General features: G+C 37.9%; 2 protein-coding genes across 2 annotated transcripts; both read right to left on the bottom strand.

Annotated features, from left to right (window-relative positions):
• Nucleotides 1-1983: 1983 nt before the first annotated feature.
• LOC309978592 (toll-like receptor 13) lies at nt 1984-3924 on the bottom strand (the record flags this gene model as incomplete). The annotated part of the gene is given in 3 exon segments (XM_082865118.1): nt 1984-2505; nt 2509-2985; nt 2989-3924. Coding segments are annotated over 3 exon segments (1935 nt in total), but the record flags the coding sequence as incomplete, so codon positions are not given.
• A 31695-nt stretch (nt 3925-35619) lies between these two features.
• ATP7A (ATPase copper transporting alpha) lies at nt 35620-112730 on the bottom strand. Its single transcript, XM_082865340.1, has 22 exons — nt 112594-112730; nt 91422-91911; nt 90167-90892; nt 84715-84921; nt 75630-75793; nt 70652-70813; nt 68552-68628; nt 68131-68356; nt 65510-65743; nt 64275-64366; nt 62394-62521; nt 53758-53912; nt 53411-53545; nt 51191-51385; nt 49438-49620; nt 47516-47732; nt 41952-42098; nt 40589-40731; nt 39148-39351; nt 38510-38627; nt 36992-37094; nt 35620-36649 (listed from the first exon to the last, which is right to left on the bottom strand). Exons 1-22 carry the CDS (start codon nt 112711-112713, stop codon nt 36373-36375), a joined length of 4503 nt encoding a protein of 1500 aa, XP_082721466.1. The 5' UTR covers nt 112714-112730; the 3' UTR covers nt 35620-36372.
• Between the last annotated feature and the right edge of the window lie 302 nt (nt 112731-113032).

Below are 113032 nucleotides of genomic sequence, written 5' to 3'. Positions count from 1 at the left end.
AATCCTATACAGCCATTGATTGGCATGCTGCCCAATGATCTTAGTCTGCTAGTCATTTTCACTTATTAAATTCATGGCAGAACAATGTATAGAGATGTTTTTGTTTTATTTTTCCTGCTGTGGAAGAATCAGGAAGAATAAGAGAAATATAGCTCCCTCCATCCAAAGGGAATATACTCCTATGCCTGTTGAAGTTGTCTGAAGACAGGAAGTTGTCTTCCTGTCTTAGTTTATTTAATCATGCCAGGGTGTGTGTGTGTGTGTGTGTGTGTGTGTGTGTGTGTGTGTGAGATAGGAGGAGGACAGGGCACAGAATGGTGACTGAAGCACCCAGAGAGGTGAAGTTTACGTAAGACCAGGAAAAGAACAGAGGTCTACTTGCTGTTTCCTTGAGTGGTGGGATCCAAGACCCTTTTCATCTCCAGGGAGGTGAATGGCTATCTCCAATTTCAGCAAAAACTGCAGTGCCAAGCATAGCCCAGAGGCAGCAGGGTCCTCAGACTCCAGGGATCCAGCTTGGATGATGGGCATACAATACAAGTGGTAATGTGGACCAAAGACTGGAGAAATTGCCCCCCATTTTTTTCAGGATGCAAAAAAAAAAGAGCTGTTTTTCACTCCTGAGCACTTCCTTTCTACAAAAGTCCTCCACCAACTTTTTCTTTTTTTGCTTTATGCAAGAACATGAGGGGTTAGTGGGTGAGGGTGAGGAGCCCATAATGACTAAGATAGAATTTTTAACAATCTAGCAGAACAGGGCCTCAAAATCAGATATCATTTGATTTAAAGAAAATTAAGTAATGTCATATTTCTTTCATCTCCCATGAGGCAGTTGTAAACCTTTCCTGCAACAATGTAATATTTAACCCACAAACATCCAGCTGATGACTCACAATTTCCCACACAAATGCCCTTGGATTTTTCCCTAACAATTTAACAAAAGTCCTGTCCCAAACATGCCGACCTCTCTTCACACAGGGGAGTCATGTGTAGTACAGAGAGACCTGGCAAGGGCCCACTGAGGTAGACATTTGACTACCTCAGCTGCTAAAGATTCTGCCCATCAGGGTCTTTCTTCCTCAACAAACTCCTCTCAGAGTCTTAGGAATAAAGGGCAAAGACCAAGTCCTCATGGAGAGACAATCAGAAAAGGACAGTGTTGGTACCTTACTAATCCCACTATAGGCTGATCTCCTCTAGATCCCTATGGCCCCTCTTGCTCCAGGAATTTATAGCACTTTTCCTGTAAGAAATTCCTTCCTACAGGAATCTGTAGCGCTTTTGCCTACTACCAGAGCCATGGCCCCTATGCTGGGTGTTGCTCCCTACAGATATTGCCTGCTACAGGACACTGGTCTGTATCTGGTGCTTGAAGCATGAAGCCATTGGGGCTACAACCCTATGAATAGCTGCCAGAAACTGCTCTATGAAGTCTTTTATCACAGCTAGGTGATAGTTCCTGCAGTCATCATTGCACTGCTAGATCATCAAGGCTGCTTCCCATTGAGTAAATCAATGGATCCAGACTAGGACTCTCCTAACACTTGGGCTCTGACTTAAACAGAAGCTGGCCTTTGGAATTTCATGCCCTAAAGGAGAATACACCAGAATCCTAACTTTTGTTTTTTTGCTTTTATTAAACCCTGTGTGTGGTGTATATGTTGTTATAGGTTCTTAGAAGGAGTATAGTTCAATCTATCTTGACAGGAACTGATTTGGATAAACTAGCTGAGCAATGTTCTCAAGCACATATGAGGGCCCTACTTTCCGAATATCTAATCCCCTAATAGTGGGATTACATCCCCTAACACTGTTCCTGAAGCTTCCTCAGGCAGCTCCCTTCACTCTTCCAGTTGCCTGATGGACATTAACCAAATAATGGTCATGAGAAACCTTCTCCCTGCAGAGCAGGTACATTCAGTCACACTCTTAGTCGATACACACCTTGGGCAACATTGGATTTGAGGTCACAAAGACTTCTAGTCACTGGGCCACAATCAGCTGTGTGTTGTCTTTCTCCACAGATTTGTTGCCCAATGCATTTCTAATACAAGCCCAGAAGAGTGGCCTCTCTTGGGCACTGTCTGGCCAGGTGATAAATGTCTGCCTATTCACAAGTTTCCTGAGTCGGTGGTAGCTGGATAACTTATAGTTTGGGATCTCTTCCAGGAAGATCAAGATGATGACATCCTCGTGCTCATAGAACATCTTGATGCTGGCCAGCTGTACTTCAAGCTGGCACCATTCACTGTGCAGGTAGTGGTTACTGACCACACACAAAGTTTTCCGGCTGGTGTTGATGTCATTCTGGATGTTCTCAAAGATGCCTATGCCTGGATCAAAGTCCCAGTGGTGAAGACAGAGCTTAAAAGTGGGCTGGCCACCTTCTTCTAGGGCTGGAACAAGCTCTTCATATACCCACTGCTCATCAGTGGCAGTGAAAGAGACAAAGGCATCATAGATGATCTCCTTCTCTGTCCTTTGCCACTTGGCCAGGTACCAGGCTTAAAATATGTAGAGCCCATACCATAGAGATGGAGTCATCTTGGCAATGAACCAAGAGGAGACCATGGTTGTGAGGACCAGACTGAAGGAGCAGAAGAAGCAAACATTTCCTAGGTCAAAATTACACATAGAATCATCAAAATCTATCAACAAACTCTGGATATTTGGCTGCTGACAAGTATAGCTCCAGAGGTAGGGGATATGGACATTTGCTGTGTTTATTGACCAATTCTTGAACCATGCATTGTCACAGCTGCACTGAAGTTTGTTCCCATAGAGATCAAAGTACTTCAGAGACTTCAGATTCTCCAGATGACTTTGATTAGTGACTCTTACGTTGTTGAATCTTAAAGAGAAGTCCTGAAGGCTTTCTAATCCAGAGAACATGCCAGGAGTCAATGACTCTAAGTTGTTGTTTTCCAGGTGCAGCATTTTTAGTCTTTTGAGTTTTTGGAATAAGGAAATATTTAAACTGAGACTTCAGTCTCCAGATTTAGTTCCTGAGATATCCAACTTTGTGAGATTAAGCAGGGAGTCAAACTGAAGGTGGTTTAGGAATACCATGGGATTTTTCCCTAGGAGTAGCTCCTGCAGGCCATTCAGCCCTTGGAAGAAGTTGGTTGGAACAACCTGAATTCCATGTATTTGTCCTTCTAGGTTGAGTTGTTTCAAAGACTTGAGGTTCATAAATGGAGGAAATGGCAAGGTCCTACTGGTTTCATAACTAATTTTATTAAAACTGAGATTCAAAACTTCTAGATTTTCCAGGCCCAAGAAAAGGCCTGCTTGAAAACTTGACAAGATATTGTATGCCAAGTCAAGTTTATAGAAGTAATTGAGGTCAGAAAATGCATTCTCCTCTATGTCTTTCAGGCGGTTCTGGGAGAGAATGAGAACTTGGAGCTTCTTCAGAAACTGAAATGTTCTGCGTTTCAGTGTCCGAATATTGTTGTATCCAAGGTCTAAACTCTCTAAATTTGGAAATTGAGGAAAGGAGTATTTGTCAATTTTTACTATCCAGCACCCAGCCAAGTTGAGCTCCTTCAATAAATACAGCCCATAGAAGGCCATATTATTGAGTACTGTGATGGGATTTCTAGAGAGAAAGAGAGATTGTAGGTACCTCAAGGGTGAAAATGCAAATTCTGGAAATCTTTTAAACTTATTGTGGCTCAGGTCTAGGGCTCTCAAGTTCTGGAGGGCATTCCAGGTCCTGTTGCTGACAAAGGAAAGTTGACACGTGTTTAGATTCAGCCTTTGGAGGCTGGGCATAGCATCAAACTCACTGTCATTGAGGTGAACGAGATCACTGCTTTGGCTCAGGTCAAGGGAAAAAAGCCTGGTACAGTTGACAAGGCGCTTTACGCCCCCTGCATTAATGGCATTTTCCCAAAAAACCAAAGCCTCTAATACAGGTAAATTTCAGAGGAGGCGACACCAAATATAGACTTGGTATATCTTCATTTAGTCAAAATCTCCTTTATATTTTTTAAAAGTTTTAAAATATTCTCTGTAAATTTTTGTGTTTCTGTGTTAGGGTATGTCCTAGAAACTTTTAGATTTTATTATTGAGATATTGAGAAATATCTTATTTTTTCCTATTTAATTTTCTAGTTAAGTATAGCAAGGGTGCCATAACTTTTTAATTTTTTGTGTTCTTGTTGATCATAAGCATAGAAAGCTTTGTGAACTCCTAATAGTTTTTAAAATATGACTGTTTATTCTATTAGGTTTATCTGTTAATGATTATGTTCTCTGTAGGTAATGGAAGTTATATATCTCTTTTTCAAATTCATACATTTCCTATGCATTTTTTATGTTGGTCTCATAATATTGGTCACAACCTCCCTATATTAAATCATAGTGATGATAGATTTTTTTTTGTTAATGGGATGACATCTATAGATTTTCAATTAATTATTTTATTTGCTGTAAGTTTCAATATATATCAAGTCAGAAAATTTCCCTCATACTCCTAATTTTTTAAGGAAGAATATAGTTGAGTTTGACCAGAACACAAAGAGAGAGGGGGAAATAGAGCCATCAACTAAGGGAGAGTGTACAGGGGCAACAAATTTCTTGCACAGATGATAAATTGGCAGTAAGTACAGAAGTGTGAAAATATCAAGCACTTACTATGTGTCCAGCATTTTCATAGGCATGAATGACTCACTACAAAACTCAGCAAGATAAACAGTCTTAACCCCACTGTATACATGGGGAACTGGAAGCTCAGAGACACAAATATTGTACAGCTAATGTGAGGCAGATTAGCAATTCAAAGAAAAGGCTATATCTTATTTATGTGGAAATCAGATGTAAGTTTACATACATTTTTAATAGCAGTTTAAAGTATATTTTATATACCATAAACTTTATTCTTTTAAAGTGTATATAATGAAGTGGTTTTTAATATAGTTGCAAGTTTTTGCAATTATCACTATCTAATTCCAGAAAATTGTCTTCACCGCCCCCCCCAAAAAAAAGCCCTGCACACATTAGCAATCACTCTCCATTCTTGCTTTTATGTAGGCCCTGACAACCACTAACCTATTTTCTCTCTCTATGGGTATGCTTATTCTGGACATTTCATATAAATAGAAACACAGAATATGTGGCAAAAAAAAAAAAAGCAAAGGCTATATCATCTCAGAACCTCATGTTCTTTCCACTACCTTCTGTCGCCCCTTAATTCCAAAAGAGCAGCCCCCAACCATTTGTAACAATGATTACATCACAGGGATACTTGTAACAACTCTATCTCAGTGGTCACTTTGAAGAATGCTAATTTGGTGTATAAATTCTAGAATATTCCACAAAAGATGGTGTCCTAAGTTTATACTTACACTTTATATCCATGTCAATGACAGAGAAAATGAAAAAAACAATGATCTAATGATAGTTTCAATTTTAAGTCAGCCCACTGGTATTAGGACTGAGATGAGTAGATTTATTCAGTGCTAGGAGGCTAATGCTTTAAGGCATTTTAAGTTTGTTAGGCAACAGGAAGGAAATGGATCAAAGGATGAGAGATTTCATTGCAAAAGTAAATATAAGAAGAAGGAGAAGGGCAAAGAGGAGAAGGAGCAGAAGAGGAAGAAAAAGTAGTAGTATAAGTAAATATGTCTTGCATAAGTGTGAGGTGACTCAAGGAAACTGGGTTGAACAAGATGGCATTGCCAGATGAATGTGTTCTCTGCTCTCACAGATGACAAGGGTTACCAATATGACCCCTAAAATCTATCCCTGTTTGTCACAGGAAATTTTAAATGAAGGAAAACTGTAAAGCTCCAAACATCCAAATTGCCCACCCTGACAAGGTACAGAAAGGGACAAGCTTTGTTGATAAAGTTTCCATGGGGACAGGGCTAGTGGAGGAGGTTTCTTTTACCTGGAACTGCTGGTGTTACTGCAATCAAAGGAGCATTCAGAGCCAATACCAGAGCAGGGAGCTGGGGCCTATAAACCATAGAAGAAAAGTACTTAAAGGTAACCAAAATGAACGACTTCTAGAAGCAGTTGTGGAACTAGGTTCAGCATGCCAGGGAGATGAGAGCAGAGAGTAGGCAGTCAAGAAAGTGAATAGGAAAGAATCTGTGCAAAGACCCAAACAGCACTGGTTTTTGCAGCTTGAGTTTAGGCCTGTCACACTGAACTTTTCAAAGTACTGGAACAGGGCAGAGAGCCAAACTCGTCTGGTTGTGGTATTCAAAATGAGGCAAGGATAGTGAAGAAATAAGAACTTTCTATAGTAGACTAAAGATACATGCTCCCCAATGTTCATAGCAGCACTATGTACAATAGCCAGGACATGGAAGCAACCTAAGTGTCCATAAAGAAATCAATGGGTAAAGAAGTTGTGATAATTACTCAGCCATAAAAAAGAACAAAACAGTGCCATTTGCAGCAACATGGATAGACCTACAGATTGTCATACTAAGTGAAGTAAGTCAGATACAGAAAGAAAGACAAATATCATATGATATCACTCATATGTGGAATCTAAGAAAAAGGTACAAATGAACTTATTTACAGAAACAGAGCCTAGACATAGAAAACAGACATACGGTTACCAAAGGGGAAGGAGGGAGAGACATAAATTAGGAGCTTGGGATTAACAAATACACACTACTTTATATAAAATAGATAAACATCAAAGGTCCTACTGTGTAGCACAGGGAACTATATTCAACATCTCATAATATCTTATAATGGAAAGGAATCTGAAAAAAATATATATATAAACAATCACTTTGCTGTATACCTGAAACTAAGACAACATTGTAATTCAACTATACTTCAATTAAAAAAGAAATTTCTACAGTAAACTAGATGTCTGTATACTATGTAATACAATTTTATGATATTGTCACTGTGCTGCCCTACTTAATTTCTATATTAGAAAAATATATCTATGCTGACCATATTTTATGAACCAAAAGTCAAGACATGCTAGTCTTACATTGGGTTAGAATATTTTTCATTGGAACTAGATTTAAAATTTCAAGATGTATTTTTACCATATTTGTAAAGGTTAGTCTAAAGCATAGCATTTAGCATTTGATTAAAAATGATATTTGTAATCATTTTAATTTTTTAAAAAATTGGCATCAGGCTTTCAGTTTAGAACACAAACACTTATTTCGAAAACTTTTATAAGCAAATAAGGTTTGATCTACATCACTTCAACCTAGACCATCTTTTCCCAAAATATTATATGCCATGGACTGCCTAGATAGCAAATTCTTTACTGAAAAAAGTTAAAAAAATTTTTCCAATAGGTGGTACATGCAGATATTTAAAATTCAAACAGCACAAAATGATGCACAGTAAAAATGTAAGTCTCCTCACCCCAGTTCCTCAGCCCTCCTCCTTTGTTATCAGCTTCTCCTGTGTCCTTCCAGACAGAAAATCTCTAAAATGTCTGTAAGGAGAGGCTATGAGGATACTGGACAGTTGGGTGTGGGGCAAGGAGGGAAGGAGTCCCAACGAGGGGAAAAAAGAGTACACAAAGGGTGAAGGCAGGAGTCGTGAAAGACAACTTTGACTAGTTTATAACTTTGTCATTAGTTCACCCTTGTTTAGAGAGCCCCTAGCCTAAAGTTTTACTTTCTTGTAGCAAACTTGCTATACCAAAAGCATCTAAAAGCTGAGCATCTGATTCCAGGTTCCTTAATATGTTTTCCTCCAAAATAATGATTAAAAAAACTAGCACAAAATTAAATGTATGGATGCAATCTAGCACGAAGCTGCTATAGAAATTCTAAAGCTCCACTTCTCAAAACACCTGGAACCTGGCTTCCCCCTAGTTAAGGAGCAAACTATGTGAGAAGAAAAGGGAAAAATTATTGACAAATACAGAACATATAAGCTAGTTCATTTTTAGGGAAAAACAAAAAGTTGAGTGTTTTCTACCTTAGCTGCCAGATTCCATTCCTGATCCTCCTCTGTCCACTATATACTCGTTTTTATCTTTTTTGGCTGTGTTGGGTCATCATTGCTGCACACAGGCTTTCTCTAGTTGCAGTGAGCAGGAGCTACTCTTTGTTGCGGTGCACGGGCTTCTGCAGGGGACACGGGTTCGAGCACTATATACTCTTAAGTCAACATTTCTGTGTCCTTTGCTATGCATTGGTGCTTGACAGCCAGATTTACCCCTTCCCCCTTCCCACAAGGATGCAGCTGATTTTTTGGACTGGACCCTGTCAAGCCAGCCCATAGAATTCGAAGTGGGGTACCCACAGAGTAAAGGAGGAGCTGTGGTTCTCTCCACCCTGGAGCCAAGTTAACCAACTTGCAAGTCTACCCATGATATACCCACTGCAGAAACTGACAGGATCAAAGGAGCCATTCAGAAAACTGCTCAACAAAGACTTTTCAAGGCAGCTGCTGCTGTATTTGCACAGACAAGACTGTGCCTAAAATTAGCACCCAGGAGATTCTAAACCCTTTGGAATTTCTTTCTCTTTAGCCTCAACACTTCATTTCAGGTTAGGGCATTTTAATGGACAAAAGGAAACCTTATTTACTTACTTTGTTTTTAAAGTAAACTTTCTATTTTGAGATAAATGTAGATTCACGTGCAGTTGTAGGAAATATACAGAGAGATGTCTTATACATTTTGCCCAGTTTCCCCCAGTGGTAACCTCTTGCAAAACTATGGTGCAGCATTACAACCAGGACATTGACATTGATACAATCCACCAATCTTGTTCAGATTTCCCCAGTTTTACTTGTACTTATGTGTGGTATATTTAGCTCTATAAAATTTTATCACCTATGTATGTTTGTATATCCACTACTGCAGTCAAGATACAGAACAATTCTATCACAACAAATAACTGCTAATCTGTTCTCTGCCTCTTTAACTTTGTCACTTCAAGAACCTTATATAGTTGGAAACATATAGTATATGACCTTTTAAGTTGGTTTTTTTCACTCCGCATAATTCCCTAAAGATTCATCCAGATCGTTGTGTATATTATTAGTTTGTTCCTTTTTATTTTAGTAGTATTCCATGGTATGTATTCCATAGTATTCCAGAGTTGGTTCATCCATTCATCAGTTGATGGACACCTGGATTGTTTCCAATTTTTGACTATTATGAATAAAGTTGCTATGAATATTCATGTACAAGTTTTTGTGTGGGCATATGTTTTCATTTCTCAGAGATAAATGTTAATTCACTTTTCAACTCAGCCTTTTTGACTAAGAAAGACAAGCAATATGAAAGAATTTCACATACACTGAATTAACGTGCCAAACCATTTGTGCGAAAGACCAGCCCATCTCTCTCATGACTCAGTATAAATCCTTAAAAAATAATATGTTTAGAGAGGTGAAGTGACTTGTCAAAAGAAAAGCCATGAGAAGAACCCAAGTTTCCTGATTTCAAGTTGCTTTTATCTTCCACCAGTTTGTCCATGTAGGTTCTAGTCCCATAGCTGGCAGAAAGGACAATGAAAATCCCACTAGAAAGGATGTTATTTTGCTAGTTGGATGGCTATCCCACAAACAGTTATACAGGGATTTCTTTAGGATAAGAACAGTAAAAGGAGGACTTCCCTGGTGGCGTAGTTGTTAAGAATCCACCTGCCAATGCAGGGGACATGGGTTCGATCCCTGGTCTGGGAAGATCCCACATGCTACAGAGCAACTGACCCTGTGAACCACAACTACTGAGCCCACATGCCACAACTACTGAAGCCCATGTGCCTAGAGCCTGTGCTCCAACAAGAGAAGCCACCACAGTGAGAAGCCCACGCACTGCAACAAAGAGTGCCCCCCCAGCCGCAACTAGAGAAAGCCCGCACACAGCAACGAAGACCCCACACAGCCAAAAATTAATTAATTAATTAATTTAAAAAAAACAGTAAAAGGAAACAAAGGGATAATCCTGTCTTAAAAATATCATTGCCACATGACTCATATATTTAATGTTGATCCAATCATATTCTCAGCGAAATCTCCATTGACCAAAAGGTTTAGCAAACATTTTCCAAAAGGGAAGGCTTAAGGATTTTTGGGGGGGGTGTTAAAAAGACAGTATATCTGTAGATTAGTCAAACATTTATAATAAAAATTGTACTAGCTTTTTACTTTATAGTTTATGGTGTAGAGAACACCAGATTTGGTTATCATTAAATTGTTTTTAATTCAATGGCAAAATTATGTTTAATAATTACAGAGTAGTATTAAGAAGTGGCCTCAAATATTTTTAGGCATAAAGTAACTGTTATTATTGTTTATATCTCACTTCAGCTATAAGGGGTAATTTGATACAGTGGAAAGGATATGGGTTTCAGAATCAGATTTCAACCCTCGCTCTGTGTAACATTGGACTTAACCCCTGAGAACCTTAGTTTTGGAAAATTTATAAAGTGAGAGTTAAAAATCCACACCACACCTGGCTAAGTTTACATACGATAACATGGATGAAATTGCCTAGCACAGGGACTGGCATGTCACAGGTGCTCAATAAATGTCAATTCTTGATAAGCAGGAATTTAGGCTTTTTTGATATCTCAGATACAAGAAGACCATAAAAGACAAGCCTAAGTGTTTTAAATTTGTTCTGAAATATTAAGAACATCATGTTCATTGATAATATCATCAGTTTTTCAGGATTTGCATAATCTAATGATCATTTCTGCATCACACAGCTTTAACAAGAAGGAGACCAGAATTCAGAATTCACTAGCGTTAAGGGTGGGGATTCTCCCTGCGGGTGAAAAACATCCAGAGCAAGAGACAGATTAGACGTCCCAGGGCATTACACGTCCCAGAAGCCTGAAGGCAAAGAGAACAAGTTTTTTTGTTTGTTTGTTTTTGTTTTTGCAGTACGCGGGCCTCTCACTGTTGCGGCCTCTCCCACAACGGAGCACAGGCTCCCGACGCGCAGGCTCAGCGGCCATGGCTCACGGGCCCTAGCCGCTCTGCGCATGTGGGATCTTCGCGGACCGAGGCACGAACCCGTGTCCCCTGCATCGGCAGGCGGACTCTCAACCACTGCGCCACCAGGGAAGCCAGAGAACAAGTTTTTATGTGTGTTGAAAAGGAAGAAGTGGAGAGAGCAACACAGAGTGAGAAAGAAAGAGTGTGAAGGGGGAGGCAGAAAGAGAGAGAGATTTGAACTGTGGCTGTGGAGATGGACAAGAGAAGAGGGATTTTATCAAGCCTCACTGTTTGCCGTGCTGTGTAAACCCATGTGCTGCCCCTTTAAGAAAATCTGCAGAAAAGATTCTCTTTAAGAAAAAGCTATTGAAGTTGGATTTGTGTTTTGACTCATGCCAAGACTGTACCACAAGAAGACCTAATTTTAACAGTTTACACAGGCCTAATGCAAGTTCATTTCCATTGCGTCTCTCAGCAGGAGGGATTGCTAATTGATTGCATATTGCCTGGACCCTAAGAAGCCTGAAGCCTTTGCATGCTCTAAAACCATTAAAAAGTCTTACAGGGAGCACCTGATCTCCTCAACCCATCCCATTCCTGGGAAGTAAGGAAAAGAGGTGGGAAGCTCTTAGGCTGACCTGACCAGAAGTAGGCTCAGCTTTGAAATCTGCAAAACCTGGCTTCAAGTCCCAGCTCTGTCACTTACCAGCTATGCTCAAGTTATACACTTGTTTCAGTCTCAGTTTCCTCATCTGTAAGCTAGAGTTCAATCAATGGCCTCATATCCACTGTAACTCAAGCCAAAAGCTTGTTGCTGAGCACTGAGCCACCAGGCTCCTGGTCAGCCCACAGCCTCTTGATATGTTACCCACCGTCTGGAGTTCCTCCTCAGGGGAAGCAGAATTGAAATGAGGGGCCATGGAACCCAATGGAGAGGGGCAGAGGAAGAAAGTTTCTGTGTTGCTGAGGGGGCTGCAGAGATCATCTTGACCCTGCAGGGGGGCAAGAACCATTTCTGAATTCCTGGGCCATTTCAGCAAAACCCAAGAGGGGACTGAAAGCTACTCTGTAGTTCACCGAGGCATTATTTTACTTGGGCAACAGGAACCAGCGCTGGGTGGAGCTGGAAGTGAAAGTGGGGTAGCATGGGGGTTGGAGAGGAGAACTGTAACTCACTAATACTGGAAAAGTTTGACCTTAAATGACAAAGTTATGCAAGAGGCTGATTCAGAAAACTGCTGTTTACTTAGTTCCCAGTCATTAGGGAGCTTTCAGAGCAGATGGGGCTTTGGTCACCCTGCCCTCTCCCATCCCAGAAGCTAAGCCAGCTGCTCCTAAGTGGGAAAGTGAGGAGTAGAAACATGACTCAGGCAGCATAGGGCACAGGCTACTACTGCCCTTGACTTCTGTGGATGAGGCTGGGAACCCAGCTTGAGAAAGATGGACCCAGAAATTCCACTAAGAGATGTCTAGACTGCCACCCATCTGCTCCTTTCCTAACAGAGATTTTCTTGCCCTGTGCCTTAATCCATCCAGGGATCATATGCTGATTTTAGCCCCAGATATAGGTCACTGACCTTTACTGCTAATCTAGCTTTAAAAAGTATTTAGAGAATCTCAGAGCTGAGAGGGACTTCCAAAGGCCATCAAGCAGGCCTCTGCATGCATAATACACAACAGACGAATGCTGAGCTGATCTGTCAAGGTCCAGGGAAAGAGAGTCCACAACCCTCTCAGTAGTTTATACAAGTATTTGTTTAGTGGTTCCTTGTAGTCCTGATCTTCCAGCCTTATTCTCTGCAATTTAAACTTCTTCCTTTTGGCTTTTCTAGAAGTGAAGAGAAGCTGTAGCAGACAGTACCTAGCTAGGATAAATGTAAAAATGACACATGCCTATAAGATAAGACATACTGGGGACAACAGGACAACCTGAGGGAATCTTAGGTTATGTTCTGAACAGAAAGAAGACGGAAAATGACATAAGAAAGATGACTACACATAATTTATCAAGCAAATCAGGACACTTTTGAGAGTGAAAGTGGCATTAAACATAACAGGCATTAATTGAGCTATACAGGCTGCAACATCTGGTCATCCTGAATATAACATACATAATATAACAAAGAGAAACCCAGACTACTGAATTATATTTTATTTATAGCTTCCAAGTCAAAACAACAGCAATCGATATTTTCAAGTTGGAGAGGATAGAATAAATATGACTAAGAGGGAGCTGAATGCCAAAATAGTTGAGGTATTGGTAAAAGAATGTATAGCTGTTTTAAATTCATGCATTCATGTGTTAATGCATTTCCTACACATTTGTTGAGTACCTACTTTGTTTCAGCTACTATGCAAGGTGATGCTCAAGACAAGATGTACAGGTCATGGTCCCTGCCCTTGAGCAATAATTTACAGAGAGGTGGATTCACATACACAAGTAAGTTATACTACACAGAAGTAAACACTCAATATAGGAATAAATAAAATGTTATAGGAGTTGGAAGTTTCCAAGCCCAGATCAGTAACATTCTAAGATATTTAAAGACTTTATAGACATAATTTTGAAAAAAATTGATACTGGTAATCTTTAAGAAATTATAACAAGCTAAAGATTTTGTTCAACAGACCAACCATGTTACAGAGCTGCTCAAGTAGTTAACACAATCTTGGATTAAATGAATGAAATATTGTTCCCCTGGTCAAATCATACTTAGCAATTTCCTGTTCACCATATATTTTTTAATTAATTAATTTTCTTTTTGGCTGCGTTGGGTCTTGCTGCGCGCGGGCTTTCTCTAGTTGCAGCGAGCGGGGGCTACTCTTGGTTGAGGTGTGCGGGCTTCTCATTGCGGTGGCTTCTCGTATTGCGGAGCACAGGCTCTAGGTGCATGGGCTTCAGTAGTTGTGGCACACAGACTCAGTAGTTGTGGCTCGCAGGCTGTAGAGTGCAGTCTCAGTAGTTGTGGTGCACGGGCTTAGCTGCTCTGCGGCATGTGGGATCTTCCCGGACCAGGGATCGAACCCGTGTCCCCTGCATTGGCAGGCAGACTCTTAACTACTGCGCCACCAGGGAAGTCCCTGTTCACCATATTTTAAATGAGCCATTGACAAAATGCGATGGGTATCTACAAGAGGGTGACTATCATGGTGAAGGATCAGAAAAGCAGGTCATTCATATATATATATATATATATATATATATATATATATATATATATATATATATATATATAGTGACCATTATGTCTCAGTTTATGCCTATTGTCATCCCATCCAATTATTACCCCCTTCCACTCTCAAAAGTATTCTGGGGGGAAGATGGCGGAAGAGTAAGACGTGGAGATCACCTTCCTCCCCACAGATACATCAGAAATACATCTACACGTGGAGAAACTCCTACAGAACACCTACTGAATGCTGGCAGAAGACCTCAGACCTCCCAAAAGGCAAGAAACCCCCCACGTAACTGGGTAGGGCAAAAGAAAAAAGAATAAACAGAGACAAAAAGATAGGGATGGGACTTGCACCAGTGGGAGGGAGCTGTGAAGGAGGAAATGTTTCTGTCGCAGGCGGAGACTGCGGGTGGCGGAGGGGGAAAGCTTCGGAGCTGCGCAGGAGACAGTAACAAGGGCGCGGGGAGCAAAGCGGAGAGATTTCCGCACAGAGGATCGGTGCCGACCGGCACTCACCCGCCCGAGAGGCTTGTCTGCTCCACTGCCGGGGCGGGCGGGGCTGGGAGCTGAGGCTCGGGCTTTGGTTGGAGCACGGGGAGAGGACTGGGGTTGGCGGCGTGAACACAGCCTGCTGGGGGTTAGTGTGCCACGGCTGGCAGAGACTTTTTCTTCCCTCTTTGTTTCCTGGTGCGCGAGGAGAGGGGATTAAGAACGCTGCTTAAAGGAGCTCCAGAGACGGGCGTGAGCCACGGCTAAAAGTGCGGACCCCAGAGACGGGCATGAGACGCTAAGGCTGTTGCTGCCGCCACCAAGAAGCCTATGTGCGAGCACAGGTCACTATCTACAGCCCCCTGCCGGAGAGCCTGTGCGGCACGCCACTGCCAAATTCAAAGCTGAGCCCCGGGAGCTGTGAGAACAAAGAAGAGAAAGGGAAATCTCTCCCAGCAGCCTCAGAAGCAGCGGATTAAAGCTCCACAATCAACTTGATGTACCCTGCATCTGTGGAATACATGAATAGACAACGAATCATCCCGAATTAAGGAGGTGGACTTTGAGAGCAAGATTTATGATTTTTTCCCCTTTTCCTTTTTTGTGAGTGTGTATGTGTATGCTTCTGTGTGAGATTTTGTCTGTATAGCTTTGCTTCCACCATTTGTCCTAGGGCTCTATCCATCCGTTTTTTTTTTTTTTTTCTCTTAATAATTATATTTTTATTTTAGGAACTTTATTATATTTTATCTTACTGTATTTTTACTTTATCGTCTTTCTTTCTTTTTTTCCTTCCGTCCCTCCTTCCTTCCTTCCTTCCTCCCTCCCTCCTTCCCTCCCTCCTTTCTTTCTTTCTTTCTTTCTTTCTACTTCTACTAATTCTTTCATTCTACTTTTTCTCCCTTTTATTCTGAGCCGTGTGGATGAAAGGCTCTTGGTGCTGCAACCAGGAGTCAGTACTGTGCCTCTGAGGTGCGAGAGCCAACTTCAGGACACTGGTCCACAAGAGACCTCCCAGCTCCACATAATATCAAAGGGCAAAAATCTCCCAGAGATCTCCATCTCGACACTATCACCCAGCTTCACTCAACGACCAGCAAGCTACAGTGCTGAACATTCTATGGCAAACAACTAGCCAGACAGGAACACAACCCCACCTATTAGCAGAGAGGCTGCCTAAAATCATAATAAGTCCACAGACACCCCAAAACACACCACCAGACGTGGACCTGCCCACCAGAAAGACAAGATCCAGCCTCATCAATGAGAACACATGCACTAGTCCCCTCCACCAGGAAGCCTACACAACCCACTGAACCAACCTTAGCCACTGGAGACAGACACCAAAAACAACAGGAACTACGAACGTTCAGCCTGCAAAAAGGAGACACCAAACACAGTAAGATAAGCAAAATGAGGAGACAGAAAAACACACAGCAGATGAAGGAGCAAGATAAAAACCCACCAGACCTAAAAAATGAAGAGGAAATAGGCAGACTACCTGAAAAAGAATTCAGAATAATGATAGTAAAGATGATCCAAAATCTTGGAAATAGAATAGACAAAATGCAAGAAACATTTAACAAGGACCTAGAAGAACTAAAGATGAAACAAACAATGATGAGCAACACAATAAATGAAGTGAAAAATACTCTAGATGGGATCAATAGCAGAATAACTGAGGCAGAAGAATGGATAAGTGACCTGAAAGATAAAACAGTGGAAATAACTACTGCAGAGCAGAATAAAGAAAAAAGAATGAAAAGAACTGAGGACAGTCTCAGACACCTCTGGGACAACATTAAATGCACCAACATTCGAATTATAGGGGTTCCAGAAGAAGAGAAAAAGAAAGGGACTGAGAAAATATTTGAAGAGAGTATAGTTGAAAACTTCCCTAATATGGGAAAGGAAATAGTTAATCAAGTCCAGGAAGCACAGAGAGTCCCATACAGGGTAAATCCAAGGAAAATACGCCAAGACACACCTTAGTCATACTGTTAAAAATTAAATACAAAGAAAACATATTAAAAGCAGCAAGGGCAAAACAACAAATAACACACAAGGGAATGCCCATAAGGTTAACCGCTGATGTTTCAGCAGAAACACTGCAAGCCAGAAGGGACTGGCAGGACATATTTAAAGTGATGAAGGAGAAAAACCTACAACCAAGGTTACTCTAACCAGCAAGGATCTCATTCAGATTTGATGGAGAAATTAAAACCTTTACAGACAAGCAAAAGCTGAGAGAGTTCAGCACCACCAAACCAGCTCTACAACAACTGCTAAAGGAACTTCTCTAGGCAAGAAACACAAGAGAAGGAAAAGACCTACAATAACGAACCCAAAACAATTAAGAAAATGGGAATATGAACATACATATCAATAATTACCTTAAATGTAAATGGACTAAATGCTCCCACCAAAAGACACAGATTGGCTGAATGGATACAAAAACAAGACCCATATATTTGCTGTCTACAGGAGACCCACTTCAGACCTAGAGACACATACAGACTGAAAGTAAGGGGATGGAAATAGATACTCCATGCAAATGGAAACCAAAAGAAAGCTGGAGTAGCAATTCTCATATCAGACAAAATAGACTTTAAAATAGAGACTATTAGAAGAGACAAAGAAGGACACTACATAATGATCAAGGGATTGATCCAAGAAGAAGATATAACAATTGTAAACATTTATGCAGCCAACATAGGAGCACCTCAATACATAAGGCAAATACTAACGGCCATAAAAGGGGAAATCGACAGTAACACATTCATAGTAGGGGACTTTAACTCCCCACTTTCACCAATGGACAGATCATCCAAAATGAAAATAAATAAGGAAACACAAGCTTTAAATGATACATTAAACAAGATGGACTTAATTGATATTTATAGGACATTCCATCCAAAAACAACAGAATACACATTTTTCTCTAGTGCTCATGGAACGTTGTCCAGGATAGATGATATCTTGGGGCACAAATCAATCCTTGGTAAACTTAAGAAATTCAAAGTTGTATCAAGTATCTTTTCTGACCACAACGCCATGAGACTAGATATCAATTACAGGAAAAGATCTGTAAAAAATACAAACACAAGGAGGCTAAACAATACACTACTTAATAACGAAGTGATCACTGAAGAAATCAAATAGGAAATTAAAAAATACCTAGAAACAAATGACAATGGAAACACGATGACCCAAATCCTATGGGATGCAGCAAAAGCAGTTCTAAGAGGGAAGTTTATAGCAATACAAGCCTACCTTAAGAAACAGGAAACATCTCGAATAAACAACCTAACCTTGCACCTAAAGCAATTAGAGGAAGAAGAACAAAAAAAACCCCAAAGTTAGCAGAAGGAAAGAAATCATAAAAATCAGATCAGAAATAAATGAAAAAGAAATGAAGGAAACGATAGCAAAGATCAATAAAACTAAAAGCTGGTTCTCTGAGAAGATAAACAAAATTGATTAGGCAGACTCATCAAGAAAAAAAGGGAGAAGACTCAAATCAATAAAATTAGAAATGAAAAAGGAGAAGTAACAATTGACACTGTAGAAATACAGAAGATCATGAGACAGTACTACAAGCAACTTTATGCCAATAGAATGGACAACCTGGAAGAAATGGACAAATTCTTAGAAATGCACAACCTGCCAAGACTGAATCAGGAAGAAATAGAAAATATGAACAGACCAATCACAAGCACTGAAATTGAAACTGTAATTAAAAATCTTCCAACAAACAAAAGCCCAGGACCAGATGGCTTCACAGGCGAATTCTATCAAACATTTAGAGAAGAGCTAACACCTATCCTTCTCAAACTCTTCCAAAATATAGCAGAGGGAGGAACACTCCCAAACTCATTCTACGAGGCCACCATCACCCTTATACCAAAACCAGGCAAGGATATCACAAAGAAAGAAAACTACAGGCCAATATCACTGATGAACATAGATGCAAAAATCCTCAACAAAATACTAGCAAACAGAATCCAAAGGCACATTAAACAGATCATACACCATGATCAAGTGGGGTTTATTCCAGGAATGCAAGGATTCTTCAATATACGCAAATCAATCAACATGATACACCATATTAACAAACTGAAGGAGAAAAACCATATGATCATCTCAATAGATGCAGAGAAAGCTTTTGACAAAATTCAACACCCATTTATGATAAAAAAAAACCCTGCAGAAAGTAGGCATAGAGGGAAATTTCCTCAACATAATAAAGGCCATATATGACAAACCCACAGCCAACATCGTCCTCAATGGTGAAAAGCTGAAAGCATTTCCACTAAGATCAGGAAAAAGACAAGGTTGCCCACTCTCACCACTCTTATTCAACATAGTTTTGGAAATTTTAACTACAGCAATCAGAGAAGAAAAGGAAATAAAAGGAATCCAAATTGGAAAAGAAGAAGTAAAGCTATCACTGTTTGCAGATGACATGATACTATACATAGAGAATCCTAAAGATGGTACCAGAAAACTACTAGAGCTAATCAATGAATTTGGTAAAGTAGCAGGATACAAAATTAATGCACAGAAATCTCTGGCATTCCTATACACTAATGATGAAAAATCTGAAAGTGAAATCAAGAAAACACTCCCATTTACCATTGCAACAAAAAGAATAAAATATCTAGGAATAAACCTACCTAAGGAGTCAAAAGACATGTATGCAGAAAATTATAAGACACTGATGAAAGAAATTAAAGATGATACAAATAGATGGAGAGATATACCATGTTCTTGGATTAGAAGAATCAACATTGGGAAAATGACTCTACTACCCAAAGCAATCTACAGATTCAATGCAATCCCTATCAAACTACCACTGGCATTTTTCACAGAAGTAGAACAAAAAATTTCACAATTTGTATGGAAACACAAAAGACCCCGAATAGCCAAAGCAATCTTGAGAACGAAAAACGGAGCTCGAGGAATCAGGCTTCCTGACTTCAGACTATACTACAAAGCTACAGTAATCAGGACAGTATGGTACTGGCACAAAAACAGAAAGATGGATCAATGGAACAGGATAGAAAGCCCAGAGATAACCCCACGCACATATGGTCACCTTATCTTTGATAAAGGAGGCAGGAATGTTCAGTGGAGAATGGACAGCCTCTTATATAAGTGGTGCTGGGAAAACTGGACAGGTACATGTAAAAGTATGAGATTAGATCACTCCCTAACACCATACACAAAAATAAGCTCAAAATGGGTTAAAGACCTAAATGTAAGGCCAGAAACTATCAAACTCTTAGAGGAAAACATAGGCAGGACACTCTATGACATAAATCACAGCAAGATCCTTTTTGACCCACCTCCTAGAGAAATGGAAATAAAAACAAAAATAAACAAATGGGATCTAATGAATCTTCAAAGCTTTTGCACAGCAAAGGAAACCATAAATAAGACCAAAAGACAACCCTCAGAATGGGAGGAAATATTTGCAAATGAAGCAACTGACAAAGGCTTAATCTCCAAAATTTATAAGCAGCTCATGCAGCTTAATAACAAAAAACAAACAACCCAGTCCAAAAATAGGCAGAAGACCTAAATAGACATTTCTTCAAAGAAGATACACGGACTGCCAACAAACACATGAAAGAATGCTCAACATCATTAATCATTAGAGAAATGCAAATCAAAACTACAATGAGATATCATCTCACACCAGTCAGAATGGCCATCATCAAAAATTCTAGAAACAATAAATGCTGGAGAGGGTGTGGAGAAAAGGGAACCCTCTTGCACTGTTGGTGGGAATGTAAATTGATACAGCCACTGTGGAGAACAGTATGGACCTTCCTTAAAAAACTACAAATAGAACTACCATATGACCCAGCAATCCCACTACTGGGCATATACCCTGAGAAAACCATAATTCAGAAAGAGTCATGTACCAAAATGTTCATTGCAGCTCTATTTACAATAGCCCGGAGATGGAAACAACCTTAGTGTCCATCATCGGATGAATGGATAAAGAAGATGTGGCACATATATACAATGGAATATTACTCAGCCAATAAAAGAAATGAAATTGAGTTATTTGTAATGAGGTGGATAGACCTAGAGTCTGTCATACAGAGTGAAGTAAGTCAGAAAGAGAGAGACAAATACCGTATGCTAACACATATATATGGAATTTAAGAAAAAACAATGTCATGAAGAGCCTAGGGGTAAGACAGGAATAAATACACAGACCTACTAGAGAATGGACTTGAGGATATGAGGAGGGGGAAGGGTAAGCTGTGACAAAGCAAGAGAGAGGCATGGACATATATACACTACCAAACTTAAGGTAGATAGTGGGAAGCAGCCGCATAGCACAGGGAGATCAGTTCGGTGCTTTGTGACTGCCTGGAGGGGTGGGATAGGGAGGGTGGGAGTGGGGGTGACGCAAGAGGGAAGAGATATGGGAACATATGTATATATATAAGTGATTCACTTTGTTGTAAAGCAGAAAGTAACACACCATTGTAAAGGAATTATACTCCAATAAAGATGTAAAAAAAAAAGTATTCTGGGGGACTTCCCTGGTGGCGCAGTGGTTAAGAATCTGCCTGCCAATGCAGGGGACACAGCTTCAATCCCTGGTCCGGGAAGATCCCACATGCTGTGGAGCAACTAAGCCCGTGCGCCACAATTACTGAGCCTGCGCGCCCTAGAGCCCGTGCTACACGACAAGAGAAGCCACCGCAATGAGAAACCCGGGCACTGCAACGAAGAGTAGCCCCCGCTCGCCGCAACTAGAGAAAGCCCGCAGGCAGCAATGACGACCTAGCGCAGCCAAAAAAAAAAGTACTCCGGTTTGAATGATAAATTACATGGTCACCCTACATATGTATAGCTAATAGTTATTAGTGCCATTTATTGTGTGCTAATTTTTGTCATGCAAGATGTCACTTAATCCTTATCACAAACCTGTGATATAGGTGTTATATCATTATTCCCATCTTGTGGATGAGGAATCTGAGTCTCTGAGAATTTAAGTATATATCCCAAGATTACAATGAACAAGGCTGACATCAATTAGGCCCAGTAGATATAGTGTCTAGGGCCCAAAATGCATTCAGGGGTCCACACAAGTGTTTTATTGTCTTTTTAAAATCAGATGAAAAGGGCTGCCCTGGTGGCGCAGTGGTTGAGAGTCCGCCTGCCGATGCAGGGGACACGGGTTCGTGCCCCGGTCAGGGAAGATCCCACATGTCGCGGAGCGGCTGGGTCCGGGAGCCATGGCCGCTGAGCCTGCGCGCCTGGAGCCTGTGCTCCACAACGGGAGAGGCCACAGCAGTGAGAGGCTCGCGTACCACAAAAAAAAGATCAGGTTAAAAAAATGAACTTTCAGGTTGAAGGAAATGTTTTCATATATATTATTTGTCTTTATACCAAGAGTGGGAAAGTCTAATTTTCTGTAGGTTTTTTCTTTAATGGAAGGGGCCCACAAGGTAAAGGCACCTAGGGCCCATGAAAGTCATAATGTGGCCCTGGTAATGAGTGACAGAACAAGGATCCAAACCCAGCGCCCAAGCTCTTAAACACTAAATGAGAAGCTAAACAGCTGAGGGAACAGGAAGTAGGCAGACTCAGAGCATCACATGACTGTCGTCAGCTATCTGAACAGCAGCCATAAGAAAGTACTTCTGTGCTTATTTGATGTTTCTCTCCTGCCCTTCTGCCTCAGCTGGGCTTGTTGAAATCTTACCCAAGACTCAAGACAGAGCTTAGTTCTTACCAACTCTATGATGCCTTCCCTAACTCCCATCCTTGGAATTGGTTTCACCTTCTTCTGTACTCCTGCAGCTCATCTTTATTTTATTTGTATTCTATTATATATATATATACACACACAATAGCATGTGGTATAACATGTTGCTCCTTTCTCCCCCTGGACTTGGGTAAATATTTAATTTCTCAGTCTCAATTTCTTCACCTGTAAAATTAGGATAATAATTGTACCTTCAGCATAAAGTTGTTAAAGATTAAATGAGTTAATATATGGCAATTACCAGCACCTGGCACAGAGTAGAGCCATACAAATGTTTTTTCAATAAATAAAATAATTATATTTATGATTGCTCCTTTCTCCCCCCTTCGCTTTGTGTGTGTGTGTATATATATATATATATATATATATATATATATATATAATATTTTGAAATCCAGAGCTGAAGCTTTAAAAAGTTTGGACCAAAGTATAGCCCAAAGGAAGGCTGACCTCCCAACTCTGGTTATATGTGATATATATCTGATAATGTGACCCCCATATCATGCTTGCCTTTTGGGCGAATCTCCAAGGGCCTTCTTTTGTCAATGTGAAATGTCAAGACCCTATTTCAGAACCCAGAGAGTAATAGGGACATCCTAGGTCCTTTCTTGATTTCTTGGTCAGTGTTGGCATTGCGGTAGCAAGAAGGGACTGCTTATCTTTCGGACATAAGATGCACTTTCCAGTTTGGCAGACAGTCAGAAAACTTAGATTTTAGTCTTAGCTCAGTGAATCATCTGGAACAAATCGTATACCTCCCCTGCATCTAAACCTATCAGAAAGAGGTCACTGCAGCCTGGCTGGCTTCTTAAACAACAGCATTACTGTGAAGCCTACGTAAATGACAGGAAGTCTGGTGATTGTAAAAGAACAAAAGCTCCCTCAAATCAGACATACCTGAGTTCAAATCCTGCCTGACATTGTGTCTCCTTTGGGAAGTCAGATCACATAAGCTCAGTCTTTTCTGTAAAAGGCAGTAAGAATCTCACAAGATTATTGAAAGGATTAAATACGGTGATATAAGTAAAATGTTTAGCACATAGACCCTCAATTAATGTAACCATATTTGCCCGTGTCCAACATACTTTTGCCCACATGTATGTAAACATTACCCTGTTTCTATATACCCCTATTATGACAGGAAGCCAAGAGAAGATGTAAAATAATGGACTGACTTAACTGCAAACAGAAGTTCATATTACCTCACTGCTGCTCCAGGATTCAATATTTACATGAATGAAATAATTTTTGCCTCTGAAAACTTTCAAACTACTTTTAAACCAGTTTTAAAATAAGTATGATGAGTACAGACTTTTCCCCACAAAAATTTCACTGTGTAATGGAGGTGGTATCATTGTCTTGTGCATTTAACACATTGTCAAATGTGGGTAGTTTAGCTCATTGGTCCTTCTCTCAGCCCTGCCTGCCCCCTTCACACTTTTGGATGATGACAGGTATTAGTCCCACTTTCTAAAATGGAGAAATAAAAGCAAAAGAAGTGCCTGATCTGAGGTCATAAGAGTATGTGACTAGGGGAGCTGGGAGTAATGGGGAGATGATGAAAGAATTGAAGGGACTAGAGATGTCTAGTTTGAAATGCAGAATATTCATGGACTACAGTAGCTGTATTTTGGCAACCACTGTCCCGGGTCACTATTTTCTGCAGAGCCTCTTCTTCTAGGCCTCTATACAGGAACTCTATAGGGCAAACTGCTTCTTCTAGACCTTTAAGGGAGGAGAGAGGGGACCAATAGGCAGAGGCGCTCTAGCTTCCCTACCAAGAAACACAGGCATCACTCTCTGCCTAGGCCTTGATTCCATCACAGAGACGGGCCCTAAGCCAGAAAATACCATCTAATCCTAAAACTACAACCTATAGTCCAGACGATGGACTGGAAAGCCCGTGACAAAAACTCAGCACAGTCTGAGAAACTTGTTCCTATGGATAGAATGCACTTGTGGTTCTCAATCCTGCCTGAGCAACAGTATCACATAGGGATTAAAAACAGGGATTTCCTGGGCCCCACTCCAGAATCTGTATTTTAAACAAATGCCTCAGGTGTGCAGCCAGAGATGAGAAGCCCTTAATCCAGTAGTTCTCAAGTTTGAACATGAGTCTGAATCACCTGAAAGGCATTTCAAAATATAGATTGCTGGGCCCCACCGCCAGAGTTTTAGATTCATTTGGTCTGGAGAGGGGCCCAAGAATTTGAATTTTTCCCAAGTTCCTAGGTAGTGTTTATGTTACTGGTCCAGGGACCACAGTCTGTGAACAACTGTCATTGCCTGCTTATCTGAGTTTGGCCTCTATGTCAAAAAATTCCCATGGCCTCTTCCTCAGTTTACCCCTGCACCAAATAATTGCTGAGGAAAATGGAACCAGCCCCAACCTGCAGTTATCAAGTCAATCTCTACTTACCCTGTGTATCACTGCAGAAACAATCAGCTCACAACCCTGCCAAGGTCTCCTAGGCTAAGAAGAGAGTGACACACATGCACGCACCTCAAGCCACCTGCTTCATAATGTAAAATTTCCCCCCAACGACGCCTGGACCCTGAAAGGCAGGACTGGCCCAGCAGGGAACAGCAGTCTCGGACGTCGCTGTCTTGTGGGGGTCCACCTAATACAGAGTGCAACTTGGGGACCTGAGACTCAGTGCAAATATGTCAGCGCCCAAATCAAGACATTTCCCAGCAGGAGATATGTGTAACTCCGAGAACAGAAGACAAATCTTGTCACATTTACAAGGGTTATCATACCTCAGGAGGACCCTTGAGGTTCTTTTCCAAGGCTGATGACCACATTGTGTTTCACCACCGTGTCCTTCAGAGACATTCCTAAGCTTGTATAAGGGGGTAGGGACTAAAGGACATTTCCCTGTAACATGTGGAGAAAGTCCTGGTGAGGGTTTTTAGAAAACACGGTTTCATGACTCACACAGAACCTGAGAATATGACACTCCTTCAAATAACACTCCACATCATCTGCAAAAAGGCACTTTAACAGTCTTGGTTGAAAGTTTGCCACAAATTAAAGTGTTCATAGCTTGTTATTACTATTATTTTGTTAATATTCTATGCTTTCTCTGTGAAATTGGGAAGAGTGGATGTTTTTATTTCTACTCTTGGAAGTTTCTTGACAGTGCCATTATTTGAAAATTCAGCTGAGGATAGGGGAGATGAGAGAGGAGGTGATCCACAGTGCATGCTCTAGTCTGAGGGGTCTTTGGGCTTGATGCCCAGAAAAGACACCTTGGAATTACTTAGCACTTTCCAATTTACTATCCTGTCACATAATTCTCTGTGAAGTTTTACAGAAGAGGAAGGAGGCCCAGACAAGTAGCATGACTTTGCACTCAGCTAGTAAATGGTTATGTATGATTGAGATTCAAATCCAGGCCTCTTGGTGTGGAGAAAAGAGAACCCTCCTTCCTACACTGTTGGGAATGTAAATTGGTGCAGCCACTATGGAGAACAGTATGGAGGTTCCTTTAAAAAGCTGAACTAGAATTACCATATGATCCTGCAATCCCACTCCTGGGCATATATCTGGAGAAAACTCTAATTCAAAAATATACATGCACCCCAATGTTCATAGCAGCACTATTCACAATAGCCAAGACATGGAAACAACCTAAATGTCCATCAACAGATGAATGGATGAAGAAGATGTGATATATATATATATAATATATATATATATATATAAAATATATATATATACATATACAATGAAATACTAGTCAGCCATAAAAAAGAATGAAATAATGTCATTTGCAGCAACATGGATGGACCTAGAGATTATCATACTAAGTGAAGTAAGTCAGACAGAGAAAGACAAATATCATATGATATCACTTATATGTGGAATCTAAAAAAATGATACAAATGAACTTATTTACGAAACAGAAAGAAACTCACAGACATAGAAAGCAACCTTAGGGTGATCAAAGGGGAAGGGGGGAGGGATAAATTAGGAGTTTGGGATTAGCAGATACAAACTACTATATATAAAATAGATAAACAACAAGGTTCTACTGTATAGCACAGGGAACTATATTCAATATCTTGTAATAACCTGTAATGGAAGAGAATATTAAAAAGAATATATATATATATATATATATATATATATATATATATACATGTATAACTGACTCCCTTTGCTGTACTCCAGAAACTAACACAATGATATAAATCAACTATACTTCAATAAATAAATAAATAAAACAAATCCAGGTCTCTTCACCTCCAATCCAGTGCTGTTACCACCTCAGCACAGGTGATGCAAACAGAGATCTTGACGTCTTCTCCCCAAGTGCTACTGCAGGGACTGTGGGTAATGTGGGCTCAGAGTGCTAACTAGGATTCTCCTCCGTCCTTCTAACTGCTTACTCTTGGTACTTCTGAGGTGTGGTGAAACCCAATCAAGAATCACTGCGGGATGTACAGAATGGACCTGAGGACACAGTGGGGCAAGGGGAAGTGGGACAGAGTGAGAGAGTAGCATTGACATATATACACTACCAAATGTAAAATGGATGGCTAGTGGGAAGCTGATGCATAGCACAGGGAGATCAGCTCGGTGCTTTGTGACCACCTAGAGGGGTGGGATAAGGAGGGTGGGAGGGAGGCTCAAGAGGGAGGGGATATGGGGATATATGTATACATAGAGCTGATTCACTTTGTTGTACAGCAGAAACTAACACAATGTTATAAAGCAATTAGGTGCCAATAAAGATACTAAAAGAAAAAAAAAAGAATCACTGCGGGGCTTCCCTGGTGGCACAGTGGTTAAGAATCCACCTGCCAATGTAGGGGACACGGGTTCGAGCCCTGGTCTGGGAAGATCCCACATGCCGCGGAGCAGCTAAGCTCGTGCACCACAACTACTGAGCCCGCGTGTCACAATTACTGAAGCCCGTGCACCCAGAACCCGTGCTCCGCAATGAAGAGTAACCCCCGCTCACCACAACTAGAGAAAGCCTGCACGCAGCAACAAAGATCCAATGCAGCAAAAAAAAATTTTTTTTAATTAAAAAAAATATCCAACTTGCTATAAAGAAATGGAAACAAACATACAATAAATGCTTTAAAAAAAAAAAAGAATCACTGCGGTGGTCAAAATGAAAATTAGCTCTAAACTTAAATATGTTATCTTAGAGAGTTTATTAGACTGAGAGCAGAAGTGCATTTTTAAAGCACTATGATACTTTGCACAGCATATTCTGCCCAGCAGTCATAGCAGCACCTAATTTAGGATGTACTTGGGGATCCCAAATTCTTTTCTTTTTCCAGTTTTATTGTGATATAATTGACATATAACATTGTATAAGATTAAGGTGTACAACACAATGATGTGATATTTGTCTATGCTGCAAAATGATTACCACAATAAATTTAGCTAACATCCATCACCTCACATAGTTACAAATTTTTTTTCCTTGTGATGAGAACTGTTCAGACCTCTCTCTTAGCAACTTTCAAATATACAAAACAGTACTTTTAGCTATAGTCACCATGCTGTACATTAGATCCCCAAAACTTATAACTGGAAGTTTGTACCTTTTGACCACCTTCGCCCAATTCCTCTCCCCCACCCCCTGCTCCTGGCAACCACAAATCTGATCTCTGTTTCTATTAGTTTGTTTTTGTTAGATTCCACATATAAGCGAGCTCATACAGTACTTGTCTGTCTCTGTCTGACTTATTCTACTTAGCATAAAGCCCTCAATGTCTATCCATGTTGTTGCAAGTGGCAAGATCTCCCTATTATTTATGGCTGAGTTTTATTCCATGCGTATACATACCGCATTTTCTTTAACCATTCATCTGCTGTTGGACACTTAGGTTATTTCTAGATCTTGGCTATTGTGAATAGTGCTGCAATGAACATGGGGGTGCAGATATTTCTTCAGATCCCAAATTCTTAGAGGCTCTTAGGTCATTGGGTACAGGTAGAAAGGTGTAAGCAGTAGGGAATAAGGCTTGTTGGGTGATATGAAAAGAAATGCTATGCCACCTCCTCGTAATAATACCACTGTCTATGGTGGAATTTGTGAATGAATTACTTTAAGAAAACATTATTTTCTTGAGCCCTCAGTCTCTAATAATGCCGTCTATCTCTTGCTACCATTCTGGGAAAGGATTTCTTCCCATAATTCCTTGTATATTGCTGGGATGCAAAAAAAAAAAAAAAAAAAAAAAAAAAGAGAGAGATGAGATCCGAAGAGGAAGAAAATGTTTTCTGCTTTTGGTCACATGTCCTAAGATCTCAGTAATCATCTTGAGGTTTTTATTTATTTATTTATATTTTTGTGGTTTGCGGGCCTCTCACTGTTGTGGCCTCTCCCTTTACGGAGCACAGGCTCCGGACGTGCAGGCTCAAAGGCCACGGCTCATGGGCCTAGCCGCTCCGCGGCATGTGGGATCTTCCCGGACCGGGGCACGAACCCGTGTCCCCTGCATCGGCAGGGGGACTCTCAACCACTGCACCACCAGGGAAGCCCCATCTTGAGGTTTTTAAGATTCACAAGAGAGCAGTTTTTTTTATTTTAGAGAAATCGACTACAGAAAGATGAGCAGCAGGAACATGTACCAAGAGCTTCTCACAGGTATGTTGTTTCCTTTGACCCTTGACTGCATCCCAGCAATATACAAGGAATTATGGGAAGAAATATATGCAGCCCCACGTTCATTGCAGCACTATTCACAATAGCCAAGATCTAGAAATAACTGAGGGAGTTTCAAATCCTGCTTGGCATGTGTTGTGAAACAAACAGGTTTTCAGTGAGAAGATTTCACCTTTTTCCCATCACAAGCTCCTCCAGATTTCTTTGCTCCCTGGGAGCTCTTGGGGCTGCTCAGCTGGTTCCAGCCCTTTGTTGGCAGCAACTCCAGCCAATGCCTGGAATTGCATGTGTGGATTGGTAGGGAGCCCTCTCTTCCCCGTTTTCCTCACTGGAACTGGTGCGCTTCCTCTTCATCTAGATCCTAGCTGTGTCTGAGCACTGTGGTCAGATGTAGAGAACAAACGTTTGGACACCAAGGGGGGAAAGTGGTGGCGGGGTGGTGGTGGTGGTGGTGTGATGAAGTGGGAGATTGGGATTGACATATATACACTAATGTGTATAAAATGGATAACTAAAAAGAACCTGCTGTATAAAAAAATAAATTAAATAACATTCAAAAATTTAAAAAATAATAAATAAACCTTGACCTTTGGGGAAAAAAAATGAAAAATAAGATCTAGCTGAAAATAAGTATGCATTTAGTTACATATTCCATATTTCTTCTCTCAACATTGGTATGATACTTTGATGTGTAATCACCACGCTAAACTCAATGCTATGATCATTTATGCTGCCGCATCCATGATTGCTGGACACTAAGCCAATCAGTCTGCTGTTGCTTCCTTGATATCTACAAATAGCCCTAATAGTTCGAAATTATAGTCAAGAAGTTTGGGGGTACTCTTGTTGCAATTGCCCTACTTAAACCCATAGTACCAAAGCTGCTTTGGGATCTTTTCCTGCGATATATTTTGCCTAATGGAACTGTGTCATGATAAACAAATGATGCTATTTTTACTTTGTAGATTGTAGACATACCTCTATTGTTATATGAGGCTGGAAGAATGACCTTCCACCTCTTCCTATCAATGGTTAATAGGCACTGTAAGATTCTATAGGAAAAATTAGTGCAACTCTTTCCATAGCAATTGAAACACACGTCTCAAGAAGGGATCACCCATCTAGAGACTGTCATACAGAGTGAAGTAAGTCAGAAAGAGAAAAACAAATATCGTATATTAACGCATATATGTGGAACCTAGAAAAATGGTACAGATGAACCGGTTTGCAGGGCAGAAATTGAGACACACGTGTAGAGAACAAACATATGGACACCAAGGGGGGAAAGCAGCGGGTGGTGGTGGTGGTGGTGGTGTGATGAATTGGGAGATTGGGATTGACATATATACACTAATATGTATAAAATGGATAACTAATAAGAACCTGCTGTATAAAAAATAAATAAAATTCAAAAATAAAAAAGAATTAGTTAGCATAGCTGGAAGGAGTTTATATTAACTGGAGTTTAAACCAATATATAACATATAATGTATGTGTGTGTGTATATAATATGCAAACATCTATGTGTATATGTACATATGCAAACAACTGAAAAATTCTTTAAAATCTTAAGTTGTTTTTATCAGCCCGATACTTACATACTGATAAAAAAAAAAGAATGAAATAATGCCATTTGCAGCAACATCGATGGGCCTAGAGATTATCATACTGAGTGGAGTAAACCAGACAGAGAAGGATAAGTATCATATGATATCACTTATATGTGGAATCTTAAAAAAATGATACAAATGAACTTATTTACAAAACAGAAACAGACCCACCGACATAGAAAACCAATTTTTGGTTACCAAAGAGGAAAGGGCAGGGGAGACATAGAAAACAAATTTATGGTTACCAAAGAGGAAAGGGCAGGGGAGGGATAAATCAGGAATATGAGATTAACATATACACATTACTACATATAAAACAGATAACCAACAAGGCCCTACTGTATACCACAGAAAAATATACTTAATACTCTGTAATAACTTACAATGGAAAAGAATCTTAAAAGGAATGGATACATGTATATGTGTAACTGAATCACTTTACTGTACACCTGAAACTAATACAACACTGTAAACCAACTATACTCCAATATAAAATAAAAATTAAATTTAAGAAAAGGATATGAAGTTTGTTGTAATCTGTTACAGCAGCAATAGGAAACTAATATAGTCACCAGCTGGTATGTGGCAGAACTGGAATTTTGCAGATAGGTCTGGTGGGCTCCAAAATCATTGCTCTTTCCATCACTATGGAGATGCGGTGCTTTTAAAGAAATGGTGGATGCGACAGTGGAAGGTAAAAAGCTGCAAGGAAGAGCTTAGGAGGGCTGATCCTGGGCTCTACCAAATAACCTCTTCCACATGGCCTGTTGTTTTTCATTTCAATAGTTATAAAGTTATTTGGATTTAAAAAATAATCTTTTCAAGTAATTGCTAGTACTTCTGGCTAGATCTAAAGGTCACTGGTACTTTAGGATGGATTAATCTCAGTTTTTTATTATGTGGTGATAATAACTGCAATGAAGAAATTGAAGTTTTGATTGGGTGAGGGTGAAGCAAGTAATGTTGAAGTAATGGCAGCACTTCAGTTTACAGACAGGCCTGGGGGCTGGGGGAAGGGCGCTGACAATGAAAAGCTGGGGGCCATTCGAGGACAACAGGTACAATATGCCAAAGACGACTCAGCCTATTTCAAACTTCTCCACAGAGAGAACTGCCTGCATGGAAGTTTTCAGATTTCTTAAATTGCATGAGATCCTATTTATACTAGCAATTTCACTTAAACCTTGTCCTCAAGAGCCTTGCCTTTCATACCTTACTCATAACTCATTTCCACAACTAGTGGTCACATCTATGAAAATGAAGCGGTTAAGCAAGTAGGGCTGGCTGGCCTGAGGTGAAATTTGTGAAAGAGGCAGCCTCACCTCTCTCATCTCTATTTGAATCTTAGCAAGGCCTTTAAAGCCTTCCCCAACTGGAAGCTTTCTGGCTTTTTGTTTAGTTTTTGTCTGGAAGGTTTTGAAACCTCACCTGGGATGTCACCATCACTGTACGTCCTTCTCAGAGGTTAGTCAAGGCGCCAATAGGAAAGGGAGGCTGGCCAGCTAAGTGGATACCTCAGTGATTTTACTATTATATTTCCATTTCTAATCCTATTTCAATACCCTGAATAATCCCAAAGTTTGGGAGGGAAGTAAAACTTCGTTTTTCCTTACAAATAGGTTTAAAACCCTTTCCTTAACTTGAAGCAGTGTTTGGGTACGGGGATGCATTTTGGGTGGGATCCTCATACACACTGTATATGGCTCTCCAAAGGCAAGAAAAGCTCTTGCCTCCATTTAGCTCATTTGGGGTAGACAATCTATAAAGAACGTATTATAGACTATAAAGGAAAGGAGGACAATTATATTCCTTTGTTTCTCATCCGCACTAAAAGATCCAGCAGGTGAAGTCTGAAGGAAAATAGATTTCTTCCCTCCCACTCTTAGTGAATGTGTGGTGCTGCCTCCAATCCTGCCCCACCCTTGATTTAAAAAAAAAAACAAAATAAAACAGAACACAACACCTAAAAACACAGGGTAGTTTGGAACTGCTGGTAGAGGAGTTGGATGATTTAACAAAAGAGACACTGACAAAAAAAATCATTTTTTTTACAATACTATAATTATAAAGTTGAAGGCACATCCTTGGCAGATATATGTTCAATTACATGCTTATGGAAAAACAAACTACTGAATATCTTGACTATAGTAGATGATTATTGCACAACATCGTCCACTGCTGTTTTGGGTATCAAACAATCAATGTTCAACAATAGTTAGTTAAACACTTCTTTAACTAAAAGCATAAGTTTGAGACGCCTGGTTTTGGCTACAAAAGGCATTTACTATCAGTGCCATTAGAGAAGTTCTTTTAATTGAAGAACAAGAATTCATGCTTTTGTGCTTTATCTGGTTACTCATACCAGATAAACTTTCAGAAGGACTACAGAAAGTTAGCGTAAAAATAGCTAATAATTTGGCACGAATCTGCATTTTTTTATATTTGGTAAAATAATATTTTTAAAATAGAGAAAAGAAACAAAAATATCCAAAAGGAGTGATTCCAGGAATGTTTTTACCTTATTAAAACAACCAGTAACCAGATGCCTCAGCCAAAGAAAATAATAAAATAGAGTAAAATAAATACTAAGAAAAATAATTTTAAAGCAAGATCCATAAGTAGTGGAAAAAATTCTCAATGAACATACATTCTTGATTTTCAGCTGTGTACATAAAAGATACGCACACTTAAATGTTTGGAAACATCTTGCCTACAATGCTATTTAAGCATTTTGAACAAAGAATACATTCAATAAAAGAATAACTTTTAAAAATTTGAAGCACAATATAAAATTATTTGCTCACAAGGCATCAAATCTAACACCTAAAACGTTGATACTAAACTATGAAAAATAACATTTCTATTTTCACAACTGACAACCATACTTCTTTAGACTATAACACGAAACAGTTATGTTTTAACCGTTGAAATTTAAAAGGCATCTTTGGATATTTAAGATAAAAGGTGCCCCTTAGTTGAGTCTGAACCAGCACTGGATATTAAAACATCCTTGTTATCTTCAGACTGAGGGCGTGGTTGCTGAGTGAATACAAAAGAGTGACAAAGGAACAACAAATAAAGAACTTCAAATATTCTAATATCAAATTCAAATATAAATCCATTTTCCTTCTATATGGGTAATATATGTATATATGTATTATATGAATAAACACAGATGCATACACACACATTTATAAAATTTGTTCTCACTAGTAACTAATTACTTAAAGCTAGTTACTAACTGAAAGCAGTGTTTTTGATCTCCTCCATATGTCTCTCTCCCAGTGACTACAGCTGCTCTATGAAGCTAATGGGAGTTCAGAATTGCAAGAGACTTGTAGAGAATTCAAAGATGGCTATAGATATTTAAAGCAGGATTCTTTATAAACAGCATGTTTTCTGTTCCTGTACTAAGGGCTGAAATTACATCCTTGATTTTTCCCAGATTATATAGGCTGCTCTTCTCATTGCCCTATGACATGTGGATCCCTTGGCATGTGAGGCCAAGTGGACAACTCTAACACACACAGAATAATAAAAGTAGTAACTGGCTATGTTCAAGTGCTTCAGAGAGATAGAAGAGTGAAAGTGAGGGGAAGGGGGAGGGGGAGGAAGGGAGGGAGGGAGAGAGAGAGACACAGAGAAAAGTGTTTCTTTTTCAAAAGTCTATATTATACCTTTGCCATATTAGCTATTTCTTCTAGAAGAAACAAGTTGTGGTATGACGGGCCACTGGAATTAAAATAAAAAACAAATATTAAAATTCAAATTGAAAGCATGGAAGATGGCACAGGCATTGGTCTAAAAAAGAGCCAGACCTACAAACTCATTCATATTTCATTAAAATTGGTTTGCTTTTCTAGATTAATAGCACCTTCATCAAGTTTCAGCTCTGTCTTTAAGATAGCTGAGATAAAAATGAAATCTTTTCCAAATCTGAAAAGTCAGCATGGAATTATGTTGTAAACTTTTTTGAGTGCATATGAAAGAACAAGAGAAAAAGGAAGTTGGAAAGGAGGGAAGAACCCCATCCCCCACTCCCACCTGATTTTAGACTCTGCTCTGTAAAAGCGATTTTTGATATTTATCACTGACCTCAAGGGGAAATAAGAACTAACATTTACTAAGCACAAATCCTATGTGCTAGGAATTGTGCTAGCAGCTTTACATATGACAATGGGAATAGATGTTAGGAATTTATGTATGAGTTTTCTTCACTTACATATTCTGCATCTGAAATCCACCTTGCAGTTAACAAGTTAATTTAAATAGTGATACAAGTACCAGATCTCTGACCAGTGTATTAACTCCCAGGCACTCACAGGGGGATTTCTAAATTTATATGTTGATGAGAACAAGCCCGTGAATATGCCAACCACACTAACTAGCAAGTGCAAATGTTTTAAACTAGAGAAAAATATAGATTTAGCTAAAAGGTATCACAACCTAGGGAAATTCTCATTTCTGTATTACAATTTACTGTATTTCTTGGTAAAAGTGGCTTTGTGTAATAGCATTATTTTAAAGTCATTTTGAGAGATTATCTAAAACAGTAAAAGACAATTAAAATCTATTAAATTATAAATATCAGCTAATGTCTTGCATTCTCTCCAGAAAAGGACAAATTTAGTGAATCCAGGTAATTTTATATGACCGGTACATGTTAAACATGGTAGTGTCAATCTTTGGAAAAAAATCAATTGTAGAAGTGGCTCAAAATCTTAAGTTTCTGAACTGAGGCTGATAGATGATACTAAGAACAACTTATAGCTGAACCCAGCAGGAGTGAACTGAAAGCTTGCACAGAGCTAGGGAGTCACTGAAGGAGGAATCTGATATATTTTTTACAACAATGGAAAGGTGGGAAGCAGGGAACCATATAGGTCCTGAAAGTCTTTTGAGCTACAAGATAAAGAAACAAACAAGTTACTGGAAAAGTTGTCAGTTATTTTTGTCAATGAGAAATCACCTACACTTAGCTCACTTGAAAGAACCTAATAAAAGAAAACACATTGGGGCATCTAAGAAAGCGACAGCTTTGTGACCACCTAGAGGGGTGGGATAGGGAGGGTGGGAGGGAGGGAGACGCAAGAGGGAAGAGATATGGGAACATATGTATATGTATAACTGATTCACTTTGTTATAAAGCAGAAACTAACACACCATTGTAAAGCAATTATACTCCAATAAAGCTGTAAAAAAAAAAAAAAAAGAAAGCAACGGCAAAGACAAAGATGCAGGGAGAAGAAGGGGGAAAGAAAGCCTGTAATAAATAGGCCTGTCTATTTTTAAACAGTTTCTACTATTTTGCTTCTAAAACAGGATTCTTTATACAGTGCTTTGAAAGCCATTACTCCCCAATCTAGCAGGGAGGAGGGCTCGAGAATCTCCTCAAGATTATGCGCTCAAATCTTCAAATTTTCAATGATCTTTTCTTGAACTTTTTTTTTTTGGGTCAAATAAAAATTATCTATGACCTTAGCAGCAATTCAGTAATCTTCAGTTGTAGGACTTGTAAACCTCCCTGGTCTACCTTATCTGTTGCTAGTGAAAACAAAAAATACTGGAAATTCATTTTCAATAAAGCTAGGTTCCAAGCTGATGCCCTGAAAAAGATATTTTTGCCATTAGACAAATGCAATTCAAATAGATTCCCTAACATAAGAGCATGAGACCAACATAAAGCCCTGCAATATTTTAAAAAGCTAAGGTGACCATGAATGCTGTGTCAGTGCAGAACAACATCATCTAGCAGCACTCTCTGTGGCCTGTTACAACGCACTGTCGTCATCTTCCCTGCAGTCTCCCACCAGGAGTGAGTGCTTGTCAGGTTCACTAGTACCAACACTGTTCAGTGATCGTTTATCAGACAGCAGTGAGTTTATGGAGGCTCTGCTGTAATTAACAATCCGGTCCAGCAAACCCAGTTTAGGAGAATTTCTTGAGGTATCATCTATTCCAACATGAACACTTATTTCTGAAGGACTTTTCTGTCCCATCTGGCCTCGGGCATGTAGTTCATAATTCTCATAAGTTGGTTTCCTGTAACTGAAAAGATGCAAAAGTATACTAGTTTGAAATAATCAAACGCGAACTATCTGCTTGTTACATTCAAAAATGAAAAGAGATTAACCTGGTTTGAAATGTATAAAGGTGGTCAAAAGGAGTTGTGTGAGGTCACATGATCAGAAATCCTACTTCTGAGAGCCAGTGTACTAGATTTTACCCCACTCAGTGCTTGTGGTTGCTCTGTATATACTACATAAGGTGATAATTATGTAGTTAACATTTATTATTAAGAACAGTTTGGGCTTATCATTGACCAATACAAGAATAAAACCTAGCAAGACTGACTGTGGGTGAGAAGCGTGAGCGAGCTATCATACTTACAGTTTAAGGAGGAGTGAAGAAAGTACTACTGAAACAGATGAAGCAGCCATTGCAGCAGATCCCATCCAGGGCTGCAAAACCAAACCAATGGGCATAAAAACTCCTAGAAAACAATTTTGGATTAGTTAGACCAAACAGTACTAAACAGATTACCACTGTGTTCCTAATACATATATACAAATAATTTCCTTCTTTGATATTTATTCAGCAATTTATCCTCCTGTTGGTAGAGATTTATGTCATTGCCAATTTTTCACTAATAGAGTGTTGCTGTGAACATTCTTGTACATGCCGCCCTGTGCATGTGCTTGAGAATTTCCCTAGGGTATATACCTAGAGGTGAAACAGCTAGATTATAACATAGGCACACCTTCAACTTTAGGTAGATATTTCTCAGTTGCTCTCCAAAGTGGCTGTACCAGATCACAAACCCTCCAATAGTGTATGAGAGTTCATATTCTACAAACTCATCCACACTTGGTTTTGACAGACATTTTAAAATTTGTGCATATGATGGGGATGAGATAGACTTACTGTACTTGTAATTTTTATGTGCTTATCTGTATTTTTTCTACTTTTTATACAGTGACCGTATATTACTTGTATAATTTTTTAAAAATAACTTGCTCCATGAATTAATCTCTCTGGACTTTGTTCTTTTACTCTTTGTCTCTCCATCTGTGTGTCCCTGTTGATAAACAGTTTTGTAATTGTTCTCATGTTATCTCATGTCCTTCTTTGGCTTTAAAACCAGAGAGAACAAGAAGAAAGTGATAACTATTTTTCTTATGTTATTACTAATACTAACATCTACCAAGCCCCTAAGTAATGGGGATGATCGGATGCTTATTAAATAATTCTAAACTGCCTTTTCTTGGTCGTATTCCTTTGTTCAATTTCTCTCTCTGTCTTTCTCACATCTGGTTCCCAAACTTTAAAAAAAACTGTTGGCTATTAGAACATTAAGAAAATTCTCTGCATGCTATAATTACAACAATGAAACAAGACAAAAACCAATACAGACTAAAAAAGACCAGAAAGATGTATACTAAAATACCAACAGTAGTTGTATTCGGGTAGTGAGATTAAAGCTAAATTTATTCTCTTCAGCAAAAACTAAATGAGTAAGCAAATAAGTACGTACGTGTGTGAGAGTATATGGAGAAAAAGATGAAGCAATGTGGCAAAATATTATTAACTGGTGAATTTCGGTGAAGGGTATTTTGTTTTATTGTATCATTTTTCTCCTTGTTTATGTACATTTGAAAATTTCAAAATACAAAGTTGAAGGTAAAAATAAGGTAAAAATAAAATAAACCTATCAGAAGGCTTATACATTCTAGGCCATAATGAACATGCTGAAAATTTAAATTATTGATTTTAATATTACCTCTCACCATACCAGCAGGCTACATACAAAACTGAGCTCAAAACTAATAATAAGAAGACTAAAACTTCCAATACGGTAGGCCTCTAATGACTTCATGAAAAAAGCAATACAACTTAACTGTCACATACCAGCAGCTATGGGAATTCCAACCAGATTATAAATTAGAGCAAAGACAAAATTTATCCGAATCCTCTTGACTGTCTTCCTTGATAAATCAATACTTGCCACTACATCCAGAAGATCATTCTGAGAACAGAAATATTTGTGATATTAGCAAGAGACTGTAACTTGACCAGTAACTTGTATTTGATACTGTGTATACCGAAGATGATGTGTACCTTACGGTAATATGTGAATTAACTACAAATGTGAGATATTGCTAAAAATTTGAGGCTGTCTTGGAAGGGGGTTTTCAGGAATTTTTCTCAGGGTTCTGAAAATACTTTTAGGGTTGTATGCTGGTACAGGGACTAAATCCCACTAAAATAACCTCAGCAAGTATTTGTTGAAGATAAGAGTATCATACGTATATTCCCAAATCTAATGCTTCACTTTAGAAGCTTGTCATTCTCATTTGCTTCGCTGAAATGAGAAAGTCTGGAAGTAATTACTAAGACTTCTCATACTTCCATCTTGAACTCTCCCAGTCTCAATGGCTAGGAGCATGGGAATTCGAAGGGCACAATCATTTTGTTCAATATACGACACTATCCCTGACCATGTAGAGCAGTCTCACACTCCTCAAAGGTCAGACCATAGGACTTACCCGTATCAAAACCACATCGGCTGCTTCAATGGCTACATCTGTGCCTGTGCCAATGGCAATTCCAACATTAGCCATCGCCAGAGCTGGGGAGTCATTGATTCCATCTCCTACCATTGCTACCCGGTTCCCCTCCTCTTGGAGTTGCTTCACCTTAGCAACCTTGTGGGAAGGTAGAACTTCAGCAAACACCTTAGTAATGCCAACCTACATGGGCAAAAATAAACTCCATTCATTTCAAGAAATATTACTGAGTACCTGAAATATAACTCGGCAATGATGAGCCATCAGTTTCCACCTACCAAATGTCCAAATTGTAAGAGACTAATAATATCCAGGGATAGTAAGGATATGGGGAAATGAGCTCTCTTATATACTGTTGGTGGGCGTGTAAGTTGGTACTGTCTTTTTGGAGGGTACTTGGCAGCATCTATCAAAGTGTGCATGTCATTTGGTTCAGCAATTCCACCCCTAGCTATATTTTGGACATACCTGTACATGTATAAAAATAAGTATGTCCAAGGATGTATATTACTGCCTTATTTGTAAAACAAAATTTTCAAAACCACATAAATTATTTTTTTTATTATAGGAATGGTTAAGTACATTGTGACGCATTCGTACTATGGAATTCAATGCAATGATGTAGAAAGAATGAAATAAGTTTATATGTTCAGACATGGACAAAGCTCCAAGGCATATATATTGCTATCTGAAAGAAAGCAAACTGCTGAACAAGTTGTACAAAAATGATCCAATTTATGTTCAAAGTACCAGAATTATACATCTGTATATGAACATATAACCATATGAAAAAGTGTAAGGGGGTAGGGCTGGACAGGGAGGCTTGGGAAAATGGTGACTTAAACGTTCTACTTTACAGCCTTCTGTATTTTTTATACAAGAATGTATTTATATATTACCTTTATTATTTAATAGAAGACGGGAGAAGGCATTGCAAAATAGAAAAGCCTAATATGAGAAAAGTTTTAGAGGGAAGGCAAATGTGGGGGTGAGTAGCAGAAGAATGCTATGGAAGATGGTTCTATCAGTGGTATCCAGGATGGACTAGAGAGGAACGTGCGTGGAGCTACTGCTGTACTTTAGGCATGAGAGGATGAGAGCCTGGCTTAGGCTGGCAGCACCGGTGGAGACTATCAGCAACATTTCAAAGGAAGCATCAACAGAAACTGTGTACAATGTCACTCAAGCATCCCATGAACTAAGCAAATAGCTTTTTACTTATAACAGTTCCAGACAAAACCCAAAGTCCTTCCTGCATAGTATGCCAATTTTTCTTTAAGGAACCAGATATGGCTACTCGGGGATAATGAAAATAATAGTTAAATTACTTCTTTAGCAGCTGAAGGCAAGAAAGGAAATGTATGTGAAGAATGAGAAGTTACCACATACTCCCACCCCAACAACTAAGTAAACCCATTACCTGAGAAGCAATAGATCTAGCTGTTTTACTGTTGTCTCCAGTCATCAGAACTACTTCTAAGCCCATAGATTTCAGAATATGGACTGCCAGTTCTGCTTCAGGCTTCACTGTATCAGCAATAGCTACCAAGCCGCACAGCTCATCTAATATAGGAGCACCAGAAGATAGAATTTGGAATATGGTGAAAGCAGAATAATATTCTGACTTAAAATTTCAGAAAGAAATGAATTTTGTTAAGTGAAGTTGTTCAGGACTTGGCTTAACTCAAAATATCTCCAAGACCACATAGACTTTATACCACAAACCCTGCAACAAGCCTCCATACTTGGTTGTGAAAATTTCAGAGTGAGGTAGGGCTTACTAATGAAGGTAATGATAGGAAACTGAAGAGACTTTACTGGATACTAAAATACTTATTTTCTTTCTTTAGAGAAGTATTGGCCAATAGCCCCAAACACTTTAGCTAATTTAAAGGCAAATGAAACTGAAAACTCATACTTCACCCTTTTTAAGGTGAAGGGGTGGATGGAAACAAAACTGGCATTTTATACTGGGAAAAAATCACTACAAGTAGCTATTTTAAAAACAAAAATAAATGGTATTTTCTGCTTCTTCCTGGGCCTAAAAAGGCCATAGTAAGATAATGCCTTCATACTTAGCAAGGATTATAAATGTTGACTAATTAATCTCACAGCTAGAAATGTACCCTAAGAAATAATTTAACAAAATACCTAAAACCTCAAAGATGTTTACTGTGGTGTTACTTACAACAATAAAATATTAGGAGTAGCTTAAATTTCCAACAGGGGAATGATTAAGTTAGTCATAGTGTATAAGTATGACAAATGGTGCCACATTAAAATACGATTGGAAATATTTACTATTAAATAAAATAAGACAAAATAAAACAGTATGTGTACAAGGAATTTTAAATTTTTATTCAACTTTGAGGTAAAATTTACATACAATAAAATGCACCCATTTATAAACAGTATATGTACTAATATTGTAATTCTGTGTGATGTGTATGAATATATATCCAGAAATGTCAATTAAAACTGACATTGTGTTTAGATGATGAGATTATGAATATTCTTTTACTTTGCTATAATGTTATTTTTAGGTTTAAAAAAAATCCTTGATTAGCTTTTTTTAAAACCACAGGCTACGGAGGAAAATAACAAAGCCAGGCAAATGCAAGAGAATTTTAAATTAATCAGTAACAATTATGTATTGCTGACATTTTTACTTTGCATTCAGGCTGCTTTTGAATAACCCTCATAGTTCAGATGTCTCTCAAAAATACACAGAAAACAAGTGAAATCATGACACTGAGTCATAGTGTACTTAAGGAAAACCTTACCATCAACTGCTACCAATACAGCAGTCCGACCTTTTCTCTCATGTTCAGTCATGGAATCGTTTACATCGTTATTAATGACAAGACCATTTCTAATCATCCACTCCCGGTTACCAATAAGAACTTTGTACTGCTGAGCATTAAGAGCATCTGAAGAAAGTACAGAAATGACATTTAGTGAACTTGTTTAATATTTATAACAACCCTTTAGGGACAGTCTTCCTCTCTAATCTTGTACAGTCACTACGTTGGTTTTTTGGTAGAAAACAGCCTACAACAGTGATTTCCAAATGTTCAAGGAACATACTCTGCTCTTCCATGCCTCTGGGCCTTTGCACATGAGGAGTGAGGACCACCTGGAGGTCCTCATCCCCCCTCTTCAAATACCAAACTGCATCATATATATTCTTTAAGAGCCATTTCAAACGTTACTTTCTTGGTGACGCTTTCCATGTGACCCTTCCTTATGATCTTCCATAGCAACTGAATTAAATTAAAAATATTTATTGTGCATCAGTACAACCATCAGTGTTGGACAAGAACACACAACCATACTGATGTCTCATTTTAAACGTGTGACCACTAACTTTAAGTGGGCCCTTAGTGATGCCTGGCTATTCTACTACATTTCCCTAGTCCATTCATTCTCCATTCCTTCTAGATGGCTACTTTATACCTTCTCTTCTCCCATTCTCATACCAGATGATGACTCTGCTTCTTACTTCAGGAAGAAAATAAAAGCAATCAGAAGAGAACTTCCACAAGCTCTTATTGCCACATCTACCCAACTGCCTGTGCCTGTGTACATACTGATCTAGCCTCTCTTCTGTTATTATAAATGGCCCCTACTCCTATTTAAGGGCAACTTCTCCACTTGTGTACTAGATCCCCCTCCTTTGCCTATTTTATATTTATTTATTCGGCTGTGCCGGGTCTTAGTTGCAGCACACAGGATCTTCGTTGCAGCACGCAGAATCTTTAGTTGCAGCATGCAGGATCTAGTTCCCTGACCAGGGATCGAGCCCAGGCCCCCTGCATCGGGAGTGCGGAGTCTTAACCACTGGCCCACCAGGGAAGTCCCCCTTTGCCTATTTTAGAACGTCTCTCCAACAATTCTCCCCTCTCTCTCTTGCATAATCATATTTTCTACTTCTGCTGTACATAGTCCTATCTTTAAAAAAGAAAATGAAACAACCCTCTCTTGATCTCATTTACCTCTCTAGCTACTACCCCATTTCTCTGCTTCTGTTCATAGCAAAACTTCTCAAAAGTGTTGTCTCTATCGGCTGCCCTCCAATTCATACCTTCCCATTCTCTTGTGAACCCACTCAAATACAGCTTTTGTCTCTGTTACTCCAAAGAATTGTTCATACAGTACACCAGTGATCTTTAATAAATCTAATGGGTAATTCTTCATCCTCATCTTACTTGCCCTATTAGTAGCATTTTAACACAGCTGATCATTCCCGCCTTGAAATACTTTCTTCATTTGGCTTCTAGATCACCACATTCTTATGAGCTACCTCCTCACTCACCACTTCTTCTGTCTTCTTTGCTGATCCTTCCTCATCTCCCTGACCTCTTAATTTGTAGTGTTGCAGGGCTCAGTCCTTAAACCTCTTCAGGTTTAATCTCATTCCCCCTCTATCTACTCTCACTCCTTGATGATTTTTTTTTCTTTTGGCCGCACCTCGCGGCTTGTGGTAGCTTAGTTCCTCGACCAGGGATGGAACCCAGCCCCATGGCAGTGAAAGCGCCAAGCCCTAACCACTGGACCACAAGGGAATTCCCAACTCCTTGATGATTTTATCCAGTCTCATGGCTTTAAATACCATCTATATCAGCGCTGTCCAACAGAACTTTCTGTGATGATGGAAATGTTGTACATCTGCTCTGTTTAATACAGTAGCCACTAACAACATGAGGCTATTGAGCACTGAAATGTGACTAGTATGGCTGAAGGGCTGAATTTTAAATTAAATTAAATTTTAATTAATTTAAATTTAAATAGTCACACGTAACTAGTGGCTACCATATTGGCCAGCACAGATCTATAAGTGGATGACTCCCAAGTCTACATCTCCAACCCAGTTTGTTTCCTTGGAACTCCAGACTTGTGCAGCCACCTGCCTCCTTGATAGTTCCATTTATACGACATCTCCACTTGAATACCTAACAGGCACTCAAACTTAACATATCAAAAACTGATCTCTTGATCACTTTTCCTCAATATTGCCCCTCCTGTGACCTTCTCCATCTTGTTTAAATGGTAACTCCATCCTTCTAAATTGCTTAGGCCACAAACTTTGGCCTAATTCCCCATTTCCAATCTGTGAGATCTGTCAGCCAGCTCACATCCAGGGGAATTCCCTGGTGGTCCAGTGGTTAGGACTCCAAGCTTCTGTTGCAGGGAGCACGGGTTCGATTCCTGGTCAGGGACTAAAATCCCACAAGACATGTCACGCAGCCAAAAAAAAAAAAGATATGTCCAGAATTTGACCACTTCTTAACGGCCTCTGCTGTTATTACACTGGTCCAAGCCACCATTATCTTTCACCTGGATTATGGCAATAGCCCACTAACTTATCTCCCTGCTTCTGCCCTTCCCCCTACCCCCTGCAACAGTGTATTTTTCCCAGAGCAGCCCAAATAATACTTTTTAAACATTAAGTCAGATTCTGTCATTCCTATGCTCAAAACTCTCCAACGGCTTTCCATCTCAGGGTAAAAACCAAAGTCCTTTCAATGTCCTTACCTCATCCCTTACCTCCTTCCCATTCATTTACTCTGTTCTGGTCACTTTATTCCTTAAACTAGTCAAGCACACTCCTGACTCAAGGCTTTTGTACTTAACATTCCTCCTTCCTGGAATGCTCTCATCACAGATATTCACATAACTTTTTCCCTCCCCCTCCTCAGGTTTCTGCTCAAACACCATCTTCTCAATGAGGCCTACCCTGACCAGCCTATATCAACAGGACCTGCTACTCCCAGCATTCCTTATATCTCTTGCCCTTCTTCATTTTCTTCACAGCACTATCTCCATCAGACAGACTATATTTGCTTATTTATTTGCTCACTGTCTTGTGTTCTCCCACCAGGAATGTAAACTCCATGACATAGGGACTTTGTCTATTCTGCTCACTGCTCATTCTTTAGTGTCTTGAACAGTGCTTAATAAAACCTGTCAGGTGAATGAAATTACTGTGTGTCAGTGTGCTTGATACTGTGAGTTCACAGACAGATAATAAAAAAATCACAGTTTAGTAGAAACAGGCAGGCAAATAAAGAATTCTCATGCAGCGTGCCTAGCACATCTAGAGATTAAGTACAGTTATGACTAAAAAAGAAGAGCAAATATCTCTGCCTATGTATGTCAGTCAGTGAAGGCTTCACTAAAGAGAGATGTGAGCTAAGTCTTCAAAGATGAGAAAATAGCAAATGAGGTGATCTAATGAGCATGAAATGACACGATGTAAGGAGAAACTCTAAGTAGTTCCATATGGACAAAACACAGTGTACGTGGGTGACAGTGGAAAAAGACAGTGGAAAAAGGGTGGTGCAGGCAGGCAGGAGATGTATCATGGGGAACAGATCTTGAACAAAATCCACAGAGACTGGACTCTGTCCTGTCGGAGATGGAGAGCCTGTAAAGCCAGGGTCCTTAACAGATTTCCATGGAGGGGCTTTTGGATACATACAAACGTCCAAAACAGAAGTTTTCTGAGTGGTGGGCATAGCTTTTACCACCTTCCTCCAAAGGTTCATGATTCAAAAATAGGTTATAAACCACTGCAATAAAAGGTATTAGTCAGAAAGTGATATACTCAGGTTTGCATGTTAGAAAAATTACTCAAGCACAGATGGGTAGGGGGGTTCCTGGCACACTTAGGTATGTATAGCATGTTTTTGGTCAGATGGATAGACCAACAGGAAACTCGGGAAACTGGCCTTGGCTGCAGATATGGATTTTAGAGGAGCAGTGGAAACCTACAGGTGGTAGAATAAGTGATAAGCATGAACAAGACTGTACAGAGAGGACTTCCCTGGTGGCGCAGTGGTTGGGAATCCACCTGCCAATGCAGGGGACATGGGTTCGAGCCGTGGTCCGGGAAGATCCCACAGGCCATGGAGCAACTAAGCCCGTGCGCCATAACTACTGAGCCTGCCCTCTGGAGCCCGCAAGCCACACTACTGAAGCTCACATGCCTAGAGCCCGTGCTCTGCAGCAAAGAGAAGCCACCGCAATGAGAAGCCTGTGTACCACAACAAAGAGTAGCCCCCTGTTGCTGCAACTAGAGAAAGCCAGTGCACAGCAACAAAGACCCAACACAGCCAAAAAATAAATAAAATTTTTAAAAAAAGACTGTACAGAGAGAGTATGTAAAATGAACAAAAGACAAAGAACAAAACTCTGAGGACACCCAACATGTGAGAGCCAGGAGAAAAGAGGAATCAGAAGAGGATTAGAAAGAACAGCCAGGTAAGTGAGAGGAGAATCTAGAGAAAGCAGGGTCACGGAATCAAGGGAGAAAAACATCTTAGGAAAGAAGAAATGGTCAACATTGTCAAATGCCTTAGCGAGGTCATACAGCAATGAAGACTGAAAAGTGACCACTGGAGGGCTTCCCTGGTGGCGCAGTGGTTGAGAGTCCACCTGCCGATGCAGGGGACACGGGTTCATGCCCCAGTCCGGGAAGATCCCACATGCCGCGGAGCAGCTAGGCTCATGAGCCAGGCCAGAACAGTGAAAGGCCCACTTATCGCAAAAAAAAAAAAAAAAAAAGACCACTGGAGAGGGGACTAAATGAGATCACCAGTGGACTTAAAACAGTTTCACTAGTATGGATGGGGCAGAAGCCAAACTGTGCAGTGAAGAAGTGAATTCAGCCAGCCTAGACTACTCTTTCTAGAAGCCTGGATATTAAGGAAAAGAAAGGTAGGATAAAATCTAGATGGGAATACAGTGATTTTGATGGAAGAAATGTTTATATGTTTAGGAGAAGGAGCTACGACAGTGTGTTGGAAAAAAAAGAAACAAGGGGACATAACAGAGCATGAGGTTCCTGAGGAATCAAGAGAGGGTGGGATCTAGGGCAAAGATGAGGGGATTCATTAGGCAAGATGAGGGATACTTCTTTCCCTGAAAAAGGAAACATTCTGAGCAAAAAAAACCTGAAAGAACACATGTCTGAGAACCTTAAATTTCTGTGTGAAAAATAAGCAGGACAATTTACTTAGGGAACTAGGGGGAAGGCCACAGGAGCTTGTGAAGGATACAAAAGGTTTGGAGCAGCTGTGGTGAGAAATAAAAGAAAGAAAGCTGAACTAAAAGATGGAAGATCAGCTAAGGCTAGACTTTATCACCCTCTACTGTAATCAAGGAGCACAGCTGAAAAATGTTCTTGAGTAACTGAGTAAAATAATTAGAAGGCCTACAGTGAAACTGATTTACGAAAATGAAACCATGACACCAATCTTGTTTCTTATATAACAGTTCAGATTATAAAGTTAGACATCTGTTCATAACTGTCCCATAATTGGTACTACAAAGAAAATTAGCTTACTTGAGAGCTGGGCATCAATAATCATGGAAGATGAAGTTGATGACTGTTCATTACTTGTATCTATTTGAACCAGGGATGCATTTTTAATATTATTTTCCTCTATCTTCCAGTTATCCTTGTGCAGCAAGCCTTCGATATTGGTGACTTTACAGCTAATACCACAGCCTGGCACAACCTGGAAATCTATGCAGGTACCCAAGGTTTCAGTGTCCAGCTCCTAACGGATAGAAACAGAAGGATTTCCTCTGCTGTTCTAATAATCCAAGGTCCTCATTAGCAAGATCAAAGATTACTGCTGGTTAATTCTAAATGTTTAGACACAATCTACATGCCTGGTTAATTCTGAATGTTTAGAATAAAACTATCACTTATCATTGCCTATTTGACAGTGGGTTTTTGATAAGGACGAAGGAACAGAGCATTGCGTATAATGTTCAAAGTTAGAGGAGAACCTCACAATACTTATTTTAAACCCCACTTTATAAGATTTATACCAACTTTAAGGAAAGAAAATGTGGAAGGTTTATCAATTTTCTCTGTCCTTTCCAGTAGAGAATTACAAGTTACATATTTAATTCTATTTTCAAGTCAGATTTTCTATTCGGTACAGGGAAAAGGGTAACAAAGAACAGGGCCTTCAGTTACCAGAGGGTCTCTCTAGTATGATTCTGTGTCCTTAGTGAGCCAAAGAATTCTGGTGACCATCACTGTTTCCTGTCTCTTTATATCTTCATCCTCTCTGTTATTTGATTTGGGTGTAAAGAAGCCAGGTCAGTAATAGTTAATAGGTAAAAAGGAAAGAACAAATAAAGAAATGGCAACACCAATGGTGAAACTGCCATGTTCTAACTGAAAAACTATGTGAGATAATTTACAAAGAACTTATACAAATCAATGAGAAAAAGGTAAACAATCTTATGAAAAAATAGGCAAAGGATACAAGCAAACAGGGTATAGAAAAAGAAATTCAAATGGCCAATACACATGTGAAAAGATGCTCAACCTTATTCATAATTAAAAAATGCAAAGTAAACCATCAATGAATAAATATTTTTTACTTATTGAATTGGAAAAAATAAACTGTTGGTGAGAATGTGGGGAAATGGGCATTCAACTTCTCGTGAAAATATAAACTGGTACACCTTTTTGTGTGGGTGTTGATAATATTTGTCATTTGAGCATTGGTAATATTCATCAGAATTTAACAGCATGTATCCTTTGATCTAGCAGTTGCATTGATAGGCATTGAACATTAGAGATAAATGTGCAAAAGCTGACAAGGATGTTAACTGTACACGGTAAGGGCCAAAAAACCAATCATACAATAGAATACAATATAGTCATTAAAAACAATGAGGCAGATCTATATGTCCTGATATGGAAAAATCATTTAATAAAGTCTTTTTAAAAGGTACCAAAGATTGGTCATTGTATCACCTTTCTATGTAAAGTTTAAAAAATAATAAATGCTGGTATATGAACTAAAAATGGTTAACAGATGCACACTTTTGTGAATATACTAAAAATTATTGAATTGTAACTTTACAAGGGTGAACTTTATGGTATGTGAATTTTACCTCAATAAAGCTGTTATTTAAAAAGACTGTTAACAGGTTAATACTTGTTAAACTTTGGAGAGAGGAATTATGGAAGGGGGCAGGGAATGAGGTTTTCCTTTTTCGTTATATAATGCTGAACTATCTGAATTTTCCTACCATAAATATGTATTACTTCTATATTAAGTTTTTAGTTGACTGGGGTTATCTGTGTGGTAGGGTTATAGTTAATTTTTGTTTTTATCTTTATACTTTCCTGCATGAAGAAATTAAGACATACAAAATAAAATGAGAAAACATGAGTCTCTCTAGCTTCATACCAACTATATATATGTAAATCATGAATAAACAAGGGAAAAATTGTACCTGCTTGCAGTATTTGGTTATTGCTGCTCCTAGAGGGTGTTCACTGTTACTTTCAGCAGTTCCCACAATGGCCAGGATCTTATTGCATGACATTCTGTTACTTTCCACTAGAACCTTTACTTGATTCACTACTGGGGTTCCATGGGTTATGGTTCCAGTTTTATCAAATACCACTACCTTTACCTGTAAGAAAATCAAAATACAATGCACCTATATGGCTTGATAATTCTTAGTATCAGCTTTCCAGAAATGAGAAAAAGGTTTACTTTGACAAACACATTACTATCTTGTTTCATAATAAGCTGACCTCTGATTTAATTGGACTAAATAAACTCTCTTTGGGAGAATAAAAAGAAGGGAGAAAAAGGGAAGAAATATCCTTAGTTACACCTAATAGCCCTCCCTTGCAAATGTTCAACGTACTGTGGACATATGTTAAATAACTAGAACTACTTGTTAAGAGTTGACTGTTAATAGGTAATTAAGAGATGCCTCTAGTGCTTCTAGGGAAAGAGAAAGGCTTTCAGTACTAATGAATAGATCTGTAGGGGAAATCTGGGCAGTAGGCAAATGATTATAAGTAAGTAATTAAGTTGAAGTGTGCACCAGATAAGACCTTCTGGGTTGCTTTGACTTTATTGGGTCTAGATGAGAAGCCTGCCCTGAGAAGAGACAGCTCAGGGAACCAACGAGGGAAACTCAGACCAGGTAGGAAAAAGGAAGAGTCTGGAACTAAAGAACAGTCACCTCACAGTAAACTCGGATAATGAAACTTGAGAAATGAATAGCTGGAGGAACTGAGATGAAAAGAGATATGACAATTAAGTACAAAGCATGATTCTGGATGAAATTAAAAACAGCTATAAAGGATTATGGAGTCAGCTGAGGAAACTGGAATATGGACAACAGATTAAACAAGAGTATTATATCAATATCAACTTCTTGATTTTGATCTTTGTACTGTGGTATGTAAGAGACTGCCCTTGTTCTTAGGAAAGGGGCTTCATATCTGCAGTAAAGGGTATATGGGAGTTCTTTATACTATTCTTTCAACTTTTATTTAAGTTTGAAATCATATCAAAATTTAAAATTACTATAAAAATTAGTAGCCTGTATTCACTGGCTAGATGAGGTTCCAAATCTGTTCTAAGTTGTGTTCTGTGTTTACTACATGCATCTCTTTATAGTTTATATCCTCATAATAAGAACATACTAGAAGGAACATGGTTTTAGTTTAAGTCAAATAGCCTTGATTGAGATTGTGATGGAAATTCTAATAGGAGAGAGATCAGGGACAGGATTATATTCCTCAAGTCATAGTTGCAAACTGTCAGCTGGTGGCAGCAAAGGCAGAGGAACAGCAAGCCCTATCTAACGGCAAACAGCACAAACATGGAGCCACACACAAACGGGTTAGAAGCCTGATAGACTTGGGCAAATTGCCTGAGCAAATATCTATGGTGTCTTCCTGCCCTAAAGACCAGTCTAATCTGAGCTGGGATAGGACTCCAGGTTTTCCACACCAGGGTCTACTCTAAAGAGAGTAGGTCTGGAGTAGTTTTAGAAGTCTCATATAACTAAGGCCAATCCAGAGCAGAACCAAACTGACACCTTTCCTACCTCAACCCTCACGACAGTGCCAGAAGAGGCTCAGCTTATGGGCTATGTAGAAATAATTTAAGACTCTATTTTTCAATACGGGTGCTATTGCCAGTTTGAATGAGACAACTCTTAGTTCTGGGGAGTATCTTACCTTATGAGCCATCTCCAATGGCTCACCACCTTTGATTAGTATGCCATTTTGAGCGCCTACTCCTGTACCCACCATCACGGCAGTTGGAGTGGCCAATCCCAGTGAACAGGGGCATGCAATGCACAGAACTGTGATTGAGGCTTGGAAAGCAAAGCGTATTATTGTTTCTGTTCGGGAGATACTTCTGTTGTAGCCCTTGAGAAGAAATGCATGAATTTTGATTACTGATTCAGAGCTGGATAAAACAAAAGGAACAAAGCTTAACTCTATTTAAATAAAACCAAAATTTTGGAGTCACACATAATCCTGCTTAGCTACCAACATATGTTTTAGCTATTAGTAAGAAAATACTTTTTTTCTTTTATGAATATAAGATATTGTTGACATAACTGGTAAACAAGTTACAGTCCTAAAATCAAGATTTCAATTTTGCTGATTCCAGAGTTACAAACTATGGAGTGAATATAAGGAACATAATAAAAGTCAACTCCCCCCCCCCATATTGAGAGAATAAGTGTTTTATTAGGGACTTTCAAATATAGCTGCAAACATACGACCCAATTCTCAACATATTTGATCCTGAACAAAAATAATTCTGTACTTCTGTATACTAACACCATAAAGCTGTCTTTCACACTATTCTTTAAAGACAATGAAAAAAATCACCCAGTTTGCAAAGGTTGCTTCACCACATTTCAATAAAATTCTTTTGGACAAAACAACGTGAACTGAGTATATCTGGTAGTATAAGCTCTTAGTGACATTGAGTATTTGCTTCTGTGGTTAAGTATGATCGATAGTATTAGGAGAAATCTCCTAAGGACTCCCTGAACTCATGAGAAAAATTCCTGAAGGAGACACGTTCCAAAATACTTCCCAGCAATCCTCTTGTTCAATGAGTACTCAACCAATATGAATCATTTAAAGAAACTTTTTAATATTATACTAATGACCATATCATGTAATAGATACATAGATGTTATGATTCTACCTGTTCTTTAATTGAAGGGAAAAACAGCATGAAACAGTGTACAGCATGGCATTTTTAAAAGAAACACAACAAAGTAAGACTTTCTTAGTAATAATGGTTTTACAGTGCTATGTTCTTACTAAGTTCTCAAATACTTAAACTAAGTGATCATCTAAGAGTTATATATATAGAGAGAGACAGAGTTGGAAGGGATTTTCATAGACATCTAAGCTTATGCTTTCATATATGTCATAAGTGTATGTTTTCACCTACACTAATTCCAACCCTGAAATTTAGGTATTATTATCACTATATTACAGATGACAAAACTGAAGATAAGAGAAATTCAGTGACTTAAAGGTTTTATCTCTAACATGAGGTACAGTCCAGCTCTACTTTACCACTTTATGACACCATACGTTAGAGAACATCATAGAACTAGAGAAAAGCAGACACTAATATTATATTTATAAAGCACTTAATAAATTACAAAGTGTGTCTAATATATATCATCTTATCTAACTTTTACAACTGCAAGTTATGTTGGATGAGCATTATTAAAATCTCACTTGAGAGGTGAGGAAACCGAAGCTCAAAGAGAAATCAAGTTGACCTAAGATCACACTGATGGTATGTGGCAGAGCTGAGATCCCAAGATTTTCCTCAATATATCCATTGTACTTTATGAAAGCAAAATCATGCTGGGACTCAGACTAAGTATAAAATGTGAAAGGTCACTATAGGCATACCTCGGAGATATTGTGGGTTCAGTTCTAGACCACCGAAATAAAGTGAGTCACAAGAATTCTTTGGTTTCCCAATGAATGTAAAAGTTATGTTTACACTATACCGTAGTCTACTAAATGTGCAACATCATTATGTCTCAAGAAACATGTACATACCTTAATTAAAAAATAATGCTGTTGGAAAAATGGCGTCGATAGACTTGCTCGACGCAGAGTTGCCACAAACCTTCAATTTGTAAAAAACACAATATCTGCAAAGCACGATAAAGCAAAGTGCAATAAAACGAGGTATGCCTGTACTTGCTTTTGGAAAATCACAAGTCATAATGAAAAAAACCTTTTATGTTTTCTTTTATATTTACAGAAATGCAAATGTTATTCTTATCACCCTCTCACTCCAGTCTGTTAAAGATACCAGTAATTATTAGTTATTTTCCAATTACTTACTTATGCAAAAGATTCACACAGTTTTACATATGAAAAAAGGTGTTATAAGTCACTCACAGGAAAGTAGGTTTCCACGATTTCAAAATTCAGAAATCCAATTATAATCCAAACCAAAAGGGTAGCAATGGAAACAATGACAATAAAAGGAACAAAGTAGCCACTGAGTTTGTCTGCAAACTGCTGGATAGGAGCCTAGAATTAAAAAAATAATAATGATATGTATATCAAAGTCTCCTTTTTTGATAATGAATACAGAGCATATTTGGTATTGAGCACAAATATTTTAATAAACTTCATATTAATACAGCTAGAATTAATCAAAGGAACACATAAAAACTAGATCAAGATTTATACTGAGTGGGCTTTCATGAAAATACTTTGTTTCTCCTAGGGAGTTAATTTACCTTTGATGTTTGTGCCTCCTCTACAAGTCTGACAATTTGAGAAAGGGTTGTGTCTGCTCCAACATGGGTTGCACGGATAAGGAGTGACCCATTCTGGTTAATGGAACCAGCAATCACTGTGCTGCCAGACTTCTTAGCCACAGGCATTGCCTCCCCTATATAAGGAGTAAAGATACATTTAGGGAGCATAAATAAATACTATCTTGAAATATACAGTTATTTGTCAATTGTCAATATCTAGAAAGGAGATTCTTATTTCCTGAAATAGAATCTGGACAAATGCCTAGGTGAAGGTTGCCCTCTCTTTTTCTTTATGTCAGTTCTGGGCCAAACCCAGGGATATATAATTTAAACTGGAAAAACCTACTGTGTTAACTCTTATTGGCAGGTACTTTTGGACTTCCACCCTAGTCTTAGATCATTGCTTCTCAACCTGTTCCCAAGGAGCCTTTATAAATGTAGGAGAGAGTTCTTGCCTGTAATAACTACAGGTGGAGCATGGGGTACTGCTACTCCAATTTAGTAGGTCAGGGTCACGGATATTAAATGTACCATGTGTAGGATAGTCAGTCAGAACTAAGAACTGTCCCATCCAAACTAGCAATAGCATCCCTACTGAGAAACACAGAATCCTAAATTATTTCCACACAATTCATAAACTGAGCCACTATCATAAGGACTGAGGTAGGAAAGGTGTTATTTTGGTTCTGCTCTGTATTGGCCTTAGTTATCTAAGATCTCTAAAATTACTCCAGGCTTATTCTCTTTAGAGCTGACCCTGATGTGGAAAACCTGGAGTCCTATCCCAGCTCAGACTAGACCAGTCTTTAGGGCAGGAAGACCCAATAGGTATTTGCTCAGGAAACTTTGCCAAAGTCTACTGGGCTCTACAGCAGAATGTGACAACTTCCTCTGGTTATACATTCTAGTAATTAACAATCCTCAGTGAAAAGAGCCTTCAGTAGCATAAATAAAACCACAAAGAAAATCTGCAGAAACTGATTTAATACATTCTTTAAAAAACTCATATTCTCTTCGCTCATTATTTACTCGGTCCATAGTTTCTACAAAAAGTTCTTCACCTTTAATGTCTATTTTTTTAAACATCTTTATTGGAGTATAATTGCTTTACAGTGTTGTGTTAGTTTCTGCTGTATAACAAAATGAATCAGCTATGAGCATATGTATATCCCCATATTCCCTCCCTCTTGCATCTCACTCCTGCCCTCCTTATCCCACATCTCTAGGTGTTCACAAAGCACTGAGTTGATCTCCCTGTGCCATGCAGCTGCTTCACACTAGCTATCTATCTTACATTTGGTAGTGTATATATGTCAATGCTATTCTCTCACTTCGTCCCAGCCTACCCTTCCCCTTCCCCGTGTCCTCATGTCCATTCTCTATGTCTGTGTCTTTCTTCCTGTCCTGCCCCTAGGTTCATCAGAACCTTTTGGGGTTTTTTTAGATTCCATATATATGTGTTAGCATATGTATTTGTTTTGCATTTTCTGACTTACTTCACTCTGTATGACAGACTCTAGGTCCATCCACCTCACTACAAATAACTCAATTTTGTTTCTTTTTATGGCTGAGTAATATCCCATTGTATATATGTGCCACATCTTCTTTATCCATTCATCCATCGATGGACACTTAGGTTGCTTCCATGTCCTGGCTATTGTAAATAGTGCTGCAATGAACATTATGGTACATGACTTTTTGAATTATGGTTTTCTGAGGTATATGCCCAGTAGTGGGATTGCTGGGTCATATGGTAGTTCTCTTTTTAGTTTTTTAAGGAACCTCCATACTGTGTTCTCCATAGTAGCTGTATCAATTTACATTCCCACCAACAGTGCAAGAGGGTTCCCTTTCCTCCACACCCTCTCCAGCATTTACTGTTTGCAGATTTTTTGATGATGGCCATTCTGACCGGTATGAGGTGATACCTCATTGTAGTTTTTTTTTCTTTTTAACATCTTTATTGGAGTATAATTGCTTTACAATGGTGTGTTAGTTTCTGCTTTATAACAAAGTGCATCAGTTATACATATACATATGTTCCCATATCTCTTCCCTCTTGCATCTCCCTCCCTCCCACCCTCTCTATCCCACCCCTCTAGGTGCCACAAACCACCAAGCTGATCTCCCTGTGCTATGCGGCTGCTTCCCACTAGCTATCTATTTTACGTTTGATAGTGTATATATGTCCATGCCACTCTCTCTCACTTTGTCACAGCTTATCCTTCCCCCTCCCCATATCCTCAAGTCCATTCTCTAGTAGGTCTGTGTCTTTATTCCTGTCTTACCCCTAGGTTCTTCATGACCTTTTATTTTTTTTCCTTACATTTCAAATATATGTGTTAGCATACAGTATTTGTTTTTCTCTTTCTGACTTACTTCACTCTGTATGACAGACTCTAGGTCCATCCATGTTCTCCATAGTGGCTGTATCAATTTACATTCCCACCAACAGTGCAAGAGTGTTCCCTTTTTTCCACACCCTCTCCAGCATTTATTGTTTCTAGATTTTTTGATGATGGCCATTCTGACTGGTGTGAGATGATATCTCATTTTAGTTTTGATCAGCAATTCTCTAAATATTAGTGATGTTGAGCATCCTTTCATGTGTTTGTTGGCAATCTGTATATCTTCTTTAGAGAAATGTCTATTTAGGTCTTCTGCCCATTTTTGGATTGGGTTCTTTGTTTTTTTGATATTGAGCTGCTTGTATATTTTGGAGATTAATCCTTTGTCGGTTGCTTCGTTGCAAATATTTTTTCCATTCCGAGGGTTGTCTTTTCGTCTTGTTTATGGTTTCCTTTGCTGTGCAAAAGTTTTTAAGTTTCATTAGGTCCCATTTTTAAATTTTTGTTTTTAATTCCATTTCTCTAGGAGGTGGGTCAAAAAGGATATTGATGTGACTTATGTGACAGAGTGTTCTGCCTCTGTTTTCCTCTAAGAGTTTAATAGTGTCTGGCCTTACATTTAGGTCATTAATCCATTTTCAGTTTATTTTTTGTGTATGGTGTTAGGGAATGTTGTAATTTCATTCTTTTACATGTAGCTGTCCAGTTTTCTCAGCACCACTTATTGAAGAGGCTGTCCTTTCTCCATTGTATATTCTTGCATCCTTTATCAAAGATAAGGTGACCATAGGTGTGTGGGTTTATATCTGGGATTTCTATCCTGTTCCATTGATCTATCTTTCTGTTTTTGTGCCAGTACCATACTGCCTTGATTCCTGTAGCTTTGTAACATAGTCTGAAGTCCGGGATCCTGATTCCTCCAGCTCCGTTTTTCTTTCTCGAGATTGTTTTGGCTATTCAGGGTCTTTTGTGTTTCTATACAAATTGGGCAATTTTTTGTTCTAGTTCTGTGAAAAATTTCATTGGTAGTTTGATAGGGATTACACTGAATCTGTAGATTGCTTTGGGCAGTATAGTCATTTTCACAATGTTGATTCTTCCTATCCAAGAACATAGTATATCTTTCCATATGTTTGTATCATCTTTAATTTCTTTAATCAGTGTCTCATAGTTTTCTGTATACAGGTCTTTTGTCTCCTTAGGTAGGTTTATTCCTGGTATGTTATTCTCTTTGTTGCAATGGTAAATGGGAGTGTTTCCTTAACTTCTCTTTCAGATTTTTCATCATTAGTGTATAGGAATGCAAGAGATTTCTGGGCATTAATTTTGTACCATGCAACTCTACCAAATTCATTGATTAGCTCTAGTAGTTTTCTGGTAGCATCTTTAGGGTTCTCTACGTAGAGTATCATGTCATCAGCAAACAGGAACAGTTTTACTTCTTCTCCAATTTATATTTCTTTTATTTCTTTTTCTTCTCTGATTGCCGTGGCTAAAACTTCCAAAACTTTGTTGAATGATAGTGGTGAGAGTGGACAACTTTTTCTTGTTCCTATCTTAGGGGTAATGGTTTCAGTTTTTCACAACTGAGAATGATGTTGGCTGTGGGTTTGTCATATATGGCCTTTATTATGTTGAGGTAGGTTCCCTATATGCCTACATGCTGGAGAGTTTCTATCATAAACGGGTGTTGAATCTTGTCAAAAGTTTTTTCTGCATCTATTGAAATGATCATATGGTTTTTCTCCTTCAATTTGTTAATATGGTGTATCACAATGATTGATATGTGTATATTGAAGAATCCGTGCATTCCTGGGATAAACCCCACTTGATCATGGTGTATGATCCTTTTAATGTGCAGTTGGATTCTGTTTGGTAGTATTTTGTTGAGGATTTTTGCATCTATGTTCATCAGAGATATCGGGCTGTAGTTTCTTTTGTGACATCCTTGTCTGGTTTTGCTATCAGGGTGACAGTGGTCTCATAGAATAAGTTTGGGAGTCTTCCTCCCTCTGTTGTATTTTGGAAGAGTTTGAGAAGGATAGGTGTTAGCTCTTCCCTAAATGCTTGATAGAATTCACCTGTGAAGCCACCTGGCCCTGGGCTTTTGCTTGTTGGAAGATTTTTTATCATAGTTTCAATTTCAGTGCTTGTGATGGGTCTGTTTATATTTTCTGCTTCTTCCTGGTTCAGTGTCAGAAGGTTGTGCTTTTCTAAGAATGTGTCCATTTCTTCCAGGTTGCCCATTTTATTGGCATAGACTTGCTTGTGGTAATCTCTCATGATCCACTGTATTTTTGCAGTATCAGTTTTTACTTCTACTTTTTCATTTCTAATTCTGTTGATTTGAGTCTTCTCCCTTTTTTTCTTGATGAGTCTGGCTAATGATTTATCAATTTTGTTTATCTTCTCAAAGAACCAGCTTTTAGTTTTACTGATCTTTGCTACTGTTTCCTTCATTTCTTTTTCATTTATTTCTGATCTGATATTTAAGATTTATTTCCTTCTACTAACTTACAGGGTTTTTTTGTTCTTCTTTCTCTAATTGCTTTAGATGGAAGGTTAGTTTGTTTATTTGAGATTTTTCTTTTTTTTGAGGTAGGACTGTATTGCTATAAACTTCCCTCTTAGAACTGCTTTTGCTGCATCCCATAGATTTTGGGTTGTTGTGTTTTCATTGTCATTTGTTTCCAGGTATTTTTTGATTTCCTCTTTGATTTCTTCAGTGATCTCTTTGTTATTTACTAGTGTATTGTTTAGCCTCCATGTGTTTGTATTTTTTACATTTTTTTCCCTGTAATTGATATCTAGTCTCACAGCACTGTGGTCAGAAAAGGTACTTGATACGATTTCAATTTTCTTCAATTTACCAAGGCTTGATTTGTTACCCAAGATATGATCTATCCTGGAGAATGTTCCATGAGCACTTGAGAAGAAAGTGAATTCTGTTGTTTTTGGATGGAATGTCCTATAAATATCAATTAAGTCCATCTTGTTTAATGTATCATTTAAAGCTTGTGTTTCCTTATTTATTTTCATTTTGGATGATGTGTCCATTGGTGAAAGTGGGGTGTTGAAGTCCCCTACTATGATTGTGTTACTGTCGATTTCCCCTTTTATGGCTGTTAGCATTTGCCTTATGCATTGAGGTGCTCCTATGTTGGGTGCATAAATATTTACAATTGTTATATATTCTTCTTGGATTGATTCCTTGATCATTATGTAGTGTCCTTCTTTGTCTCTTGTAATAGTCTTTATTTTAAAGTCTATTTTGTCTCATATGAGAATTGCTACTCCAGCTTTCTTTTGATTTCCATTTGCATGGAATATCTTTTTCCATCCCCTCACTTTCAGTCTGTATGTGTCACTAGGTCTGAAGTGGGTCTCTTGTAGACAGCATATATATGGGTCCTGTTTTTGTATCCATTCAGCCAGTCTATGTCTTTTGGTTGGTGCATTTAATCCATTTACATTTAAGGAAATTACTGATATGTATGTTCCTATTCCCATTTCTTAATTGTTTTGGGTTTGTTTTTGTAGGTCTTTTCCTTCTCTTTTTTTGCCTGCCTAGAGAAGTTCCTTTAGCATTTGTTGTAAAGCTGGTTTGGTGGTGCTGAATTCTCTGTACTTTTGCTTATGTGTAAAGGTTTTAATTAATCCATCAAAACTGAATGAGGGGGCTTCCCTGGTGGCACAGTGGTTTGAGAGTCTGCCTGCCGATGCAGGGGACACGCTTCGTGCCCTGGTCTGGGAAGGTCCCACATGCCGTGGAGCGGCTGGGCCCGTGAGCCATGGTCACTGAGTCTGTGTGTCCGGAGCCTGTGCTCCACAAGAGGAGAGGCCACAACAGTGAGACGCCCGCGTACCACAAAAACAAAAGAAAAAAAATGAATGAGATCTTTGCTGGGTAGAGTAATCTCGGTTGTAGTATTTTCCCTTTCATCACTTTGAATATGTCCTGCCACTCCCTTGTGGCTTGCAGAGTTTCTGCCAAAATATCAGCTGTAAACCTTATGGAGATTCCCTCATATATTATTTGTTGCTTTTTCCTTGCTGCTTTTAACATTTTTCTTTGTATTTAATTTTTGATAGTTATTTAATGTGTCTCAGCATGTTTCTCTTTGTGTTTATCCTGCATGGTACTCTCTGTGCTTCCTGGACTTGATTGACTATTTCCTTTCCCATGTTAGGGAAGTTTTCGACTATAATCTCTTCAAATATTTTCTCAGATCCTTTCTTTATCTCTTCTTCTTCAAGGACCCCTGTAATCCAAATGTTAGTGCATTTAATGTTGTCCCCAAAGTCTCTGAGACTGTCCTCAATTATTTTTATTCTGTTTTCTTCATTCTGCTCCCTGTCAGTTATTTCCACCATTTTATCTTCCAGGTCACTTATCCGTTCTGCTGCCTCAGTTATTCTGTTACTGATTCCTTCTAGAGTATTTTTAATTTCAGTAACTGTGTTGTTCATCACTGTTTGTTTCCTCTTTAGCTCTTCTTGATCCTTGTTAAATGTTTCTTGTATTTTCTTCATTCTGTTTCCAAGATTTTGGATCATCTTTACTATCATTTGTCTGAATTCTTTTCCAGGTAGGTTGCCTATTTCATCTTCATTTATTTGGTCTCGTAGTTTTTTACCTTGCTCCTTCATCTGTAACATATTTTTTTGTCATTTCATTTTTTTTTCTTTGATGGGTGGTGGTGTATTCCTGTCTTACTGGTAGTTTGGCCTGAGACATCCAGCACTGGAGTTTGCAGGCAGTTGGATAGAGCTGGGTCTTGGTGCTGATATGAGGACCTCCGGGAGGCCTCACTCCAACTGATATTCCCTGGGGTCTGAGGTTGTCTGTTAGTCCAGTGGCTTGGACTCTGAGCTCCCACCACAGGAGCTCAGGCCAAACCTCCAGCCTCGGAACCAAGATCCCGCAAGCTTTGTGGTGTGGTAAAAAAAGAAAAAAAAGGTAGAAAGAAAGAAAAAAGGAGCAGTACAATATCAACGAATAAAAAATAAAATAAAATTAGAAAGATAAAAATTGTATTAGGAAAAATAAAATTATAATTGAAACAACTGCAACAAGGTAAAATAAAACCACAACAGAAAAAAGAAAAAAAAACAAGGTGGGGGGCAGGGAAGAAGCCAAAAGGAGAGATCACTAACAAAGTATAAAGAATAAAATAAAATTACAAAAATAAAAGAAAAAAATAAAAAAGACTTGGCTATGGGGGTGGAGTTAAGGGGGGTGGAACTTAGGCAGGTGCAGGGTTTAGGGTGCGGCAGGACCTAGGCGGGTGGGGAAGTGACATTTGAGCGTGGGGTGGGGCCTAGACGGGGAGACATTCAAGCATGGGGAGGGGCCTCTGCTTAGGACCTGCGCTAAAGGGGACAGGCAGCACGTGGAAATGAGGGCCTCTGGAGTGTGGAGTTCCCGAGTTTGGAGGTAGGGCCCTGGGTGAGGGTGTGTGGGTGGGGTTTAGGCCCAGCTCATTGGAGGGGGTCTCTGAGTGTAGAGGTAGGGCCCTGGGTGGGGGTGGGGGGCAGGGCTTGGGCTCTGTGTGGCAGGAGGGAGGCTCCAAGGGCAGAGGATTAGGCCTGGGAGCCCAACAGATGCCCTGGTGCCTAAGTGGACAGGGAAAACACTGGCCCCTTCCCTTCCGTTCCTTCTTGCCCCTCCCCCACTGCCTCCCCCAGGGTCTCCCCTGTTCCTGATGGACTCCTAACGTGGGTGGGTCCCACTGGGTGTAGGAACGCCTCCCCTCCCCCAGCCACCCCTCAGGGGTGCCAGTCCCAGAGGTCCGGACTTTACTTTTGCTCCCCCTTCCCTCCCACTCCCTCAGGACCTGCACGGCTGGAGGGGGCCTAGGTGGGCAGAGAATCAGGCCCGGGATCTCAGGAGGTTCCAGGGCCCAAGTGAGCAGGGGAAGCCTGGCCATGCTCCCTTTTTATCCTCTGTCCTCCCAGTGGTTCCCTTATTTCCTCCTTCGGGTGTGGGATCCCTGCCCCTCAGGGGCGCCAGTCCCATCCCACCTCCACTTCTCCTCCCCCTTCACTCCCCCCATGCCCCATGTCCTACCCGGTGGCTGGGGGTTCCTCCCATCCCGTTAGGTGTCTGTGGTTCCCCACTGGTGCCTGGTAGGTGCCCTAGTTGTGAGGAGATGCGAATTCTGCATCCTCCTAGTATGCCATCTTTTGGACTTCTTTCATGCCTATTTTTAATTAACACTTTGGATTCACTTCACTTTCATGTCATGATCCTCTGAAAGAACATACCTGTGATGAGGGACTCATCTACCATAGAATGTCCTTCAATAACACGCCCATCCACTGGAAATTTGCCTCCTGGAACCACTTTAATGATGTCTCCACGTTGTACAAGCTCCACATCCACTTGCTCTTCACTGGATATGAGTTAAAATAAAAAGCACCATGACAGTATGCTTCTCCCCCTGATCTTTCCATGCAAGCTTTTTAGTTGACATCAAGCTTGTGGCCCCATAATTGCTACCAATGGAAGTTAAAACCAACATTTAAGTTAGGAACTACAGTGTCAGTCTTTTTCACTGTTGGGGAATAGCTCAGTAGCTAGCACAAAGAAGCACTCTAAATATTTGTTGAATAGTCATTGAACTAATAAATGAAAGCTTTAGAAAGAATGTAATGGGTTTTACTGAACAAAAGAACTAATTTATTGTATGCATTTGCCTAAATAATTTTATGAGGAAAGGAATGAGAAATACAAAAGAATGAAATCTAATCAAGTCTTTAGCTCTAACTTCCAGTTTACAGGTAATATAGGAGTTATAGAACAAGTTAAATCATTCCAGACAGAAACAGAGACAAATTTGGACTGTGGGATTTTCTAAAGGACTACTGATAGATGTTTCTTTACCAAGTCAAATGTATGGAGAGGGAGGAGCAGGGAGGAACAAGGGAGGGAGAACTGGAGAGAGGAGCTATTCTACATTAAAACAAACATGTCAGGAGAAAGACAAATACTGTATGATGTCACTTATATGTGCAATCTAAAAAATACAACAAACTAGTAAGTACAACAAAAAAGAAGCAGACTCACAGATGTAGAGAAATAACTAGTGGTTACCAGTGGGAAAAGGGAACGGTGAAGAACAATATAGGGTAGAGGATTAAGAGATACAAATTACTATGTATAAAATAAATAAGTGACAAGGATATATTGTACAACATGGGGAATATGGCCAATATTTTATAATAGCTATAAATGGAGTATAATCTTTAAAATTTGTGAATCACTACATTGTACACTTGTAACTTATATACTATTGTACATGAACTATAACTCAATTAAAAAATCAAAAAAAACCCAAACAGGGGCTTCCCTGGTGGCGCAGTGGTTAAGAATCTGCCTGACAATGCAGGGGACACGGGTTCGATCCCTGGTCCGGGAAGATTGCACATGCTGTGGAGCAACTAGGCCCGTGCGCCACAACTACTGAGCCTGCGAGCCACAACTACCGAGCCCATGCACCACAACTACTGAAGCCTGTGCACCTAGAGCCCGTGCTCTGCAACAAGAGAAGCCACCACCATGAGAAGCCCGTGCACTGTAGCAAAGAGTAGCCCCTGCTCGCTGAAACCAGAGACAGCCCGCACACAGCAATGAAGACCCAACACAGCCAAAACAAAACAAAACAAAACAAAAAACTCAAAACTTAAAACAAACAAACATATCAGTCAAATGCAGTGACACATGGACCTTTTCTGAATTCCATTTCAAACAAAGAAACTTAAAACAGTTTGGAGACAACAGGAGAAATGTTAATATGGACTGTGTATTAGATCACATTAAAGAATAATTGTTCATTTTGTTAGATGCAGTATGGGCATTATGATTATATAAGACTATGTCCTTTTTTAGAAATACAACAGGAATATCTGCAGTAAAACCATATAACCATATAACCATATAACTGGGATTTACTTTAAAATTCTCCTGCAACAACAGAAAGAAAAATAGATTGTATAGACGAAGTAAAGTGTGGCAAAATGTGAATAATTGTTAAATCTGGGAGATAGATTATGTGAGTTCATTATACCTTTCTCTCTACTTCTGTGTATATTTGATATTTTTCCTAAGAAGTTAAAAAGAGAAGGAAGAATAATGAAGGTAAATACCTCAAGACGATATTATCAGAGTCGAGAGTTACAATAGTTGCTTCTGTAGCTTGTAGTGAAATTAGTTTGGCAAGAGCCTCTGATGTTTTGCCCTATAAATTAAAACACATACGTTAACAATGCTAAGGAAGAAAAAGTCTTATGTAAAATAAAGGCATAATCTTTAACATTTACTTAAAAGACAGCTTTAGGAATGTTAATTAATTCAAATCAGAAAATGTTTCACTTTGAAAATATGAAGTACACAAAATATAAAATGTATTATTAGGTATAATTTATAAATAAATAATGTAAATTAATAAGAAAAACATCAGAACCCAATAGGTACATGAGCAAAGGACATAAATAGGCAATTCATTTAAGAAGAAATATAATACCTGCTGTGTAGAAAATGTTTACCTCTGCTATTAATGGAAGAAATGCAAACTAAAGCAACTCTATGATACCATTTAATGCCTACTAACTTAGCAAAAATTTAGATAGGAGTCAGTGCTGATGAAGTTGTAGTAAAACTACTTCACTAACATACCCTTGATGGCAAAAATTGTTAAGATTAGTAGCATGAGCCATAGAAAGATTTATGCCCTTTAATCATATCCTTTGTAATTTATCCTAAGATAGTAATTCAGTAGAAATAACTATTAACCATGTTTAATGCAGGATTACCTAAAATTAAACTCTGGAAACAATCTAATTGAGAATAAAATCAGAATGGTTTAGTAAATTATAGCACATTGATTTAAGAGAATATTATTCAGAAACACTGAGTAATTATCTAGACTGCAAAAATGGGGAAAAAACTTTAAAGTGTTAAGGGCACAAAGTGGTATGGATACCATGTTTGCCACACCGTAAAATATAAATGTATGTAGAACAGGATTAGAAAGTGATTTCCGTTATACCATGGGATTGTGGGTGAATTTTTTTCCATCATTATTTTAAATCTGTGGTCGCATCAATTTTTCCATTAATAATGTGATATAAGTAAAATAAGTACTCTTAAATGTCTCTTAAAATAAACAAGGACACACTATATTATCTAAAGTATTAATTCCATAAATTTGGTAAATCTTCTAAAGGAATATTTAACCTAAAATACTGCCAAAACAAAAATACTTCTTTTAGTACATCGTTAACTACATAAATCAATGTATATTTCCAATAATTGGTCTAGAAAATATTATGGTCATTTACCCACCCAAGATTTTAATAAATGTCACCCTTTCTTACTTTACCTTTGCTACATGTTCCAGCCACCGGCCTAGTGCAATAAACACAAATAGCATAGGAGGTGTGTCAAAGAAAGTAACAGGGTTCACTGTGGCTCTCTCATACATTGCAACCAGAAGAATAACCAAAGAATAAGCAAATGCAATGGTAGTTGCCAGCACAATCAGTACGTCCATATTTGCAGTTTTATGTTTCAGTGCTTTGTAGGCCTGAATGTAGAAGTGCCAGCCTCCAAAAAACTGTAATATAGAAACAGTGATTAGTGCTTTTACAAAAAGCTGAAATTCACATATATACCTCAATAACTAAGATATAGTATCAATGTTAATTTCCTTTGGCTTTTATTTAATCCATAAACAACTAAGGAGAGATTATTTTTTTTGGCTGCACCATGCGGCCTGCAGGATCTTAGTTCCTCAACCAGGGATCGAACCTGGGCCATGGGAAATTCCCCTAAGGAGAGTTTTTTTTTTTTTAAGCTGAAACAATAGTGCTTGTATTTTAGCAGATACGTGTGTGTGTGCGTGTTGGGGGGTGGATTCAAATTGCTGTACAAGCCCTTGGCAGCTCTCTGCTATGATCCAATGGATATTCCATAATATAAAGAAAGTCAAGTGGTTCTCGGATTCTTCTTTTTGAAGCCAACAAAAACAAGAACCAGGAAAAGAATTACATTCTTTTGAGAATGATTTTTTATATAAAACTCACCTCCCTCTTTTCAAATTCAACCTATCACAAGCTATTGGATCTGTCCACTGTTTTCGTTAGGAAACATAACCAAAAAGCTTATTGTTCATTAGTATAGAGAAACATACTAAGATGTTTTAAAAATACTTATTGCTTTTTATAAGGATCAGAAAAAGGAATAGATCTATTAGATGGAAGTGTTCCACAGTAAAAGTTTATCTCAAAAGAAGAGTTGAAAAGTCCAAAGAAGACATACAGATGGCCAAGAAACACATGAAAAGATTTTCAACATCACTAATTATTTGAGAAATGCAAATCAAAACTACAATGAGGTATCACCTCACAGCGGTCAGAATAGCCATCATCAGAAAATCTACAAACAATAAATGCTGGAGTGGCTGTGGAGAAAAGGGAACCCTCTTGCACTGCTGGTGGGAATGTAAATTGATACAGCCTCTACGGAGAACAGTATTGAGGTTCCTCAAGAAACAAAATAGAATTACCATATGACCCAGCAATCCCACTACTGGGCATATACCCAGAGAAAACCATAATTCAAAAAGACACATGCACCCAATGTTCATTGCAGCACTATTTACAATAGCCAGGTCATGGAAGCAACCTAAATGGCCACTGACAGACGAATGGGTAAAGAAGATGTGGTACATATATACAATGGAATATTACTCAGCCATAAAAGAGAATGAAATTGGATTATTTGTAGAGACATGGATGGACCTAGAGACTGTCAAACAGAGTAAAGTAAGTCATAAAAAGAAAAACAAATATCGTATATTAACGCATATATGTGGAATCTAGAAAAATGGTACAGATGAACCGGTTTGCAAGGCAGAAACGGAGACACAGATGTAGAGAACAAACGTATGGACACCAAGGGGGAAAGTGGGGGCCAGGGGAGGATGATGAATTGGGAGATTGGGATTGACATATATACACTAATATGTATAAAATGGATAACTAATAAGAACCTGCTGTACAAAAAAAAGAAATAAAATTAAATTTAAAAAAAAACATACAGAGAGTAATGAACTTAAGTGCCATGGAGAAATAATATAACTATTATGATTATTTTACAGAATAAATTAATAATAAATATATTAAAATAAAATATATTTAATATAATTTATATAAAGAGAATTTTAATGCATTTAATATAAAATATAAATATAAAGAAATAAAATACAACATTTTATCAATTCTTTTCCAACTTAGGTTGTTACTAAGAATATTGAGCAGACAATGTTATGTGGCAGCCTGGATGGAAGGGGAATCTGGGGGAGAATGGATACATGTATATGTATGCCTGAGTCACTTTGCTGTGCACCTGAAACTATCACAACGTTGTTTATCGGCTACACTCCAATATAAAATAAAAAGTTAAAAAAAAAGAATATTGAGCAGTTCCCTGTGCTATACAGTAGGTCCTTGTTGGCCATTATCCATTTTAAATATAGCAGCATGTACATGTCAATCCCATACTTCCTACATGCATATGTATAACTGAATCACTTTGTTGTACACCTGAAACTAACACAACATTATTAATCTATTGTACTCCAATATAAAATAAAAAGTTAAAAAAAGACAATAAAAATAAAATAAAGTATAACATTTTATTATTATAATAACTTTAAATATAAAGTTACATACAATAGCAGATATGAATACCAAATTCATAACTGAAGATGAATTGAACTCTTATTCTCTGCTTTGTCACTAAACAGTATCCTTCGGGGTTAAAATGGAATTTATTATTATCTACTTTAACCACTCAGTTTAAGATTATTTTTGTAAAGCATCCAGCATAAAATGATCGTACTTCTGGCCAATATTTGTTGTACGATTGAAAATAGCCTCACCTATCACATTTTGGCTATTTTTCATTATTAACAAATATACTTGCTAACATTTCACTTGCCTGTACAGGTACACACAATAAAAAAGATAGCAAATTCATAATGGACAATCCTGGCAGGATCTGGCGCTCCAGGAACGTAGAAGAATGAATGCTAATCATTTCTTCTTGGCTCATGTTCTGATTATGGTGAAGAGTTGCAAGGTGGTGGTCCATAACCATCATATATATCATCAGCCCCATTACAGGAATACAGAAAAACAGGCTCACAAGAAAGGCCCGTCGCCATCTAATATAGAAGAGAAAAATCATTTGAGTAAATAGGTAATGGTTAAAGATTCTATGCACTATAAGGAAATATAACTTGTGACCAATTCCCACCCAGTGTAAGGATGATATTGAAAAAACTGACATGCTAACAGTTTATTAAATTTGTAAAGAGGAATCAAAATCTGTTTTTCACTGACATTCCAAAAGTACTTACTGTCTTATCTCTCGCTTATGGTCTAGGTGGCTTGCTGACCGGTCCTTCTTGACCAAAGAAGCTTCAAAACCTAAGCTCTAAGGAAATTCATGAGAAAACAATTATTTCACTGAATGTATAAATATTACCTACAGAAATTCTAAGCTGTGGTATTGTCATTAAGAACAACTCAATTCAATTACTAAGTGCAAGTCATTCTGGGGAATATAAAGATGAAGATGTGCTTCCTTCTCTTAATTACCTTTGTTTCTAATCTTTCATCAAAGAAATGAGTATTTTCTCAACTCTATTTGATGTCTATCCTACTGTTCTCAAACTACTGATTTAACTCAAGTGCAGTTGTCCTCAGTAGAGGTTCTTATATCAAGAAGTCAACTAAAGCCTCCAATAAGTAATTTTGGAAAAAAGCAGAATCTATTACTTGGTCAGGCCGACAGAGTGTATGATGACCTAATAAAGACAGAATTGAGATATATACACTACTATGTATAAAATAGATAACTAATAAGAACCTACTGTATAGCACAGGGAACTCTACTCAATATTCTGTAATGATCTATATGGGAATAGAATCTAAAAAAGAGTGGAGGGCTTCCCTGGTGGCACAGTGGTTGAGAGTCCGCCTGCCGATGCAGGGGACATGGGTTCGTGCCCTGGTCCAGGAAGATCCCACATGCCGCGGAGCGGCTAGGCCCATGAGCCATGGCCACTGAGCCTGCGCATCCGGAGCCTGTGCTCCGCAATGGGAGAGGCCACAACAGTGAGAGGCCCGCGTACCGCAAAAAAAAAAAAAAAAAGAGAGTGGATATATGTATAACTGATTCACTTTGCTGTACAGCAGAAACTAACACAACATTGTAAAGCAACTATACTCCAATAAAAAGAAGAGAATTCAGCAGTAAAATCATAAATCGTACACTTAGACAAGCATCTACTAGTACTGATGTATATTAATCACTTTATTTTTAATTTTAGCTTTGACATCTATCAAGTCATTGATCCATCCATCCCCTGAAAGTACAGAAAACTGAATAATAGGCCACAAAAGCTAGCACCATACTAAACATATTATTCAAGGGTTTGCATATGCAGTCTTTATTCTTGTTGTACCCGAAAAAAGAACACGAATGAAAATTTTCCGCAATAAAATAAAGTACTGAAAGAAAATTACACCTAAGTAAGACTCATATGAACATAGACAGTAACATACACTATATTTCGAACTGCTAGGGAAAATGCTGCCATCTTACATTTCTTGGCAGTATAACACAGTGAAAAGAGCAAGCATGAGCATTGGAGTCAGAAAGATTAGGCTCAAATCCCAGCTATGACACTTACTACCTATGTGACTTTGAGGAAGTAACATCTCATAACCTGAGTTTCCTCACTTCCAAAATGAAGATGACAGCACTGTTGTGAGAATTAAATCAAGAGTTGAAGCTTTGCAATTTTGGTAACTGGCACATAGTAGATACTCAATAATGCTAGCTTCACAAAGATGTTAATGGTGTTACTATCTACATTAACAGGATCTTACCTGAATGATTAATATGCTTTTTAGATCATTAGAACACCAATGCTAGACCACAGTGAAACTTCTAAAGCACTTTAACATGTATTACCACTTAAGATTTACTGAAGACTGCAGGATGAATTTGTCACAGAGAAAAAGGTTTGGTCTTTTAAATTTCTTACTTTAACTATGATATCATTTGCTTTGACCTAACAAACAATACAGCATCTAGCAAGATGCTTCACTTTCTTAGTGATTAACATGAATTTTACTCATAACAAATTGTACTTTGCTTACATTTTCTAAATATTTTTAAATGATCTGTGGTTCTGCCTTAAGTCTGCTCCTGATTAATAGTGCCAATGTGCCTTTACCTAATTCTTCCTGACGAAGACCAAAAAAAAAAAAAAGAAAGAAAAAGGCAGACACTCTTACATTAAATTTTGAGACAGACATTGTCTATAGAGGTAAACAAAGGAATCAGATTTTTCTCATCATCTCTATCTGATACAAACCAGAAGTGATTCAAGGTAGTGCTGACTAACTAGATAGGTAAGAACACAGAAATGCAAAGTCTTGGCACTTACTTCAATTGTATGAATAATATCTCTGGGACCAATAATTTCTGGATCATATTTAATATGTGCTTTGTTGGTTGCCAGGGCCACAGAGCAGTAGAAGATCCCTCCATGTTTTGTGAGGGTAGACTCTATTTTATGTACACAGGAGGCACATGTCATTCCTCTCACCTGTTAAAGACAAAGGCTTTGTTATTCAGAAATATACTTTTTTCCTCCATTAAATGTGTGTTGTTACTTTAAACTAAAAGAACTCTTGTAACAAGGGATTAACACACAAGATCCTATCTGCACTATTAATATGTTTTAGATTATGATCATTAGATCACTGTCTTTATATCACATTGAACAAAGATATGGTCCCAGCTGCAACATTAAGGATCTCATTAAGTCTCCGGTCTTCCTGTTATTACTCAGTGATAGAGGATTTGACAACTATCATTGCTTCTTGTATTCAATGTCTTGCTTCCCTCTAGATTTTTTTCACCCTGCTAATGTATATAAGTATGTATGTGTGTATATATATATCCTTTAGTATTACTTCTAGTGAAGGTTAATGGATAACAAAAGTGTTCTACCTTTGTCCAAAAATGTATTTTGCCCTATGTCTTGAGTGAGGTTATACTTTAGTTGGGTATTAAATTCTAAAATGGAGGGGCAGGACTTCTGGAATGACTGTGTGAGAAGCTCAGCAAATCCTTTCCCCAAAGAGCAATGATATAACTGGACAAAAGTTTCAAAAACCAACCACTGAAAGATTATGGGAAGTAACCAAAAAGAGTACACAACAAATTACAAAGTACTTATTCAAGAATATCCACCAAAAGAATATCATTAATAGTGGAGTGAGGATTTCTGAAAATTCTCTCCTCCACAAAAGCAATTAGAAAACTGGCAAAAGTTGGAACCACCTTTTTCAGAAAAGTTGGAAAAAAGGGAACCCTTGTATACTGTTGGTGGGAATGTAAATTGCTGCAGCCACTATAGAAAATGGTATGGGTGTTCCTCAAAAAACTGAAAATAGAACTACCATATGACCCAGCAATTCCACTCCTGTGTATATATCCAAAGAAAGCAAAAACACTAATTAAAACGATACATGTACCTTAATGCTCATAGCAGCATTATTTATAATAGCCAAGATATGGAAGCAACCTAAGTTCCATCAATAGATGAATGGATAAAGTAGATGTGATACACACACACACACACACACACACACACACACGATGGAATACTACTCAGCTATAAAAAAGAATGAAATTTTGCCATTTGCAACAACATGGATAGACTTGGAGGGTATTATACTTAGTGAAATAAGTCAGACAGACAAAGACAAATACTGTATCTTATCATCTATATGTGGAATCTAAACAATATAACAAAGAAATGAATATAATAAACAGAAACCTACACATAGAGAACAAGCTAGTGGTTACCAATGGGGAAAGGGAAAGGGGTTGGGGCAAGATAGGGGTAGGGATTAAAAGGTACAAACTACTTTGTACAAAATAAATAAGCTATGAGGATATATTGTACAGAACAGGATATACAGCCAATATTTTACAATAACTTTAAATGGAGTATATATAATCTGTAAGAATTTTGAATCACTATGCTGTACACCTGAAACTAATATTGTAAATCATCTAAACCTCAATTTAAAAAACTGATTAAAAAAGAAATCTGAAAATTAAACAAAAGCTTACAGCAATGCAGGAAGCATTTATTCAAGAAAATCAGATAAATTCCAATAAAACGTCAAGCTATATGGCATTACAGTTTGCCATATTCCCATCCCCTCTCCTCCAGCTCTGGGGTAGCCATGAAGACCGATAGGCCACAATCATGGTGAAAAACAGCATCAGGAAAGCTACCAGAGAGGACAGAAAAGGATTGGAGTACCTTCAAAGCCTCATTCCCAGACAACTGTCATTATTTGGCCTGTCTGATGGTTCTCTGAAATATCCCACTTGCAAAGATGTCTGTTTTTCCTGATGACCCAGTGAATACAAAAAGCCTTTTCCCCAGGAGAATTTGTCAGAAACAATTAGAGGAAATTATTTAACCTTGTGGCTGCCTGAGCCAATGGATAACAGTTGGAGCAAACAACAGACTAACAAAAAAGCCTAAAAAGGAAAGCCAGGAAGCAAGACATCCATAAGCGCTGCAACATATTCCTAGGAATCTAGAAGGCCATGCACATGCATAGGGTTATGCATATGTCCAGGGCTGTGTGTATGTTCAAAAAAGAACTGAAAAGGCCCTAACTTCTCACCTCAGGCTGACCTTTAGGCTCCATAGAAGCAGGAGTCGAAGGGTAAGGCAAAACTGACAGCTGCATGGCTGAGTGTTCAAGGCATGCCCCAACATTTACAAAGAGCTCTTTAGCAAAGACTGGGAGACTTATTGATTCCAGATATTTAAGGCAATCACTGTCTGATCATTAGCTGACAACTGAGCTAACCAAACAGAGATTTCAGTGGCCACACACAACAAAGAACACAGACTTTATAGAATTAGTTCAGAAGTCACTGAACAAACAATAACAATGACAAACAGTAACAAATAACAAACCCTGAGGAGAGGGGAAGAATCTTATTTCCAGAGTTACTACATTATATTTTCAACAAAAACTGTCAGACATACAATGAAACAAGAAAGTATGGCCTATACACAGGAAAAAACTTTCCCTGATGAAGCCCAGACATTGGATTTACTAGGCAAAGATCTTGAATCAGCTATTTTAAATATATTCACTGAACTAAAGGAAATGATGTCTAAAAAATTAAAGGAAAGTATAAGACAATATCCCACCAAACAGAGAGTATCAATAAAGACAGAGATTATTAGAAAGGCCCAATGGAAGTTTGGAGTTGAAAAGTACAATAACTGAAATGAAATCAGTGCCTATAGTGAAATTTATAAGTGCCAATATTTTAAAGTAAGAAAGATCTCAAATAAATAACCTAACTTTCTACCTTAAGACACTAGAAAAAGTAAAACAAACTAAACCTAAAGCAAACAGATGGAAGGAAATAACAAAGGTTAGAGTGAAAATTAACAAAAGAGAGAATAGAGAAAATCAACAAAACCAAAAGTTGGTTACTTGAAAAGATTGACAAAATTGACAAACTTTTGGCTGGAGTGATGAAGGAAAAAAAAAAAGGAAGACTCAAATGATTAATATCAAGAATGAGGACTGACTGCTAATAGGTATGGGGTTTCTTTTTTGGGGTGATGAAAATGTTTTGAAATTTGATAGTGGTGATTAGTTGTACAACTCTGAGAATATATTAAAAACCACTGAATTGTACACTTTAAAAGGGTGAGTTTTATGGTATGTAAATTATATTTCGATAAAGCTATTAATTTTTAGAAGTCTTTAAAAAGTACAAACCAACCCATTCTTTGTAATAGCTGCTTAGTATCCCATGGTATGGATGTATGTATCAGTCTCCAATGACCGACATTTAGTTTGTTTCCTATCTTTTGCTATTATAAAAATACTATAATAGGGCTTCCCTGGTGGTCCAGTGGTTAAGACTCTGTGCTTCCAATGCAGGGGGCGCAGGTTCGATTCCTGGTCAGGGAACTAAGATCCCACATGCCATGTGTGGCATAGGCAAAAAAAAAAAATACTATAATGAACACCTTTGCGCACATATCATTTCATACATATCCAAATATGTCTGCTGGATAATAAGCTCCTACAAGTGGAGCTTCTGAGGCAAAGGCTATGCGCAATTTTACTTTTGATAGATATTGCCAAATTCTTCTGTTGAGTCCTTGTCTCAATTGACATTCCACCAGCAATATATGAGAGATCAAACACAGTGTTAACAAAATTGCTTTTTATCTTTACCAATCTCACAGGTGGAAAATGGCATTTCAGTGCAGTTTTAATTTGCTTTACTCTTATTAAAAGTGACATCGAACATTTTTTCATTTAAAGAGGTATTGTTTTGGTTTTTCTGTGAACTGTTAGTTCATATCCTTTACCATCTTTCTTTTGGTTTGATGGCTCTTATTGATTTACAACACTTCTTCATATATTAAGGAAATTAACCTTCATTTATGATATGAATTACAATTATTTTACTTGCCTTTAGACTTTGTTTATGGAGTTTTTCTCCCAAGAAGAAATTTTTATGTACCTGAAGTTATCAACCTTGTCTTTTATGGATTTTGTATGATATTTAGAAAGACTCTTCCTACTCTAATATTATTTTTTAAATGATAGATTGGATGTTATCACTGGGAAAAGCTAGGTAGAGGCTACAGGGAAATCCACTGTACTATTTTAGCAATTTCTTTGTGAGTTTAAAATTATTTCCACAATGGACTGATGGACTGATGTATGATAAAACAAATATAGTAAAATGTTAATTGTAGAATCTATGCAGTGTGTGTAAGAATGTTCAACTGTACAATTCTTTTGACTTTCCTGATGTCTGAAATTTTTAAAATAGAATATTGAAAAAAGCTCCAAATATTTCTTCTAGTAATTTCATGTAGGAATCATACTATATTTTAGAAGTTGATTTTCATTTATTCATTCAAACCCAATTCTTGTTTATTGGTTCTTAATAGAGATGATTATCTCTTTTTTTTGGTGGTACGCGGGCCTCTCACTGTTGTGGCCTCTCCCATTGCAGAGCACAGGCTCCAGATGCACAGGCACAGCAGCCATGGCTCACGGGCCTAACCGCTCCACGGCATGTGGGATCTTCCCGGACCGGGGCACGAACCTGTGTCCCCTGCATTGGCAGGCGGACTCTCAACCACTGTGCCACCAGGGAAGCCTGAGATGATTATCTTTTACATTCTATGCTTGAAGGCCACCATTGTCATATCTTTCCAGTTTCCTTAATTTTCATTTTATGTTTTATTGTCCCCACATTTTAATTATTTTTCAAACTCTTTTCTGAATTCTTGCCAAGTTTTTCCTGCAAATTCTATTAACCACACAAAATGTCTTACTTACAACAAGTTCCAAAACACCATCCCCTTCATCAGCATTTTCTATCACAGTGGCTCCAAATCCAAGCTCTCGGATTAACTCGGCTATCATCGGGGGTTGTATGACAGCAGGGTTATATCTTACTTCTGCCTTCCCAGCCATCAGAGCCACAAGTACAGAATATATTCCTAGGAATATTGATAAGAAAAACAATTCAGATAACATTTCTCATAAAAATAATAATCTTATAATAGTTTTTTTTTCATTTAACTGTGAAAGGATTAAGTGAATCTGGAGAAATTTATTTCTTAACTTTTATACAGTATTGAGCCAAAATCAAAACTATTTTAAAAGAAGGCTTCATTTTAAAAAACTTTTTAGTATGGAAATTTTCAAATACATACACACACACACAAAAGAGAAAACATAATAAACTTGATGTACCCATCTCTCAGCTTCAGTAATTATCAGTAACACTGGGCTGCTCTTGTTTCATATATATTCCTACCCACTCACTCTCTGCCCTTTACCCTGATTATTTTGAAGCAAATCCCAGATATCGTATCATATGTAAATATTTAAATACATATAACTAAAAGATAAGACTCTTTTCTTTAAAAAAGAACCATAATACCATTATCAAACCTAAAATAATTTCTCAATATCATCAAATATCCAGGCAATGTTCACATTTCCACAACTGTCTTATAACTGTTTAACACTCTTTGTTTGTTTGCTTGAATTGGGATCCAAATAATGCCCATGAATTGTAATCCATTGAGACCTTATCATGTAAATATAAAGTATTTTTAGAAACTCATAAGACAGAGTCCTAGAGAAAGGAACTCCTGTACTTAGGAAATGACTGCAGTTGTAGCAAAGAACCCAAGAATATACCAACATACACATTACAATATTGCCAAATAACAGTAATTTCTTTCTCAAGTTTTATTGTCTGACATACACTAATCTAAAATGCTCTTATTCCTAAGAAAAAAAAAGTGCCACACAACTTAACAAAGAAGTTCATTTTATGGCAGTCATGCTGTTCTCTGGTGTAAGCATTTTGTTAACAACCATCCCACTTCTCTAGACCAGCTATTGCTGTAACTGCCAGGAAGAAAATTAATAACGTGAAGTAGAAACGGCAGTTCTTTCTAGGAATCAGCAACCCTTGGTGGCTACCAGACAGGGAATAGGGATCAACAGTCCATAGGTTAGATCTGGGTTTTGAAAAAAAGAAAAAATATCCAAATATTAATTTAATAATAGTTTTTAATAAGAAGACAAAGTATCTAATATAATCTAAGTTTTCTGTATAAAAGTGGTTAAAAAATAAAATACTATTCTTTTCTTTGGAAAAAATAATGGTTACACACTGGGTTTTGTGGGTACCAAATAATTCAGAAGATCAGATCACAGGAAAGTATCAGTAATAAGAGAAAGGTGTAGAGAAAGTAGGAAAAAAATCTTCTTGCTTCAGTTGAATGTAATCTACAGCCAAAGAGAAAGAGAAAATCTGGTTTTTCAAGTTTCAAAACCATGTTTCATACTTATATAAATTATGGAAAATTTTTAAAATTCTTACTTCAAAATATAATTAGAACTCTATCAATTCATTTTTAAAAATATAATGCAGATGAAACTGAGGGAAGACCAGTGTCACTTAATTAAAAAAACAAAAGTGAATGTAGTGACCCCAGCTAGGGCAACGGTATGCCTAACTGGGTTAGGAGGAAGTAAAGGGGTAGTAGAAGGTAACTGGAAGTATCAGCTTAATGGATTAAAGGAGAAAAAAGATCTGTAACTGTAATTTGTAACAGGCATTGCTTGTCTCATGAGAAAGGCTATTTCTGAACTGCCCCAAAAGAGTTTGTTCTAAAATTAAACAGACCCCTTGAAAAATTCTTTTTGCTTTCATTTGCTTGCAACTTCCCTCCTGTTCTTTTTTAATCACTCAAAGTGTAATTTAGCCCTGACTGCATTATAATTAGATATAATGGAGGCTGAAATGAAGGACGCAGAAATGAAAGAATGCAAACAAGATAATATTGAACTGAAGATGACTCTAGTGTATAACATACATTTTGTTACAATAATGTTCTGGCCTTTACATATAAGGTGATTCCACTGGCTACAGAATTCCATTATTACAGTGTATACTTTGAGTTATTTCCCCAATAGTGGGGATAAGCTTATAATAATCATATTTATTCAGCCCTTCTGAGTAACAGCATGTATCATTAAGACATCTTGGGCGAGGGCTGTTTGAGTACCAAACCTATGACTTCAGGCTCATTAAACATACTCATGTATCTCTACGGTTAACAAATCTACTATGCATACTGCGAAGTCCATTAATGTGAGTGCAAAATTTTAAGCTAAAACATCTGAGTGTGACTGATTAAAAACCAATATTGTAGAATGGCTTGAAGATGGTGGACAAGAAGGACCTGCCCTCACTCCCTCTTGTGAAAGCACCAGAATCACAACTAACTGCTGAACAATCATCAACAGGAAGACACGGGAACTCACCAAAAAGATACCCCACATCCAAAGACAAAGGAGAATCCACAATGAGACAGTAGGAGGGGCGCAATCACAATAAAATCAAATCCCATAACTGCTGGGTGGGTGACTCACAAACTGGAGAACACTTAACCACAGAAGTCCACCCACTGGAGTGAAGGTTCTGAGCCCCACGTCAGGCTTCTCAACCTGGGGGTCCGGCAATGGGAAGAGGAATTCCTTGAGAATCAGACTTTGAAGGCTAGTGGGATTTGATTGCAGGACTTTGACAGGACTGGGGGAAACAGAGACTCCACCCTTGGAGGGCACACACAAGATAGTGTATGCATCGGGACCCAGGGGAAGGAGCAGTGAACCCATAGGAGACTGAACCAGACCTATCTGCTACTGTTGAAGGGTCTCCTGCAGAGGCAGGGGGTGGCTGTGTCTCACAGCGAGGACAAAGACACTGGCAGCAGAAGTTCTGGGAAGTGCTGCTTGGTGTGAGCCCTAGCAGAGTCCGCCATTGCTCCCACCAAAGAGCCCAGTAGGCTCAAGGGTTGGGTCGCCTCAGGCCAAACAACCAACAGGGAGGGAACGAAGCCCCACCCATCAGCAGACAAGGGAATTAAAGTTTAACTGAGCTCTGCCCACCAGAGCAGCACCCAGCTCTACCCACCACCACTCCCTCCCATCAGAAAACTTGCTCAAGCCTCTTAGATAGCCTCATCCACCAGAGGGCAGACAACAGAAGCAAGAAGAACTACAATCCTGCAGCCTGTGGAACAAAAACCACATTCACAGAAACACAGACAAGATGAAAAGGCAGAGGACTATGTACTAGATGAAGGAACAAGATAAAATCCCAGAAAAACAACTAAATGAAGTGGAGCTAGGCAACCTTCCAGAAACAGAATTCAGAATAATGATAGTGAAGATGATCCAGGATCTTGGAAAAAGAATGGAGGCACAGATTGAGAAGACACAAGAAATGTTTAACATACACCGAGAAGAATTAAAGAACAAACACCTAGAAGAATTAAAGAACAAACAAACAAAGATGAACAATACAATAACTGAAATGAAAATTACACTAGAAGGAATCAATAGCAGAATAACTGAGGCAGAAGAACAGATAAGTGACCTGGAGGACAGAATGATGGAAATCACTGCCATGGAACAGAATAAAGAAAAAAGAATGAAAAGAAATGAAGACAGCCTAAGAGACCTCTGGGACAACATTAAGCTCAACAACATTTGCATTATACAGGTCCCAGAAGGAGAAGAAAGAGAGAAGGACCCAAGAAAATATTTGAAGAGATTGTAGTCAAAAACATCCTAACATGGGAAAGGAAAGAGCCACCCAAGTCCAGGAAGCACAGACAGTCCCATATAGGATAAACCCAAAGAGAAACACGCCGAGACACATAGTAATCAAACTATCAAAAATTAAAGACAAAGAAAAATTATTGAAAGCAGCAAGGGGAAAACAAGAAATAACATACAAGGGAACTCCCATAAGGTTAACAGCTGATTTCTCAGCAGAAACTCTACAAGCCAGAAGGGAGTGGCATGATATACTTAAAGTGATGAAAGGGAAAAACCTACAACCAAGATTACTCTACCCAGCAAGGATCTCATTCAGATTGGATGGAGAAATCAAAAGCTTTACAGACAACCAAAAGCTAAGAGAATTCAGCACCACCAAACCAGCTCTACAACAAATGCTAAAGGAAATTCTCTAAGTGGGAACCATAAGAGAAGAAAAGGACCTACAAAAACAAACCCAGAACGATTAAGAAAATGGTAAAAGGAACATACATATTGATAATTACCTTAAACGTGAATGGATTAAATGCTCAAACCAAAAGACACAGGCTCATTGAATGGATACAAAAACAAGACCCATACATACGCTGTCTACAAGAGACCCACTTAAGACCTAGGGACACATACAGACTCAAAGTGAGGGGATGGAAAAAGATATTCCATGCAAATGGAAATCAAAAGAAAGCTGGAGTAGCAATACTCATATCACATAAAATAGACTTTAAAGTAAAGAAATGTTACAAGAGACAAGGAAGGACACTACATAATGATCAAGAAATCAAACCAAGGAGAAGACAACAATTATAAATATATATGCACCCAACATAGGAACACCTCAATACATAAGGCAACTGCTAACAGCCAAAAAAGAGGAAATTGACAGTAACATACTAATAGTGGGGGAATTTAACACCTCACTTACACCAATGGACAGATCATCCAAACAGAAAATTAAAAAGGAAACAGAAACTTTAAATGACACAATAGACCAGATATATTTAATTGATATTTATAGGACATTGCCTCCAAAAACAGCAGATTACACTTCCTTCTCAAGTGCACATGGAACATACTCCAGGATTGATCACATCTTGGATCACAAATCAAGCCTCAGTAAATTTAAGAAAACTGAAATCATATCAAGCATCTTTTCTGACCACCACCCTATGAGATTAGAAATGAATTACAGGGAAAAAAATGTAAAAAATACAAACACATGGAGGGTAAACAATATGTTACTAACTAAGAGATCACTGAAGAAATCAAAGAGGAAACCAAAAAATACCTAGAGACAAATGACAATGAAAACACGATGACCCAAAACCTATGGGATGCAGCAAAAGCAGTTCTACAAGGGAAGTTTATAGCTATACAAGCCTACTTCAAGAAACAAGAAAAATCTCTAAGAAACAATCTAACCTTACACCTAAAGGAACTAGGGAAAGAAGAACAAACAAAATCCAAAGTTAGCAGAAGGAAAGGAATTATAAAGATCAGAGCAGAAATAAATGAAATAGAAACAAAGAAAACAATAGCAAAGATCAATAAAACTAAAAGCTGGCTCTCTGAAAAGATAAACAAAACTGATAAACCATTAGCCAGACTCATCAAGAAAAAGAGGGAGAGGACTCAAATCAATAAAATTAGAAATGAAAAACGAAAAGTTACAACAGACACCACAGAAATACAAAGCATCCTGAGAGACTACTACGAGCAACTCTGTGCCAATAAAATGGACGACCTGGAAGAAATGGACAAATTCTTAGAAAGGTATAACCTTCCAAGACTGAACCAGGAATAAAGAGTAAATATGAACAGACCAATCACAAGTAATGAAATTGAAACTGTGACTAACAATCTTCCAAAAAACAAAAGTTCAGGACCAGATGGCTACACAGATGAATTTATCAAACATTTAGAGAAGAGCTAACACCCATCCTTCTCAAACTCTTCCAAAAATGTACAGGGGAAGGAACATTCCCAAACTCATTCTATGAGGCCACCATCACCCTGATACCAAAATCAGACAAAGATGCTACAAAAAAAGAAAATTACACACCAGTATCACTCATGAATATACATGCAAACATCCTCAACAAAATACTAGCAAACAGAATCCAACAACACATTAAAAGGATCACATACCATGATCAAGTGGGATTTATCTCAGGGATGCAAGGATTCTTCAATATATGCAAATCAATCAATGTGATACACCATATTAACAAACTGAAGAATAAAAACCATATGATCATCTCAATGGATGCAGAAAAAGCTTTTGACAAAATTCAACACCCATTTAGGACAAAAACTCTCCAGAAAGTGGGCAGAGAGGGAACCTACCTCAACATAATAAAGGCCATATACGACAAACCCACAGCAAACATCATTCTCAGTGGTGAAAAACTGAAACCATTTCCTCTAAGATCAGGAACAAGAGAAGGATGACCGCTCTTGCCACTATTATTCAACACAGTTTTGGAAGTCCTAGCCACGGCAATCAGAGAAGAAAAAGAAATAAAAGGAATATAAATTGGAAAAGAAGAAGTAAAACTGTCACTGTTTGCCAATGACATGATACTCTACATAGAGAATCCTAAAGATGCTACCAGAAAACTACTAGAGCTAAACAATGAATTTGGTAAAGTAGCAGGATACAAAATTAATGGACAGAAATCTCTTGCATTCCTATACACTGACAACAAAAGATCAGAAAGATAAATTGAGGAAACACTCCCATTTACCATTGCAAGAAAAAGAATAGAATACCTAGGAATAAACCTACCTAGGGAAACAAAAGACCTGTATGCAGAAAACTATAAGACAGTGATGAAAGAAATTAAAGATGATACAAACAGATGGACAGATACACCATGTTCTTGGATTGGAAGAATCAATATTGTGAAAATGACTATACTACCCAAAGTAATCTACAGATTCAATGCAATCTCTATCAAATTACCAATAGCATTTTTTTACAGAACTAGAACAAAAAATCTTAAAATTTGTATGGAGACACAAAAGACCCCTTATAGCCAAAGTAGTCTTGAGGGAAAAAAACGGAGCTGGAGGAATCGGGCTCCTTGACTTCAGACTATACTATAAAGGGACAGTAATCAAGACAATATGGTACTGGCACAAAAACATAAATATAGATCAATGGAACAGGATAGAAAGCCCAGAGATAAACCCACACACCTATGGTTAACTAATCTATGACAAAGGAGACAAGGATATACAGTGGAGAAAAGACAGTGTCTTCAATAATTGGTGCTGGGAAAACTGGACAGCTACATGTAAAAGAATGAAACTAGAACACTCCCTAACACCACACACAAAAATAAACTCAAAATGGATTAAAGACCTAAATGTAAGACCAGATACTATAAAACTCTTAGAGGAAAACACAGGAAGAACACTCTTTGACATAAATCGCAGCAAGATCTTTTTTGATCCACCTCTTAGAGTAATGGAAATAAAAACAAAAATAAACAAATGGGACTGAATGATAGTTAAAAGCTTTTGCAAATCAAAGGAAACTACAAACAAGACACAAAGACAACCCTCAGAATGGGAGAAAATATTTGCAAACGAAGCAAGTGACAAAGGATTAATCTCCGAAATATACAAGCAGCTCATGCAGCTCAGTATCAAGAAAAACAGGGCTTCCCTGGTGGCACAGTGGTTGAGAGTCCGCCTGTCGATGCAGGGGACACAGGTTCGTGCCCCAGTCCGGGAGGATCCCAAATGCCACGGAGTGGCTAGGCCCGTGAGCCATGGCCACTGAGCCTGCACGTCCAGAGCCTGTGCTCCACAACAGAAGAGGCCGCAGCAGTGAGAGGTCCGCGTACCGCAAAAAAAAAAAAAAAAAAAAATCAAGAAAAACAAAGAACCCAGTCCAAAAATGGGCAGAAGACCTAAATAGACATTTCTCCAAAGAAGATATACAGATGGCCAACAAACACATGAGAGGATGTTCAATATCACTAATCATTAGAGAAATGTAAATCAAAACTACAATGAGGTAACACCTCACACCAGTCAGAATGGCCATCATCAAAAAATCTAGAAACAATAAGTGCTGGAGAGGCTGTGGAGAAAAGGGAACCCTCTTGCACTGTTGGTGGGAATGTAAATTGATACAGCCACTATGGAGAACAGTATGGAGGTTCCTTAAAAAACTAAAAATAGAATGCCATATGACCCAGCAATCCCACTACTGGGCATATACACAGAGAAAACCATAATTCAAAAAGACACATGCACCCCAATGTTCATTGCAGCACTATTTACAATAGCCAGGTCATGGAAGCAACCTAAATGCCTATCAACAGACAAATGGATAAAGAAGATGTGGTACATATATACAAGGGAATATTACTCAGCCATAAAAAGGAATGAAATCGGGTCATTTGTAGAGACGTGGATGGATGTAGAGGCTGTCAAGCACAGTGAAGTAAGTCAGAAAGAGAAAAACAAATATCGTATATTAATGCATATATGTGGAACCTAGAAAAATGGTGAAGATGAACCAGTTTGCAGGGCAGAAGTTGAGACACAGATGCAGAGAACAACGTATGGACACCAAGGACGGAAAATGGTGAGGGGGTGGTGGTGTGATGAATTGAGAGACTGGGATTGACATATATACACTAATATGTATAAAATGGATAACTAATAAGCACCTGCTGTATAAAAAAATAAAATAAAATTCAAAAATTAAATATATATATGTATTATAGCTATTCTAAGAATTTGTAACCTAAAATGACAACTTGTACACAATATTAAGTAACTTTTGAACACTTTTACTGCAAGCAAAGATCAGTGATCAAATTGTTGGAAGAGAACAATTCTAAACAAACTTGGCTTTGGTCCAGTGCTTGGCCTGGATATAGTAATATTGAAACTTATGGATTGTAGTTGTTAGTTTTAAGCATAACTTTATCAGAAAATTCATGTTTCTTAACATCCATTGCAGCCAAGGTCCATAAAGAATAGTAATCTTATGTATTTCCTTTTGCTATTTGACTACAAACTTCATTGATATTAAAATGTGGCCATGAGGTAAACAAGACAGGAACTATATCTAAGGGAACAAAACACTAACAAAAACTGGTTGTCAGGAAGTCAAGGTTGTCCTGAAAATCACTGATAGTCTTTATGAGGCCTTGGCAAGAGTCATAAACATGGTTACAAAACACATAAGAGGACAAAAAGGACAGAGTCCTCAAACTAATACATAAAACAACAGGCTTTAAGAGTGTCTTACCTTCTTCTCGTCTTAAATTCCGTTCAATGTTTGCTACACAGGAAGCACAAGTCATACCAGTGACCTGTATGTAACACTTAGATGAAGTCTTTGCCTCCTCTTTGTCATGAATTGGTGTCATCATTTTGGTATGAAGTTCATTAGTTGAGGTCAAAAGTGGCATTTCCGATGAGGACTGAGCTATTACTACCAGTGGCTCATTTGTATCTGGTGGACAGGAAAAGATTCTTTTCATTTGAGGTATTCTCCAGCTGCATCCTTGTCACTCATCACAATCCACACCACCTGGCACTGTCAATCCACTCCTTTAAAATTGTAATGGACCTAGAGCCCAGTGCAATGTTATCTCTACACTTTCTAGGAAGTGACTTCCAAGTTCAACACTGCCCATCCCAATTCTCGGGAAAATCTGAACTAACTGAATAAACAAAACTATACATCAATATCTTCAAGCCATTATCTCTACCCCAAACCCGAGTAGACAATGGTTTGTTAATAGATAGCTCTTATTTTTATCATGAATTTTTATCATTATGTTAACAATTTACATACTGGCAGTAAAGCAATTCGTGATATAGTAAGTGGAACCAAAAGCAGTCGGCAAAACAGCATTGAAGTATAATGTCATTTAAAAATTGTTAGTGTATATATGAGAACCTGCAAAAGAAAGCCTAGGAGGGTACATACCAAACTATTAATGGTGGCTCCTTCTGGGGAATGGGGTTAAAGCAGGAACAGAATAACAGACAGATGAACAAACTTCCTCTACAGACACTTCTGTATGTTTGAACTTTTAACACCAATATATCGTATTTTTAAAATTAAAATGCCTTTGTGGACAATGGAAGAAGAGGCAAAGAGTAAGTCAGCAGTAATATTCATTTTTCGCAAAGGAGTGTTCAGAGACTCTTTCCATAGAATGTTTATGGACTGTGAAACAGTGGAAAGCTTCTGTCATCCAAGAAGCTCCCCTGCAGTCTCAGAAAAGTTGTTATTCTGCTTTACTTTATCCACTGCAGTATTAATCACCTCCCAAGAAGGGAGAAAGTATTCCCTTTTGCACATCCATGTATCAATACATGCAAAAAAGCTAGAGTTTCTACTCTCCTGCACAGATAAGGAGGAAAAGAAGTGATGTGGAAATTTCCACTAACCTAACTTGTTATTTCTTCCCCTTGGGCAAAAAACTGGTTCAGGTCTGTTTGGCTAGCCGACAGAGGAAAGTTTGCATAGCAGAGTTGGTTTTTAGGGTGCTGAAGAAGGGCATCTTTTGAAGAAACTTTAACAAAAGCCTTAGCATTTCCCTAATGAATAATGATCTAGACTTCTCAAATCAATTATAATAATGGCTCTTAAATTTTAACACACATACCATCACCTGGGAGATCTTGTTAAAATGCAGGTTCTGATTTAGTACATTTAGGGTGGGGCCTGAGACTCTACTTTTCCAACAAGCTTCCAGGTGACGGCAGTACTGTCAGTCTGAGTAGAACAAAGGACACTCTGAATAGCAAAGGACAAGATTCTCCCAATTCCGAAATGAGTCAGTCTCTGGTCTTAAGTGGATCAGTTCAGAAAACGATATTCATTAAGATTACGAGAGTATTATTTAGAACAAAGAGGAAAAATTTACCAAATAGTACCAAAAATTCAAAAAGGAGGCTCATTTGCCCAAAGGAAATAGCTTTGGCTTTGAAAAAAACATTATTTTAATCTAGCCAGGAGCTTATTCATTCTCTCATAATTATTACTATCAAGACTTAATTTTGAACTTGGACAATGAAAAAAAAAGTTTATACTACCAATTACTTTAAGTCTTGTTCCAGAGTAATTTAGTTCTTTCAGGTACCAGAAGTAACCTAAATACCATCTACAATTTTCACACTCTAGAAGTACAGTATTAAATTAAAATAAGTCATAGTGGTGACCCCCCCTTTTCTTTTTTGGCTGCATTGGGTCTTTGTTGCTGTGCGTGGGCTTTCTCTAGTTGCGGTGAGCGGGGGCTACTCTTCGTTGCTGTGCGTGGGCTTCTCATTGCGGTGGCTTCTCTTGTTGTGGTTGTGGCTCACGGGCTCTAGAGCGCAGGCTCAATAGTTGTGGCCCACAGGCTTAGTTGCTCCGCGGCATGTGGGATCTTCCCGGACCAGGGCTCGAACCCATGTCCCCTGCACTGTCAGGCGGATTCTTAACCACTGCGCCACCAGGGAAGCCCCAAGGTGATCCCTTTTAGCTACATTGGCATGACTTCTCAACAAAGATTCATAAAATTGTGACCTTTACCCCAGTGAGTGTGGCAAGAAGAGCAAAACCTTCCATCTGCCACAGAGGCAGTACAGGTGTTAAAAAGCCACAATGAATTAAATGGCTAGTTTCTTTAAATTAGCTTTTCTATAAGCTGTAGCCACACTACTTATGCTTAAATGAATTCAACAGGAAGGCTGACTCTCCTGCACTTGAGGCAACAATCAGAAAAGATTCCAAAAATTTCAAGAAAGGGTTTCCAATCTGATCCTCAAAACTGGCAGGTTCAGTCTAAAGTAATATGAAGAATAAATACATAATCAGAAAATGGCTTAAAAACAGTTATAAACATCATGTCTGCAACTTACTCTCAAATGATTCATAAAATGGTATATACGTGTGTGGGTAATGTGTGTTTGAATATATGTCTCTGTCTGTCGACAGAGAAAGAGAATGATAAAACAAATGTGGCAAAATATTAACAACTGTGGAATCTGAGTAAAATTGGTAAACAGGAATTCTTTGTACTATTTTTGTAGCTTTTCTGTAAGTTTGAAATTAAATATAAAAAAGTTACAAAAAAGGAAAAGGAATTTGAGTATTGTGTTTGCTTTAATTGGTTAGTGAAGACAATTTCATATACTATGTCTTTTTAAGAGAATGATGAGATTGATGGTCATGATAAAAAAACACCTCCCATTTTTCTCACTACCTCCTTTAACATTTATGGCCCACCCAGGACTGGTATAACATGAAGGCAAAATGCACTGATCCCTGTACCTCTAGGAACAGGTCAGAGTGGCAGACTGTGAAGCCTGGATCAGCACTGACACTGGCATTCAGAAAATGGGTAGCCACAATTCTGGTGGTATCTTAAACTCTGATCTCTAGTAGAAACACACAATGCAGTCATTTGTTATCAACCAGATATATATATATATATATATATATATATATATATATATATATATTCTTTTTCAGATATATATCATCTTTTTCAGATTCTTTTCCATTATAGGGTATTACAAGATATTGAATATAGTTCCCTGTGCTATACAGGGGTCCTTGTTGTTTATCTATTTTATATACAGTAGTGTGTATCTGTTAATCCCAAATTCCTAATTTATCTCTCCCCCCATTTCCCCTTTGGTAGCCATAAGTTTGTTTTCTATGTCTGTGAGTCTGTTTCTGTTTTGTAAATAAGTTCATTTGAATCATTTTTTTTAGATTCCACATAAAAATGATATCATATGATATTTGTCTTTGACTCACTTCACTTAGTATGATAATCTCTAGGTCCATCCATGTTGCTGCAAATTACATTATTTCATTTCTTATGGCTGAGTAGTATTCCAGTGTGTGCACATATTCGCGCATGTGTGTGTGTGTGTATCTTTTTTAAGGCACAAGAATCTTGGTCTTTTGAGATCTTCTTTATCAAAGTGAGACTTCTAAGTGAGAATATAAAATGGTGCAGCCATTTTGGAAAACAGCTTGGCAGTTACTGAAAAAGTTAAACATATTCACCATATGACCTAGAAATTCCACTCCTAGTATATACCCAGGAGAAATAAAAAAATATATTCATGCAAAAACTTGTAACAAATGCTCATCACAACATTATTCATGATAGCCAAGGAGTGGAAACAACCCAAATCTCCATCAACTGATGAATGGAGAGACAAAATGAGGTATATGCATACAACGGTATACTATTCAGCAGTAAAAAGGAATGAAGTACTGATACATATCACAAACATGGATGAACGTTTGTTATCTTGAAAACATTATGCTAAGTGAAATACGTTAAATACAAAGGGACAAATATTCTGACTCCACTTATATGGTACTTAGAGTTGTCAAATTCATAAAGCCAGAAAACAGAACAGTAGATAAAAGGGGCTGGGCTAGGGGGAGGTGAAGGGGAAATGGGGAGTGACTGCTAACCAGTATGAGGTTTCTTTGGGAGGCTGATAAAAATGTTCTAAAATTACATAATGGTAATGGCTGCAAATTCCTATGAATATACTAATAACCACTGGCTTGTGTACTTTAAAAGGGTGAATTTATGGTATGTGAACTACATCTTGACTTTAAGAAATGACAGTTCTATAATTTCTACCATTTGTCATGAACATGAAAATTAAGAATGTTTACATCTCTGGGTCCTTTTCCACTGACACTTATCTACCATAATAATTTGAGCATGTGACTAATTTTTTATGCTTCTCAGTTTTAGTGAGCTTGAAAAGAGAACACTGCTATTTGATATCTTTCATTCTGATCAGAAGAGCAAAGGTTAATGACATTGTCTAGAAATTAGTTATTCAACTTTTCCATTGTTATTTACAGCAAGAAATTTCATTTAGGGAATTTCCAGTTTAATTCAAGGTAAGGTTCAATTCTAGTTTAAAACAAGTTCACATGGGCAAATTCCATTGGATATACATCTTTGGTTTTAGTTCAAAGTAAGTGCTGCCAGGAAACAGGAAGACTTTGGGCCAGTTCTAGAGTCAGGTTCATTTGAATGCCTAAATTCAAAACTACAGTTAAAATTCTATTATTTATTTCTACTTTTTTCTTTTTAAAATAACATTTGCTTCTCCTATATTATATATACAAAAATACATACAAACATACATACATCCTTGTCACACACACACACACAAACTTAAAATACATAAGAAAGCAAATTGAAAACAAAATATCACCTTTATCCTACCACTCACAAATAACTACACTCACAAATAACTACTGTTAAAATTTAGTTCATGTCCTACCAGGAATTTTATTCATTCATATACATAAATAACGTATACATGGTATAAATCCTTATACATGTGTTTATAAAATTTTGATCATACTGAACATACATCTTTTTTGCTTGCTTTTTTTTCAGTTAACAAAATATCTCAGACACTTTCCCGTGGCATTAAGTATCTTCAATACCATAATTTTTTATGGCTGCTTAGCATTTCATCATATGAAGGTATCATGCTTTATTTAATGTTTCTAGTTTTTAAATATTATAAATAATTAGGCAAACATCCTTATGCATCCTTGTATACACTGCTGACTACTTCCATATGTCTTATTTCCAAAAAGTGGAATAGCAGTGCCTATTACTCATTTCTTATTGATAAAAGCCAAAAGAACCAGTAAAGTGTTAATAAAAGAACATTAAAGGAATCAAAGAAAAAAATGATATTACCTGACAAGGAAGCATCAAATCCCATGTCTTCTATTGCTTCTCTCAAGGTTTCTGGACAGGTTAGTAAAGGATCATACTCAACAGTCCCTTTGCCATTTGCAAGTGATACTCGTATGGATTTTACACCTGCCTTTTTTAATATGACACCCTCAATAGACTGCACACAAGAATTACAAGTCATGCCATCAATGTTTATCACGGTTTCTTGAGTCAGAGGTTGGCTAACTATGTTCAAAGGACTCTTTTGAAGAGATGAGCTGGAGGGAGAGTTTGAAGTACTCTCAATTTCATTTGTACTACTAACTCTATATTGCCCTGGTGATATGGCCTCTATTGCTTTTCTCAGAGTTTCTGGAGTGACTAAACTTGCCTTGTACTTTACTGTGGCAGTTCTATTCTCTAAAGAAACGACTACACTGCTTACATACTGGAGTGTAGATAAAGCACTTTCAATATTTGACACACATGATTTACAGTGCATGCCATCTATGATGAAAATGACTGTTGAATTATTGGTATATGATGGACTCCTTTGCTGTGATCCTTCTGAGGATTTGACTGGTGTGTTCTTTAGACGTTCTATATCAATAGCTCCCAGTTTGAGGTACTTGGGCTGTTTTTTGATGAATGCTGGAAAGCCCACAGCTTCAATCTGCTTTTTTATTTCCTCTGCTGTGATAAGATGAGGTTGATAAACAACAGTAGCTTCTTGATTGTCCAGGGAAACTAGTTAATAAAAGGAAAATAATTATTTACTTCAGTCATTCCTGGGCCACTTCAGAAAACATTCTGTCGACCAAATCAATACCATATACAACTGTTTCTCTCATTGTTCTCATTATCCTTTCTTAAAATAATTCTGTTCTTTTCAGAAAATGTTAATGATATGGAATAGTAAGAAAGTAAAAGATATGACCACTACATTTGTGGTCTCCAAGTTTCTGCATGCCTGAATAGAAACATATTAGAGGTCAAGAGGACCCTCGGCATGCTGTGTTAAGAACCCTGAACTTCATGAATCACCACCCTGGCTGCCTTTTACGCTAGTTCAAGATTCACATAACTTTTATTTATAACCATTAACTTTACCAACATTAATGCTGGGAATACACTGTACCTCAGACTTCAATGAAGCAGTAATATTCTAGTCCCACATATTTAAAACCCATGCTTAAAAAAAAGCAAAAGTTAAAAAGGCCAAAACAGAAAACTAAGCCTCGCAAATCAATCAAACAAATAACATTAGGCATACTACCTTTAATTCGCTGAACACCTTGCAGTTTCCCAATTTTTCCTTCAATGGTGCTAGTACATGAATGGCAGGTCATCCCTTCCACCTTCATCTTCAGCATGACTTCGCCTGCTTGAGCCATACTGAAATCTTCGCAAATTCCTGACATTTTCTCCAGAGTTCCTGGATCTAAACTGAGAGCCGGAACCAGCTCTACTATCTGACTGGCATTCACTATAGAAGGGATTATTATCACCACTGCAGTTCTCTGCTGAGGGGAAATTTTAATGTCTGTCACACCCTTCGTCTTGAGCAATGTGCTTTGGATATGCTCCCATGGCGGAGCCAGTGAAGCAGTAACAGTCAGAAACAAGGTCTCAGTTAAAACAGGGAGCGGCTTAGGATTGTGCAGAACAGCATCAAAGCCCATGTCATCAATGGCTTCCTGTAGGGTCTTTGGAGTCTGCAGTTTAGGGTCATAAATAATGGCTGCATTTTTTTCTTCCAGTGAAACCTTTCAGAAGGAAATTTCAGAAGTCAGTTTAATTAAATTACATGACATGGAACTTAAAAATATCAATCATCTCACCACCGACAAGAATGAAACAAATAGATAGACAAGATGAAAAGGCAGAGGGCTATTTACCAGATGAAGGAACAAGATAAAACCCCAGAAAAACAACTAAATGAAGTGGAGATAGGCAACCTTCTAGAAAAAGAATTCAGAATAATGATAGTGAAGATAATCCAGGACCTCAAAAAAGAATGGAGGCAAAGATCGAGAAGATGCAAGAAGTGTTTAACAAAAACCTAGAAGAATTAAAAAACAGAGATGAACAATACAATAATTGAAATGAAAATTACACTAGAAGGAATCAATAGCAGAATAACTGAGGCAGAAGAACAGATAAGTGACCTGGAGGACAGAATGATGGAAATCACTGCCATGGAACAGAATAAAGAAAAAAGAATGAAAAGAAATGAAGACAGCCTAAGAGACCTCTGGGACAACATTAAGTTCAACAACATTTGCATTATACGGGTCCCAGAAGGAGAAGAAAGAGAGAAGGACCCAAGAAAATATTTGAAGAGATTATAGTCAAAAACATTCCTAACAAGGGAAAGGAAAGAGCCACCCAAGTCCAGGAAGCACAGACAGTCCCATACAGGATAAACCCAAAGAGAAACATATGGAGACACATACTAATCAAACTATCAAAAGTTAAAGACAAAGAAAAATTATTGAAAGCAGCAAGGGGAAAATGACAAATAACATACAAGGGAACTCCCATAAGGATAACAGCTGATTTCTCAGCAGAAACTCTACAAGCCAGAAGGGAATGGCATGATATACTTAAAGTGATAAAAGGGAAAAACCTACAACCAAGATTACTCTACCCAGCAAGGATCTCATTCAGATTCAACGGAGAAATCAAAAGCTTTACAGACAAGCAAAAGCTAAGAGAATTCAGCACCACCAAACCAGCTCTACAACAAATGCTAAAGGAACTTCTCTAAGTGCAAAACACAAGAGAAGAAAAGGACCTACAAAAACAAACCCAAAACGATTAAGAAAATGGTAAAAGGAACATACATATTGATAATTACCTTAAACATGAATGGATTAACTGCTCCAACCAAAAGACACAGGCTTGATGAATGGATACAAAAACAAGACCCATATATATGCTGTCTACAAGAGACCCACTTCAGACCTAGGGACACATACAGACTGAAAGTGAGGGGATGGAAAAAGATATTCCATGCAAATGGAAATCAAAAGAAAGCTGGAGTAGCAATACTCATATCACATAAAATAGACTTTAAAATAGAGAATGTTATAAGAGACAAGGAAGGACACTACATAATGATCAAGGGATCAATCCAAGAAGAAGATATAACAGTTATAAACATATAGGCACCCAACATAGGAGCACCTCAATACATAAGACAACTGCTACCAGCTATAAAAGAGGAAATCAACAGTGACACAATAATAGTGGGGGACTTTAACACCTCACTTACACCAATGGACAGATCATCCAAACAGAAAATTCATAAGGAAACACAAGCTTTAAATGACACAATAGACCAGATAGATTTAACTGATATTTATAGGGCATTACATTCAAAAACAGCAGATTACACTTTCTTCTCAAGTGCACATGGAACATTCTCCAGGATAGATCACATCCTGTTTCACAAATCAAGCCTCAGTAAATTTAAGAAAATTGAAATCATATCAAGCATCTTTTCTCACCCCAACACTATGAGATTAGAAATCAATTACAGGGAAAAAAACACAAACACATGGAGGTTAAACAATACATTACTAAATAACCAAGCGATCACTGAAGAAATCAAAGAGGAAATCAAAAAATACCTAGAGACAAATGACAATGAAAACACGACAAACCAAAACCTATGGGATGCAGCAAAAGCAGTTGTAAGAGGGAAGTTTATAGCTCTACAAGCCTACCTCAAGAAACAAGAAAAATCTCAAATAAACAATCTAACCTTATACCTAAAGGAAGTAGAGAAAGAAGAACAAACAAAACCCAAAGTAAGCAGAAGGAAATAAATCATAAAAATCAGAGCAGAAATAAATGAAATAGAAACAAAGAAAACAATAGCAAAGATCAATAAAAGTAAAAGCTGGCTCTTTGAGAAGATAAACAAAATTGATAAACCATTAGCCAGACTCATCAAGAAAAAGAGGGAGAAGACTCAAATCAATAAAATTAGAAATGAAAAAGGAGAAGTTACAACAGACAGTGAAGAAATACAAAGCATCCTAAGAGACTACTACAAGCAACTCTATGCCAATAAAATGGACAACCTGGAAGAAATGGACAAATTCTTAGAAAGGTATAACCTTCCAAGACTGAACCAGGAAGAAAGAGAAAATATGAACAGACCAATCACAAGTAATGAAATTGAAACTGTAAATAAAAATCTCCCCAACAAACAAAAGTCCAGGACCAGATAGCTACACAGGCGAATTCTATCAAACATTTAGAGAAGAGCTAACACCCATCCTTCTCAAACTCTTCCAAAAACTTGCAGAGGAAGGAACACTCATTCTATGAGGCCACCATCACCCTGATACCAAAACCAGACATAGATACTACAGAAAAAGAAAATTACAGTCCAATATCACTGATGAATATAGATGCAAACATCCTCAACAAAATACTAGCAAACAGAATCCAACAACACATTAACAGGATCATACTCCATGATCAAGTGGGATTTATCCCAGGATGCAAGGATTCTTCAATATATGCAAATCAATAAATGTGATACACCATATTAACAAATTGAAGAATAAAAAACATATTAAAAAAAGGAACGAAACAAATAATTCAAATGGAGGTTCTCTAATAGTTCTTATCTTTACTATTCTCTTTGGAAAGAAACACAAAATGTCTTGTGTACCTACAGGAATGGTAAAGCTCTATGTAGGTATATGTGACTAATGTACTGATCAGGCATTTGAAACGTACATAGACAAAACGTGCCCTAGAATTTCATAACAGAGAACAAAGTACTCTTTCTTCCATCTCCTTTCGCAACTTATTCCAACACTCCACACTCTACCAATTCAAAAGTTAATATAGGAAACAGGATCAGCTACAGAAAACAAATTTGATATTAAGTTTAAAGTTTTAAAATGTTCAATGAAGACAACTTTGTTGGCAAGAAAAGGTATAAACATGCTGGCAACATTCATAGGGTTTTGCAGCAAATATTTCTATAACCTTCTAAGTCACTACAGTCTAGTATTATTTTTGTTCAAAATAAGAACATTTTTATTGTTCTGCCTGATTTGATTATAAAAACAATGATTGTATTCTTAAAGCTCAGCAACTGTATATAAATTTAACTACTACCGGGACATCTTACCCTGCATCTCTTTTGCTAACAGGTTACAAAGATTTATGAAGTAGTCACACACACACACACAAACTGGATTGGGAGTCAGAAGGTTTGAGCTCCAGTGTCAATTCGCCAATTAGTCAACCACACTCATTAGTTCTACAGTCTGAAAAATGAAGAAATGTGCCCTATTATCTTCCAGGGTTGTTATAAGGATCATATGAGTAAATAGACAGGAAAGTAGTTCTTTGCAGCAGCAAGTCATATAAAAGTAAACACTGAACAATGAATATTTATCAAGCATTTATTTATTTTTGGCTGCATTGGGTCTTCATTGCTGCGCACGGGCTTCCTCTAGTTGCAGCAAGTGGGGGCTACTCTTTGTTGCGATGAGCGGGCTTCTCACTGTGGTGGCTTCTCTTGTTGCGGAGCACAGGCTCTAGGTGCAAGGGTTTCAGTAGTTGTGGCACACAGGCTCAGTAGTTGTGGCTCGCGGGCTCTAGGGCACAGGCTCAGTAGTTGTGGAGCATGGGCTTAGTTGCTCTGCAGCATGTGGGATCTTCCCGGACCAGGGATCGAACCCGAGTCCCCTGCACTGGCAGGCAGACTCTTAACCACTGCACCACCAGGTAAGTTCCTATCAAGCACTTATTATATGTGCCAGGAACTGAGATTCTCATGATACAAAGCTGATCATGACACAGTCACAGGGAGCAATACTAGAATAGAGGATAGAGAAAACGGACACCCATTCATTCCTAGGAATATGTGTCAAAAAAGGCTTCTTAGAGGAGATAATACCTGAGTGTTAAAGGAAAACCAGAAATCAGCAAGGATACATGAAGCAGAGAATTTATGACAAATGGAAACACAAAAGTAGAGAAAGATGACAGGCTTGCAGAATTAGGCAACTGCTTTATTATGGGGCCTCTTGTATGCCAATAATAGTCTGTAATTTATCCTGTAGGTAATAGAGAGCCATGGAAAAGTTAAGCAGGGGAATGATATAGTTATATTTGCATTTAGTGAAGAATCATTTTGGAGTGATGTGAGTGATGGAACTGTGCTGTCCTGGTTGTGGGGGTAGTTAAAAGAATCTATACATGTGTTAAAATTTACCAAACCTAAAAACAAACAAACAAAACTGATAGAACTATATACCAAAAAGAAGTCAATATTTTGGTATAATTTTAAAAACAAAAAAATTAAGAGATTAAAAATTCAGTTCCTCAATTGCATTAGCCACATTTGTAGCGTTCAGTGGCCAATGTAGCTGTCATATGGGACAGAGTAGATACAGAACATTATCATCATTACAGAATATTCCATTGGACAGTACTACTCTATGTACTACTATACTTTTTATGATAAATCGCCAAACTTTTAAAAAAGGGAAGGGGATTTTTTTTCCCTTTATGTTTAAATACATTGTATCTGGTATCTTTTAAACAAGACCTGGTTTTGAGCTTATCCTCCCCTCACAATTTCAATTTACCAACCTACGCAATGAGAAAGCTTTTTTTTTAACATCTTTATTGGAGTATAATTGCTTTACATTGTTGTGTTAGTTTCTGCTTTATAACAAAGTGAATCAGCTATACATATACATATATCCCCATATCTCCTCCCTCTTGCGTCTCCATCCCACCCTCCCTACCCCACCCCTCTAGGTGCTCACAAAGCACAGAGCTGATCTCCCTGTGCTATGTGGCTGCTTCCCACTAGCTATGAGAAACTGTTCTTAAAGCTGATTTTTAAAGCAAAAATCACTTTGTCACTACATGGTTTGCTATACTTTCTACTGCTATAGCCTGTCTTCTATTTATAAAAGACATAAAAAAATAAGGAAACTATGTATATAAAATACTACACAAAAAAGTTGTATTATCCTATGTTGTTTTCATGCTGCAAACCAGAAAACACTTCCTTATTTAGTAGCTTCCATTTGTGTGTTTTAAAGCTGGATCGACCACACCTAGCACAAAAATGTTCCCCTTTGGGATAACAGCACTCAACTTTTCCTCTGAATTTTAGATATCAAAGAGACTGTTCAAGCCTAAGGTCTCAAAGGAAACAAAAACAGGCAGCACCTTTGCTTCTTTTAAGAGGAAATTCACATAGTGATTATCACAATACTGTTCCGGATGCCAAATCCTTGGGCAAGAAGCTAAAATAGCATTTATTTATTTAACAAATATTTACTGAGTACCTATTATGTTCTCAGCACCGTGCTAGCTTGCTAGGGGTCCAACGGTGAGCAAAAGCAGGCACAGACTCCGTAGAGCCAGGAATTGCTGGCAGCAGTCTGTCTGATTCTGGGTCTGTGCCACTCTCCTTTCACATGATCCCCACCAATGTAAACCACTTTCGCCTATTCCCCACAGTGCTCAAAAGTTTCAACAGCTTCTCTTTCTCAGAATCTTTCATTAGGAATCAATGTTGTTGTTCTGTTTTTTTTTCCCAGAGAAACTATTTTTCTATTTTATCAATAGTTCCTCTGAAAATAAACATCTAACAGTCTACAAGTTATGAATGTGGCTCCTATGAAGGACTCAAGATGGAGGACTGTTCACTATATTTAGATGAAGGTAGGAGTTGAAGAGAACAAATCAAACGTACTCTGTGGCCTCAATAGCATTAACAGTGGTGTAAAGGGTGCTCATTGTCCATAGGAATTGTAAAGATCCATTATTTTAATGGAGCTCTTTGTCTGCTGAAATGTCTAAACCTTGCAAGTCAAGCACCGTATACTTTATCTGCATGTGTTTTCTGTATACTTTTATAATTACAGATTATAAAAAGTGATCCAATTTCCTATCTGAAGGCTAGGAAATTGAATAAATTGCCCAAGAAACCCAGCAAGAAAACGAAAGAGCTAGGATTCAAATGTAGGTCGATTTAACTCCAAAGTCCATGTTCTTTCCATCTATAAATGGTGAGGCTAGATGATCTTCAATTTCCTTGAAAAACTAAAATTCTATGCCTATGCTTTGAGCAATGTGTGACATAAATAAAAACACCTGAAAAGTATGAAATATTTCTAGTGTGTGAACCAAATTTTAGTTCTATGTTTACTTTCCCCCCACACATTTCATGTCTACTCCCATACCAGTTTAAATAAAAAATAATTTAGAGAATATATTTCTTTGGGTTTTTAGCAGGATTTGACAATTACTACATTCTAACATTTCCCCATTTTCAAAAGCCACTTTGGGAAAGGTCCTTTGCTAAAGTTTCAGCACACTGAAATTCCTTTTTATCCTCCCAGGAATTAATTTATATGTCATCATAAATTCAGATTAGCATGCTACTCAGCCAGTGGGGGTGTCTTCAAAGGGTTTAAAGCCCACTTTCTAACATTTTCATAACAACTCAACATAGAGTGATTCAGAGGTTTTTGAGAGCTTGAAAGGATTCTGTCATTTTTCAGACTAAAGTCAGAAAAGTAAAATGATTTACAATAATCTTGACTTTCTAATATGTTTGATTCTCCTCCCAGAATTTTGACAACTAAAAACTATATAAAACACATAATAGGAATCTTATTTATATTACATATGTCTGAATACAAATTCTATTATTGTTTGTTGAAAAAATAATGTATATATATTAACACTCTACTTTGATGCTTCAATATAGCATACTGAAAATTAAAGTAAGATAAGAGTAAGCCATCAAGTTATATTAATATTTGACCAACCTAAATAAAGGTTACCACTTAAAATTATTAAATCAATGTATGAACTAGCAAAAGACAATTTCTTAAGAGACTAAGAAAATAGCCCAAAACCAATCTAAAAATTTAAAAGCCAAATGCTTGAAAATGAAAAAGATGTGGAGATTTTGTTAGTTTAAGTTGTAGCATTGTTTTTCTGTAAACTGAGTGCTTTGTCAGAATTTTCATTGCTAATATAATTTTATTTTGCTTCAAAAATTATACAACTGGGACTTCCCCAGTGGTCCAGTGGGTAAGACTCCTCGCTCCCAATGCAGGGGGTCCAGGCTCGATCCCTGGTCAGGGAACTAGATCCCGCATGCATGCCGCAACTAAAAATCCCGCGTGCTGCAACTAAGACCTGGCGCAGCCAAAATAAATAAATAAATATGTTAATTTTTTAAAAAATTATACAACCAATGCATGATTATTCATTATAACAATTTAAATACAAAGAAAGGAAATAGTGAAAGTCCCTCTTTACATCATTCCTCCACTGCTAGTTTCTACCTTGGATTTGACATTTCTTTGATCCTTGGGATAAAGTTCAACTAAATCAGAAACATAAGCTTCTTTGAATAACTGTCTGCATCTTCATGGATGGATGAGTATTACCTAAGAATTTATATAAGGCAAAATGCCTATATTACTCTAACATGGTGTTTGAAAAAAGAAATGTTCAGTGTACCATCATCATTTGCCATAACAAAAGTTAGGGGGAGAAAGTTCCAAATAGAAACAAAAAGATTGATTTCTATATGCTGATAGGGAACAGTATCTAAGATGTATTTGCTAAGTGAAAAAAGCAAAGTATAGAACAGTGTGTATATAGTATGCTTCCATTTATATAAAAAGGGGATACACACATACACAAACACACACATATATACAGTTGACCCTTAAACAACAAGCAATTGGGGGAATTAAGGGCGCCCCACCCCTGAGGCTATTGAAAATCCGTGTATAACTTTACAGTTGGCCCTCTGTATCCTCAGTTCCACACCCTCGGATTCAACCAACCATCGATCATGTAGTACCACAGTTCATATTTTTTGAAAAATATCCATGTATAAGTGGACCTGTGCAGTTCCAACCCGTGTTGTTCAAGGGTCAACTGTATAAACACACACATATAGATATATACATGTAAATCATTTTATATTCAGAGTCTATTTCTGGAAGAATCTATACATACTAAACTGATAACTGGTTTCTTTTGGGAAGGGGATTTTACTCTGGACATGTGTTATTTTTCCAATAATTTTTTTTAAAGTTACTTTTAAGGGGTTTTTTGGCAATGTTGTGCAGCTTGTGGGATCTTAGTTCCCTGACCAGGGATTGAACCCTGGCCCTCTGCAGTGAAAGTGCCAAGTCCTAACCACTGGACCACCAGGGAATTCCCTAGGTGGTCATTTTTTTAAAGGATAGTCTGTATTAGGAAAATGGACTGCAGCCTTTAACTGAGTAAAGGGAAAAAGCACTCAAAATGCAGTTAAATTTCAAGGACAAAGTAATTTGTTAATAAGGCATTAACCTTTAGAGCCATTCAGTACTTATATCTAATTAAATTTATTTTACATTACCACTTTCAAAAGGCCAGACAATCCCAGAGAAAGACCTTCACATTATCTGCCCATTTTATTTTTCCCCTGAACAGACCACTGGGGTGATTAAATAAACCTTCAGGTTAATCCCTTTAAAGTCTACAGTCTTGACACTGGCAGAACAAGAGTATTACACTCATTTATAAACTTCACAATTTAAGACACAATTCCCAAAATGTATTTAAACGCTGAAACTGCAAAGACATATAATCATATTCATTCTACTTTTCCAAAATTAGAGACTTCTTGACTATTCAGTTTCCTTGAATTCTGTTAAAGCTCTAATCTGTTCCGCTGTAACATTTTTTAAATAAAGCAACCCCACTCAATTTAACATCACAATTACATTACTTCATATCAGAGTTTTATTCCAAACACTACAAGAGCTCCTTGACTTAGTCGAAACAATGTCCTATTCAAATCTGGTTTCTAAACTGACTGCACATTGGTCTTAATTATAGTCTCACAAACTATGATCCAGAAATTTCAAACCTTAACAGTCCTTGAAAAGTGATCAATATTTATATATTAACATGTTAGGCTGCATTATGACTATAAATTATGTTTGGACAAGGACAATTTTCTTTCTTTTTTTTTCTTTTTGGCCACGCTTCAGGGCATGAGGGATCCTAGTTCCCTGACCAGGGATTGAACCTGTGGCCCCCTGCAGTGGAAGCACAGATTCCTAACCACTGGACTGCCAGGGAAGTCCCAAGGACAATTTTCTATATGGTGCCTAGAAAGAGGTGAATCCACCTTTTGTGGACTTAATTAAAGGACTGTGGTCAAAATGTTTTACTTTTGCAAAAACAGATAACCATGTGAACACACTGCTAAGACTCTTTCCAGGGTCTCAGAACTGGTCAATGCCAGTGAGGGGCTCTGAAACCTAAACTTCATTAACATCACCATAAATCTGTCTCTGGGCCTAGAAGACAACACTCAGTAAAATACTTTTTAAAGGAATGAGAAAAGAGGAAAGATCACTAGTATACTCTATATCATGTGGGCTTTTGACTAAAGAAGGAGAGGCAGAGCTGGAAAAGGCAGAAAAAGTGTGTTTCCTTTCATTTTCAGCAAACAAATTATGACTGTGCCCTGGAAAGTATAGCCTAAAGTATCTGTCACTGCGATCCATATAAATCACTGTTGATAACACAAAGTGCTTTCATATTATATTTCTGCTACTCTTCCTTTACAACTTAATCCAATTTAATTGCATTTTTCTGACCTTAAATAGGTCATATTAAGCAGTGGTGAATTCTGGGAAGATGCGGTAAACATAGAAGCCTTACATATGAGTGGGATGCAACAGTCTTTGGGGAAAATTTATACAGGAATGTACTTGCAAATGTCAAAACAGAATCTAGTCCTTTAGTTATACATAGATATGCTGGCAAAAAATTAATAATCAAAAATAGTTTGTCAGAGAGTTGGGGGTTTTGGAAAACGCATTAGTTGTCAGTAGACAATAAGAACCTAAATCACGTGGAGAAACTTTGTGAACTAGTTTCTGGATGGTTAAAACAGCTTTACTTCAATCAGCACAGACACTTAATTAGTAAGATTTACCTTCTATTCTGGCCTTCAGCACCAGCCATGTTAGATCAAGCGGAGGAAGTTTAATTGGTTTCATTTGAGGATAAATCAAGTAGAAGTGCCATATTTATTATTCACTGAAATTAAATTATTCATTTTTAAAGTTTGGGACTGCAGGTTGCAGAACTACTTTGCCATCCTCTTTTCTAATTAGCAAATTGAAAAAACATCCATTTGATTTTCAGACAGTTACAATTAGTGAAAAAAATTACAAAATGTTTTTATAAATGTATTTTAAATATAAACACATTTGAGAAAACCTGCAGTATAGTTAATAAAAGTTACCTGTCATCTCTCAGCTTTTCCAACTTGGCTCTCTCCCCAAAGCAAATTAAAGGCAGGAGCATCCTTGGGGGGAAGAGGGGAGGAGGCAATGAGGAAGCCTCTGAAGTGTAGTTATGCCAAGGTAGATGGTGAATACAAAGGAAAATCCTACTTTTGGAGAACGTGAAAGGGAAAAATTCATATCCAAGTATTCACATGGATGCCTACAGGACAGAAAACTTAGCAGAAGGCATATTACACTGTGTAAAGAAAGCTTTCCCTGCCACAACCATCAACATAGTCTTAACTGACCAGAGTGTGTAGTTTAGTAAGCAAATGAGAAACACTGCTTTCCTCCCTCCCATACATGTAAAATGGATACAAAGTTTACTTTGTGCTCTCTGGCCAAGATGAATATGAAACTCAGACATGCAAAAAATCAAGAGTTTCAGATATAGAAAAGAATTGCCCACATATTGGCACCACACGTCACATGTGGTAAGAATCACTATGCGCCAATTAGCCAACGTTTTGTAATAAAAACAAGACAAACTGAAGCCAATCTGCTCAAGATCTCATGAGACGTCTGAATCACAGACGAGAATACCATAAGGAGGGGACTTCCCTGGGGGTCCAGTGGTTAAGACTCCACCCTTCCAAGGCAGGGGGCACGGGTTCGATCCCTGGTCGGGGAACTAAGATCCCACATGCCGTGCGGCACAGCCAAAAAAATTAAAAAAGAATACTGTAAGGACAAGAAGCATGAATCCTGTACTTCACAGAAAAGCTAAAACCCATTTTGAAATCTCTGAAGAATAAACAGGTAAAAGATTAATGTTTAGATTAAGATTAAAAGACAGATCAAAAGTATTTGATCTGGAGATACACAAAATATTCTGCTTCCATGAAATTAAGCCGTATGAGCTGTTTGTAAATTCTGGAAATTAATCCCTTGTCGGTCACATCATTTACAAATATTTTCTCCCATTCTGTGGGCTGTCTTTTTGTTTTGTTTATGGTTTCCTTTGCTGTGAAAAAGCTTTTGAGTTTAATTAGGTCCCATTTGTTTATTTCTGTTTTTTATTTCCATTACTCTTGGAGAGCGATCAAAAAAGATATTGCTGTTATTTATGTCAGAGAGGGTTTGGCCTATGTTTTCCTCTAAGAGTTTTATAGTGTCTGGTCTCATATTTAGGTCTATATCCATCTTGAGTTTATTTTTGTGCATGGTGTTAAAGAATGCTCTAATTTCTTTTTTTTACATGTAGCTGTCCAGTTTTGCCAGCACCATTTATTGAAGAGACTGTCTTTCCTCCATTGTATGGTCTTGCCTCCTTTGTCATAGATTAATTGACCATAAGTGTGTGGGTTTATTTCTGGGCTTTCTACCCTGTTCCTTTGATCTATATTTCTATTTTTGTGCCAGTACCATGTTGTTTTGATGACTGTGGCCTTGTAGTATAGTCTAAAGGCAGGGAGCCTGATTCCTCTGGCTCCGTTTTTCTTTCTCAAGATTGCTTTGGCTATTTGGGGCCTTTTGTGTCTCCATACAAATTTTAAGATTTTTTGTTCTAGTTCTGTGAAAAATGCCATTGGTAATTTGATAGGGATTTCAATGAATCTGTAGATTGCTCTGGACAGTATAGTCATTTTGACAATATTGATTCTTCCAATCCAAGAACATGATATATCTTTCCATCTGTTTGTGTTATCTTCAATTTCTTTCATCAGTGTCTTGTAGTTTTAAGAGTACAGGTCTTTTGTCTCCTTAGGTAGGTTTATTCCTAGGTATTTTATTCTCTTTGATGAGATGGCAAATGGGATTGTTTCTTGAATTTCTCTTTCGGATCTTTCATTGTTAGTGTACAGAAATGCAATCCAATCAAAAAATGGGCAGAAGACCTAAACAGACATCTCTCCAAAGATGACATACAAGATGGCCAAGAGGCACATGAAAAGATATTCAATATCACTAATTATTAGAGAAATGCAAATCAAAACTACAATGAAATACCACCTTACACCAGTCAGAATGGCTATCATCAAAAAATCCACAAACAGTAAATGCTGGAGAGGGTGTGAAGAGAAGGGAACCCTCCTACACTGTTGGTGGGAATGTAAATTGGTACAGCCACTATGGAGAACAGTATGGAGGTTCTTTAAAAAAACTAAAAATAGAGCTACCATATGATCCAGCAATCCCACTCCTGGGCATATATCTGGAGAAAAACATGGTCTGAAAGGATACATGCTCCCCAATGTTCATTGCAGCACTGTTTACAATGGACAAGACATGGAAGCAACCTAAACGTCCATTGACAGAGGAATGGAAAAAGAAGATATGGTACATATATACAATGGAATATTACTCAGCTATTAAAAAGAATGAAATAGTGCCATTTGCAGCAACATGGATGGACCTAGAGATTGTCATACTGAGTAAAGTAAGTCAGACAGAGAAAGAGAAACATTGCATAGTATCACTTGTCTGTGGATTCTAAAAATGAATGATAAAAATGAACTTATTGACAAAACAGAAACAGACTTACAGACTGAGAGAATGGAACTTATGGTTACCGGGGGTAAGGGTGGGGGGGATGGATAGTTAGGGAGTTTGGGACTGACATGTACACACTGCTATATTTTAAATGGATAACCCACAAGGACCTACTGTATAGCCCAGGGAACTCTGCTTAATATTATGTAACAACCTAAAGAATTTGAAAAAGAATAGATACATGTATATGTATAACTGAATCACTTTGCTATACACCTGAAACTAACACAACATTGTTAATCAACTATACTCCAATATAAAATAAAAAGTAAAAAAAAATTCTGTTTCAAATTTAATGATTCATGCACTTAAAATATATAATGAGCTTCTGATTATTAGAAAGAATCCATCAGATTCCTAATTTTAAATCCTGCACTAAATCTGATGTCCAGTTAGACAAAGCTCCCTTTAGAATATTAACATCTACTCTGGGCAGTGTGTCTAAAATTTATCTTTTACATGTGGATATGAACTAGTCAAGAGAAAAGCATTTTAGGACTGATGCAAGCTGATCAAATTCCAAAGTTGCATTAACTTTCCATCATCACTATAATGAATATTGTATAAAAGCAAAATTATAGAAAACTTCTGGTAAATATTATAGAACCACTGCCAATATAAAGTTGTTTTAATGATGCTGAAAACTTAAGTATATTAAAATAATAAGTACATTATACAAATGAAGACACAAGCCAGTTAAAATTACACATTAACTCATTAAGCCCTGGCAGTGAAAATAAACATGCTGAAGAGTCAGCAATTCACAGTAAAATATTTAAGAAAAACCATTCATATATTACCATCATTATAGTAGAAATCCCCAATCTTTTGGCAAGGAGATATTGTTAATTTCTTTGGGCCCTTAGATACAAGTTGTGGAGAAATAGGAGAGAACAGGTGGGGAACCAAACTGAATGAAGCATGGGAAAGAGTGCTGTGCTCCAAACAGTGCTGAGAATCCTGAAGAGTGACAAGGAAAACGGTGGGCAGGGGGCAGCAAAAAGGCTTGGAAACGGCATGGAGATATACTAGGAAATTCCAATCCACTAGTCAAAAAGTACAACAGGTAGGAAGGTCCAGATCAACTCTTAAAAGCATCAGCAAAATACATTATCAAATTCAAATGATGAGAATGTCATGAAAATAAGTAGCAAGGATATCATGAAAATAAGTAGCAAGGGTGACAGGTACAGGGAGGTTCCTTGTACTAGGTCTTCACTTCTGTGTATGTTTGAAATTTTTCATTAAAAGTATTCTTTGACCAAGTGGGGCTTATCCTGGGAATGCATGGCTAGTATAACATTTGAAAATCAATCAGTGTAATTCACCATATTAACAGCCTTAAAGAAGAAAAATAATATGATCATATCGAGATGCAGAAAAAGCACTTGAAAAAATGCAACATCTATTCGTGATTACAAATAAAAGCTCTCAGAAAACCAGGAAGAGAAAGAAATTTCCTTAACCTGATACAGGGCATCTACAAAAACCCTCTACTAACACAATACTTAATGGTGAAGGACTGAATGTTTTCCCCCTACGACCAGTAACAAGACGTAGATGTTCACTGTTACCACTCCTATTCCAAATTGTAATGGAGGTTCTAGACAGAAAAGAAATAAGACATACAGACTAGAAAGGAAGAAATAAAACTATTTTTATGCCCTGATGACATAACTGCTTATGTAGAAAATCCCAAAGAATCTACAAAAAGAGCTAATAGACTTAATGTCAGTTTAGCAAAGTTCAGGATACAAAGTCAACATACAAAAACCAACTGCATTTCTGTATGTTTGTAATGAACAACTGAAATTTAAATTAAAAAAAAAAGTACCGGGTCTTCCCTGGTGGCGCAGTGGTTGAGAGTCCGCCTGCCGATGCAGGGAACACGGGTTCGTGCCCCGGTCCGGGAAGATCCCACATGCCGCGGAGCGGCTAGGCCCGTTAGCCATGGCCGCTGAGCCTGCGCGTCTGGAGCCTGTGCTCCGCAATGGGAGAGGCCACAACGGTGAGAGGCCCGCGTACCGCAAAAAAAAAAAAAAAAAAAAAAAAAAGTACCATTTAAACATCATCTAAAAACAGAAAATACTTGAATATAAGCCTAACAAAATATATGCAGAATCTGAAGACTGAAAATTATAGATCCCTGATAAAAGAAATCAAGAAATACCTAAATAGAGAGATATAGCATGTGCACAGGGTTGAATACGCAATATTAAGATGTTAATTCTATCCAAATGGATCTACAGAATCAACACAATCGCAATCAAAATCCCAGCAAATATTTTTGTAGAAACCTATATAATGATTCTAAAATGTATATGTAAACGGAAAGAAAATAGAACAGCCAAAACAATTTTGAAAAAGAACAAAGTTGAGAAATTACACTACCTGATTTTAAGATTTATCATAGGCTGCTCTCACCTTTTGAGACAGACCGCATTCTGTCTGTGGAATGTGTATCTCTCTAAGTAAATCCACTTCTTACCTATCACTTTATCTCTCACTGAAATCTTTCTGTGACAAGACGTAAAGAACCTGAGCTTCATTAAGTCCTGAGACCAGGAACTAAGGCCTCCACCCAGGTGGAGGATGCTAACTTCAGGCTGAATACGAGATTCCTGGAGCACCATCCTGTTACTTCACCACCCACCAATCAGAAGAAAGTCACACACCCTGCAGCCCTCACCCCAAATTTTTCCTATTAAAAACTTCCCCCTGAAAACCATTAGGGACTTAAGGAGGTTTTTCAATCATGAGCCACCCATTCTCCTTGCTTGGCCCTGCAATAAATCTTTCTCTGCTCCAAAAAAAAGAAAAGATTTATTATAAAGCTACAATAATCAAGACTCTGTGGTATTTATTGGCCAAAGGACAGACATACAGATCAATGGAATAGGACAGAGCATACAAAAATATACCCATAAATATATGGTAAATTGATTTTCAACAAAGGTGCAAAGGCAATTCAATGGAGAAAGAATAAACTTTTCAACAAATAGAGCTGCCTGGAAAACTGGACATCCATATTAAAAAAAATTAACCTCAACCCATACCTCATAATGTATTCACATTAATTCAAAATGGATAATAGATCTAAATGCAAAACCTAAAATGAAAGAACTTTTAGAAGACATAGGAGAAAAATCTTTGTGATCCTGGGTGAGGCCAAGATTTCTTAGCTATGACACCAAAAGCATGCTCCATAAAGGAAAAAAAGTAGGTAAAGTGGAATTCATCAAAAGTAAAAACTGCTGCTCTGGGAAAGATACTTTTTTTTTTTTTTGAGGTACGTGGGCCTCTCACCGTTGTGGCCTCTCCCGTTGCAGAGCACAGGCTCGGAACGTGCAGGCTCAGCGGCCATGGCTCACGGGCCCAGCCGCTCCGTGGCATGTGGGCTCCTCCCGGACCGGGGCACGAACCCGTGTCCCCTGCATCGGCAGGTGGACTCTCAACCACTGCGCCACCAGGGAAGCCCTGGGAAAGATACTTTTAAGAGATTAAAAAGACAAGCCACAGACTGGAAAAATTATTTGCAAAACACATATCTAAAAGAAGACAATTCAGAACACATAGAAAACAATCAAAATTGAATAATAAGAAAACGAAACACCCAGCTAAAAATTTCACAAAAGGTTTGACAGACACTTCACCAAAAAAGGTATACAAATGCCTAAAGAACACATGAAAAGATGCTCAATATCATTAGCTATTAAGGGAATGCGAATTAGTGAGATACCACTACATACTCACTAGAATGTCTATAACTAAAAAGACTGTTAATACAAAGTGTTGGAGAGAATGTGAGAAAAGTGGAATCCTCAAACATTGCTGGTGGGAAGATAAAATAGTATAGCCACTGTGGTAAATCAATTGTCAGTGTCTCAAAAAGTTAAACATACACTTATCATATGATGGAACAAATCAAATCCTAGGAATTTGCCCAAGAGAAATTAAAACTTATGTCCACACAAAGACTTGGATGTGAACATTCAGAGCACTGCTTTTCATAATCACAAAAGAAAGTATAAACAATCCAATGTCTCTCAAAAGGTGAATGGGTAAACAAACTTTGGTACATCCACACAATGGAATACTCCTCAGCAATGAAAAGGAAAGAACCAGTGATACATGCAAGAACATGGACAAATCTCAAATGCATGATGCTAAGTGAAAGAAGCCAGACTCAAAAGGCTATATAACATATGATTCCATTTACATGGCAGTTTTTAAAAAGCAAAACTTACAGGAACAAAAAGTAAAAGTAAAGGGGAAGGATGATTTCAAAGAAGGGTTACCAGATTTAGCAAATAAAAATACAGGACAGACCCAGTTAAATTTAAATTTCAGATAAATGATAAATAATCTTCAGTGTAAGTATAGCTCATGCAATATAATGGTTCTTAAACTGTGGTCCCAGGACCAGCACCTTTAGAGTTACCTGGGTACTTATTAGGCATGCAAATTCTCAGGCCCCATTCAGATCTACTAAAACAGAAACTCTGGGCATGGAAACAGCAATTTATGTTTTACAAGCCCTCCAGGTGATTCTCATGGTATGGTTTGAGAACCACTGTTCACTATACCTCTAACTGGCAAAAAAAAGAACCATAAGAAGCTAATATGAAGAGAAAGGGGTACATGAGCCTGTTTGAGATATCAATTCACCATCATCAAATATTAACTGAACAGACAAAGGGTGTACTGTAGGTCCTCTGAGAAGGGACTACAGAAGTGATCCTCAACTGAGGGCAATTTCACCCCTAGGAGACACTGGCAATGTCTGGAGACATTTTTGGTTGTCACAAGTGGGAGGAGAGGCTACTGGCATCTGGTGGGTAGAGGCCAGGGATGCTGCTAAACATCATAGAAAGCACAGAACAGCCCCCCCAAAACAAAGAATTATCCAGCCCAAAATGTCAATAGTGCTGAGGCTGAGAAAGCTGGACTTAATCAAAACATACTTTTTTAACCCCAAAGGCTTTAAAATCAAAGACATTTTTACGAACATGGAAATAAAAAGATTAAAAAGGTAGTGACAAATAAAATATAATTCAAGGTGTCTCATACTAAAAATACTAGAACTATTCTGAGGAGAATTTATAGAGACTAGTGATACAGAGCTAAAACAGCAATTTGGTGGTAGGAGGCACCTTTATGATGAAAATACCAGGTTCCTTTATTTTTAGAAGTTATGTGAAAGAATAAATTGGAGATCACAAGTTTGAGAACCATATACAAATTAAACTGCATCTGTAGACACTGTATGACCACGAAACATACTGGCCCAGGAATCATGGAACTTGAGTTCTAGTTTTGTTTGGTATTAGGTAGCTGTGTAACTTAGCACAGGTCACTTCCTTATCTGGGCTTCAATCTGTTGATCTGTAAAATGAGGGGGCTAGACGACTTAAGTCATATCTAAGACCCCTTGCAGCTTTAACATACTATGTCTATGTCAAAAAAATGAGCACAGGACACATTCAAATACATTTTTTACAGGATATGAGGGGGCACAGTATCATTTTGTTCCCTTTGGGGTAGTTTTGTGTTGACTTTAGTACTTTTGGCTTTTGTGTTTAGAAGGCGCTAAACAAAGTTTAGGTTTTCTTATTTATTTATAACAATTGTATTAACAATTCATGTTCATTGCAGAAAAATTAGAATATACAAATAAACCACTCTTTTCCACTAAGTAGGATTCTGAGACGAATTATAGCAGGAATGTGTTAAGATAGTCTAACAAAAGTCAATTTTATTTTTGCAATTAAAAACTGAAGTGAACTCAAATCCCTACCACCTTTCTCAGTCCTGGGCTCTGCCCAGGGAGGCTTCTACACAGTCTTTTTTGGCAGTTTGTCTCTGGGAAATGGAGAGGCTCCCTTTCCCCCTGCTTTGCCCCAGGATAGCCAGCAGGATCTCCCTGATCTCCTGTTGTCCTCCCTCCCCAACAGAGAGTTTCTATCCTCTTTGATAAAAGCTCAGAGTTTTTATGGATCAGGAGAAAATGCAGGCCCTGAGAAACCTATCCCTGCAGAAAGGTTCCCTTGGGCCATGCTTTGGGTTTTCTGGCTCTTTATATTTTTATTTTACTCTCCATTTTTCTGCCCTCCCCTTGCCCTAAGTCTAAGCTCAGCAAAGACGAGTGCTCAGGGCAGCTCCTAGGCCTGGACAGCTCTCAGGGAGGAATTAGATAAATGTTCAGCATGCCCGTGCCTAGCCCATCTAGTTTCATTCTTTAGTTACCCAGGCCATTAGCTTCGGGTTATCCCCTCTTATATTTGCAAACCCAATGCTTGGAGCAGCAGCATAGGGCTCTAACAGGTGATACCCCTCTCTTTCATTTCAGAATTTGCCAACTTAGGGGCCTGGCTCTGGAAGGCAGTTTTCTTAAAGGGGACTGCATCCTGGGTGACCCAAAGTCTCCAGACCTAGAGGGACAACTGTGCCCTCCCTTCTCTCCTTCATGTTCTCTGGCTGGATTGATTCAGCTGTAGAAACCATTTGGTCTGTTGCACTCCAACATACCGCTAGGTTCCTTCCAGAGTCACTGTGTCACATTAGCTTCCTTTTGGAGGGAGGGTGATGTGGTTGAATACTCAGAGAGCAGAGGCAGTGGGTGCACGTCTTTAGTTCCCCATCTTCCAGTTTCACCTACGGCCTTCCCCTTGCCCTAAACCTGAGCGCATCATGCCAGGCCTCACTCATACAGGATGGTGTCAGCTCACTCCTCAGCAGTAATCTAGGGTGTGTGGGAAGCTTAGGGCTCTGGGGAAGAACAGAATCGAAGAGGGGAGTGATGTGGGTGGAGGCACCAGTTTTATATCACACCCCCTTTGTAAGCCGGTGAGCTGGGCTTCAGTTTTCCCCAGACCATACACACTTTTAATTTATTTGCGAGAAACTAATTGTATTTTCACTGCAGTATCTTGTTATTTTTTATTTGTGATTTAAGAAATGTGAAGAGAAAATACACAGACACATAATGGTTAACAGTGTTTCTTTCATTCCTTGTTCTAGAGCTAACCACTCTAAAACTGTTTGGTAATGTCACTTAATGTAATTAATTGTAACGTATTCTTTTAAATAAAATGATTTATTGATTAAATAACATTGAAGTGAAAATGTTTAGAAAATTAGTTACACTTTGTATGCATGCTCTTAGAGAAGACTACATTATTACTAAACATAGTAACTGTCATGCTATAAAAGAGAAAGAAACCTCACAATCCTTTCTCTGAGAACATATATTTTAGATCAACATGAGATTAAGAGTAATAAAAATTATATCAGCATCTATATACTTATAAAATATATATTGATAAATATACAAGCATTAACATCCAGATTCCATCTTCAGATGTTTTTAAATTTTAAAAATGTATTATTTCTTATTTTTTAACAAAAAAATAAGTTAATGGGCTGAAGAAAACTTATTCAGCTTCAAGGTTAAAAGTGTGATAGTCTTTATGTCGTACGTGTCAGTGTGTCTGCATCTGTCTCAGTGTTAGAAGTAATTTCCCAGAAGAATTCCAGTCAACAGCATTTGACTTCACTGATTTCCAAGGAGTAACTTACTTTAATGTGATGTACACCGTTCAGTTTTCCAATGTGCTGTTCAATGGTCCAAACACAGGAACTACATGTCATCCCCTCAACAGAGATGGTGACAGAATTCACACTCATACTTGGATCCATTTTGATTTCTTCTTTATATTCCTATTAGAAACAATGAACTTGTTAATTTCAGCCATGGAAATAATCCTTCCTCTGACATGCACTCCAATGTTCACTGCAGTGCTGTTTACAATAGCCAAGACATGGAAACAACTTAAATGTCCATCAACAGAGGAATGGATAAAGAAGATGTAGTACATACATACAATGGAATACTACTCAGCCATAAAAAAAGAATGAAATAATGCCATTTGCAGCAACATGGATAGACCTAGAGACTATCATACTAAGTGAAGTCAAACAGAGAAAGATAAATATCACATGATATTGCTTATATGTG

This window comes from Leucopleurus acutus, assembly GCF_964270905.1.
Source record: "Leucopleurus acutus genome assembly, chromosome: X".
NCBI classification, from domain to species: Eukaryota; Metazoa; Chordata; class Mammalia; order Artiodactyla; family Delphinidae; genus Leucopleurus; species Leucopleurus acutus.
The sequence above is the reverse complement of the archived record's forward strand: the minus strand, read 5'-3'. Positions and strand labels throughout refer to the sequence as shown.

Bases quoted from the DNA above. Each gene is read 5' to 3' on its own strand.
- ATP7A (XM_082865340.1), bottom strand. From the start codon at position 112,713: ATGGATCCAAGTATGAGTGTGAATTCTGTCACCATCTCTGTTGAGGGG. The intron at 47,733-49,437 runs GTACAATTTTTC...TCTATCCGTTAG, and splicing joins TAACCAAATACTGCAAGCAG to GAGCTGGACACTGAAACCTT. The intron at 39,352-40,588 runs GTAATGGGTTTA...TTGCCCATGTAG, and splicing joins CTAGATCTATTGCTTCTCAG to GTTGGCATTACTAAGGTGTT.